Source organism: Girardinichthys multiradiatus, chromosome 8 (genome assembly GCF_021462225.1).
Source record: "Girardinichthys multiradiatus isolate DD_20200921_A chromosome 8, DD_fGirMul_XY1, whole genome shotgun sequence".
Taxonomy (NCBI): Eukaryota; Metazoa; Chordata; class Actinopteri; order Cyprinodontiformes; family Goodeidae; genus Girardinichthys; species Girardinichthys multiradiatus.
Genome location: NC_061801.1, coordinates 42,739,341 through 42,882,861, shown reverse-complemented (window position 1 = coordinate 42,882,861; position 143,521 = coordinate 42,739,341). Strand labels below are relative to the sequence as shown.

At 41.8% G+C, this 143,521-nt stretch overlaps 6 protein-coding genes and 2 long non-coding RNA genes across 13 annotated transcripts; 3 read left to right on the top strand and 5 right to left on the bottom strand.

Annotated features, from left to right (window-relative positions):
• Positions 1-6,545: 6,545 nt before the first annotated feature.
• On the bottom strand, positions 6,546-13,200 carry rnf224 (ring finger protein 224). Its single transcript, XM_047373383.1, has 3 exons — positions 12,071-13,200; positions 10,033-10,277; positions 6,546-7,324 (listed from the first exon to the last, which is right to left on the bottom strand). The coding sequence occupies exons 2-3, from the start codon at positions 10,270-10,272 to the stop codon at positions 7,001-7,003; spliced, it is 564 nt and encodes a 187-aa protein (XP_047229339.1). The 5' UTR covers positions 10,273-10,277; positions 12,071-13,200; the 3' UTR covers positions 6,546-7,000.
• Positions 13,201-15,195: 1,995 nt separating this feature from the next.
• LOC124872558 lies at positions 15,196-35,489 on the bottom strand. Of its 2 annotated transcripts, XR_007039323.1 has the most exons (3): positions 34,596-35,489; positions 18,253-18,362; positions 15,196-16,611 (listed from the first exon to the last, which is right to left on the bottom strand). It is a non-coding gene; the product is annotated as an uncharacterized LOC124872558 (long non-coding RNA). The 2 variants fall into 2 exon arrangements; XR_007039322.1 differs by lacking the exon at positions 34,596-35,489 and having other exon boundaries at positions 18,253-19,959.
• A 157-nt stretch (positions 35,490-35,646) lies between these two features.
• Positions 35,647-54,063, top strand: fer (fer (fps/fes related) tyrosine kinase). Of its 2 annotated transcripts, none has more exons than XM_047372701.1 (20): positions 35,647-35,799; positions 38,297-38,423; positions 44,104-44,235; positions 44,316-44,489; positions 44,560-44,659; positions 44,755-44,938; positions 45,122-45,259; positions 45,346-45,465; positions 45,547-45,669; positions 45,757-45,955; positions 46,059-46,157; positions 46,534-46,740; positions 46,859-46,981; positions 51,544-51,600; positions 51,690-51,808; positions 51,907-52,001; positions 52,090-52,213; positions 52,287-52,441; positions 52,900-53,022; positions 53,113-54,063. In XM_047372701.1, exons 2-20 carry the CDS (start codon positions 38,355-38,357, stop codon positions 53,247-53,249), a joined length of 2,478 nt encoding a protein of 825 aa, XP_047228657.1. In that variant the 5' UTR covers positions 35,647-35,799; positions 38,297-38,354; the 3' UTR covers positions 53,250-54,063. The 2 variants fall into 2 exon arrangements, with proteins under 2 accessions (XP_047228657.1, XP_047228656.1); XM_047372700.1 differs by having other exon boundaries at positions 46,531-46,740.
• A 6,028-nt stretch (positions 54,064-60,091) lies between these two features.
• Positions 60,092-61,783, bottom strand: cdc26 (cell division cycle 26 homolog). 2 transcript variants are annotated; one of them, XM_047372990.1, is made up of 3 exons: positions 61,685-61,783; positions 60,397-60,499; positions 60,092-60,315 (listed from the first exon to the last, which is right to left on the bottom strand). In XM_047372990.1, the coding sequence occupies exons 1-3, from the start codon at positions 61,744-61,746 to the stop codon at positions 60,112-60,114; spliced, it is 369 nt and encodes a 122-aa protein (XP_047228946.1). In that variant the 5' UTR covers positions 61,747-61,783; the 3' UTR covers positions 60,092-60,111. The 2 variants fall into 2 exon arrangements, with proteins under 2 accessions (XP_047228946.1, XP_047228947.1); XM_047372991.1 differs by lacking the exon at positions 61,685-61,783 and adding an exon at positions 61,449-61,580.
• On the top strand, positions 61,489-83,382 carry LOC124872708 (U4/U6 small nuclear ribonucleoprotein Prp4-like). 3 transcript variants are annotated; one of them, XM_047372988.1, is made up of 13 exons: positions 61,489-61,627; positions 73,617-73,827; positions 74,735-74,921; positions 75,035-75,122; positions 76,763-76,842; positions 77,017-77,110; positions 81,678-81,772; positions 81,848-81,906; positions 82,041-82,164; positions 82,249-82,338; positions 82,449-82,571; positions 82,821-82,928; positions 83,190-83,382. In XM_047372988.1, exons 2-13 carry the CDS (start codon positions 73,656-73,658, stop codon positions 83,365-83,367), a joined length of 1,398 nt encoding a protein of 465 aa, XP_047228944.1. In that variant the 5' UTR covers positions 61,489-61,627; positions 73,617-73,655; the 3' UTR covers positions 83,368-83,382. The 3 variants fall into 3 exon arrangements, with proteins under 3 accessions (XP_047228944.1, XP_047228942.1, XP_047228943.1); XM_047372986.1 differs by lacking the exon at positions 83,190-83,382 and having other exon boundaries at positions 82,821-83,183; XM_047372987.1 differs by lacking the exons at positions 61,489-61,627; positions 83,190-83,382 and adding an exon at positions 72,791-72,979 and having other exon boundaries at positions 82,821-83,183.
• Positions 83,383-83,394: 12 nt separating this feature from the next.
• On the top strand, positions 83,395-83,721 carry LOC124872349 (U4/U6 small nuclear ribonucleoprotein Prp4-like; the record flags this gene model as incomplete). Its single annotated transcript, XM_047372237.1, has 2 exons — positions 83,395-83,505; positions 83,569-83,721. Coding segments are annotated over 2 exons (198 nt in total), but the record flags the coding sequence as incomplete, so codon positions are not given.
• A 7,960-nt stretch (positions 83,722-91,681) lies between these two features.
• LOC124872941 lies at positions 91,682-92,910 on the bottom strand. Its single transcript, XR_007039402.1, has 2 exons — positions 92,048-92,910; positions 91,682-91,963 (listed from the first exon to the last, which is right to left on the bottom strand). It is a non-coding gene; the product is annotated as an uncharacterized LOC124872941 (long non-coding RNA).
• Positions 92,911-93,540: 630 nt separating this feature from the next.
• zgc:163022 (putative ferric-chelate reductase 1) lies at positions 93,541-134,291 on the bottom strand. The gene is made up of 13 exons (XM_047373380.1): positions 134,098-134,291; positions 133,038-133,174; positions 128,875-128,972; positions 128,662-128,776; positions 126,375-126,569; positions 105,259-105,360; positions 104,968-105,112; positions 104,627-104,734; positions 103,424-103,539; positions 102,811-102,897; positions 98,698-98,789; positions 93,958-94,016; positions 93,541-93,862 (listed from the first exon to the last, which is right to left on the bottom strand). The coding sequence occupies exons 1-13, from the start codon at positions 134,273-134,275 to the stop codon at positions 93,654-93,656; spliced, it is 1,641 nt and encodes a 546-aa protein (XP_047229336.1). The 5' UTR covers positions 134,276-134,291; the 3' UTR covers positions 93,541-93,653.
• Positions 134,292-143,521: the final 9,230 nt, after the last annotated feature.

Below are 143,521 nucleotides of genomic sequence, written 5' to 3'. Positions count from 1 at the left end.
CTCTCTCTTTACCACAACGGACCGGCACAGCGCCACCATTACTGTGGCAGCTGCACCGATCCGTCTGTCGATTTCCCGCTCCATTCTTCCCTCACTCGTGTTGTACTATTGTATAAATGTATTATCAGACAGTTAACCAAAATGGGATGATGCGAGCACGGGCCTTCAGACGGCAAATCACTGCTATACAAAATAAGCACAAAACAGAAGGAGGAGGTGGATAGGAGGATGGAGGCGGCTGCCATCAGAAGGTCACTTGTTATTTTTATTAAGGTGGTCTATGCCCTTGTAACATAGCAGATGATTATGGTATAATTCCTTATAAATAGAGAGTCCAGTTTTCCTGTGGAGGCATTTCATTTGACATCCTTTGGCTTTCAGCTGATGTAGACAAGGTGAGAACCAGGGAGCAGAATGGATGAAGGAGAACGTCCGGGTTTTTAGCTGAGCGAGTGAATCCAACAGCAACTGCAGACTAGAGTTATAATAGGAAACCTGTTCATCTGGAGTGGCTGAGAGGCTGGTGCTAGGAAGAGTGTCAATACCTGACATAAGGGATATAAGGCTCCATTCACACTACAGGTCTTAATGCTCAATTAAGATTTTTTTTGCGTGGTTGTTCAAACTACTAATTAAATTCGACTGCCATCAGACTTCAGTCTGAATGGTTTGTGATGGTTTACAAATAATCATGGTCTGGGTGCCAGTCAGGTCTCTCTCCTGACGTATAAGGTCATTATGAAATAATGTTTTAACCTTGAAACACATAAACCTCACAATGAATGTAAATATACACACACCGGCCACTTTATTAGGTACACCTGTCCAACTGCTCGTTAACACAAATTTCTAATCAGCCAATCAAAGGGCAGCAACTCAATGCATGTAGGCATGTAGACATGGTCAAGACGATCTGCTGCAGTTCAAACCGAGCATCAGAATGGGGAAGAAAGGTGATTTAAGTGACTTTGAACGTAGCATGGTTGTTGGTGCCAGACGGGCTGGTCTGAGTATTTCAGAAACTGCTGATCTACTGGGATTTTCACGCACTACCATCTCTAGGGTTTACAGAGAATGGTCCGAAAAAGAGAAAATATCCAGTGAGCGGCGGTTCTGTGGGCACAATAGGGTTGATGCCAGAGGTCAGAGGAGAATAGCCAGACTGGTTGGAGCTAATAGAAAGGCAACAGTAACTCAAATAAGCACTCGTTACAACCAAGGAATGCAGAAGAGCATCTCTGAACGTACAACATGTCGAACCTTGATGCGGATGGGCTACAGCAGCAGAAGACCACACCGGGTGCCACTCCTGTCAGCTAAGAACAGGAAACTGAGGCTACAATTCACACAGGCTCACCAAAATTGGACAAAGAAGATTGGAAAAACGTTGCCTGGTCTAATGAGTCTCGATTTCTGCTGCGACATTCAGATGGTATGGTCAGAATTTGGCATCAACATCATGAAAGCATGGATCCATCCTGCCTTGTATCAACGGTTCAGGCTGGTGGTGGTGTTGTAATGGTGTGGGGGATATTTTCTTGACATACTTTGGGCCCCTTAGTATCAATTGAGCATCGTGTCAACGCCACAGCCTACCTGAGTATTGTTGCTGACCATGTCCATCCCTTTATGACCACAGTGGACCCATCTTCTGATGGTTACGTCCAGCAGGATAACGCGCCATGTCATAAAGCACAAATCATCTCAGACTGGTTTCTTGAACATGACAATTAGTTCACTGGACTCAAATGACCTCCACAGTCATCAGATCTCAATTCAATAGAGCACCTTTGGGATGTGGTGGAACGGGAGATTCGCATCATGGATGCAGCCGACAAATCTGCAGCATCTGTGTGATGCTATCATGTCAATATGGACCAAACTCTCTGAGGAATGTTTCCAGTACCTTGTTGAATCTATGCCACCAAGGATTAAGGAAGTTCTGAAGGCAAAAGGGGGCCCAACCCGGTACCAACAAGGTGTACCTAATAAAGTGGCTGGTGAGTGTATGACAGTGCTCAACACCCTAAACATTAATGAAACAAATCCCAACAATCAGTGTGTTTTACAAGGCTCAAATGTATTGAAACGCAAAGATAAATAATGATCATAAAAGGATCATCAGTTCTGTAACTTAAATAGTCCATGTTTTATCCGTCGTTGGTCCAATCCAATAAATAATTGGGGCGTGACAGTGAGTTTCAGTGTGCACAATGTTCAATGGAAAATACTCCGGCTGTCACAGGTTCACGACCCCAAAGGGCCCACATGTGAAGATGCAGATACTAGATGTCACACAACAACTCAGTTTATGGGAGTAATGATGGACGCCGGCGTCTCTGTGTTATTAAGTTGTTGATTAATTGGAGCTGACAATATTGTGACCACATCATGACAAGATAATAGAGAGGTCAAGAACACAGAGAGCGCCACTATTAACATCGGCCTTTATTGGAGCAGTGATGCTGCTGCTGTAGAGACGTCTGAGTGGATGCTAGTCAGAACCAGGACGATGATGTACAAGTCGGATGAAATGCGACACAACTGTTCTGACTCTGAATACTTTGAAATCTATCGGATACATATCCGATTCAGAACCACATATGAAATTGGCACAAATCCAATTTTTTGACTGCCATGAAAAAGTCAGATTTCGGTCCTGTTTTCCTGCAGCATGAACATAGCCTTTGATTAATGTTTCCGATATTATGAAATGAATTCTGATGTATCAATTTAGTTATAGATAGTGTCAAATTAATATTGAATGAGATTAGCATATGGTCAGAGAGCGGGAGGTCATTGGCTGAACAATTTTAAAAAGTAAGACCAAGAAGTCTTGAGAAGCAGGCTGATTTATAAAGTCTATATGGAGGTTCATGTCACCCAGCAAAATATTGTTGAGGAGATCGTATGGCCTGATGACAGCTCCATATTTACATCCTCTAGCTGTTTGTAGCCCGTTTAAAGCTAATACAGTTATCTCGTATGGCTCCTCTGCCAAAGGACAAGAAGCTGCAGCAGAGTATAAAGCCAGAAGGGCTGTGCTTCATACAATGACTGAACAAGAGAAGTATAGAGAAACATTTTTGTTAGGACAGTTTTAACATCATAAAAGTATGAAACAAGTCATGAATAAATGTATTGCACAGTCCAATGTCCTTCATAAGTAGTCTTAAGCAGGAAGGCTGTGGATGTTGCCTTCTTTGTTAAACAGTCTGCGAGTTGGTCTTTTCCTTGAGACCACAACACCTGATGGACTTTCTTAGTTTGAATCAATTCTTTGATCGAGCTGATTTCCAAGCGAAGCCTTTTCTTGACAATAAACGTTTGGCCCTTTTCCACTGGCTCGATTTGGTCCGACTCAGCTCCACTCGATTTGCTTTGCGAGCGTTTCCATTACTGTTATTTCAATACCGGTACCTACTTTTTTGGTGCCTCCTTCTTAGCAGGGCTAAGCGAGAGTCGGTACTGTACATGACGTGAACAAACAGCTGTTCACTGATTGGCCCTGGCCGTGGCCAGCCGTAAGAGTCGACCAGCATTAAAAAAAAAACAGCCGGCGGCGCAGAAGAGGTGAATGGATGGACTCTACATGCCTGGTTCCCACGTGAAGCATGGAGGAGGAGGTGTGATGGTGTGGGGGTGCTTTGCTGGTGATACTGTTGGGGATTTATTCAAAATTGAAGGCATACTGTCATGATTTAGGGTTGTTTGGTTTTTGGTTTCGGGTTTTTTCCTTATGTTTTTCACTGTTGAAGTTTTGAATCATGTTTCTGTTTATTTTCCTGGTCATGCTTTTTGTTTTGTCGTCTTGTTCATGTTTTGTCAAGTTTGGTTTTCAGATCTGGTTATGCTTTTGCTTCATGTTTTTCTAGTTTGTGTTCAAGAGTCTCTGTTTTGCTCCAGTCACGTTTTGTTCTGTTAATTAAGTTTATTCGGTTCACCTGCTTCAAGTTATTCTGTCTCCTTGCTCCACCTGGTTTTCACGCCATATATTCACACCTGTTCTGTTAGTTGTGGCAGAAACATTTCTCATGCTCATGTCTTGTTCACAAACCAAGTCTTGTCTTTTTGATCATGCCATGCCTGTCTTACCTGCCCGTTTGTTTTGTTTCTGCCTCCTGCTGAGTGTGAGTTTTCGTAATTAAATCTTTTTCACTTAGCATCACGCTGCCTGCTCGTCTGCATTCTGAGGTCCAATTCCAAGTAAACCGTGACAGAACCGTGACAGAATGTTTCCGCCAAACATGGACCTCGCGGACAGTAGGCAGGAGAGCGCCAGGGATCGCTGGGTTAAGCAGCGGATGAAGGAGGCGATGAGACTTCTGCCGACGGATTTGGAGGTTCTGCCGTCTCCTCTGCTGCTGGAACAGATGGAGCGTGAGGTGGCCCAGCGCCAGAGAGTTCGGGAGGGCAGTTCTGTCCCTCCGCCTCAGCTCCGACGTTCCCCACCTGCTTCCGTACCGGCAACAAAGCCGTCATCTTCCTCCCGCTGCAAGAATCACCGTCATACAGGGATTCCCAGCCGGTTGCCTGGCGAGGAGGTGGTTTCCCTGTCAGCGGACGTGAGGGCTGCAGCAAATAAGCCCGCATCTTCGTCTGCCACAGCACTGTCTGCCAGGCTCGCTACACCTCCGCCCATGCCGTCTGCGCTCGCTCCAGACCGGAGTTCTGGGGCAACACCTGCCAAGCTGGAGCAGCGCTTGAGGTTCACTGCAAGCCAAATCAAGATCCTCAGGACGACAGGTCTTCTGTATTCCTCTCCTGAGCTGATGGAGAGGATAAAGCAGATCGAGATGGAGTATGAAGCGACAGTAAGGCTGTTTTACTGCCATGCTCCATTATCCACATCAAGTCTCCAGGAAGCTGCTGCAGAGCAGCCCATGTCAGGTCCACAGCCTGACACACCACAGCCTCAGCCTGACCCTAAGTCAGCCTCAACCCCCTCCACACGGCGCAGAAGACGTCGTAAGAGGGACGCCCCGGCTCAAGTCATCGGGGGCCCCGGCGACGCCTCTGCTCACGCCACTGAGGGTCCGGCCGATGCCTCAGCCCCTGCTCACGCCACTGAGGGTCCCACCGACGCCTCAGCTCCTGCTCACGTCACGGAGGGTCCGGTCGACGCCTCAGCTCCTGCTCACGCCACTGAGGGTCCCGCTGACGCCTCAGCTCCTGCTCACGTCACGGAGGGTCCGGTCGACGCCTCAGCTCCTGCTCACGTCACGGAGGGTCCGGTCGACGCCTCAGCTCCTGTTCCTAGTCTGCAGGAGTTTAAGGAATGTTTTGTCCTCGTTCTGGCTTTTGAACCCAGAGCTGAGGGTTCGCCAGGATCTGCTTCAGCCTCTGAGGGTTCGCCAGGCTCTGCTTCAGCCTCTGAGGGTTCGCCAGGCTCCACGCATCTGGAGTTCCACAGTGTCTGGGAAGTCCTCTACTCTGCTCAGTCGGCCTCCACGTCTTTGGTGCAGGCCTGGTCGCCCGCCTGAACTCTATGCCTGCTCGGGACGACCTCTTGGTCGCCCGTCTGAACTGTTTTTGTTTGTGGCCCTCCTACCGAGACCCGCACCGCCCGCCCTGGTTGGGTTGTTTTCTTTTTGTTTGGACTGTTGTGGGCGTCTGGTATCTGCCCTTAAGGGGGGGGGGTTCTGACATGATGTAGGGTTGTTTGGTTTTTGGTTTCGGGTTTTTTCCTTGTTTTTCACTGTTGAAGTTTTGAATCATGTTTCTGTTTATTTTCCTGGTCATGCTTTTTGTTTTGTCGTCTTGTTCATGTTTTGTCAAGTTTGGTTTTCGGATCTGGTTATGCTTTTGCTTCATGTTTTCCTAGTTTGTGTTCAAGAGTCTCTGTTTTGCTCCAGTCACGTTTTGTTCTGTTAATTAAGTTTATTCAGTTCACCTGCTTCAAGTTAATCTGTCTCCTTGCTCCACCTGGTTTTCACGCCATATATTCACACCTGTTCTGTTTAGTCTTCGCGGAAACATCTTTCACTCTCATGCTCAAGTCTTGTTTGATGCTCAAGTCTTGTTTTTTGATCATGCCATGCCTGTCTTACCTGCTCGTTTGTTTTGTTCCTGCCTCCTGTAGTGAGTGAGTTTTCGTTATTAAATCTTTTTCACTTACCATAACGCTGCCTGCTCGTCTGCATTGTGGGGTCCAATATCAAGAGTTTAGTTCATCTGTGGACCAGTGGGTGGTTCAGTGCGGTTCTAGAGCTTTGGATCTAGCATAGAAAACAGATTCTTCAGATGATCAAACACCTGAATTAGGAGACTTCTGCCTGTTTAATGAAAACACTCTGCAGGACTAACTATACTTAGTATAGTTAGCAGGTTCAGATTGTGACCACTGTTTAGTATACATCCCCATGGTACCTGATGTAAAACTTAATAGAGAATAGATTAAACCAGGATCACAGGAATAGCCCCTGAACAAACCCTTTTCCAGATTTGGTGAACAAGTCTGCAGGTGATATGAGATCTGCTAGAAAAACAGAAGATCCAAACCTTTAAACCTTTTTATTTAATATGTTAACATTCCTGAAGACAATCAGAAGATCTTGAAATACTTGTTCTTTGTGCAGCGAAGAAAGTCCAGAGGCTTTAGATGTGATGATTTTCTTTATACATGTTAGGACCTGATCAGACCTGGCACTGATAACCATCCTGGGTGATCTGATACCAGCTGGCTGAAGATATATCCAGGTGTGAATGATCTCAGTCCACCTTCAGTGGAAGTCTGAGTCTTTTATCTGCTTTAGTTTACCGGTCAGAAGGTAGACCAGTTCTGGGTTTGGGGATGTCCTCAAGGTACTCCAATGGGTCTTGCAGGACTTCCCTCAGCAGTTATTACCTGGCTATTTCCAACATGTTTTGTATCAGCTCTTTCAGTCAGATGTTAGCATTTGATCAGATCAGCTAGGATGGATCAGTGTGCATCTGAACTGGCCTTGTATCATTAGGTAACTGGAGCTGTTCTGGAGTTGGTCTGTTCTGTCCCAGTGCCTTATCTCTGCCCTGGGCAGCAGAACCAGCAGCACAGCAAACAGGACGGGGTTGGGCAACAGTTGCCATAGCGATGGAAGCGTGGCTCAGCCAGACCACCGTGCAGCCAGCCATCATCTGATACTTCTTTTCCCAGCCAAGGCTTGCCGTCTCTGACCGCTGGTGCCTCGTCCATGCGAGCAGAGGTCCAGGGGGATGAGGAACAAGAGATATAGGTCTGCTGGGCCTTCACTGCCAGGAAGGAGGCCAAGTCTAGGTCCAAACTTGCCGCTCCTCCTCTGGGTCGTGGTGTGTTCTGTCGACACTGGGGACACGGGATCCACACCTAAGGAGGAAGAGGTAGAGAGTTATTGCGTTCAGCATTATAGCATCGTTGCATGCCACTCTGTTCTGTGAGGAAGAGGAGAGACTAGGAGAGATTAGATTCACTCTGAATGATCAGACTACTGTCATGTGACTGCTGATGTCACATCCTGTGAAAAAGCGGAGCATCTCTATGTGATTCTCATTAAGACCTCTCCTGTGATGCAGTACTTCTGTCTTATTATTGTTATCCAAAAGATGCCGCCATTAAAAGACTAGACTGTAGTTGTTTGGAAAAACACATGAGATCAGCCTGCCTGTGACCTTAGACCCCATCAGATTTCCAACAGAAGTCATGAGGCTAGGGAAGGGTTCAGCATGTCGTACAGTGATGATAAAATCCCAGGGATCTATGTCATGATTGTCTTCATCAATGCTAGCTCAGTTCAAACACTCCCAAAAAAAAACAAAAAAACAACAGAACCAATACTGGACCTGTTTAGTCCTTCCATCTCCAGAACGTATTCTTAGATGTTAGGTGTAGGGTACACATAAGCTGTGCTGCTCACATATTACATCAACACCCTCTAGTGAATATGAATCTAAAAAGAATCGGCTGTCCAAGTCGGCTGACTCAGAGACAAGACAAGCTAGGAACATTACAAGTTCCTTTCGAGGAATAGGAGTGGATCCTGTACTTGTTCTTTTTTTTTTTGCAGCACTAGAGGCCTTCATTTTTCAATTTTTCTGACAGTAGGCTGACAGGAAATAGGGAGAGAAAGAGGGAGAAGACATTCTGCAAAGTTCTCCAGGCCTGGGACTTGAACCCAGGACGACCACTTCGAGGACTGTTTCCTCTATACAGGTCCTTCTCAAAATATTAGCATATTGTGATAAAGTTCATTATTTTCCATAATGTCATGATGAATATTTAACATTCATATATTTTAGATTCATTGCACACTAACTGAAATATTTCAGGTCTTTTATTGTCTTAATACGGATGATTTTGGCATACAGCTCATGAAAACCCAAAATTCCTATCTCACAAAATTAGCATATTTCATCCGACCAATAAAAGAAAAGTGTTTTTAATACAAAAAACGTCAACCTTCAAATAATCATGTACAGTTATGCACTCAATACTTGGTCAGGAATCCTTTTGCAGAAATGACTGCTTCAATGCGGCGTGGCATGGAGGCAATCAGCCTGTGGCACTGCTGAGGTCTTATGGAGGCCCAGGATGCTTCGATAGCGGCCTTTAGCTCATCCAGAGTGTTGGGTCTTGAGTCTCTCAACGTTCTCTTCACAATATCCCACAGATTCTCTATGGGGTTCAGGTCAGGAGAGTTGGCAGGCCAATTGAGCACAGTGATACCATGGTCAGTAAACCATTTACCAGTGGTTTTGGCACTGTGAGCAGGTGCCAGGTCGTGCTGAAAAATGAAATCTTCATCTCCATAAAGCTTTTCAGCAGATGGAAGCATGAAGTGCTCCAAAATCTCCTGATAGCTAGCTGCATTGACCCTGCCCTTGATAAAACACAGTGGACCAACACCAGCAGCTGACACGGCACCACAGACCATCACTGACTGTGGGTACTTGACACTGGACTTCTGGCATTTTGGCATTTCCTTCTCCCCAGTCTTCCTCCAGACTCTGGCACCTTGATTTCTGAATGACATGCAGAATTTGCTTTCATCCGAAAAAAGTACTTTGGACCACTGAGCAACAGTCCAGTGCTGCTTCTCTGTAGCCCAGGTCAGGCGCTTCTGCCGCTGTTTCTGGTTCAAAAGTGGCTTGACCTGGGGAATGCGGCACCTGTAGCCCATTTCCTGCACACGCCTGTGCACGGTGGCTCTGGATGTTTCTACTCCAGACTCAGTCCACTGCTTCCGCAGGTCCCCCAAGGTCTGGAATCGGCCCTTCTCCACAATCTTCCTCAGGGTCCGGTCACCTCTTCTCGTTGTGCAGCGTTTTCTGCCACACTTTTTCCTTCCCACAGACTTCCCACTGAGGTGCCTTGATACAGCACTCTGGGAACAGCCTATTCATTCAGAAATGTCTTTCTGTGTCTTACCCTCTTGCTTGAGGGTGTCAATAGTGGCCTTCTGGACAGCAGTCAGGTCGGCAGTCTTACCCATGATTGGGGTTTTGAGTGATGAACCAGGCTGGGAGTTTTAAAGGCCTCAGGAATCTTTTGCAGGTGTTTAGAGTTAACTCGTTGATTCAGATGATTAGGTTCATAGCTCGTTTAGAGACCCTTTTAATGATATGCTAATTTTGTGAGATAGGAATTTTGGGTTTTCATGAGCTGTATGCCAAAATCATCCGTATTAAGACAATAAAAGACCTGAAATATTTCAGTTAGTGTGCAATGAATCTAAAATATATGAATGTTAAATTTTCATCATAACATTATGGAAAATAATGAACTTTATCACAATATGCTAATATTTTGAGAAGGACCTGTATATGTTGTCGCACGCTTAACCCCTACACCACCAGCGCCACGCCCAAACCTGTACTTCTAAAAAAAAAAATGGCAGTAGTGGAAAGTTTATAAACTTTCAGAGGACAGCAGGGCTGCCTGCAGTCCATCCTGTTGTCCTGTCAGAGGTCCTTGACTTAAAACATCACAGATGAAAATATGCAAGTGAATAACCAATTCTTCCACCCTCTATTTACAAATTAAATATAAGAACCAGAAAGATTCATGGCTCTCCCCACCTGCTCGTTAATCACTGTGTCCAATCTCTTCAGACAGTCCTGGCAGAAGGCGTGGCCACAGTGGAGTCGCCGTGGCAACCTTGTCAGTAGGTCATAGCTGCCAAAACACACAATACACACCAGGTCCTGTGTCCTCCCTGACATTGTTGTCTCCGTGACAACAGAGGAGCAGGGATGAGGGTGGGGCTGACAGGTGTCAGCCTCCTCTTCTTCATCTTCCTTTCTTCTGTCATGAAGCATCTTTCCTGTTCGGACAACAAAAAGTGTTTAGGATTTAATTTCAGATTCCTGGAACAGACTTGGATCATACTGGGGTTAAATCTTGTAACCTAGTGCTGACATATGGCATTGAGTGTAAAGACATAACAATATTTTCTCATAACCCTGTCCTGTCTGACCATTTCTTAATAACCTTTGAGTTTAATTTAACCGAGTACTCCACACCTGAAAGAAAATGTCATTATAGTAGATCATTATCAGACGATGCTGTAACAACCTTTAAAGAATCTGTTCCACTTTTAATTTCCTCAATATCACAGAAAAGCACAGTGGAGGGCAATAATTCTGTTTCTGCCCCTTCACAAATTGATTCTTTTGTTCATAGTGTTTCTTCATCATTGCGTGATGCATTAGACAATGCAGCCCCCTTGAAAAAGAAGGTATTTATTCATAGGAGGCTAGCTCTCTGGTTTAATTCAGAGCTGCGTACTTTAAAGCACAATGTTAGAAAATTGGATAGAAAATGGCGCTCTACACACCTAGAGGATTCCTACTTAATCTGGAAAAATAGCCTACTGTTGTATAAAAAGACACTTCACCAAGCTAGAACAGCTTATTTCTCATCATTAATAGAAGAGAACAAGAATAATCCTAGGTTTCTCTTTAGCACAGTTGCTAAACTTACACAGAGTCATAGCTCTGTTGAGCCATCCATTCCCTTAGCTCTCAGTAGTCATGACTTTATGGGATTCTTCTTAAATAAAATTGATTCTATTAAAAATAAAATCTTTGACATACTCCTGAAGATGATTACTTCATCCTCAGCAAGGGAGACAACATTGGAAATAACTGTAGAACCTGATCTGTGTTTGGACTGTTTTATCCTGTGAAGCTTCCTGAGTTATCAGAAATATTAGCTTCATCTAAACCTTCAACTTGTATGTTAGACCCAATCCCAACCAAATTATTTAAGGAAGTGTTCCCTCTGATTACCAGCCCCATTTTAGATATGATTAATCTATCTTTAGTAAATGGATATGTACCACAGGTCTAGGCTGTTTTAAATGTTATTTATCTAACAGATAAATGATAAATCATCTTTAATCTCCAGGGTTACTTGTGGAGTACCACAGGGTTCAGTACTTGGCCCAATTCTCTTTACTATATATATGCTTCCAATAGGTCAAATTATCAGGCAGCATAGAATGAATTTTCACTGTTACGCTGATGATACTCAGCTTTACTTATCCATAAATCCTGATGAGCCCAACCAGTTAGATAGACTACAAGCAGGTCTTGAAGATATAAAAACTTGGATGACGATAAATGTTTTACTTCTAAATTCAGACAAGACAGAGGTTGTCATCTTTGGACCAGAGTCTTTAAAAAAGAAACTCTTTAGTCAATCACTTAACCTGGATGGCATTAAATTGACCTCTGATAATAAAGTAAAAAACCTTGGTGTTATTTTTGACCAGGACATGTCCTTTAAATCCCATATTAAACAGGTTTCTAGGATTTCCTTCTTTCATCTCCAGAACATTGCCAAAATTAGAAATATCCTGTCCAGGAGTGACGCTGAAAAACTAGTCCATGCATTTGTTACTTCAAGGCTGGACTATTGTAATTCTTTACTATCAAGATGTCCACAAAATGCAGTTAAAAGCCTTCAGCTGATTCAAAATGCTATGAGTTGTAAATTGGCGCTATATAAATAAACTGAATTATATAGATATATAACTAATATATATATTCATTGTTTCCAATTGGATGACATTTTCTTCAATGCTGAATTCTAATTGGTTGAAGAGAAACTCACTTGAATTTGTTGTTTTCTTTCACATCTTGTTTTCCAGCTCTTCTTCCTCAGTCTGTTCTGTTTTAAATGTCTTCTTTATCTCTTCAGTTCTTCATCATTTGTTCTTCATTCAGTCCCTCCACATTTATCTGTTTTATCTGAGCAGCTTTTTGTCGTTTTTCTTCCTTTTATCTCCTTTGTTGCTTCTCTGTCAGCCTTTTATTCTTTCTTGTCTTTTCTCATAGACCTTTTCTTTTTTCTTTTCGTCTCCTGTCTTATCTCTGCTGTCTCCTTGTCTTCTGTTCTGTTGTTTTTTGTCCTCTCAGAGATGGATAAAGAGAAAGAGAGAGAGAGAGTTGCCTTTATCAATAATTCAGCCTCGTTCGACACACACACAAATTAGTTGAAACCTGACTCTGAAATATAGAAGATAATAAATATTTAGAAATAACTGCTTCAGTCAAACCAAAAATAACTGATCAATAAGTTATTAATAAGCTCAAATGAGGTTTAGATAAATAAAGAGACAACAAACTATGAACCTGAAAATTATTTGCTAATATCTGATAAACTAACAAACAGGGGCAGCTTCATGATCAATAACTGCACACGGAACCTAATCAGCCAATAGAACGTGGAATTGGGCTCAAGTTTCTGGAGGTGTTATCCTATCAGGTGTCAGCGCTAACCTCTCTGTTTGCTGACTGACGGACAAGCAGCTAAAGCAGCAGAGACCCTTTTTACAAAGTAACTATCCTCATGGAGAATATTAATCAGGATCATGCTGATCACTGATTCTGGATCTGCTGGACTCACTTTAAGACCGAACCCATCAGTATGATCACAAATAGAGGTGCAAGAGGACAACATCACTGCTGCTCATGCATAATTCTTGTTTTTAGTAGAGATCCTGTTACTTTTCCCAGTCAGAACATTCATGAGTTTGGATCTCTCTCTGGTGCAGAACCATCTCTGCAGATCTACATGCAACCATTACTGTACATTCTGGTCAGTTCAGTGGAAAAGTATTTACCGCCTTATATTTTTGTTTTTTTATTCCACATTAATTTCAGATCATCAAACAAATGCTAATATCATAACCTGAGTAAATACAAAAAGACATTTTTAGATGATGATATAATTCATTCAGGGCAAAAAGCTGAAAACCATCCTGGCCCTATGTGAAAAAGTAATTACACCCCCTTATTAATTCAGTAACTGTGAGTAACCACTTTTTGGTTCAGTTTCTCTAGCTACACCTTAGTCTGATTACTGTCTGACTTGTAGAATCACTTAAACAGAACCTGTCTGACAACATGAAGTAGGCTACAAGATCTCATACAGTAACACATCACGACATCGGTCTAAAGAAATTCATGAACAGATGAGACACAGAGTCACTAAAGTCTATCAGTCTAGGAAGGATTGCAAAGCCATTTCTTTGACTTTGGCACTCCAGAGAACCACAGTGGGAACCATTATCCACACAGAGAAAACAGGGAACAGTGGAGAAGCTGACTGGCCTATCAACATTACATCCAGAGAGCATTAAGGACTTATCCAGGGGGTCACAGAAGATCTCCAAACAACATCTAACACTCTGCTGGCCTCACTGCCACATTTGAGGTCAAAGTTCAGGATTCAATAAAAAAAAGGATTAGAGACTTGGCAAATATGGCCTGCATAATATTTTTTTTTAAATATTCTGTGGACTGATGACATGAAAGTGGACATTTTTGGAAGGTGTGTGTCATGTTTCATCTGACCTAAAACTAACAGAGCATTTCAGAAACAGAACATGGTACTGACAGTCCAACAGTGTGATGGTCTGGAGCTGCCTTGCTGCTTCAGGACTAGAACAACCTGCTGCAATAGCTGAAACCATGAATTCTGGTTTCTGTCAGAACGTCCTGTGGGAGAATGTCTGTGTGGTAGCAAATTTTTAAATGTTTTTGTCCTTCTGAGGTGACGGTCTGTCTGACCTAACAATGGCTTCCACCTTCCTTCCTGCTCCCTCCTGCTGGTCATCCTCACTGCATTTACAAGCGAGGGGAATGTTTTTCCCAGAGGAGCCGAGATGTTGAGGAGGGAATTAATTCAATTTCTCACCTCTGCTCTCTCTAGAGGGGGGGCTGCATTGGGATTTTATATAAGGAGGTTTTTTCTCTTCGTCTGGTCAGAACAGATTCAGCTCAGCTTAGCAACACATGGCTGATGCTAGAAACTGTCTCCCTTATAAGGCTAAATTAATACAGCTGACTGAGTGATGATCATCGATCTCCTTCTTTGGTAAATATGATTTTTTTCCTCAACATCTGACTACCAGTTTATGATTTCACGTTCAAGCAAGTTGTACGTCTTGAGCAAATATCCACATCTGCTTGCTTCTTTCTGGACTTCTTTTTCTCATTTTTCTGAGTTTTAGTTTCTTTAAGATGAATGTTCTGTTTTATTTTGAAAGTGCTCCTTCCTGGTGAATATTCCTCCTGGACAAAGTACTGACCCATTTTTTGTTCTTGTTTTCACATGTTGTTTTGGGTCTTGTCTACACAAACAGAACCAAGTCATCCTGGACTGGTTCAGTGGAAGGTCTGCTTCCGGATTGTTCCTAATCTGGAAGAATCAGCACCATTTAAAGTTACCTTCAGAGATCTGGCTTGGTCCAAACTAGCACGTTGATGTTACATTCATGCCAGAAAATCCCGCGGGAATGTTAGGTTTGGCAGATTATGAGATTAGCTTTTTAGTCTTTGAGGCCAGTTTTCACCTCCACCAATAAAAATCCAAACCTACATATCGATCCTCTAACTGAAAAGCTCAAAAACACCACAGCTGGAATCCATTTAAAACCTTCATGAATTCACAATTTCCCTCTGTCCAGCTCTGTTTTCAGTTTTTATTCCACATTGTGAAAACTTTATCAGCGTCCTCCTGTTGACAGTTTTCTTTTCTTTACTCGGTCTGTTGGAGAGGAGCTTCTGTTCTGAGGTTGGACCACTACATCCTTCTGAACATTGAGTGGAGCAAACAGCGCCCACTGCTGGGCTAAACTGTTGCATGAATGAGTTTAAAGTTTTAGTCCTTCCTTGTTAGTCTTGTGTTTTTATATTTATTGATAAACATCATGAACATAAACAGACAAAACATGTAAATTATTGGTTTATTTGGGTTATCATCTACAATAACTTCAGATATTTATACTTCTAAAACTCCTTCATGCACAGAAAACAGAAATACTTTATGGAAAAACATGTTTTTCTGAATCCAGAAATAAAACACAAACCTTTCACCAAAAACAGCAGCAACAAAATGAACAAATCTCTGAAAAATGGCTGTAAAACAAACCGTCAATTAAAACCGTTTTAATTCACGGTTTGTTTTACAGCCATTTTTCCAGCTTTGTAGGGTGATCACTCATTTGTTGGCTGTTTTTGATAGGAATATTTGACTTAAATGAAGCTGTTTGTTTTCCTTCTGCAACTGGGGAACAAATCGGCTCAGCAAAGTAAAAACTTACTGCTGAGCTAACATAAAAAAAATATTTTTCAGAACTAAATGGGATCCGATAAATGAAATTAAAAATATATTTTTGTTAAAATTATTTAAAGCTGTAACAGAAAACTTTCAACTTTCAGGTGGAGTCGTCATGGCAACAACAGAAAGGCAGCCATATTGTATTTGAAGCTTTCTGAAGGAAATAAAAATCTAAACAAAACCAGAAGTACAAAAACAGTCCTGGTGTTCCTCAAAGTCCAACTGCAAAGTTTTTTAAATCTTTGGTGTCCTAAAACTCCTCCTGGGTGAGTTCCTGGCTTTTTAGAAATCTCCAGGTTTTTCAAAGTGTCAGTGTCTGCGTTCTGTAGCATATTCAGGTTTTACCTTTCTTCAGAACATTCAGGATCTACAGACCCAAGTATGTTATTAACAGTTTTCAGGATCTCTAAAGTCCTTGCAGCCTTTGAAGGAGTCAGCATCATTAAATTCCGTACAGAGTCTCCAAGGTCTGCAGAAATCTCCACAATGGGATCTACATAGTCTCTAGATTCTTTGTTTAGTGTTCAGGAACATTGAAGGATTCAGAATCATTTTCCTGGTGCTACACAGTCTCTGGTCAGGCACTGGGTGTACCCTAAAACTGTGGTTCTGAGTGGTCTGTTGGGAAGGACTTGTTTTGGTGGTTCTAACGTTGCAGATGTGATCTATTAGAGGAATTGCAAATATGATCAGCCCTGAAACGGAATATCTTCTAATGAGCCAATCACAGTCCCCCTGCCAGAGCGTCATCACTTCCTCCTCCGGCAGCGGTAGCAACACGCTTGGCACCGCCCCCCCTCCTCCTCACCGCCATCCTCCTTCACCGTGTACGGTGGGGGGTCAGACCCCTTCTGAGCGTACGGGTTCTCGCTGTTCAGAGCCACTGGGTTGGTTATCACTGTTGCATCTTCTGATAGGCGGAGCTTGGCCCTAGGGATAGTCACCTGACCATACGGGTTTTCCAAGGAGATGTTGATATTTGATGACATATTGATGATGTCACAGGAGGGCAGGGCAGAACAGCCAGTCTGTAAATATACCAATTAGAGATCCAATTAGAGATGTTCTGGAAAGCAACCTCTGTAGAGTTAAAAAAAAAAGTTTATTTATACATAACAACAAACACACAAACATTTATTATGTCACTTCCTCCACATTTTAACCAGCTGACACACAGTCTGACCAATCGGGTTCAAGTTCATGCTGCCTATTAAAAGCAACCAGGGAAATAACCAATCAGCACTGCAAGTCAAAATACAGCTAGTTTAATAACCAAAGAAAAACAAAGTTAAATGAGTTTAAAGATCTAAACTGAGCAGGTTTAAGGACCCTCCGCATCACAAAGCACTCCACCCATCCTGCACACAGACTGTTTCAGCCCCTCCCCTCAGTCAGGCGGCTGAGGAGCATTCAGAGCGAGACCACCAGGCTCAGAAACTGTTGAACTCGAGCTACACTCTGACCTGCTCTAAACACTTCACCCACCAAAGGTGCAATATTTCCCTCACCTATAGGTGCAACATTACAGACTACCTCATGCTTTACATGTGGATTTAGTACTTTGCCAAGGTAATTTCAGCTTCACTATTTAACTGAGTATATTTCTTTTTCTGCTCTTTGCTGCATAGATTTTACTGATTGCTATTTATTGCTATATTTAGCATAATATGTTTTTTTTTTAACTTGAATTTTAGGCTTTTTAACCGGGACCTGAGTCCACATTTTGTGCCTTAACATGTTAATGTGAGCAGGTATGACAATAAAAATCCTTGAATCCGTAAATGAGTTTAAGGATCAGAGCTAAACGAGTTAAAAGATCTGAACTAATTAAGCTGAGATGAACTTGCCAAGATAAAATAAAGTGATATTAAGCAGCTGAAATAAAGGAGGTGACATTAGTGAGTTTATTCATCTTTTGAATAAATTAGTCGACATAAAGCAGTTATGACGAACAAACTGATATGAAACAGTGGACCAAGGAAGTTGTTCCTTTCCACTGTCGCCACCTTCTGCTCATGAGGGGAACGTCCTTTACAGTCAGTGACTGAACCCATCAGCTTCCTTTGATCGATGCCTACCTACTGGCATTATAAAAACAACATAAATTAGCTATACTGTCTTTTAATTAGATGTTAATCTGAATCTGTCTCTATGACTGGATTCTACTCCAACAAATGAACAACGGATTGAAATAAACTGAACTGTGTCCTGACTATCTGGCTCTAGATGCAGTTTGCTTAGATCATGAACATCTGATTTACCTCTTAGGTTTGTGTTAAACATTTTTATCTATCTATCTATCTATCTATCTATCTATCTATCTATCTATCTATCTATCTATCTATCTATCTATCTATCTATCTATCTATCTATCTATCTATCTATCTATCTATCTATCTATCTATCTATCTATCTATCTATCTATCTATCTATCTATCTATCTATCTATCTATCTATCTATCTATCTATCTATCTATCTATCTATCTATCTATCTATCTATCTATCTATGATTACTGTGACACCTGAAAGTACTCTCTCTGTAGTACTGATTCCGGTCCTTCAGTACTGAAGGTAAAGAATCCCAGCAGTAACTTTAGTTTTCCACTTTCTGAACCAAGTCCCAGGTTTGTTTGCTACAGTCCAAGAGGAACAAGTTTAGACGACTCACCCGTTCACAGATGCGTCCACCTTCGTCTTCTTCTTTTCTTTCTTTCCTTTAAACAGTCCACCTCCTCTGGCTTCTTCTTCTGCCAGGAATTAATTCAGTTTTTTTCTGAGCTGCAGAAAAAATAAAGATTTACTTGAACAAAACAACAAATCTGACTCAGCTCTCTCTCTCTGCTTCACTGAGTCTCTCGGGGCGCTGTGAGCCACCTCACCCAAACCTGTTCTACCTGCCGACACTCCCTCTCTCTCTCTGTTCATTCTCTATGCAGGTCATCACAGGTGGGACTCTCCTGACAACGCCTCCTCCTCTTGTGTGAAAATTCTGAATACTTAAAAGTAGGTTTTCTTTTTGTCTCAGATTTCTATATTTTAAAAAAAATGTTTTTTGTTGATGTGCAAAACATTTATTTTATATTTGATACCTGTTCATGTTTACCCCATCATATAACAATTATTTTGTAAATATGTGATGTTTTGATTTGTGTTTATTATTCAGTATTTCAGAAGTTTGTCTCTTGTTCCTATGTCATCAAATTCAGATAACTTTATCAGAATCAGAACCAGAACCAGGAATTAATGCCCATTTTTGGAAATCGGTGCAGAAAAACAGCAACAATGTAAAACAACAGACTATACAAAAATTCTCAACAGTGTACGAACATATTTAGATATAAACTTGTGTAGATAGAGAATAAAAGATGTGCATGTTGTTAAAACCGAGTGCAAAAAGTCAAAACAATGTGCAAACGATTCAAAAAGTGGCAAATATTCAGCAAACATTTTGTATTATTTAAATTCGTTTTTATACACATTAGTTTTAATACTGCGCATATTTTGTCTTTTATGAAATTAGTTTTTATATATTTGATAAATAAATATTGTGCTGTCTTGTTTTCATTCTTCTCAAAGGAAGATAGATTTATTTGCTTTTTAATAACATATCTTATTTTTATTTTGATGATTTGATATTTTATTTCTTTCCGTTTGTTAATATTTAATTAATCTTTAATTTTTATGTCATCTTTTTCTCCTGTTTAAATTTAACTTCAGTCAACTATTTCTTAAGTCTTGAATTTTGTTTTCCTTTGTATGATTATTTTATCCTTTTGTTTTTAGTGTCAGATTTGCATAACATTTTATAATTGTCCCATTTATGAATTAAAATATTTACTATGCTTTTATTCATATATCAAATATTTTATTATGTTTTCTTCTTGTTCATATGTCTTCTTGGACTGAGCTAATTTTAGTTGTAATATCTTTCACTTCCTAGATGGAGGTCATGTGACCTCAGCGTGTTTCAGGAATGAACAGACAGTCATTTAGGTGGAGGACAGAACTATGTTCAACGGATGTCAGTGAACTCCTCATGTTTCTGGAACCTGTTGGACAGAAACTGCTAGTCTCTTCCTTCATTTCCAGCTCAGACTTCCGCCCACACCTTATTCAGCGTGGCGGTGGGGGGTCTCACTGGTTCTGTTCAGCAACATGGGGTCCATGTAGATTCTCCCCTGACAACTTGGTCTGATCTATGTTTTAATTTTAAATTAATCATTTCTGAAAAATCTATTTCCATACACGAACAAACAGTGACGCCTCCTGGCTGATACAGGAACTGCAGATTCTCCTTTGTTTTATGTTTTTTTTAAAACATTTACATTAAAGTTTGAAACTAAAAACTGAATTTACCCAGAGTCTGAGAGAACATAGAAACTATTTCTACAGCCTGTTGATCACCTGGGATAGTCCTCATGAAACCAAGTCCTGGTCCACTTAGAGGCTCAGGAACATCTGGGCCCGTACTCCTAAAGAACCCTGAGACCAACAGTAGCTCCTAGTGACTTCAGTCTAAGAAACCTTAGAATTTCTCGCGTTCTCAGATTATTCTTAGTGTTTCCTTGGTGAGATCAAAGTTATGCAGGAAGCATCTGAGGCCTTCAGAGAGCTGCTAATGTGAGGAGATGTTTAGAGTTCAGCGCGAGTAAATAAGAAGCCCTCAGCAACTGAATCCAGATAACACAATTCACCATGGCAACAGGAGGAGATCAGAAGCCTCAATATGCATATTCCTCCCTGATGGAAGTAGAAATATTAATGACGGCATATAGAGAACCTCAGCACATATTTCAGAAGAAAAGCAAAACTGTTGCAGCAAAATAGCGAGAGTTAGCACGACAGAGACCAAGTCAATGCGTGAGTGTGATTAGACAGAGAATTACAGTTGAATCCTTGACACTACACTTATTCAACGTCCAAAAAAAGTAATAAAGTGTGTGTGGAATAAATGTGTGTCTAGGTGCAACCCAGCAGGCACAAAAGGATGTGGCAGTAAATCAATATGAAATATAAAAATCCAGTTAAATCAGGTCCGGTCCAGTTAGAAGCTATTCTGTTTAGCCTTTACCTGCTGAATTACACAGCATTCACTGGATATATTCAACATGTGCAATTAATGATGAGTAAGAAGTTAAAGGCTGGCTCATGACTTAATATGAAACAGAGCAGACATACAACTGAACTGAGATATTTTCTGTACAAGGTGTACTTTCAAGACAACATAGAAACGTGGAATCAAAAAAGAAGACCTAAAATGCAGCTGCAGAAAATACTAAATCCAACGGCTGGAGCATCAGTTAAATGTGGGAGAGGTGCCCACAGAGATGGAGGGTTTTATTTGTTTGAACAAAAAATCAAAAACTGCTGGATTTACACTGCTTTAGGAGTGATAGTGGCTCCTGTTGAACAGTTGAGGCACCTTTATATTAAAGATACACATTTTACCCTTATATTCTAAAACGGTACTTCTTCTAAATGTGTAATAAAAATGTTATATTAAAATTTCTTTTTCACTTTCACTCCATTAAATCTTTAACAGCTTCAGACCTATCCATAAATATGATGTTTGTAATATTTTTTAAGTGTTGTATATATTTTTATGCCCTTTTTGTCCAAAACCCCTGATATTTAAAGAAAAAAAAAAAATTTGATTTTCCAAAAATAAACACTAAAGTAGAATATTTTGCATGTCGATGTTACAGCCTTGACTTGGTCAAAACTTTATAACAATATTAGTATTTTGATGCATTATTAGTCTTGGAGCAATTAAAGTTTATTATAAAAATGTACACTATGTGTAGGTTCCAAAATGGTGTATCTTATGAAACTGTAATAAAAACTGAAGATAAAAAAATGTTTCACGTTCACAACATAAAATCTTTTCAATACTGTCAGACTAAACCACAAATATTTAGCTTTTTATTTTTCTTCAAATTTTTTTTAGAATTTTTTTCCATGCGTTCACAACCTAAACCATAAATCACAGATTACAGTAAGGTGTGGTTCGCATGCATATGCTTCACTTTTGGCACTCCGGTTCCAGACAGGACCTTCCAGAAAGCAGAGAGAGTGTGTCTCTGCTTTCTGGAAGGTCCTGGTTGTGGTTCCTTTTTGTCAAGATACCACAGAATTAGCAGCAATAGTCTCCTCGAGAATTGTCTCCCAAATGCAGGGTGCAAACTATTCTCACAGAAGATGCACCTGCAAAAACATGCTCTGCCACACATCCAGTGGAGAGAGGAGTCTGTCTTAATAAAGAAAACACAAACAAAGCCAGCTTGGCTTTTGATTCTTCAAATTACACACACAATTTGGGAATAGATAATTATTTATTACATTATATATAAACTGAATAATAAAATCTCTGATGTAGCTTATAATACAGGTGTACCCCAAGGTTCAATTTTCAGCCCCTTGTTATTTAGTCTGTATATAAATGACTTGTCAGAAGTCTGTCCTGCCGATGACACAGTAGTCAAATCAAGTCAAGTTTATTTATGTAGTGGTATTCAGCAACAAGGCATCAAGGAAAAACATTACAATGATACAGAAAATCAAACAACAGAGGTAATTAAAAAAAGAGAGAATAGAATGATGGATAAGAAAATGAAAGGAAAATTTAACTGAAAACTTAACTAATAATGTTTTGATGGCCCAGTCAAAGGCCGCTCTAAACAAATAGGTTTTTAATCTTGATTTAAAGCAACTTAGGGTTTCAGTGCTTTTACAGTTTTCTGGGAGTTTATTCCAAGTTAGTGGAGCATAAGAACTAAAAGCTGCTTCTCCATGTTTGGTTCTGGTTCTGCAGAGTAGATTTGCGCCAGAAGACCTGAGAGGTCTGGATGGTTGATCCACTGACAACAAGTCTGTAATGTATTTTGGTGCTAAGCCATTCAGTGATTTATAGACTAACAGAAGTATTTTAAAGTCTATTCTCTGAGCTACAAGGAACCAGTGTAGGGACTTTAGAACCGGGCCGATGTGCTCCACTTTCTTAGTTCTAGTGAGGACGCGGGCAGCAGCGTTCTGGATCAACTGCAGCTGTCTGATCCACTTTTTAGGCAGACCTGTGAAGACACCGTTGCAGTAATCAATTCTACTAAAGATGAACGCATGAATTAGTTTTTCAAGGTCCTGCTGAGACATTAGTCCTTTAATCCTGGAGATGTTTTTTAGGTGATAGAAGGACGACCTTGTTACTATCTTTATGTTCCTCTGAAGGTTCAGGTCTGAGTCCATCTCTACACCCAGGTTTCCAGCCTGACTGGTGGTTTCTAGCTGTATTAACTGAAGCTGTGTGCTAACTTTTAAACGCTCTTCCTTTGGTCCAAAGATTATTACTTCAGTTTTGTTTTGATTCAACTGAAGAACATTTAGGCCCATCCATGCATTGATTTCTTCTAAGCATTTACCCAGCGCTTGAATGGGTTCATAGTCACCTGGTGACATCGTAACGTATAGCTGTGTGTCGTCTGCATAGTTATGATAACTTACGTTGTTGTTTATTAAAATTAATTAAAAAACCTGGGCTAATCGGTGTCCCTCAGTTTACATTTAAACCCGCTGAAAGGCGGTGACCCATAAGTGCAAAACCTTGGGAAGTCCCATCTGAGAGTGTCAACAATTAAAACTGGTCCACATGGTTACATTGAACACACAAACAACCGACTATTAATGATTCCCATGGAAATATTATATTAAATCAAACTTTATCAGAGATATCAACACCAAGGAATGAAAGGAAAAGCAAATATGATCAAATTTCATTGATAATGTATTCAATTCAATTCAATTCAGTTTATTTATATAGCGCCAATTCACAACACATGTCGTCTCAAGGTTCTTCACAACAGTCAGGTTCATACATTCTAATTAATCGTAATCATTGAACAGTTCAGTCAGATTCAGTTATTTATTCAAATTGGATAAAAAGTTTTTCTATCTAAGGAAACCCAGCAGATTGCATCCAGTCAGTGACTTGCAGCATTCACTCCTCCTGGATGAGCATGTAGAGACAGTGGACAGTCACTGGCGTTGACTTTGCAGCAATCCCTCATACTGAGCATGCATGTAGCGACAGTGGAGAGGAAAAACTCCCTTTTAACAGGAAGAAACCTCCAGCAGAACCAGAACCAGGCTCAGTGTGAGCGGCCATCTGCCACGACCGACTGGAGGTTTGAGAGAACAGAGCAGAGACACAAAGAGAACAAAGAAGCACTGATCCAGGAGTACTTTCTATGGGAAGGAAAAGTAAATGTTAATGGATGTAGCTCCTTTAGTCGTTTCATCTAGAAAGAAAGAACAGATAAACTCTGAGCCAGTTTTCAAGGTTAGAGTCTGAAAGAGAGAACATAGAGTTAGTTACAGTAGAAGCTCAGTCAGTAGCCATGTCTAGGAGAGAGAAAGGGTTAAACACTGAAAGACAGGGCCATGTGGATCATTTGTAGAAGGTGAGCATTAAGTTGTTGCCAGCAGAAGCTTGGACGATGCCCCTCTCCAGAAAGGTGTCACAGGTAGACACAGAGTCAGGCCAGGTGTAGCTTCTAGGAAGAGAAAAGAGAGAACAAAGTTAAAAGCTGAAATAACAGCAAATAATGCAAAATTGGAGAGTAGTATGAGAATGTAGCGAAGAGGGTGAAAGTGGTCGTCATGTCCTCCAGCAGCCTAAGCCTATAGCAGCATAACTACATAGATAGTTTCAGTTCAGATTATTTAGTTAAACGGCGCTTATTTACAACAATGTCGTCTCAAGGAACCCCACAAAGGGTCCCACTGATGGTCATTGTTATACTAAAAACCACAATGATTGGGATACCTCTCTCTGTCAGACTGATTATAACCATTGGAAAAGAGAAGGGGTCATACAGGTAGCAGAAATTGAGGGTGTGTTAGGGGGAGCATGTAGATGTTGAATAGAAGGGGCACATGTGATTTTTGTGTCTCTGATGTAAAGTTACCTACTGACACAAAAAAGTCCCTGTCCTTCAAGTAGGATTTAAACCAGTAATTTATTTACATGCAAAAACCAGGCAACAGGCTGCAGAGAAACTGTCATCAGTAATGGGGTCAGTTTGTCATTGGCTAATAAATTCAAGTCTACATCTTAATGTTAGTAAAACAGTCTGCATGTTCTTGCAAGTATAGATCCAGACCCTATCATTACAGTTGCTGGTCAAACACAACCAGTAGGGGAGAATAAATATTTGGGGATTATAGTAGACTCACAACTTTCACTTAAAACTCAGGTTAAAAAAAAGAAAAAAAATCAAATGTAATTTATGGACTTTTAGACATATTTCAAATAATCTGACAGTAGAAGCTTCAAAATTATACTCAAGCATCGCAATTCTCTCTCACATAAATTATTGCATGACGAGCTGGACCCAAATGAGTAGGACCACAATGCAGCCAATAGAAAGACTCTATAAGCCGACCTGGAAAACTCTGGATAAAAAATCTAATTCACATCACCATTGTAAAATGTTAAGTAAATATAAGTTTTGAAAATGGGACAATATGATTCTTTATTCAGATATAATACTTGTCTACAAAGTACTGCATGTACTGTCTCCACCATCCTTACGAGACTTTATTCAATTAAAGTCATATAGAAATACAGAAGCAGCTAATAGAGGAGACTGTAACATTACATTCAGGAAAAGTTTAGGAAAAGCAGTTTGTGCATCGCACTCTTGGAACATGGTACCATTAGAACTAAGGAACATTTCAGCACTGTATATTTTTAGTAAAACCTTTAAAAAGTGGCTTTTGAATAATCAAAATTGCACTCGTGATCTAAATGAACATGTAAATTAACAAGTATTATATTTTATTTATTATATTTTTTATAGAATGTTCTTACAATCACCAACCCTGTTTTAATAATTAGGTAACCTTGTTATATTTGGTAAATGTTATGTCCTGCTGTGTGTCCAGGTTTTTGTCATTTGTGTTTTTCCATCAACCTGCTATGGGACTACAGATGAAAATTGACCCTTATGGCTAAATCTGGCATATTTACATGACAGTCTAATGTACTCGTGTGAATTAATATGCACCGTCCATTTATTGAATAAACATAAACACACACACAGAAAAATATTTTCTAAACCCCATTCACAGCACTCCTTCATATAGGAAGGTATTAAAAAATGCAAGAATTACGGTGCATCAAAAATATGTGGGTCTCTCCTTTTAAGACTAAAAGCTGTAAATCAGCAACTGAACTGTGGCTTAATATCAACACCTGTGTGCTTAGCTACGCGTGCCGGTGCACTGAACGGAAACAGAAGAAGCACCATATTTGCGTTTCCTTGGAGATCTTGAGAAACTGTTTAACGTAGTATCAGGCTGCTGTCATAAACTCAAAGGCTCAGTTTATTTCTCTGAAAATCACAACAAATTTTAATTATTTTTTAATCACCTACGTCTCTCCTGAATCTTTCTTATACTTCCTGCCTGGTTCCTTTAGTTTAACTTGTGAAAAGTTTAAAAAAATGTATTGACAAATTGTGCGCTGTCAGGTCTGTACCCCTCACCCCAGATCCTGCTACACTCCTTGTATCTGTTGCTGTTTTGAATCAGTTTGAACCTGTGTTCACTTTCCACATCTATGAAATAGTCCAGCACCTGAGGCCTTCATATTGTACAGGTCATGGTATTCCTTCTAGAAAACTTAAGGAGGTTTTGAGTGCTGTGGATCCATAATTTAATGAACACCTCTCTATCCTCAGGTTGTGTCCCAGCTGCGTTTAAGCAAGCCATGGTCCAACCTCATCTTAAAAAGAGCAAAATGGATTTGTGTAACTGCATGGCAGGGGTCTCATGTGATCTACTGCATCCTCAGTAAAGCAACAGAGCTGAGCTGGAGGTAGGTGTATAGTATCCTGGTGGAGATAAAATTTGATGTAAAACAGATGTTAATACCCTAATGTTGTCACTGCTGGTAGCGTGTTGTGGGCACATAATCACTATTGGAGCGTATTATGTAAATCAGTTGATATCTATAAATAAAAATGTTATTATTAAATTTTCAGCATTCATTGGCATGCTAAGCTAGAGCTAGCCTGCAGGCTAGCTTGTTAGGGTTAGGGTTAGGATTTCAGAATCAGAATCAGAATCAGAAAAGCTTTATTGCCAAGTACGTTTTTGGACATACAAGGAATTTGTTTTGGCGTAGTCGGTGCAATACAGTACAAATTAAACAGTACAAACATATCTACAATATAATATAAATATAAGTGCACAGTTTTAAGTGAGTGAGAGTAAATATAGAGCAGTATAAGATGCAAGAGCAATACAACAGTGCAGATGATCATTGTGCAAGTAAAGCAGGAGTCCAAGCTGAGCGTTAATGTAACGCATAGAGTTACAGGTTACAGGTGTCCTGTCAGCAAAAAAAGGGGGGGTGTGGGGGAAAGGGGGAATGTCAGGGTGGTTTCCGGGCTTTGTTAACCAGGCTGGTGGCAGATGGGAAAAAACTGTTCTTGTGGCGTGAGGTTTTGGTCCGGATGGACCGCAGCCTCCTGCCAGAGGGGAGAGTCTCAAAGAGTCTGTGACCGGGGTGGGAGGGATCAGCCAGAATCTTCCCTGCCCGCTTCAGGGTCCTGGAGGTGTACAGTTCCTGGAGCGACAGTAGACTGCAGCCAATCACCTTCTCAGCAGACCGAATGACACGCTGCAGCCTGCCCTTATCCTTGGCTGTAGCAGCGGCGTACCAGATGGTGATGGAGGAGGTGAGGATGGACTCAATGATGGCTGTGTAGAAGTGCACCATCATAGTCTTTGGCAGGTTGAATTTCTTCAGCTGCCGCAGGAAGAACATCCTCTGCTGGGCTTTCTTGATGAGGGAGCTGATGTTTGGCTCCCACTTGAGATCCTGGGAGATGATGGTTCCCAGGAAGCGGAAAGATTCCACAGTGTCAATTGTGGAGTCACAGAGGGTGATGGGGGCAGGTGGGGCTGGGTTCTGCCTGAAGTTCACAACCATCTCCACTGTCTTTAGAGCGTTGAGCTCAAGGTTGTTCTGGCTGCACGGATTTGTATGTATTGTCATATTGCTGTTTATTATAAAAAAGAAAATAATGTAGGTAAATAAAAAGAATATTAACAGACAAAATATTGTATAAAAATTACTTTAAAATCCCTCTTACATTAAAGTAAGTAATAAAGGTTTTTAAAAAACTGAATAGCTATTATCTTTTAGGTAAGATTTAGAATTTAATTCAGGACAGTTTTATTAGTAAAGAATACTAATAAAGAGAGAGTAAAATTCAATGAAATGTAATTGATGATTGCTAGTAAGTGCCACTTAAATCAAACGGTTAGAAAAACAAATATATTCAACTAAAATTTACTTAAGAATTCCCTTTGTGAATTTTACTTGGATTTTCTGAGTGAAAAAACTTTCCTAGATTTTTTCAAGTAAATGTCTCTCTAAATTTCTTTCAGTGTACTGTGTCTAACTCTATATGCTCTCTTTCAGACTCTAACCTTGAAAACTGGCTCAGAGTTTATCTGTTCTTTCTTTCTAGATGAAACGACTAAAGGAGCTACATCCATTAACATTTACTTTTCCTTCCAATAGAAAGTACTCCTGGATCAGTGTTTCTTTGTTCTCTTTGTGTCTCTGCTCTGTTCTCTCAAACCTCCAGTCGGTCGTGGCAGATGGCCGCTCACACTGAGCCTGGTTCTGGTTCTGCTGGAGGTTTCTTCCTGTTAAAAGGGAGTTTTTCCTCTCCACTGTCGCTACATGCATGCTCAGTATGAGGGATTGCTGCAAAGTCAACACCAGTGACTGTCCACTGTCTCTACATGCTCATCCAGGAGGAGTGAATGCTGCAAGTCACTGACTGGATGACATCTGCTGGGTTTCCTTAGATAGAAAAACTTTTTATCCAATTTGAATAAATAACTGAATCTGACTGAACTGTTCAATGATTACGATTAATTGGAATGTATGAACCTGACTTGAAATCTGTATGATTCGACTGAATTGACTTAGCTCATTTTAAACCTTTCACACAATGCAACAGGAAACAACACTCTCCAATTATTTTTACCTCCGTCTTCCTCCCTCCCTGTTGGTTGGAGTAAGGGGGAGTCAGGTTTAGCCTAAACCGGCTCAGTTATGGTTGAGGTGCAAACACACCCTCCATTTCTGCTACCTGTATGACCCCTTCTCTTTTCCAATGGTTATAATCAGTCTGACAGAGAGAGGTATCCCAATCATTGTGGTTTTTAGTAGAACAATGACCATCAGTGGGCTCTAGATGAAGAAACTTTATCAGTTTATTATTTTACTTAGTACCCCTACACATGGCCCCTTCTAAAATGTCCAAACTCTAACACTAAGTAGTTTATTCTAACCTTGCCAACAACCCCACATCATTGCAAACCCTTTGGGAAGAACCTTGAGACGACATGTGTTGTGAATTGGCGCTATATAAATAAAGCTGAATTGAATTTAATATTTACCAGGTTATCATTTTAATGACCTTCAAATTCAATGATTCAATTTTACAATGTTCAGTATTTCACACCTTCAAGTCATTTCAAGTTATTTTTGTTACTTTGACCGTTCATATTTCATTGCCTCAAAATGTGGGAATAATCAGTCCTTCGTGATCCTTCAAGCTGGAGAACTTGTTTCTACTCTAGCGAGATGGATGTCCACACCTTGATGGGCATGTCCCTGGTTGACTTTAGCACTTCCTCCTTCAAAATATCAAGCAACAATACCTGCAGTGTGTCCCCCTGTGGCCCTTGGGAGGAAGTCCTGACAATACAAGACACCATCCTTTTCAACAAATCGTTCCCTTTGCCTCAGCAAGGCTAAAACAGGCTGAGATGAATCCTTATGCTCCCCATAACTGTGACGCCTCTTCCTACTTGAATGTCAGGGTCATTTTGCTGGAGAGCACAAAGGTCTGAATGTGTATACTGAGGAAAAGCTGCAACAGCCAAAATAACTTTATGGAGCTATAGTTGACCATATTCAACTCAGTAAGTCTCAACCCTCTACTAGGATAAGCTATCGGCCTCACCCTGCCTCCTTGTTCCTGTGAAAGTACAGCACCAAGCACACCATGGCTTGCATCAACTTCCAATATGAATGCAAGGGAGATGTCAACATAAGCCTGGACAGGTGCATTAGTGAGTTTTTCCTTTCAAAGCCCCAAACCTCCTTTGGCACTCCTCGGTCCAGTGCCCAATGACTCTCTGGTCCAGCTTCTTTCTGGACTTTGTACTTCCCATTTTAACAACCAACTTATGGAGTGGGGCAGCCAACCTGGCAAACCCCTCCGCGAACCGACGGTAGCAACGGGCAAAACCCAGGAACAACCGCAGCTCCTAGGTGGTGGTTGGGGGTAGCCAGTTGGCAACCACCTCTACCTTGTCGGGATCTGTGGAGACACCCTTGTCACAAATCACATGGCCAAAGTAGTGCACCTCTTGCTGGAAAAAGGCACACTTTGCCAGTTTTACCCCAAGGCCCTCCTTCTGCAGCCTCTTAAGAACAACCTCCAGCCTCTCCAGGTGCTCCTCAACAGTAGATGAGAACATCACAATATCATCCATATATAAGAGCAGCGACTGACACTATTGGTCAACAAAGATTTTCTGCATCATTTGCTGAAGGTGCTGGGGGCATATTAGAGGCCAAAGGGCATGCAGCTACATTCAAACAAACCAAAAGGGGTGTAGTGACTTTGATCCACAAATATTGCCACGGCTGAGTTTGTTTTGTTCTCTGACGCATCTCCAATGATCTATGCAGAGCCAAACTTGCATTCTCCATATTTATTTTAAAACTACAACAATGAACTACATATCATGTAATTAAGGTTAAAGAATTGACTGTCAAATATGATGGTTAACGGAAAGGTTTACAAAAGCCACTCTTCCTGCCCCAGTTGGGCGTGCCCAGATCAGGTAAATAACATGTGACCACACCCCATGCAATTACCTGAGGTGTAGGACCCATCCGGACACATGTGCCACCATAAAAAATAAAAAACACAAACATTCACTTTGGCTCTTACAAGGGGTACAAAAGCAGTTTTGGACCAATCTGCCTCAACAACTGTGACATATGGAGCTAAATTAGGGCCATAAAGTTTGTTTGAACCTGAAAAATAAAAGTTTGTTCAAATTAAAAAAAATTTGAACCTGAAAAATAATTTTGAACCTCCCCCAAAGGAATGTGAAAACTGGAAAAAAAAGTTTTGCATCTGAAAAAAAAAAAAACCAGATGTGAAACTGGAAAAAAAAGTTCGAATCTACTTTTCAGATTTAAGTTTTTTTTAACCTGAAATATATATACATATATATATATATTTATGAACGGTAGCCAGCGGTCCCCCGGGGATTTCCCGGGTTGCCCCGTATGCCAGTTTGCCCCTGGCTGTGAGTCACTTCACTAAATGGAGACCAAACACATTTTATCAAAAATGCACCAGAAACCGAATCCCGAGTCCAGTCCATGTGAAAACAAGTCCAGGCTTAATTATGCAAGGATATTCGGAAAATACCAGCTCGTTTTGCATCTGGTTTCATTCCCACCGCTTAGTCTGGCGGTTCTTTAGCTTATGTTGAGAGGATGGGAAATCTCCAACATGGATTTAAAATGCTGTGCAAATCAATCAAGATCATATTTTCTCCTCTGAGATGCGCGTCGTGTCTTCATATAAGCTGCTTCTATCGGTGAAGCATGTTATCTTTCAAAACCAATCACATATATATAGAATATCGATGCATTACAGATATTTACAGTTCCCACGGTCCCTGAATGCAACAGCTGCGAATATGTTGTTCAGCCGCTGTGTTGTGCTGTCAGTCATGATTCTGAGGCCCCGCCCCCCACGCCAAAACAGGGCCAGAAGTTTGAAGCCGAAAAAAAAAATCTGCAAGTTCGAAAAAAAAAAACAACTTGAATCTGAAAAGTAGTTTTGAACTTTTTTTTTCCCAGTTTCACAGCAGTTTTTTTCAGTTGCAAAACGTTTTTTTCCAGTTTTCACATTTTTTGGGGGGAGGTTCAAAATAATTTTTCAGGTTCAAATGTCTTTCTTTTGAACAAACTTTTATTTTTCAGGTTCAAATTTTTTTCATTTGAACAAACTTTATGGCCCCAATTTAGCTCCATAGAACCTGGTTATAGCCATTGGCTGAGTCCAATGTAGAAAACCAACATGTGGCAGTCAATGCATCTAAAGATTCTTCAATGCGGGGAAGAGGGAAGGCGTCTTTCCTGGTCTTATTGTAAAGCTGCCTTTAGTGCCTTGAGAAGCTTCACCACTTCGTAATCAGATGAAGGGAGCCGCCTAAAGCGCTGGCGAACAGGAACTTTAGACACGAGAGGAATCTCATGGGCAATCAGGTTAGTGCAACCCAAATCACCATCATAAGCTGACAAGATGGGTGTAATGTGTGAGGAGGGACCTCACCTTCTCCTAATCATCCTCACCACAAAATCATTAGCCATTTTCCAGGCTATATTCACCCATCCACCCATCCTTGTCATCTCAAGTAAGATCGATCAAATAATAAGGTATGAGGCACGATTACCATTCAAGACATCTCTGGTAGGGGAGGGTGCTGAACTTCAGTTCTTTTATGGTACCGACCGAAATGCTTCAGTTTTAGAGAGTATCAAAACATGCCTCGTCTTTCGGTGCCAAGTTTCGGTGATTGGCTGTAATGTTAAACGTGATTGCGTCACCCATGAAAAATACATACGTGGTTACACCTACAGACGGTGTTCACGTGTATCTGTGTTGTGAACTGGTTGCGAGCGTCAACGAACCACTTAAAAAGGCCACCGAGGTCAAAAGTGTGGCTTCACTTTAGAAAGATTGATGCCAATAGTGCGCAATGCAATATATGCTAAAAAGACATTGTTGCTAAGGCTGGCAACACGACTAATTTGATGAAGCACATAACCGTGCACAGGATCAATTTAAGAGCGGAAAGTTGCTCAGTGTTTGACCTCAAGAAGAGCGGACCGCAGCCAGCACAGCCATCCTCCTCTCAGCAGCCCATGGGCAGTACAAAACTGGAGCGGCGTGGTTGAAAATCTCCACCACCGGACTCTGCCTCATCAGAGAGTACTGTGGACGGAACTGTGTCTGGGATTTCAACAGGCAAGTTTACATTTGTTAACGTCAGTGCAACTTGATACTTAGTGTGTAGCTTTATTTTATTTTATTGCTATGTAGCAGCTAAATCAAAGCCTAACTAAAGATTGACATTAACAGATAACGCTTAGCTTGTAAAAATGTGCTCATCCATTGGGTCGGCTGGTTAAACAGCTAACCTAATCTTCACTGTTATTTTTATGTTCTTCTCACAGTAGCCTCTGACAAGGCCAGTCAGTGTAAAACCATTCACACTTGCAGAAAAGGGAAAGATGCCAAAAGAAAGACAAGATCAGTGTCACAGGGCAGTCACAAACTTTGTTGTTAAAGGTTTGCTGCCTTTTTCTATAGTGGAGGCTCCATGGTGGAGGTAAGTATTGTTGACCAGTTAAGCCTTTGTCTCTCAGCCTAGATAATGGTTTTTGAGCAAAAATAACACAGCCATGTTATTGTTGATGTTTTATATTTTCTAATGTCAATTAGGGAGATGATAAGAGTCCTTAACCCCAGATATCAGTCCCCCAGCAAAGACATGCTGTCAAATACACTCATACCAGCATGGTATGCAGTAGAGAAGGGAAATGTCAAGAGAGAATTGCAAGACATCAGAGATGTGGCTGTGACCGCGGATGGGTGGACCAGTGTGGCACAAGACCATTACTTGACTGTTTCAGTCCACTTTGTGAGAGAGGGTACCTTTAAGGAGAAAATCCTGCATACCAGGGCAGTCTGCACATCACAGACAGGAATGTAATAGCCGAGGAGCTAGGGGATATTCTTGATGAATTCAATATAAAGGATAAAGTTGTTGCAATCACTGTAGACAATGCAGCTAATATGGATGTAGCAGTGAAAAAATTAAAATTAGAAAGATTGCCTGTTTTGCTCATACTCTAAACATTGCTGCTCAAAAGCTGGACACTATACCGGTCATCTCAAAGTGGGCAGAAAGAATCCGAGCTACAGTGGTGTGGTTAAAGCGTTGCTGCTTGGCTAAACCTCAACAGAGAAGCAGTGTCTTCTGGGTTAGTAGAAATCAAAGTAGACTAAACTTGTACAAAATTATATGGCTAAATCAATCATTGAACTATTACAGCAAATACACAACCTGTTTGTAAACCACACACACCGTCTTCCAGAACATGCAGTCATTTTAGATGTGAAGAACAGCCTGTTGCTGATGGTGGAGCGATTTCTGGAGCAGTTTCCTGCTATCCAGCCAGCCTCCATGGACCCTCGGTTAAAAAAAAAATCAATGGAGAAGGACAGGTATTGTAGATGAGGATAGACTGTGGGATTACCTTATTCTTTTATCAAAGTAAACTAATGTGCTGGGCTGTGGTCTAACTAATACAACAATGTGTATATTTTTTTCAGGCCAGAGAGACTTTCTGATGATAATTTTAGAATAGCAGAACAGTTTGTCAGAGTTATGAAGATACTCTATACTTCAACCATCTACATCTCTGCTGAAAGGAGTCCAACTTTGGGCCAGATTCTGCCCATTTTGGGAAAGCTTCAGCATCACTTCACAGTTACTGATGAGGCACTCTTCCTTTACACAGGCTATCAAGGACAAGATATGGGGTGACCTCTCAAAAAGATACCAAGAATGTTGCATAATTGTTTTGTTTTCATTAGGTATACTCAGAGACATCGTGACTACTATATTATGCTTATGTCTTGCAGGATGAAAGAATCAGGCAGTTCTTGGAAGAGGTCACAGCCTTAGACCCAAGATTCAAGATGAAAGTAGGCGATAAAGTGTGGACCAGAATAGAAGAGGAGCTCATAAGTAGAACTTCACAACAGGTGTGTGTTTATTAGACCTGACATCCTGTGTGGACCTGCAGGACGACAGGCTGGTGCTGACCTGCGGCTGAGGTGGGTGTTTAGTCCTTCTGCTGTTTGGAGTGTCAAAGCATGTAAAGAAGCTGTTTAAGGTGTCAAGGAGAGCATAGCTGAGCTGCTGGTCGCTCTGCTTATAGGCTGTGATGGATCTGATGCCTCTCCACAGACTGAATGGGCTGCCGTTGTTGAAGTGCTCCTCGATGCGCTTCCTGTACCTGTGCTTAACCTGCTGGATGCCCTTTCTCAGGTCTTACCGGGTCTTGCCGCAGGAAAGTTGGTCACCTGATCTGTAGGCTGCGTCCCAAGCTCTTAGCAGGGTCCACGCTGTACCATCTACCCATAGTTTCTGGTTAGGAAAACCTTGATTGTTTTTGTGGGTAGGACAGCATCAGTGCACTTTGTGAATATAGGACAGCACTGATGATGTATGTTCCTCCAGATCAGCATCCTCTTTAAACACTTCCCAGTCTGTGTGCTCAGAGCAGTCCAGTAAGGCTGAGCAGGCATCTTCAGTCCAAACCTTAGTGGTTCAGATGATGAGTTTGGTTCTGCAGATCAGAGGGTTGTAGGCAGGGATCAGGTCCATAGAGATGTGATCTGTCTTCCAGTGAGGAGCTGCTGCAGCTTGGTATGCTCCAGGATGCTGCAGTACACCTGGTCTAAAGTACTGTGCTCTCTGGTTGGAAACTTTAAAAACTCGTGTAATCTGGGGAGCACAGCTTTTAATTCCACATGATTAAAGTCTCCAGCGACAATCAGAGCTGCCTCTGGGTTATCGTTTGTTTGGATGTTGATGAGCTGTACAGCTGCTCCTGGACTAGCTTAGCATTAGCTCCTGGTGGTATGTAGGTTGCTCTGATTCTAACAGAGCTTAGTTCTCTAACCAGTTTAAATGGTCTGCACTTTACTGCCAGTCGTTCTGAATCAGGGCAGCAGAAAGTTGTTTTTCTTCTTTGTGTCACGTGACTGTTTTTCTCTTTACTGACTCCTCCCACCTCTTCCCGTCGCCTCGCGCATCCGGCCCTCTCCTGCCTCGTCCTGGTTTTCCGTTTCCGGCGGAAGCCCCTCCCTGTTAGCCGTTAGCTCCGAAGCCCGCACAACAGCAACAAAAACAGGCTGACGGAGTAGATAAACCCGGTGAAGAGGAGGACATGAGTCCTGGGGAGGACCATCGGGAAGCGCGGTGACCAGACAGAGACTCTGCCACCGCTTTAGCCCATTTTCAGGTCAGTAAATCTAACAGAAAACTCCGGGAAAACACTCTCGAACTGCAAGCAGTGCTTGTCCGGCTGCTTCCTCTGTGTTTTGCGGGCTTCCCGGGACCAGAGTAAGGGCAGCAGTTGGGACAAGTTTTGTTGTAAATGGACCGGACTGAGATCAGGTTCTGGAGGTGTTCTTCAAAGGTGACAGAGTTCAGCTAGTGCAGTGACAGCTATCTCTTAGCATCAACTAGCTAACTCTGCTCCGTTAGTGTCAATGTAGATCAGGAGCTAACATTAGCATTCTAATTCTCTCTCCGTTAATTGAAACCAACATTGACGCTAATATTTGCCTGCTAACTCCATGTCTATTAGTTTGAATGCAGATGAAGCGCTATGGTTAACTTAGCTTCAGCCTCCCTCTAAATGATGGGACAGTAAGGTGTGGAAGCCTGAAAATCAGCTCCACTTTCTCTGCAGCTTCATTACAGACATATGGAATCACGGTAGAGAATGTTGAAGTTTGTCAGTCTGTGAATCTTTGTTGTCAGATGGAGGAGATTATAGCTGCTGTTGTTTTCAGTTCAGCCTTTGGGCCATTTCACTAACACAGAACTGAACAATCCTGGATAAGAGCTGGGCTAAGTGAGGCTGAGGAGAAGCAGGAAAATCAATGAGAATCACTTGTTTTTTCCACGTTTGTGCCCACAAACAAGGAATTATTCATTCCACTTTCCTCTCAATGAAGACATTTAAAATATAAATATATAAAAAGGGAAATAAAACTGTTTCAAGCAAAGTCAATCCTGCCAAAGACACACCCACAAATGTTTCCTTCAAACCGTGATGTTTATCACAGATAAACTGATGTTGACCTGGAAAAACTAGTTCTTCACTTATATTAGGAGAACAGACATAATTGGACATGACTGTGCGTTACTGTTCTAAATTAACTATATCCACTGCTCAGAACATTAAAGGAGCACTTTGAAAACACATCAGACCTTAATTTTAAAAAAAGTTGCTGGATATCCTTACTGACATGGACCAGTTAATGAGTTAGGAACAAAAGGGTGCCACATCATTTAATGAAAATGAAAATTATCAACCCACAGATTGCTTATTCCAAAGTCACCAAGAAATGTAATCTGAAAAACTGAGGCTGGCTAGTCCAATCTGCTGAAATGTCATCCCAGCAACTCAACATGGTCCTGAGTAGTTAGTGTGTCCCCCAGGTGCTTGTATGCATGCCTGACTTGCTTGAGGGCATGCTCCTTATACCATGATGGATGGTGTCCTGTGGTATCTCCTCCCAGGTCCTATTGGGACATCACTGAGCTCCTGAACCTAAACATGATGTCCCAGAGATGTTCTATTGGATTTAGGTCTGGGGTCCAAGGAGGCCAGTCAATGGTATCAATTCGTTCATCCTCCAGCTGCTTGCAGACTATTGCCACATGAGGCCCAACATTACCAGCGAAGGGTATAACGATGTCTCTAAAGATTTCATCCGGTCACCTGATGGCAGTCAAGATGCCATCCTTTATCCTATATAGATCTGTGCAACCCTCCGTTCCTCCCCAGACCAACTCTGAGCCACCAGCAAACCAATCATGCTGAATATTGTTGCAGGCATCATTATGTCCACCGTATCTTCTTCAGACCCTTTCATTTCTGTCACATGAGCTCAGAGTGAACCTGCTCTCATCTGTGAAAAGAACAGGGCCTACTAGAGGACATCGGGTCCTCAGGCCACCCTTATGAAGTCTGTTTCTAATGGTTTGGTCAGAGACATTGATGCCAGTGGTCTGCTGGGGGGCTCCTTGTAGAGCTCTGGTGGTACTCATCATGTTCCTCCATGCACAAAGAAGCAGATACGGGTCCTGCTGGTGGGTTAAGGACCTCTGATGCTCCTGTCCAGCTCACCTAGAGTAACTGCCTGTCTCCTGGAACCTCCTCCATGCTCTTGAGACTGTGCAGGGAGACACAGCAGACCTTCTGGCAATGGCACGTATTGATGTGCCATCCTGGTGGAGATGACCTGTCTGTGCCACCTCTTTAGGGTCCAGGTGGCACCTCATGCTACCATTCTAGTAACACTGACTCTGGTTAAATAAGAAAACTACAGTCAAATAAATATTAGGAGGGAAAAAGTCTGTCTCCTCTATCTGCAGAACCATTCCAGCTTTAGGCTTGTCTCCTTGTTGCCCCTTTAGTGCAGCAGGTGTTCATTTCATTAGCACCTAAAAGCTGACACAGTTTTCAAAATGTTCTCCTGAGGATGCAGGACAATGTATGAAAATGTATGGATGACCAGGGCTATACACGAAATGCTTCCTCTACATCTCGGCCCAGGAGCACACAAGACCATAAACCGCCCATGGTTTTAAGGTTAAATGGGTTATTTTCTTAGAATATTATGTGTTAAAAGTGTGTTGCATACATACTAGCTGCTGTGACAGATGTTGATGTTCTGATCTGATGAAATTCAAAAGGTAACTATCTGTTCTCTCTCCCTCCACAGGACCATGCCCTCAGGCCTTTCTTTCCTCCACTTTTAGAGACAGAACCACTTATCCAAGATGGGCTTTGGTCGGGATCTGATCAACTCCCATGAGGGTTTACTGAAGCTGCAGGACTGGGAATTGAAGGTAGGTGTTGGACAGGTGAAAAATCTGTTCTTTGTACCTGGAGTTTTCTGATTGCGTGTTCAGCACTTTATCAAAGATCTGATCTGTTTCCTGTTCTTGAACGCACCGTAGTATCATGTCTCACTCAGTCAGGAAGTTTTTACTGACTAAGGAGGATCTGAGGTTGCTCCGCTGTCCAAATGGAAATCTCTCAGAAGTATCATCATGGGGACGTGCAGGACCCCATTAAAGGAAAACACAGATCTCCTGCAGCAGTTAACTACACCCTCACACTGAAAGCATTTGTTATTTCCCAGCATGGAGACAGAGAAACACAGTTAGATGAAATGGTCCATATTCAGATCCTGGATCTGTTCTCCTGCTCTGCATTCTTGGAGTTTCACTGTGTTTAAAGACCATCGGAGTGAGAAAGCAGCCGAGGTATTCTGGTGACGGCAGAGATCAGATCATGATCTCCGCTGACAACAGCATGATGGCAATGCAGGAAGTGATCTGGTGGCTCTCGACTCAGAAACCCTTTCTGTTTGTTCCACCGATTAACTGGGCCGCCCTGAGACACGTCCTGGTTTTATTGATCAGACCTGAAGCAGGGACAGAAACCAGCAACGTGACAAGTTGGTGTCCTGCTGGGTTTTATCTTCATTAAATGGGAATAAAGTTTAATTCAATTTAAGTGAAAATTATACTCCCTGGTCTGAATTAGGGAAGCAACGAAATAAAAATTTGGACCAATATTAATATTGCTTTTATGGCCAATAACCCATATTTACTGTTATTATAAATAGTTTCAACACCGTGGAAAAAATGACCACAGGGCTGACATTGTTTCTTTGCTTCAGTTAAATGCCCACAATCCACAGGAGAAGTGGACCCCCCCATTATACCCCCCCCCCCCCCCCCCCCCCCCCCCCCTCAAGACCCAGACCGCACAGAACTCTCCCATCTCCCCACTGAGCCCGCTTTTTGCTTTACTGGACTCTGATAACATGAAAGGAGCTCTTAAAATTGGGACCCAAATGGTTCTGACATCTTCTCCATTCAACACCCCCCATGGCCGAGGCCCTGCTACTAAACCAACATCTTCCAAAAGCCGCAGAGCCCCACCACCTCCTAATCTATCTCCTCCTAATCAGGACCTTCAAATCACTTCTCTGTGATACAGTCTGACCTTTCTGGGGAAATTTGACTCTTTTGAATATTTGGCTCTCCAGGTAAAGAGCCCGGTCCGAACAATGTTCTTGAATATTTACAGGCCTCCTAAGTCCAAAACAAACTTTATCAGTGATTTTAATGAGCTTTTATCTGTGATATGTGTTGATTATGACTGTTTAATTATTGTGGGAGACTTCAACATTCACATGGACAATCCTGAAGACAGAAGTCCAATAGATCTATGTGACACTCTTAGAAATGTTGGTTTGACTCAACATGTTAAACAGCAAACGCACAAACAGGGACATATTTTAGACTTGATCATCACTAAGGGTCTAAACATTTCCAAGGTGTCTATAACTGATGTTTCTCTATTTGACCACTTCTCTGTTATTTTTGAAAGCATCATCTCCAATGACTCAGTTTGCCAAAGAGACATGATAAGAAAACGCATCTTTAAGGACGGTGCTGCTGAAACCTTTAACCAGATTTACTCTTCTACCTCCACTTTGCCCTGTAACACTGTAGATGAGCTGGTAGATAACTTTCATTCTAAAATCTCAGACATCATCGATTCAATTGCTCCAATTAAAGTGAAAGTTGTTTCTGGGAAGAAAATGTCTCCATGGAGAAGTGCTCCACCAGTCAGAAGTGAAAGAAAGGAATGTTGAAAAGCTGAACGCAGGTGGAGAAAGACTGGACTCCAGGTTCACTATATTATCTATAAATAGAGACTATACAGATATAACCTACAACTGAAAAATGCAAGAGAATCTTTCTTTTCTGAGATCATCAGCAAAAACATTAACAATGCTGGTGCATTATTTGCCACGGTCGACAGGTTAACAAACCCTCCTATTACTATAGCATCTGAACTCCACTCTACCAGGACCTGCAATGAATTTGTTAACTTCTTCACTGAAAAAACCCAAAAGATCAGAGAGGCAGTCAGAACATCCACATCAACTCCAGGACCAATGTTGTCTCCAACTAGAACTGATTTTGACAAAATTTCCCAATTTCACCAAATAAACTATAAAATCTTAGAAGAAATCGTACAGCAACTAAGCTCTTCTTCCTGCTGTCTCGATCTTTTACCCACAGCTTTCCTGCAGAAAGCTTCGCCTGTAATAACATCTGATTTAACACAAATAATAAACACGTCCCTTTTATCAGGTGTTTTCCTCCAGGCCCTAAAAACAGCAATTATCAAACCTTTATTGAAAAAGAGCAACTTGGACAAGCTGCTACTACAGAACTACAGGCCTATATCAAACCTCCTCTTCATCAGTAAGATTATTGAAAAATCTGTGTTTCAACAGTTAAACAACTTCCTAACAACGACCAACCGCTTCAATGTCTTCCAGTCAGGCTTCCTGCTCACCACAGTACAGAGACTGCTCTTGTCAAGGTGTTCAATGACATCCGTATAAATGCAGACTGTGGAAGAACCACAGTGCTGGTATTATTGGACCTTAGTGCAGCATTCGACATTGTTGATCATTTTATTAGAGCGCCTGGAAAACTGGGTCGGCCTTTCTGGTACAGCACTCAACTGGTTTAAATCCTACTTGAAGGACAGGGACTTTTTTGTGTCAGTAGGTAACTTTATATCAGAGACCACAAAAATCACATGTGGCGTTCCCCAAGGGTCCATCTTAGGGCCCCTCCTATTCAATATCTACATGCTCCCCCTAACTCAGATTTTAATAAACAACGTAAGTTATCATAACTATGCAGACGACACACAGCTATACGTTACGATGTCACCAGGTGACCATGAACCCATTCAAGCGCTGGGTAAATGCTTAGAAGAAATCAATGCATGGATGGGCCTAAATTATCTTCAGTTGAATCAAAACAAAACTGAAGTAATGATCTTTGGACCAAAGGAAGAGCGTTTAAAAGTTAGCACACAGCTTCAGTTAATACAGCTAGAAACCACCAGTCAGGCTGGAAACCTGGTGTGGTGATGGACTCAGACCTGAACCTTCAGAGGAACATAAAGATAGTAACAAGGTCGGCCTTCTATCACCTAAAGAACATCTCCAGGATTAAAGGACTAATGTCTCAGCAGGACCTTGAAAAACTAATTCATGCGTTCATCTTTAGTAGAATTGATTACTGCAACGATGTCTTCACAGGTCTGCCTAAAAAGTGGATCAGACAGCTGCAGTTGATCCAGAACGCTGCTGCCCGCGTCCTCACTAGAACTAAGAAAGTGGAGCACATCGGCCCGGTTCTAAAGTCCCTACACTGGTTCCTTGTAGCTCAGAGAATAGACTTTAAAATACTTCTGTTAGTCTATAAATCACTGAATGGCTTAGCACCAAAATACATTACAGACTTGTTGTCAGTGGATCAACCACCCGGACCTCTCAGGTCTTCTGGCTCACATCTACTCTGCAGAACCAGAACCAAACATGGAGAAGCAACTTTTAGTTCTTATGCTCCACTAATCTGGAATAAACTCCCAGAAAACTGTAAAAGCGCCAAAACCCTAAGTTTCTTTAAATCAAGATTAAAAACTTATTTGTTTAGAGCGGCCTTTGACTGGGCCATTTAAACATTATTAGTTACGTTTTCAGTCCAACTTTCCTTTCGTTTTCTTGTCCATTTCTTATCTACTCTCTATTTTTTGTAATTACTTCTGTTTGATTTTCTGTATCATTGTAATGCTTTACACCTTGAGTGCCTTGTTGCTGAAAAGCGCTAATTAAATAAACTTGACTTGGCCAACCCTCCTCCACCTAAAACACAAATGGCAACAAGATGGAAATGAACTTCGGTCATTAATTTCAGCCTAGTTTTACTCGTGGGACCGATGCGATGTTAAAAAATGATTCACATTGGCTGTTCATTCAGGTATATCGTAGGGCTGCTGCGATTATTTTATGAATCTGATATTCCTTTGATTATTCTGACGATAAATCGAGTAATCGGACTCAGCAGAGATTTTATTCAACTACTTCAGCTTATTTTATGACTGACAGAAGTACATTAAAAATAAAATGTAAGGAAACAAATAATTACATTCCTTTTTATTTTCATAAAAATCAATGTTGTATTGCCTAAAATGTAATAACAGCAAGTTACTAAGAATAAAGTCAGTCAGTCATTTTCTACCGTTTATTCCATAGTGGGTCACGGAGGAGCTGGTGCCTATCTCCAGCAGTCTATGGGCGAGAGGCAGGGTACACCCTGGACAGGTCGCCAGTCCATCGCAGGGCAACACACAAACAACCAAGCACTCACTCATTCATACGCCTAAGGGCAATTTAGAGAGACCAATTAACCTAACAGGCATGTCTTTGGACTGTGGGAGGAAGCCGGAGTACCTGGTGAGAACCCACGCATGCACGGGGAGAACATGCAAACTCCATGCAGAAAGACCCCAGGCTGGGAATCGAACCCAGGACCTTCTTGCTGCAAGGCAACAGTGCTACCAACTGCACCACCGTGCAGAATAAAGTGTCCCTTTTAAATTGTACTCTGCATTTTTAAAGAGATTTGTTTAACCTCAAAAAGCATATTGTTATCCAGATAAAACAGAACCTTTGTATTAAAACGCAAGTGACTAGAGGATTAAAAGACGATTTAAAACATTTCAGATCAAACGTGTTTTATAAATGAAGTATTTCTTATACAGAGGCAAAGTGATCAGACTAACACTACTATAGTTTAATCAGGATTTAATAAATCAGGCAGTTAATTTATAGGCCAGTCACTTTAAAGATGGACTAATCTGATAGAAACCTAATTAGTCTGGTGTGGACTGTCTCTACATGATCATCCAGGAGTGAATGCTGCAAGTCACTGACTAGATGCAATCTGCTGGGTTTCCTTAGATAGAAAAACATTTAACAAAGTTTGAATAATAAACAGAATCTGACTGATTCTGATTGATAGTTAGGATTAATTGGCATGGATGAACCTGACTGGGAATCTGAATGATTGAATGGATTTTGTGAAGTGCCTTGAGACGACGATGTGTTGTGAATTGGCGCTATAGAAATAAAACTGAATTGAATTCTGCAACGCATCCACCCTCACGATTACTCATCTTAGACAAAGAATTATGCCGGGTCACAATCCTGACGAGTCTTGACTCATGTCAAGGACAGTCAGGTCCTATCTGGAAGCAAGCCATCTCAGGCAAATGATCAGGTCGGGTCAGAATTTATGTCAGGTAATCTCTTCCATCTGGTAACGATGCAGTGTGTGACAAGTTGTGTCAGGTAATGTCTCAGGCAAGGTACCGACTTACTGCAGGTAACGTCACACATTAGGTGACCTCTGGCAGGTGATTACTTACAGAAAGTAAATTCTTGCCTTAGATAATGTTTTACTTGAGGTACTCTGGTCCAGTAATATTTCATGGCTCATAAAGTCGTGTCGTCTCACGTCGGGTAATCCCACACATTGGGCACTGACTAATGTCATGAAACAGCAGATTTAGCAGAGTAGCATTACTGACCTCTCCTCTTCTCATTTTACCTAAATCTGTGTATAATGTGGTGCCTTCTAGATGCTGGAGACGGTGAAACGCTTCATGACGTTGCGGGTGAAGAGCGATAAAGAGTATGCCGCCCTGCTGCTCAGCCTGACTCAGCAAACCGAGAAGCAGGAAGCTGCTGACTATGTGAGCACAGTCAGCAAGGTAAGCTGCTCACCTGTTTAAATTGACTGGAGGGAAGGGCCTATCAGCCAACCGTGTCTTAGTCTGTATGCCTCTGTCAGTCGTGGTCACAGGTAATTCGTCAGACGGAAGCGTTAGGTCGTATTATGAGGAGCCATGCAGACGATCTGAACTCAGGCCCACTGCACCGCCTTGCTACGCTGATTCGGGATAAGCAACAGGTGAAAAAGAGCTATCAGAGTCTTCATCAGCAGCTGGAGAGCCACAACCACAAGGTAACCTGGAATACAGCTGAGGGTGGGTCTCTCCTCTGACTACAGATACAACAGTGTTTGTGGTTGATAGGTAACCAAAAGTGACCTGGAGAAGCTAAAGACCTCCTATCGTCAACTGAGCCGTGACGCCAACAATGCCAAAGAGAAGTACCGAGAGGCATTATCCAAAGGTTGGTGCTGGTTGGGCTGCCGCCTTATTCGTATTATTAGTGCCACATCCAGTTGCATTGACTCCTACACCCCATGCTCTCCTATCCAATCACAGGCCGGGAAGCTGAGCGTGCCCGTGAACGCTACGATAAAGCCACAGCAAGACTTCACAACCTCCACAATAACTACGTATTGGCAGTGTGTGGTGCACAAACACAGCAGGACAAACATCGTCAGCAGGCGGCGCCCGCACTGCTCGATGCGCTGCAGAGGATGCAGGAGGACATGACGCTGGCACTGTGAGTCACATTACCCTGCCCACAGAGCATATGTTCCTGTAGAGCTGAGGGGGTATGCTGTGGGCAGCTGTATGCCTCTCTGTGGATTACTGTTACAAAATGTGCTGGATGAGTACAGAGATGTGTTTCATTGTGTACTCTGCAATGAAAATATTGTGAGGTATTTGTGTGTACACCCTCTAGTAAAAGTATTCTGGAGGAGTACTATGAGATCAGCAGCCTGCTGACAGAAGAGATCGTTAAAGTCCATCAAGAGATTTCAGCGGCTGTTCAGCAAATTGATCCGCTTGCAGAGTACCAGCACTTCATTGACGCTTACAGGTGAGTCTGTTCCTGCCTCTTGGTGGCCGTACTGATGCTGCCTCTGCCCGGTTGCCATGGTAACCACTCGTTCCTCCTGTCGTCAGGTCTCCAGTGCCCCCAGAGGCAAGCGTGGAGTTCGATGCGTCTTTATTGGATGAGACGGATAACATCCCAGCCAATGAGATCCTGTGGAACACGCTGACAGCGGACAGCTTGCAGAACACGTGAGCTCCTACAAAATAAAACTGTTTCCTGCGACCTCCCAGAGTAAAAGTCTGTTCTAACATCTGACTTTGTTCTGTTAGGTTATCATCAAAGACAGAGGAGCTGATGCTGACTCAAAAGAACCTACAGGAAAAGGAGACATTAGCCAACGACCTGGAGACCAGGATCCAGACAAGTCAGCAGAGTGCCGAGAGGAAGAGCGAGTGAGTCTGAGGAGGTGGGGCCAGAAGTCATCTGTCTTGCTCCCTCTGGTCTCCTCACCATCTCTTTGTGTGTCTCGCCCTCCCCAGCTGTGTCCTGCTGCTGAGTCAGAAACTATCCCTCCTCGAGCTTCGTCATACTGTCCAATCGCTGCGCAGCTCTGAGGCTTGCCTCCTCTCCCAGAAGGCATTGCTGGATGCGAAGATGACCGCTGCGGTTGCTTCCCCACCGCCGCCAGCACTGCCAGTGCTGCAATATGAGGATGACACTCGTTCAGTCTCATCAACTGTAAATAAAGATAATGTTTCAGGATGAAAGCAGGTCTTCAGGAGGTAGTTGAATGTTCTTAGTGATCACTGGCTCCTCGTCCTTGTTTTTTTTTTTACTGCAGGACAAGATGAAGGAGAAGAGCTCTCGGTTCGACACTCTGCGTTACTCGTTGGCTGGTATTATCCGATCTCCTAAATCCATGCTGGGCTCCTCCACCTCGGTGAGATTGTTTGGTCTTGCTGCCATGAAATACCCCCTACATCTGAGTTTAATTATATGGTGACAGAGGTCAGGCAGTGTGATGGATGCATCCCATCCTTGATGTTCCAGAACAACAGTGAGCATCTTTCCAGTCATCTCCTAAGTGTTCTAATACTAATGGGGATGTTCTTTCTGTATGGGCTCCTGTGTCCCAGTATGTCCCTTACGGTCCTTGTTTCTGCCCAGTCATATCCTCCATATTCAAGTATGAATGTTGGGTCTTCCTGGTCGTCTCCTTGGTTTTCCAGTTTGAGTTTCCATTCTCAGTTGTTGACTCAGACCTACAGAGTGCTGTTCGTGACGTTACTGTGTCTCACTTGTTTTCCTTTAAGCAGCAGTTCTTTGACGTGATTCCCACGTCAGAGCGCCCCCTTGCAGAGCAGGAGTGGTACCATGGAGCCATCCCCCGCACAGAGGCTCAGGAGTTGCTACGACAACAGGGAGACTTCCTGGTAAGGGAGAGTCATGGTAAACCTGGCGAGTACGTCCTGTCGGTGTTTTCTGACGACCAGAGGCGGCACTTCATCATCCAGTACGCTGATGTACGTATTCTCACGCTGACACATACCACAGACCCACCTGAGGAGGTGCAGTCAGAGGTCATTTGTCCATCCAGAAACCCAACCGGTGCCCCCCCTCCTTTTTCTCTCTCTCTGGTAGAGTCAATACCGGTTTGAAGGGTCGGGCTTCCCCACTATTCCTCAGCTCATCGAGCATCACTTCTCTACCAAACAGGTCATCACTAAGAAGTCCGGAGTCGTTCTGATGAACCCTGTCGTCAAGGTAACCACCTTACACCCACACACATGAACGGCCGTGTTAAATTCAATCCAAAAAGACTTTATTGATCCCAGAGAGGAATTAAATGTTGTAACTCATATTATCAAAGTTTCTTCAAAGAGATCTTAAGAAGCGTGTGATGAAGACAGACTTTACAACAGTCTGATGAAGATGATGGTCAGGGTTCTCCATAATGTTCTTCATTTTATGAAGAGTCCTTCTTTCCACAATGATCTCCAGAGGTTCCAGAGGAGTCTCCAGAACAGAACCAGCCTTCTTTATCAGCTTGTTGAGCTTTTTTAAGTCCCTGGTTCTGATGCTGCTTCCCCAGCAGATGATGGTAGAAGAGATCACACTTTCCACAACAGACTTATAGAAGATCTGCAGCATCTTGCTGCAAACACCAAAGGACCTAAGCTTCCTCAAGAAGTACAGTCTGCTCTGTTCCTTCTTGTAGACGCCTTCACAGTTGCATCTCCACTGTAGCCTGCTGTCCAGGTGAACATCGAGGCATTTATACTCCTCCACTAGGGCTGCAACTAATGATTATTTTAATAATCAATTAATCGGTCGATTATTCTTTTGATTAATGGTTGAAGCGGACAAAAAAACACTTTCAGTTTTCACCTTTCACCCTTTTTATTTCAAAATAGAATATTTGGACTGAGAGCAAATAAGCTCACAAAAACAGGTTGCTGCTTGAGTGTTCTGTTACAATAATAATATAATAAATAATAAAAAAAAAAAATAAATGTTTGTCAAATAGCTTCAGTAAAACAGAATAGGTGTGTTTGATGTCTTTCCTATTATGAAGCCTGTCATTGTTTGCTGTAGGTAAGGAGACCAAAGAGCAATTAAACACGAGACATACACACATACACACACTTGTTTTGCTATATGTAGTGAGGACCATCTGTTGACTTCCATTGATTTTCAGTCATTTTCAACCCTTTCTATGCCCTAACCCTGACAATAACCCTAAACCTAACCATTACCAGTGCTTACCTAACCCTAACCTTAACCTAAACTCAATTCACACCTTAGTCCTAAACCTAACTGTTAGCAAAATAGGTCGTGAGGACCAGCAAAATGTCCTCACTTTGGTACAAACGGTCCTCAATTTGATGGTGAAATCGGGAAAAGGGTTCTCACTGTGATGCCAAGACAGGAACACACACACATACATACAGGTGTTGGACAATGAAACTGAAACACCTGGTTTTAGACCACAATAATTTATTAGTATGGTGTAGGGCCTCCTTTTGTGGCCAATACAGCATCAATTCGTCTTGGGAATGACATATACAAGTCCTGCACAGTGGTCAGAGGGATTTAAAGCCATTCTTCTTGCAGGATAGTGACCAGGTCACTACGTGATACTGGTGGAGGAAAACGTTTCCTGACTCGCTCCTCCAAAACACCCCAAAGTGGCTCAATAATATTTAGATCTGGTGACTGTGCAGGCCATGGGAGATGTTCAACTTCACTTTCATGTTCATCAAACCAATCTTTCACCAGTCTTGCTGTGTGTATTGGTGCAATGTCATCCTGATACACGGCACCGCCTTCAGGATACAATGTTTGAACCATTGGATGCACATGGTCCTCAAGAATGGTTCGGTAGTCCTTGGCAGTGACGTGCCCATCTAGCGCAAGTATTGGGCCAAGGGAATGCCATGATATGGCAGCCCAAACCATCACTGATCCACCCCCATGCTTCACTCTGGGCATGCAACAGTCTGGGTGGTACGCTTCTTTGGGGCTTCTCCACACCGTAACTCTCCTGGATGTGGGGAAAACAGTAAAGGTGGACTCATCAGAGAACAATACATGTTTCTCATTGTCCACAGCCCAAGATTTGCGCTCCTTGCACCATTGAAACCAACGTTTGGCATTGGCATGAGTGACCAAAGGTTTAGCTATAGCAGCCCGGCCGTGTATATTGACCCTGTGGAGCTCCTGACCGGACAGTTCTGGTGGAAACAGGAGAGTTGAGGTGCACATTTAATTCTGCCGTGATTTGGGCAGCCGTGGTTTTATGTTTTTTGGATACAATCCGGGTTAGCACCCGAACATCCCTTTCAGACAGCTTCCTCTTGCATCCACAGTTAATCCTGTTGGATGTGGTTGGTCCTTCTTGGTGGTATGCTGACATTACCCTGGATACCGTGGCTCTTGATACATCACAAAGACTTGCTGTCTTGGTCACAGATGCGCCAGCAAGACGTGCACCAACAATTTGTCCTCTTTTGAACTCTGGTATGTCACCCATAATGTTGTGTGCATTTCAATATTTTGAGCAAAACTGTGCTCTTACCCTGCTAATTGAACCTTCACACTCTGCTCTTACTGGTGCAATGTGCAATCAATGAAGACTGGCTACCAGGCTGGTCTAATTTAGCCATGAAACCTCCCACACTAAAATGACAGGTGTTTCACTTTCATTGTCCAACCCTGTACATACATTACTTATACTGTGTTACCAAAAATAGAATGTACAACAAATAATTATTAAATGAAAATCATTTAACTTAATCTCTTTAACTTGAACATTAGGCATTGTATTCTTTTCAGCTCAAATTAAACATATAGATAACGTGAAAGTGAATAAGTAAATCAAATAAATACAAAATCAACATAAATAACAAACCTGCTTTTGTTATAACAAAAACTGGAGCTCTTTTAAACAAGTCCCCAATAAACAGACATTTAAACTTAATCAGCAATTGCACAGTTAACTAAAATAATATTCAGGCTCACTATATCAGTTTTAATTTGTTGTCATCATTTAACTTAGCTTTGATGAGACATCTAAGATTGTTTGTCCGTGATAAGGTTGGGTAGATCTGCAAAGTGGAAACAAATGTTACTTTTCTCTCTCTCACTCTCTCCCGGTAGCGGAACATCGTGGAGTTGAACAGCAGTGACACCCCTGCTCCAGTCCTTTTCACCTGTAGTTGCTTTATTGTGCCTTTTTTTGCATCTTTGGTTGATAAAAGTTTGGTGTATTTTGCACCTGGGTCCTAATAAAGCATCACATATCCAAGAATTATTATTTGATAGTATTATTATTGATATTTACTTGTCATCTTGGAAATAAAATATTAAATGTTTCCACGTACCCCCTGCTATGTGCTCACGTACCACTAGGGGTATAAGTACCCCTGGTTGGGAATCACTGCACTAGGCCACCAAATCTGAGTATTTCTGCAGATGACAGGAGTCTATCTGGTCCTGGAGGTCTGAGGTGTACAGAGTGAAAAGGAATGGTGAGAGTACCGTCCCCTGTGATGCTCCTGTTCTGCTGACTACCTGGTTAGACTCACAACCCTTCAGTCTCACAAACTGTGGTCTGTTTGTCAGGTAGTCTTTGATCCAGGAGATTGTTGAGGCCTCCACCTGAGTCTTCTGGAGTTTCTGACAAAGCAAATCAGGTTGGATTGTATTAAATGTTCTGGAGAAATCAAAGAACATGATCCTCACAGTGCTGCTGGCTTTGTCCAGATGACAGTGGGTTTGTTGAAGCAGGTGTATGATGGCATCTTCAACTCCCCCAATGGCGATAAGCAAACTGAAGGTGGTCCTTAAAGATGCTTGTTTGCTAACTCAGGTGGGCCAACAGGAGTCTCTCCAGGAACTTCATGAGGGATGTCATGGCAATAGGTCTATAGCCATTGAGGACTGATTGGTGAGCTTCCTTTGTTACAGAACAAAACAGGAGGTCTTCCACAACACTGGAACCTTCTCCTTGGTCAAGCTAAGGTTGAAGAGATGCTACAGAAACTTATAGCATTGCTCCACACAGGCCTTCAGGACTGTAAGCCTTATGGCTGACAACATGGCTGTGATAGATCTATGGTAGATCAGCTGACAAACTATTGAAATGTTGAAAGCAACAGAGTGAGGCGTGATTGGGGTGTTGTGGTCCTCACATATTGGCAACAACTGATCGGATGACATCACCTACACAGTCAGTAATTTATACGCTTAGTAAGATGGCACTGATGAATTCACACCATCTGTTCATAAGCACTGCTAATCCACCTCCTTTGCTTTTGCCACTCCTCTTTAGTTCTCCATCTTATTTTATCAGCAGAAACCCTGGCAAGACAGTATAATCCTGCATTCCCAGTCCTGTGGTTAGATTTGAAGTTCTTCCGTTTTGTTTTTCAGTGATGTCTCTTTCCCTGTTATGATCAACGGAAGATATGGTTAAAACGCCCACCTTCTGTCTCTCTCTGCTCTGCTCCTGATCTGCATCCATTTTGTCTATTCTATAAACCCTCTAGGATTTAGTGGGCATTGTTTAGGTATTTGAGCTTTAGCGAATTTATTCAGCTACTCCCTTCCTTATTGTTATGGTTACACATCATAGCAACTGTCCAAAAGCACAAAGTTACAGAAACAATCTTTCCAGCTACACAGCATCAAAAGCCAGAAGACAATATTTTTCACAAAAAAGAATATATCAAAATTAATGTAACCGAACTACTCCAACAAGCTGCCACTTCGAGCAGTGCATCTCTAGAATGCTCAGTAGAGTGAAACTTTGGTTTTCTCTTCAGGACAAGAAGTGGATCCTGAACCATGAAGATGTGGGGCTGGGAGAGCTGCTGGGAAAGGTGACCTCACTTCCCGTTTCCACCCACCTGATTCCATTTTAAAATGTACCTGTCTGGCACCATGTCCTATAATGCCTCTTTGTTACCAGGGTAACTTTGGAGAGGTCTTTAAAGGAACACTCCAACGCGACAAAATGCCTGTGGCTGTCAAGACATGTAAAGAAGATTTACCTCCAGAGCTGAAGATCCGGTTTCTGTCTGAGGCCAGGTGAACAAACAAATTGTTGTTTGTTTAAATGATGAACCTTGAAGAAGAAAACAGTTTCATAATGTTTTTAAAACACTTGCCTGTCTGACTGGCTGCAGAATCCTTAAGCAGTATGACCACCCCAACATTGTGAAGCTGATTGGTGTTTGTACTCAGAGGCAACCCATCTACATCGTCATGGAGCTGGTTCCTGGTGGGTGAAGCTTTTGTTCACTGTATTTGCTGCTGGGTTCTTATTGGCCAGTCTCCAACATTTGTGTTTATGTGATTTAACCTGTCAGGGGGAGACTTCCTGTCATTTCTGAGAAAGAAGAAAGATGAACTAAAGACAAAGCAACTAGTTCGCTTTGCCGTGGATGCTGCTGCCGGCATGGCATACCTGGAGAGTAAAAACTGCATTCACAGGTAACTCTGGTACACATTGGTGACCCCTCGTTGCTGGTTCAACTGAGTATGATGGTGAACCTGTGTTTCCCAGGGACCTGGCGGCCAGGAATTGTCTGGTTGGAGAAAACAATGTGTTGAAGATCAGTGACTTTGGGATGAGTCGGCAGGAAGATGATGGAGTTTATTCTTCATCTGGACTCAAACAGATTCCTATCAAGTGGACTGCACCTGAGGCACTGAACTATGGTAACAGCTGTCCCACACCTGCTCCTTACATGCCCCACAGCTATCTCCTATCTCACCTTCTGAACATTAACACAGGTCTGTCCAACATCTGCTTTCCACCTGTCCTTCATCTGATACACACCTGTCTTTCACCTGCTGTACACCAGCTCTAGACCTATCGCCTATCTAAAGGTCTTAACAAAAGTAATATATGTCACATAGCTGACCTGATACATTCCCACACGATGCTCTGGACAACAGTAACACCTGTTTTACACGTGCTCTAAACTTGTAATTTGTCCTTTATTTCAAACTTCTAAACAAGCAGTAAGACCTGTCCCACATGCTCTCAACACTTGACCCACACATGCTCTACACATGTCTAACACCTGTCCCACTCCCAAACCTGTAGTGAATGTATCTCCTGCGCTGTGTTTGGCTGCGGATTGTGTCTCCTTATGTCTGATTGGCGGCTACAGGTCGCTACAGCTCAGAGAGTGATGTATGGAGCTATGGGATACTTCTGTGGGAGACCTTCAGCCTGGGGGTGTGTCCCTATCCAGGAATGACCAATCAGCAGGCTCGAGAACAGGTGGAGAAAGGTAAACCGAGGTGGTGTGTCTCATCAGTCATATGTACAATGAAGATGAAGATGATTAGCAGTAACCATTGAAATGGTGTTTGGTTGCTAGGCTACAGGATGTCGTGTCCTCAGCGTTGCCCTGACGATGTGTACAAAGTGATGCAGCGCTGCTGGCAGTACAATCCAGAGGACCGGCCCAAGTTCTCTGAGCTGCAGAGAGATCTTGCCGCCATTAAAAAGAAGTGAGTGGAGCTAGCCACGCCCTGAGCAGCCTCAACTCCTGCCTGTCTGTAAAGAGTAGGTGGGGCCTGACCTGACTGACTGTTCAGGAAGTGGTGTCACACATGGGGTCCTGGTTTCCATCAAACTTGCAGCCACTTCTCGTCAGATGGTACACAGGTGTACAAGTGTGTTGTTACCAAAGAAACGGGCAACAAGATGTTAAGAAACACTAAAGAAACCCTGCAGATGTAAACCAAATACACACCACAGAGGTAAACAAACGGTAAAACGGTGCCTAAATAAACAAACACTGCAAAAGTAAACAGACACTACAGAGGTGAACAAATAAAACAGCTCTAAGTTTCAAAAAGGTTGGTTTTTTTTTTGTTCACAAACATTTTTTATATAAACAAAATGTGAAGAAATGCCACTAAGCCCCACCCTCTGATCTCCTTGACTGTAACCATGGCAACAGAAGGTTCCATGTTAAAGCTCCTTCCTGTTTATTTTATCTTTTGTTCTCCTTTATTTATTGTTTTAATTTACGGCAGCCAGCTGTCAGTCACCTCAGGCCCCGCCCAGTCTGTCTTTGACTGGTAAAGTTTCCATTTTACTTTCTTTTGGTTGTCATGGTAACTGACAGATCATGATTCCTGATTGGTTGGTATCATTTCCTGGGTTGTGTAAGGACAGAGACTAAATGAGCTCAGAGCACCCCCTACTGTCCTTGTAAATGAACTCCAATGTTTTGATGTTTTCAGCACTAATCGTTTGTCTTTTATAAACTTGTTATAAAATATTTGTATCATTTATAATGAAAATAAATCATATGACTGCAGCGAGCTTGTCTGTTTTAATGAAGGTAAAGTCCGGATCCCAATCTGTTTTTGTAATCTTGTGAAAATAGATCTGCCCTTTGAATGGTCCTGTGTAGCCTGGAACTTGTGAAGGATTTGCTGAATTTATAAGGCATATTGCCAGACTAAAGCTATAACTATTGTCTTTTATTCAGTTTGGCAGTTTTTAGATATTTGTCTTTTTTGAAACAACAGGAACTAAAGAAGATGCAAAGATAAAGAAATTTGGACTGGTATCGATACGCGATTAATATTGCTGTTATGACCGAAAACCATATTTTCAATATTCAATATGTATTCTAATCTGACCAGGCACATGTAAGCAACCAGCTTCTCTATGCCTGAATGTCATAACAGGACAAAAAAATGTCTTCTTGGGCTTCAAGCAGATGCAAACTATAAATATTATTAGGCCTGATATGATTTTTCTTTAATGAATTATTTTATTTCCGGGCCTGCTGTGGTCTTTCCTTGTCCTGTTCTCAGATTAAATCCTGTCCAACAAGCATTGAGCAGCTATGCTCATATAACGCTGTTCTAACATCAGTTCACAAATGCTTCAGGTGAAACACAAACGGCGAAACTGATCTGTCAGAAGCTACACATCATATGCGAACTTCAGCTTGTTGCACCAACAGAACTTGCTTTTCTTCCTCGAACTTCACACTCCTCAGCTCTCAGCCATTATTCACCCTCTCCGCTTTAGTGGAGGGTTGGATGATGCCTTTATCTACCTCCTCCACTGAGCTCTGAGGCACTGGAAGCACTGTGAGGATCTTTCTCCAATGCTTTCAATACCATCCAGCCTGAACATCTGAGGGACAAGTTAGAGTGGCCAGGAGTGATTCAGTGGACCACCAGCTGTCTCAGTGGATACTGGACTAGCTTACTGGCCACCTGCAGTATGTGAGGACACTTCTTCATCAACTCCCCAGGCTGCTATCTTCAGAGGTTCTCAGACAACTCTGCTATAGTTGACCTCATCACAGGTTAGGATAACTGAGTACAGACAGTGGACACAGGGCTTTGTGGACTGATGTCAGGAGAGCTATCTCCTGACCAGCATGACAAAACCAAGGAGCTTGTGGTGGATTTCTGCAGGCGTAGACCCACCACATTGACACTGGTGAACAACCAGGGAACCGATGTTGAGATAGTGGAGTCAAAACACTGATGCTCCTTACAGGAAGGGTCAGAGCAGAGTCTACCTGCTAAGGAGAAAGAGGTCTTTTGGGATGCAGGGAGTGCTCCTGTAGACCTTTTTTGATCTACAGCTGAGAGGAAGTGGTTAGATAAGCTCATTAGAAAGGCCTGCTCTGTCCTAGGATGCCCCCTGGACACAGTGCAGATAGTGGGAGACTAAAGAACTCCAGCAAAAATAACGTCACTGTTTGTCAAGGTCTCATGCATGAAGCTGTTGCAGATCTGCAGAGCTCCCTCAGTTAAAGATTTAGGTACATCTAAAAACAGAACATTTAGAAAAAGTTCAATATTTCTGCCCCTCATGAGTGAAACTCAGATTATTAGATATTATATACAGGGGTTAGACAATGAAACTGAAACAGCTGTCATTTTAGTGTGGGAGGTTTCATGGCTAAATTGGACCAGCCTGGTAGCCAGTCTTCATTGATTGCACATTGCACCAGTAAGAGCAGAGTGTGAAGGTTCAATTAGCAGGGTAAGAGCACAGTTTTGCTCAAAATATTGAAATGCACACAACATTATGGGTGACATACCAGAGTTCAAAAGAGGACAAATTGTTGGTGCACGTCTTGCTGGCGCATCTGTGACCAAGACAGCAAGTCTTTGTGATGTATCAAGAGCCACGGTATCCATGGTAATGTCAGCATACCACCAAGAAGGACGAACCACATCCAACAGGATTAACTGTAGACGCAAGAGGAAGCTGTCTGAAAGGGATGTTCTGGTGCTAACCCGGATTGTATCCAAAAAACATAAAACCACGGCTGCCCAAATCACAGCAGAATTAAATGTGCACCTCAACTCTCCTGTTTCCACCAGAACTGTCCATCAGGAGCTCCACAGGGTCAATATACACGGCCGGGCTGCTATAGCCAAACCTTTGGTCACTCATGCCAATGCCAAACGTTGGTTTCAATGGTGCAAGGAGCGCAAATCTTGGGCTGTGGACAATGTGAAACATGTATTGCTCTCTGATGAGTCCATCTTTACTGTTTTCCCCACATCCAGGAGAGTTACGGTGTGGAGAAGCCCCAAAGAAGCGTACCACCCAGACTGTTGCATGCCCAGAGTGAAGCATGGGGGTGGATCAGTGATGGTTTGGGCTGCCATATCATGGCATTCCCTTGGCCCAATACTTGTGCTAGATGGACACTGCCAAGGACTACCGAACCATTCTTGAGGACCATGTGCATCCAATGGTTCAAACATTGTATCCTGAAGGCGGTGTCGTGTATCAGGATGACAATGCACCAATACACACAGCAAGACTGGTGAAAGATTGGTTTGATGAACATGAAAGTGAAGTTGAACATCTCCCATGGCCTGCACAGTCACCAGATCTAAATATTATTGAGCCACTTTGGGGTGTTTTGGAGGAGCGAGTCAGGAAACGTTTTCCTCCACCAGTATCACGTAGTGACCTGGCCACTATCCTGCAAGAAGAATGGCTTAAAATCCCTCTGACCACTGTGCAGGACTTGTATATGTCATTCCCAAGATGAATTGACGATGTATTGGCTGCAAAAGGAGGCCCTACACCATACTAATAAATTATTGTGGTCTAAAACCAGGTGTTTCAGTTTCATTGTCCAACACCTGTAGATTCATAATAAGTAAAGAACCATCAGCACCGGCGTCCCCCAGGGGTGTGTTCTATCCCCACTCCTCTTCTCCCTGTACACAAATGACTGGACCTCAGGGGATCCATCTGTGAAACTCCTGAATTTTGCAGATGACACCACTGTTACTGGACTGGTCCAGGACAGTGATGAGTCTGCATACAGACAGGAGGTGGATCGGCTGGTGCACTGGTGTTGTTAGATCCACCTGAAACTTAACCTGCTCAAGACTATGGAGATGATGGTGGAATTTCAGAGAACACATACCCCCTTCTGGAACATACCATTTCTGGAAACCTGAGATGGTCTTCACACAAAGACAATGTTCAGAAGAAGGCCCAGCAGAGACTGTACTTCCTGAGGCAACTCAAGAAGTTCAACCTTCCCCAGGACCTGCTGGTCATCTTCTACACTGCCATCATTCAGTCTGTCCTGTCTTCATCCATCTCAGTGTGGTTTGGATCATCCACCAAACAGGACAGGTCCAGACTGTAACGAATAATCAGGACTACAGAGAGAATAATCAGAGCTGACCTTCCCTCCATCCAGGACTTATACAGGTCAAGGGTCAGGAAAAGGGCAGCTAACATCTCTGCAGTCCCCACACACCCTGTACACAAACTGTTTAGGCTCTTACCTTCAGGTGGCGCTACAGAGCGCTGTCTGCTAAAACCAGCCGCCACAGAGACAGTTTCTCCCTCCAGGCTGTTTCTGGAGTGTTCCTCGGTGGTCTAAAGTCCTCTTTTCAGATAAAAGTAAAGTTTACATTTCATTTGAAAAGTCCCAGAGTCTGGAGGAAGAGTGGAGAGGAACAGAATCTACGTTACTTGAAGTCCAGAGTGACGTTTCCACAGTCAGTGATGGTTTGAGGTGTCATGTCATCTGCTGGTTCTGGTCCACAATCAACACAGCCATCTATCAGGATATTTTAGAGCACTTTCTGCTTCCTTCTGCTGACAAGATTATGGAGATGCTGATTTCATTTTACAGCAGGACTTGGCACCGACCCACACTGTCAAAGGTACCAAAAGCTGGTTCAATTACCATGGTGTTACTGGGCTTGATTGGCCAGCAAACTGGCCTGACCTGAACTCCATAGAGATTCTATGGAGTTCTGTCAAGAAGAAGATGGGAGACACCAGAACCTACAATATAGATGACCTGAAGGTCACTATTAAAGCAACCTGGGCTTCCAGAACACCTCAGCAGAACCATAGGCTGATCCCCATGCCACGCCGCACTAATGCAGTAATTCATGCAAAAGGAGCCCAGACCGAGTACTGAGAGCAGATACTGTCCAGTAAATGGACATACTATTCACAATCTAGATTAAAATCTTTTTTCTTTGGCATGAAGAAACATTTTTAGAAAGAGATTTTAGGTTTTCATCATCTGGAAGCCAGAATCATTCAGATGAACAGAAATAAATACTGAAATATTTCAGTCTGTGTAGAATCTATGAGTTTCACGTTCTTAACTACTGAATGGATGAACTTCTTGAAGACATTTTTATTCTGAAGCTGTACCAGTACAGTGGGTTGGTGGTTACTGGAATGGAAAACTGGTGATGCTCGTTGGCTGAGCGGGGTGAGCTGCAGCAGGTGTTCTGCTCACCGTCCTCATCTCTTGTTTGGACCATTTCTGTCCCGCTGCTGTACCTCAGCTGAAGTAACATTTCTTCTACTGTAACTAACTCTATGTTCTCTCTTTCAGACTCTAACCTTGAAAACTGGCTCAGAGTTTATCTGTTCTTTCTTTCTAGATGAAACGACTAAAGGAGCTACATCCATTAACATTTACTTTTCCTTCCCATAGAAAGTACTCCTGGATCAGTGCTTCTTTGTTCTCTTTGTGTCTCCGCTCTGTTCTCTCAAACCCCCAGTCGGTCGTGGCAGATGGCCGCTCACACTGAGCCTGGTTCTGGTTCTGCTGGAGGTTTCTTCCTGTTAAAAGGGAGTTTTTCCTCTCCACTGTCGCTACATGCATGCTCAGTATGAGGGATTGCTGCAAAGTCAACACCAGTGACTGTCCACTGTCTCTACATGCTCATCCAGGAGGAGTGAATGCTGCAAGTCACTGACTGGATGCAATCTGCTGGGTTTCCTTAGATAGAAAAACTTTTTATCCAATTTGAATAAATAACTGAATCTGACTGAACTGTTCAATGATTAGGATTAATAGGAATGTATGAACCTGACTGTTGTGAAGAACCTTGAGACGACATGTGTTGTGAATTGGTGCTATATAAATAAACTCAATTGAATTGTTAATGTGTGGGGTAAGAACGCTGTCAAAAACAACGTGTATGTAAAGACAGAAATGTGTGCATATTAGTCAATAGTTTTGCATCAGTAAAATCTAAAAGAGGTTTTGTATATTTTCTCTATAAGAATACAAAATAAAATGTTACAGCTTCAAGAAATTACAAACACAAAGTTCAAGTTTACAGTTGTTATTCTTTATGAATACAATATGCTATAAGAGTTTGTGAATACGATTTATTTTCTATGAGAATACGAATTTACATCAGAGACTTGGTGTCACGTGATCTCAGGCTGGTTAGTGGAGCACAGAGTTAGTCGATTCGTGTTGCGCCGTCACACTCCTCACCACCAGTAAACGTAGCGCTGGAATCTGAGATAATTCAGTCTAAAAGGAATATTAGGAGCAGAGGGGAGATAGGGAGGAAATCAAGAGTTTTATAAAGAAAGCACTGATCTTATTTTTATGAAATAAAAAACTAAAACATAGAATATAGTGGGTGGAGTTATACGATGTACAGTAGGTGGCGGTATGCACCTCTGAATTCGTTACGAACCGCCAGCAGAAGAAGAAGCAGCAGCACTAACGTCAAGATGATGGACCAAGAAACTACGGCTCTTGGTCCGTCATCTTAGCGCTAGTGCTGCTGCTTCATCTTCTTCTGCTGGTGGTTCGCATGTGGTGCGCATGCGCAACACGAATCGACTAACTCTGTGCTCCACTAACCAGCCTGAGATCACGTGACACCAAGTCTTTAGAGGAAGCTCCTCCCACTCAGCTCATTTTCTACTCCACTGTTAGGGTCCTCGGGACCAACTCCAGGCTGCTCTTCAACTCTAATTGGTCTATTTTGTTTTTAAAGTGTTTGTAAACAACAACGTTGGGCTCAATTGATCTGTTTGCCAACAAACAAACAAACAGCCTGTTTAGTCCGTCCAAACTTTATTAAAACTGTAAACTTCCAAATAAGGTCGGCAGCGTGGCTGGTTTGGGGTGGGGCTTGTAGCCGATTCGCTCATTGATAAGCTCCACCCTAGAAACAGCTGTTGAGGAAGCAGAGGCTCCGCCCCCGATCATATCGACACCAATGACAGAAGCTCCGCCCACTCCAGCTCCTGACCCCGCCTCCTCTCGCTGTCGTTTCCTGGCCTGAAGAGAAAACAAACAAGCTGTATAGATAGAACAGTCCGGATCAGAACAGAACTGATCATACGAGATGATTGACTAAACCTCAAGTTCCTTTTTAATGCTCTCAAATTCCTCAGTGTCGTCAATTTTCAGCTCCAAACGAGTCGGTTTCCTCCGAAGCATCTTCTTGCCGATTGGTTTACACCTGAACAAATCAGTTCAATTTGATCAGTAATCAATAAAAATCATCAATGTGTGTGTCCTCAAATCTGATGACTCAATGTCCGCTAGCAAAATCATGCAGGTTCGGATGATCAACCACTAGATGTCACCAATGAGCTGCTCCTCACAGATAGCAGGGACCTCATTGATGGGTCAGGATCAATTAGAGATTGATTGGACACTATCAATCACAACACCTCGAATCTCAATCTGTTTATACAAAAGTTAACGTTGTTTCCACTGAGATGTCCTCTGAAGTGTAGGTTAATCATCCAGTGGTGCTGTTTCACCACACACCTCCCAGAGCCCCACCTGTCTGCTAACATCTAGAACATCCTTCTGTTGAAAGATCACCGCGCCATGAAGATGTTGCTCATTTGAAACAGGGAGGCACAAACATGATGCTGCTCTTTGGGTTTGCCTGAGATGATGATTGGTGTGAATTTACACAAATAAAAACAGTTCAGCAGTTCTCATTCAGTCTTGTTACCTGCAGCAGGTATGTTATAAAAAAAGAACTGACCAACAGGGTGATCATAAGTGGTCAGTGAGGATTAAGCTGCAGGTTCGCTGATCAGAACCAGAATCTGAGCTTTGAACAAATTCTCTCATTTTAAACTATAAACAAACATCTGAACATTTTCCTCTCAGTCTGGCCCTTTCTTCGCCTGACATATAAGCTCTGAATTATCACCCATTTAATCAACCAAACAAACCAGGACCGAACCCTCCCCTAACGGAACCTACAGAAAATTGGCGGTTCAATCGGAATCAACAACCTTCAATTAACACCAACAAGTTATTTATTCGCGGTGTTTTTAATCAGGCAGAGCTGCGGACAGCTAAACACCGAATTCCTCAAAACAACGCTGTTTTTTTCTTCACAGCTTTAACTGGTGGCTAGGTGACCTCAGAGGGTCAGCTGAGTTTACCTGTAGACCAAGAGCCTAATCGAGCTGCCTCTGAACGTCACTTGGTTGCTACCTGACAGGTAAGCCGCTCTCGTGGCTTTCAGCAGATACACAGACCGGAAGACGTTTTGCCCCGGAAACTTGAGTCTACATCCGGATCACGAGGCTCAGAGACGCTGGAGCTGCGTTCTTCTTTATCGGTGAGTTCAACAAAAAACAAACAACAAACAAACAAACAAACAAGCGGAGGCTCTCACCGTAAAACGTCGGACAACCGCCTGCTAGCTGCGCATGCGCCAGGTGGCGGAGCTCTCCGCATTAAAACGAGATTCGCGTAAATTCGAAGGTTCAGGGCGCGTTAATAGCAGGAATTACGGTAGAAGCTTCACCTTCAACATAAAAGCAGGTTGATTTTACATGTTGGGTCTTTTTTATCTTTATTGAACTGTCTTATACAAACAAAAAGGCATTTGTACATATGAAATATCCATATACAAGATACCTAGATGCATTAAGAAGGCACAAAAACTGAAACAAAAGACAAATAAAGGATAAGAAAATAAAACCAAAATCAAAGAATAAAAGAGCAATAAATAAATTAGGTTACACACCAACAAATGTTCATGCTTCCAGATTGTATTAATCAATAATAGTGAGAAGGTTCTTAGCCTTGGTATTTTGCATTTTGGCAATGTTCTGGAGGTGAAAGAAGGAAATCCTAGAAACCTGTTTAATATGGGATTTAAATGACATGTCCTAGTCAAAGTTAACACCAAGGTTTTTTACTTTATTACCGGAGGTCAATTTAATGCCATCCAGGTTAAGTGATTGACTAAGCAGTTTCTTTTTTAAAGACTCCGGTCCAAAGACGACAACTTCTGTCTTGTCTGAATTTAGAAGCAGAAAATTTAAAGTCATCCAAGTTTTTATATCTTCAAGACATGCTTGTAGTCTATCTAACTGGTTGGGTTCATCAGGATTTATGGATAAGTAAAGCTGAGTATCATCAGCGTAACAGCGAACATTTATATATATATATATAGTATATATATAGTAAAGAGAATTGGCCCAAGTACTGAACCCTGTGGTACTCCACAATTAACTCTGGAGTTTAAAGATGATTTATCATTTACATGAACAAACTGGAATCTGTCAGACAGATAAGATTTACTGGTTGGAAAGTGAAGAATAGTATAGAAATTGGGACAAAAACACAGACCTCAAAACGTATGCTGCACCTGGAACGCCATCTTGCCTGGACCTCAAAAATATTGGGTTTTGTAATCATCAGTTTCACCTTCATATTTCGGGTTACAGCTGGAAGCTGCAAGATGTTTGACTCAGACTGTGATGAGCTTAAAAGATTGAGGATGTTATAATATCTCTGATCTTTTAACATCATAATTATTTAAATCAAGGCGAATTCAGCGTATGAGTTAATGACAGCTAGGGGGAAGTCTCACTTAATTTTACTCCAAACATGGAGGGGAGACTGACCTAGATCCCGGACCGGACCGGAAGTACGTGACTGGAAATGCGCCAAGATGATAGTATCCCGGGAAACGGTGTTACATAAGGAAAGCATTGCGAGCAGCATAAACGCGGCTTTTATTAGGGTTTTATTTACTTTATTTGTCAATTTTTCCTCTCAAATACAAGGTTTAGTGATTAAAAGTCTCTCGACCACAAGTCTTTTTACTAATCCAGAGAATGGAAATGTGTTTACTGTGCATGTGGAGAAAATCCTTTGCCCAGTCGAATAATAAAACATGGCATTGTAAAGGAATTTCAACACCAGAGAAAAAGTGAAACCCAGAAATAAAACACAGTGGTAGTGCATTAAAAATGCTTTTTAAATTGGACCCAGCAGCAACAAAACTGCAGAAGCTACACAGATTCCTCTCTGTAGGCATGTGGGGGAAAAATAATGGAAATCTAAAATTTACACTAAAATATAGAACCTTTATACATTTTGATTCAACATTGCTACAGTTATGGAGAAAATGTCATGTTCTTAGATGAGAACTGGTTCTCATCAATTTTACCTGGTAACATAAGGATCAAAGAAAACACTATTAATACTGCAGATGGAAATTAGCCTTGAAGCTAATGTGCTGCACGTCTTCACTCTGGTAGTTTAATGTTTTCTGTTCATCAAATCAATGCATTTCAATCAATCAGGTCTTTCCATGTAAGCCAGACAGGACCACCCAGAACCAGGTCTATTGGCTCCAGTCGGAAATAAGCGCTCTGTTATCGTGCTTTTATTTTGAAAGCGGCTCATTGACAGGATACCGTAAAGCCGCTCGTCTTCGCGCACAGTGAAACAGCTCGTGGGTTAAACGACGCGGAGGCCTCAAAACGGTTGAAAATGATTAAAATAATTAAAAACCGAACCTTCAACCTACTTCCTGTTGGTGGGATTTATGGCTCGTTCGCTTCAAAGAGCCGTTTTTTTAAAATGCGCATATTTTGAAGAACAAGCCCTAATATAATGTAAATACAGGGCTTAACATTAACTGTTTTGTTCTTCAGCCACTGAGGCTACTGGTTTTCCAGAGTTATTAGCCACTCAGTATTTTCACCAGCCACAATGTTGTTGTTGAGAATTTATGATTAATATGATTAAAGCTGACTATAGCGTGCTAAAGTTTACTTGAACTAGATTTTTAAATGTAAATGACCCTTTTACACAATCATATCAAGACTACATAAAATATTTACCACTTAAGTTCATTTTCAAGCATTCAGCTCCAATAAGGTTCTGTGCAGGGGCATTTTTAGGGTCTAAAAACATTGGGGGCTTCAGCCCAAATCCAAAATACTTAGATTTCATTAAGACAGTTTATAAGTAATTTAAAGTTGAAATAACATCAGACCCAGTACCAGTTCTCTGTCTCGGCTGGTTTTAGACTGAATGTAAATTATTGTGAGTCAAACAAAAAAGGTTTGCAATAATTTCACTTTTTATTTCTATTAGAAGCTGAATGAAGGACAAGGAGAAACAGAGTTTAGTCCTGATGAAAAACCATTTTACTGAAGCAAATAATGACACATTTTGAGATATTTAGAAAAAAACGTAGTCTGAATTTTTGCTGACAAAAGTTTTTCTTAAACTCAGAGATGTTTACTTTGGGCCAGATAAATGTGCTTCTTTTCTCATCTACATAAATTAACTTTTTTAACGTTATTCTCATCAAAGTGTTTCACTCCTGAGGCTCCGTTGTCTTTATTCTTATATTACAAAAAAGGAAAGTGATATAAAGTTGATTTTTCTAAATCTTAGTCAAATGGTAAAATCCTAAAACACATTTATTTTATTATGCCAAGAGCTTTTGAAACATTTTATTAAAATTGTTCCTTCTTTTATGAACCTGTTCTCTTTTATCGCCATCTTTTCAGCTCTTCATTCCACTTCTGAAGAAATTTGTCCTGCCAAAAATAATAAAAGAAACATTTTTCAGTTCTTACTATTAAACACTTTGAGAGGAAAGGATGTTAAGTTGTGGTGTTTAAAATATAGCATAGAGCCTCATCCTGGACCTTATCAGGACTAATATTACAGTTATTAATAACAGGATACATATAGTATGTATGTCTCACCTTCAGTAAAACTCTATCCTTGTTTAATTAGTTTATATAATATTTCATGTGTAATTCAGAAAAATAAAATAGTTAACTAATTAATGGTCCACCTGTGATGAACTATGATTTATTTCTTAATTATTCTGCATCTTTAAACCCAGAGCTGCATGTTTAGAATCAGCAGAAGATATGAAAGAGAAGATGGAGGTTTACTTTCTACTACGTCTTACTGGAACCAGGAGATATTTTCCTGGTTTATTGAGTAACACCTGGTTCTGTCTACATGTAGAACTGGACTATAAGACCGGCTGCTGTAATGAGATCCAATGTGATGATCTGAAGGACCTTTAAATGTGTTCAGCTACGTTAGGATTAAATGATTTTATTGTGACTGAAGTAAAGGACCAGATATTTTCACATTATGAAGCAAACCCAGCATGTGTAGATTTACCGCCATCTTCTCCTGGGTTAAACCGCTCTGCCTCCACCTGTTCCTGAACACACCCACCAGCCTCCCTCTCTCTGGTTGGCTCCATGGTTGCTCTGAAATGATCTCTGTTCGAGGCGCTCAGTGTAACTTTTCAGGTAATGAAGGAGGCAGGTTGACCTGGAGTAAACTGCTGTTCTGGACTTCTCCAGAATGGAGTCCGTCTCTGGTGGTGCGCGTAGTTGCGCATTCGTGGTGCAGCGAGTGCGCAAATAGCTATTTTTTGTCTTCTCCTTTTAACTCACCGTCAAGTTAGGTGGAGCGGGAGGTGACTATGTGGAAAACAATTGAAAAAGTCTGATTGTTTTTATATAAAAATGAAGTCCAATACCATTTTGTGGCTGCATCTTTTTAATACTTCTACATTTCTTCTATCAAGACGTCCGGGGCTCTTCAGAAAACATCCGGGTCTAACGACGCACCTGGTTCTGTGTAAAGCTCCCTTCATATGAAAATGTGCAAACATATTGTTTCTACTTTGTACACTGCGGTAATGTTTCAAACATTACCTCCACATTACCGCCTCCACCGCGTTCTCCACCTCCGCCTGTCTAAAGCGACGTCTGTCATGAACGGACCACAGAGCAAACACTACGCAGGCGGGGCTCAAGGGAGTTGTAGTGTTGCAATTCAACTTGCTACAATTAAAAACTGTATATACAATTCAACCCGCCAAAGTGGCTGGTCGGAGTGGCTGTTTTAGCCACCACTGCCAAAATTCACCCGCATTTGGTGGGTTGGCGGGTGTTGATGTCAAGCCCTGAAATATATTCATTTTGGGGAACCTGGCATGTGTGCGTGAAATTCAGAACAAAATTTGAATCATCAATAAAGATTAATATTTTTTATCTTAAAGGTCCAAAGTAGAACCACAGGATGTTCATGGAAAATAAAATCTTTCAATGTAAGGGTGACGATGGTAGGGGTTCATCTTGTAACCGGTGGGTTGCCGGTTTGAACCCCCGCTCTGTCTGTCTCAGTCGTTGTGTCCTTGGGCAAGACACTTCACCCTCCTTGGCTGCTGACGGTGGTCAGAGGGTCCGGTGGCACCGATTGTATGGCAGCCTGGCTTCCTTCAGTCTACCCCAGGGCAGCTGTGGCTATGGTATAGCTCACCACTGTCAGTGGATGGATGAATGCAGTGTGAAGCGCTTTGGATTTCTCAGACTAGATAAAGCGCTATACAAGTACAGGTCATTTTATATATTATCAGAAAATCAAGTATAAAATATAAAATTTATAAACATCAAATATTCATGTAGTCCTTAAATGTTGAGTTGGGTTAATGGCATTTGAGGACTGTTTGTAAAATAGAAGCAAAATAAAGATTGAAATGTAACAAAATAGAGAACATAGTGAACTTGAGTTGCTTTGACAGAAATAAAAATCACCACCTGCAACATTAAATGTAACTATTAGGCAACACACTAATGGTGAGCAACACTTAAATGGAAACATGCTTTATGTTGCGCCACTCATTGTTTCCTCATTGCAACGAGCACACTGTGACCGTCCTCCTCCTCCTGCTGCATCGCAGCCAACGTCTGCATCGCAGCCAATGTCTGCATCGCAGCCAACGTCTGCATCGCAGCCAACGTCTGCATCGCAGCCAGCGTCTGCATCGCAGCCAGCGTCTGCATCGCACCCAACGTCTGCATCGCAGCCAACGTCTGCATCGCAGCCAACGTCTGCATCGCAGCCAACGTCTGCATCGCAGCCAGCGTCTGCATCGCAGCCAGCGTCTGCATCGCAGCCAGCGTCTGCATCGCAGCCAACGTCTGCATCGCAGCCAGCTCGCACACAGGGCTACACGTCTGCCGCCATGACACGTGATAAAGACAGACAGTGAGCAATGCGCCGGCGCACTGTATGCTCATACCCCCTTTTTTATTTCTGTGTTTCGCCTAAGTAATATAACATAATTTACAGTTAAATAAAACTGAAAAAGTAGCATTATAAGTACGCATAGTCATAAAATACAAAAAACGGCCGCACTAAGAAAGCCTTGAGTCCTATCGTTCGAGGTGAAGAGCCGTTCAAAATCACTATTTCAGAACTGATCGCGGCAGACAGAAGTTTGGATCCAAGTTCCAGGTGAGAACTGCAGACCCAGCCTCAAATTCTGCTGTCTCAATTAACCTTAGATTAAATCTGGTTTATGGTTTGAAACCCTCATAGGGACATTTTCTAGCGAACCGGGTCCAGCGGTTAACAAGTTCCAGAGCTTACTAAGAACCAGTTCTATGTTTCTCAATCAAGACAAACCCTGGCCCTAGCACCCAAACCTGGAGCTGTCCCAGCAGCTGGACCAGAGGAAAGAACCGCTTTCTTCAGAAGCTGGAGGCGGGCTCATGGGAAACAGCAGCCAATCAAAACGCTGTGAGCGCCGCAATTAACCCTGGAGTTTAGCTTGACCTCTGACTGGTTCAATTTTAAACCGTTAAAACACAACGTTTCAACAAGAATAAAGTATTAGATCAGCACCAGAACAATAGAACCTGACTGTCTCTGATCTTCCTGCAGATTCAGTGGGTCAGTGACTCGCTAACAGCTGGTTATTTTCCACTGGACCCAGAAACCTTTAGACTCAGATCTTTAACACTGTTGGTCCTTTAATATCTCCAGGTGGTTTTATTAAATCAGACTCTAAAGTTGTTCAAGTCCGGTTCTCCAGCTGCTGGTGCTGATCAGAGATCAGCCGGTCAGGACTGTGAAGCATTCAGCAGCATCGCTGCTTGGTTCAGTGTTGATAAGCTACGGTGGTCATGTTAGAGGTTCTGTTATACTGGGAGACCTGATGTTATTAATGAGGTTAAAGTGTCTCCATGAACTGTGGACCTTCACATGGATCAACCAATAACAGGGTGAGAGGGTTAGAACCACGTAGCTCCAAGGTGGGGGAAAAGAAACTGGCTCCAGCACCACCCCTGGTTAAGAACTGGACCCTCTTTGTTGGAAACACCCCATCATAGGAGACGTTAGGTACTGGCCCCTCCTCCAAGGTCCGCATGTCAGCTGAGTGTGCTCAACATGCTAACAACGTGTTTGGTGATCTATTCAGTCGTACCAGAGTCTGCCAGGGAGCTGGAGGCCCAACGTTGTGGTGGTAGTCCCAGTGAGTCTTCATAAAAACCCAGAATAAAACAGAAGGATCAACCAGTACCTGGATGATGTACAACATCATAACATCATTAGATGTTATGATGTTGATCTGCTGCGTTTGTTCTGGTTAAATGAGTTTTAGAATAGGCCCCAGCTAGTCACTGTGTCTATTTCATTTATGGACTAGTTTGCTTTGATTCCTCTGGATGTGTGGAGTAGTTGGGTTCTTACATGCTGCAGTCCCTGCTGTGATGGACTGAAGACCTGTCCAGAGTGTACCCCGCCTCTTGCCCAATGACTAGTGGAGATGGGTACCAGCCCTCTCGCAGGCCCAGCATGGATAAGACGATGTTATAGACGATGGATAGATAAAATCATTGACATGTCCAAAACTTATTTTATCAGCTGTACGTATATATGTAAATCTATATGCGACATGTCAAAGGGAGGGTTCTGGTAGCCAAACGTGTGCTGATTCTCCATCAATAGGGATGTACTAAGCAAATGTTCTTGGATTCATGCTTACGCACAGTTTTCTGTATCTAAGCATGGGCTAGGTTTCAGTACTTTGAGGCCCAGGTCTCTGTGGTCACGCAGCAGCAGATTTAAACCTGTTGAGTCCACTAATGTGGACCCAAATTAACCAATTTTTTTTTTAAGGTTTGGAACCAGTCCATCAATGCATTACCAGGTGTCAGAGGTCATGTACCTGTCCAGGTGTGTCTTAATCATATAGACTTTTTACCAACAATCAGCTGAGGATAATTGAAGCTTCAACGTGAATCAGCCAAGTCCACAAGCCTCAAAGAAACAATGTGTTTTTGTCAGCTGACATTTTCCTGCTCCTAGGATGGTTGTGCGTTCTGCGTCTTGTTATTCATGCTGTTGTGCAATTAGGATGTTTAAAATATTTAATATTTCATTCGGCCTATCAAGTGTTGTCTTGTGAATACCAGCCTAAAATGATGGAAGTATTAGAACAATAGATGAAAGAGGGTTAGGGTACTCGAGCACTGGCATAACTGAACAACAAACTGCAGACTTATGGAATAAATTCACAACAACGTCACTTCTAAATATAACAACTTATTATCAGAAACATTTCAATTCCAAGTTGAGCATATTTGACCTTCCTGGCGCTAGCATTAGTAGTTTTTTACCAACTCTCTTAGTTCACATGTACCTGAAATACCAATAATATAAATATTAATGTGTATATGACCACCAGCGACAGGTTATGGCTGATCTGTGTTTAAACCACTTATTAACATAAAGTTTGTCATAACTTTAAAACAAAACAGAACAAATGGACTATTCAATTCAATTTCAATTCAGTTTATTTATATAGTGCCAATTCACAACACATGTTGTCTCAAGGCACTTCAAGAAGTCAGGTACATACAGGTCCTTCTCAAAATATTAGCATATTGTGATAAAGTTCATTATTTTCCATAATGTCATGATGAAAATTTAACATTCATATATTTTAGATTCATTGCACACTAACTGAAATATTTCAGGTCTTTTATTGTCTTAATACGGATGATTTTGGCATACAGCTCATGAAAACCCAAAATTCCTATCTCACAAAATTAGCATATTTCATCCGACCAATAAAAGAAAAGTGTTTTTAATACAAAAAACGTCAACCTTCAAATAATCATGTACAGTTATGCACTCAATACTTGGTCGGGAATCCTTTGGCAGAAATGACTGCTTCAATGCGGCGTGGCATGGAGGCAATCAGCCTGTGGCACTGCTGAGGTCTTATGGAGGCCCAGGATGCTTCGATAGCGGCCTTTAGCTCATCCAGAGTGTTGGGTCTTGAGTCTCTCAACGTTCTCTTCACAATATCCCACAGATTCTCTATGGGGTTCAGGTCAGGAGAGTTGGCAGGCCAATTGAGCACAGTGATACCATGGTCAGTAAACCATTTACCAGTGGTTTTGGCACTGTGAGCAGGTGCCAGGTCGTGCTGAAAAATGAAATCTTCATCTCCATAAAGCTTTTCAGCAGATGGAAGCATGAAGTGCTCCAAAATCTCCTGATAGCTAGCTGCATTGACCCTGCCCTTGATAAAACACAGTGGACCAACACCAGCAGCTGACACGGCACCCCAGACCATCACTGACTGTGGGTGCTTGACACTGGACTTCTGGCATTTTGGCATTTCCTTCTCCCCAGTCTTCCTCCAGACTCTGGCACCTTGATTTCCGAATGACATGCAGAATTTGCTTTCATCCGAAAAAAGTACTTTGGACCACTGAGCAACAGTCCAGTGCTGCTTCTCTGTAGCCCAGATCAGGCGCTTCTGCCACTGTTTCTGGTTCAAAAGTGGCTTGACCTGGGGAATGCGGCACCTGTAGCCCATTTCCTGCACACACCTGTGCACGGTGGCTCTGGATGTTTCTACTCCAGACTCAGTCCACTGCTTCCGCAGGTCCCCCAAGGTCTGGAATCGGCCCTTCTCCACAATCTTCCTCAGGGTCCGGTCACCTCTTCTCGTTGTGCAGCGTTTTCTGCCACACTTTTTCCTTCCCACAGACTTCCCACTAAGGTGCCTTGATACAGCACTCTGGGAACAGCCTATTCGTACAGAAATGTCTTTCTGTGTCTTACCCTCTTGCTTGAGGGTGTCAATAGTGGCCTTCTGGACAGCAGTCAGGTCGGCAGTCTTACCCATGATTGGGGTTTTGAGTGATGAACCAGGCTGGGAGTTTTAAAGGCCTCAGGAATCTTTTGCAGGTGTTTAGAGTTAACTCGTTGATTCAGATGATTAGGTTCATAGCTCGTTTAGAGACCCTTTTAATGATATGCTAATTTTGTGAGATAGGAATTTTGGGTTTTCATGAGCTGTATGCCAAAATCATCTGTATTAAGACAATAAAAGACCTGAAATATTTCAGTTAGTGTGCAATGAATCTAAAATATATGAATGTTACATTTTCATCATGACATTATGGAAAATAATGAACTTTATCACAATATGCTAATATTTTGAGAAGGACCTGTACATACATTCCAATTAATCCTAACCATTGAACAGTTCAGTCAGATTCAGTTATTTATTCAAATTGGATAAAAAGTTTTTCTATCTAAGGAAACCCAGCAGATTGCATCCAGTCAGTGACTTGCAGCATTCACTCCTCCTGGATGAGCATGTAGAGACAGTGGACAGTCACTGGCGTTGACTTTGCAGCAATCCCTCATACTGAGCATGCATGTAGCGACAGTGGAGAGGAAAAACTCCCTTTTAACAGGAAGAAACCTCCAGCAGAACCAGAACCAGGCTAAGTGTGATCGGCCATCTGCCACGACCGACTGGGGGTTTGAGAGAACAGAGCAGAGACACAAAGAGAACAAAGAAGCACTGATCCAGGAGTACTTTCTATGGGAAGGAAAAGTAAATGTTAATGGATGTAGCTCCTTTAGTCGTTTCATCTAGAAAGAAAGAACAGATAAACTCTGAGCCAGTTTTCAAGGATAGAGTCTGAAAGAGAGAACATAGAGTTAGTTACAGTAGAAGCTCAGTCAGTAGCCATGTCTAGGAGAGAGAAAGGGTTAAACACTAAAAGACAGGGCTATGTGGATCATCTGTAGAAGGTGAGCATTAAGTTGTTGACAGCAGAAGCTTGGATGATTCCCCTCTCCAGAAAGGTGTCACAGGTAGACACAGAGTCAGGCCAGGTGTAGCTTCTAGGAAGACAAAAGAGAGAACAAAGTTAAAAGCTGAAATAACAGCAAATAATGCAAAATTGGAGAGTAGTGTGAGAATGTAGCGAAGAGGATGAAAGTGGTCATTATGTCCTCCAGCAGTCTAAGCCTATAGCAGCATAACTACAGAGATAGTTTCAGTTCAGATTATTTAGTTAAACGGCGCTTATTTACAACAATGTCGTCTCAAGGAACCTCACAAAGGGTCCCACTGATGGTCATTGTTCTACTAAAAACCACAAGGATTGGGATACCTCTCTCTGTCAGACTGATTATAACCATTGGAAAAGAGAAGGGGTCATACAGGTAGCAGAAATGGAGGAGACTAGCCTCAATGCTGAGAGGCCTGTTCACAGCTGAGCTGATAGCCTGCTAGCACTCACATAGTTCAAGTATTAAAACCAGACACAAAGCAAACACAAAGAAATAAATTACATTTAGGTTTGTTCATCCTAAACTAATTTTCTCTGCCCAGACACCACCTCCGATGTGAGCCGTTCTGAAGAACCAAGTTGACGAAAGGTTCAAAGGGCATTGGATTATGCGGCACAGGCGGCCCAGTCGGGCCACGTGGTGGACTGCGAACAAAGAAACATAGCAGCCGCTCTCAGTAGCAGTTAGCTCCTGCTACCCGTACTGGCATGCAGGAAGGGCTGGACTAACAGTAGGTCAAAGCTGTATTTAAAGGTACAGAGTCTCTTACCAGTGTCTTTGTGTATGTTTCAGTCCATGTTTCCTGTCATGGCTGGGGCACAACACTGCTTCTTGGACGGTTCTGCATCAGCTTGTTCTCTCTGTGAGAACCAGAGTTAAGGTTCTCCTCTGCTCTGATTGGTTTGATTTCTCTCATTAATGAAGCATCAGCAGAGGTCACTCCAAGGTTTGTTGCGTTGATCTGACTCCAAATCTTTTAATTATAGATTAAAATATATAGAAAAATAAAATATATAGAATTATATCAGGCATAACATTATGACCACGTGCCTGCAGTGTGTTGGTCTGCCTTGTACTGACAAAGCATCCCTGACCCACCATGAAATGGACTCTTCCAGACCTCTGAGTGGTGGTGATGTTGTCTTTAGCACTAAGATGTTGTCAGCAGATCCAGTAAGGCGGGATTTCTATGTAATGAAGTTGTTTGTTCAGCACATCCTGTAACTGGATTTAGTTCTGGAGAAGTTGGAGGACCTGTCAACTCTGCTCCTGAAACTTCAACCTGCTGTTAGAGGCCAGAGTCATCAGGGGTCAGTATGGACCCAGTGACACAGTGTTTACGAACTCTTCTTCTTCTCTTCCCACAGATACCGGAGTTTACACACTAGGAGCAGAAACGATTTAAAATGTCAGACGAGGAGGATATGGCTCCAGCCATGAAGAAGAGTCGTGTTTTCTATGGCAGCCTGGAGGAGAAGGAGCGAGAGCGCCTGACCCTGGAGGCAGCGAGCAGTGCAGTTACAAGAAATGATGCGGTGAAGGCGGGCATTAAAGCAGGAAACATCAACATCTCATCAGGTGAGTTTTACAGTCAGCAAGGGTGGAGGCAGTTAGTGCTGCTTGCTGGTGGACAACAGAGACAGGACAGGTGAAGATGGGACAAGTGTCTTCAGAACAGGAGAGGGTTGGACACACAGGAGAGGGTCCAGTCCTACATATGAATGTAGGACTGGACAAATGGTAAAAGACATGCTAGATAAGGACAGTGAGGTCACGCGTGATCGGAGGATAGGAGAGAAATCTGGGCTGGCGAGATGAGGGGAGAACGGTTGAAGTCAGGTCAGGTGCAAGAAAGTGTTTAGGATAAATATGATTCTTTCATAAAGAACAATGTGAAATGCTCAGTTTAAACATGTATAGATAGATAAAAACACTAATCTTATTTAATTCCTGTAAAACTGCAATAATGGTTTTAGGAACCAACGGTTTATGGAACATCTCAGGTTTCTGATCCCAGTCTTCAGTGACATCCCTGGCAGGACCTCTGAGGTCCACTCTCAGTCCATAATTACACCCTGGTTCCATACATGCTATGTAGTTTTGGCCTGACTGAGTCCAGCCTGGTTCGGACTTAGGCATCACATCTGGGTTTAAAAATAATGACTACAGTTATTTGTACATTGGGTTGGAGGAAACTTCACCCCCTCATTTAGATTGTAGACACACTGACTCAGTGACCATGAGAAACTATTTCTTAACCTTGAGGAACCCCCACCTGAGATCTTTGTTTGCTCAGATTTATACATTTGCCCCAGTCTGCAGAGTAGCACATGGTCCAGTTTGATACCGACCAGACAGTCCCACTCATTTTTGGAAGTCTATTGATCAGGATATACTGACACAACCTGGCCACATGGTGGCAGTAGCTACTGAACTAAAGCTACAGCTCAGGAGAGATAACTCGGCCTCCCATGATTCCCTGCAGGAGAGACCATGGAGATGGAGGAGAGGGTCAGCGAGCGGCAGCAGGAAGCGCTTGCTGAGTTTGAGCGGCGCCGGCGAGCCAGGCAGATCACCGTTTCAACCGATGATGCTGAAGTTAAAGCGGGTCTCCGAGCGTTGGGAGAGCCAATCACGTTGTTCGGAGAGGGCCCAGCTGACCGGCGTGAGAGGTGGGAGGGGCAGTCTGTTTCTACATCCTGTTTGATAAAATGTTAACTGTCCTGGGATCAGCTGACTGTCGGCCAATCAAAAGGCTCGTTTACGGTCTTTGGTTGTTTTTCAGGCTGCGCAGCGTTTTGTCCGTGGTCGGTCCAGACGCTCTGAAGAAGTCCAGGAAAGATGAGGATAGAGCCAAGAGGTCCCATGACGAGGTTAGAAATGACACCACTACCCTTGTGGTGTGAGTCAGTGAGATTTATTTCTATAGCACCTTTCACAGGTCAATCCACAGTGCTTCACAATGAAAACAAGAATAAAAATACAAATAATAAAAACATGAAAAGAAAAATAAACCATAAAATTAAGAAAAAATTAAAACAGAATAAATATAAAACCTAACACAATACAACTAGTTAAAAGCCAGTCTGAATAAATGTCTCCAACTGCTTCTTAAAAGAATCCACAGACTCAAGGCAACAAAAGATGGAGGCAACGCCTTCCACAGCCTGGGGGCCGCAACTATAAAGGATTTATCTCCTCTGGTTTTAAAAAAGGTTCGCTGGACCATTAACAGCCGTTGATTGAAAGATATCAGACTGCGAGAAGAACTGAGGGGCTCCAGAAGGTCAGAAATATAGGCTGGGGCTTGATCCCACAGAGATCTAAAAGTGAGGACTAAAATTTCAAAATGGATTCTAAGATGAACTGGTAACCAGTGTGAAGGAATTAAGACAGAAGTAATGTGCTGTCTCATTCGTGTGGTTATTAAAAGCCTTGCAGCAGCATTTTGAACCCACTGGAGACGGGCAAGATCCTTATTCAAGCATATAAAAAGGCTGTTATAATAATCGAGACGAGATGAAATAAAAGTATGAATAATCATCTCTCATTCGGCTTAGAAATATTAGAAATATTTCTTAGCTGAAAAAAACTGTTTCTGATTAATCCACAGGAATGTGGCTCCAAAGACATGGCAGAATCTAAAAGAACACCAGGGTTTCTGAGGTTAGGTTTAACAGAAGATGCCAAAGCACCAAGATGCTTCTTGATTTCAACTTTTCGGTTCTCAGGGACAATGATTAAAGTTTCTGTTTTGTCAGAGTTCACCTGCAAATAGTTGTCACTTAGCCTCTGTTTAATACTGCTAATACAGTTTATCAAGGAGGAAAACTTTGAATATTCGGTTGGCTTAAACGAACAATAGAGCTGAATATCATCAGCATAGAAATGATAGGACACATCCGAAAACTGCCTCATTATTTGTCCCAGAGGGGAAGTACACAAAGAGAAAGAATAGGTCCCAAGACTGAACCCCTGAGGTACCCCACATGTCAGACTGTTAGGGTCTGACATGATCTGGTTTGCAAAAACACTAAATGTTCTGCCAGAAAGACAAGAGTTAAACCACTCTAGCGCCGTACCTGACAGGCCGACTACATCTCGGAGCCTTTTAATCAAAATACTGTGATCTATGGTATTAAAAGCAGATGTAAGATCGAAGAGAACCACCAACGATGGATGCTCTGGAGTGCCATCAGAATATCACTAGAAACTTTGAGTAAAGCAGTTTCTGTGGAATAAAGTTTACGAAAACCAGACTGAAATGTATCAAAGATTTCATAAAGGAAAATAACTGTTCTGCCACTGCTTTTTCAAGAATCTTAGACATAAAGGGGGTCTTGGAGATAGGCCTGTAATCACCATGTAGTACCTGTATTACTCTGTATTACCGGTTAGTACTGTATACTGCAGTTTGTTTCTGAATCAGGAAGTGAATAAAATCTCCTTTGAGTGAAACATCGACTCCTCAGAAACCAAATAAAATCTTTGTTTTGTCTCCAACCAATTGCAGTGCCAGCAGACGTGGTACCATGAAGGCCCCGCCTCCCTGAAAGAAGCTCGTTTCTGGCTGGCCAGATACTCTCTGCCACGGTGTGTCACTCACAGACTGACCCGTCTGCATTCAGAAACATTTCTTTAGAGATTTTTGTTTCGTTGCCTCAGAACCAGGTCATGGACCTGATGCAGCATCTTAAAAAAGACTCCCAGCATGGAGTTATTGCATTAGCTGACACTGACAATGTTTTTGTTTGGTTGGTCCATCAGGGCGATGAGGCGTCTGGAAACTGCACGTGCTCAGAAGGAGGTTCCTGAGGCGACAAAGACGATCCGCCAACAGGAGCTGCACAAATCCCTGAGGGTGAGTCGGAATAAATAAATCATGGATTCCTACACGGATCAGGTCCAGCACACAACAAATCCAACCTGGAAAATATCTAACATGGAACTAGTCTGAAACATGGAAAAAGGTCAACCAAGACCAAACTAGAACTGAGAAGGGTCAGTTAGCAGGTTATTAATGCAGCGCTGATTCATGTATAAAGGAAAGAACAAGGGTCCAGTTCAGTTGAACCAGTTTATTTTAGGTCAAGTTAGTTCAGATTATTTACCTTCTGGTCAGTACAGTGTAACCCAGCTAAGCCCACTTCTGAAACCAGTTCAGTCAAGTTTAAACCTACTTAGGCCAGGTTTGGTCCAACAAGTTCAATTCAATTCTGAAACTAGTTCAAATTCAATTAAACCAAGGTTCGTTCAGAAACTAGTTTGAATCGGTTAAATCCAGTTCAGTACAGTTGAAACCATATCAATGTAAGTAAATCCAGTCCTTAAACCAGTTTAATCCACAGTTTTTAAACCAATTTCCAGTCTTTTATTTAAACAGCTTTACCTAAACATGGAAATGTTTCATTAAACAAATTAATAAATGTTGATATTAACTCAAACATCTATTTGTGCTTTTAGTTGCTGATGTTTTTCAAAGATTAACTGTAAATTATTCAATAAAATTACATTATTTAGTTGTGGACCTGGGCAACCCCTCAACCCCGTTACAAGAATGATTCTCCCCTATAAATATAATGGTATGATCCATGATGACACGTACGGGGAGTCAGGTTGAGCCTAAACCGGCTCAGTTATGGTTGAGGTGCAAACACACCCTCCATTTCTGCTACCTGTATGACCTCCTTCTCTTTTCCAATGGTTATAATCAGTCTGACAGAGGGAGGTATCCCAATCATTGTGGTTTTTAGTATAACAATGACCATCAGTGGGCTCTACATGAACACACTTTATCAGTTTATTATTTATCTTAGTACTCCTACACATGGCCCATTCTAAAATGGCCAAACTAACACTCAGTAGTTTATTCTAACCTCCCCAACAACCCGTACATCAGGAAGTGACATCACACGTCGTTTGGACAGCGGAGGCACGCAAGTTGCTCCCTTCGCTTCCTTTATTCCCGTCATTCATTCTGTGACGTTGTTGTCGTCAAACTCAATGACTCGACCCTGTTTTATGTTTTATTGTGAGGTGTTGTGATTTTAATACTTTGGTCATAAAGTTATCCAGTTATTTCAATTATTCATGTAGTATATGTATGCTGAATGTGATTTCTGCTCCATGGTTAAGCTGTGAGTAAGATGGCACCAACAACAGCAGCAGAAAGGCAGAGGAAGTATCGGGAACGCATTAAAGCTGATCCTGAAAGAAGGAAGAGAAACCTGCAGAGTGAACATGAGACATGGAGAAAGACTGTAGAGGCAGGGAAAAGAAAGGGATTAAAGACCTGAGTGAAAGAGAACAGCATGAGGAAAGAAACATGTGGAGAGAAGCGAACAAAGGAAGAAGAGAGAAACACTCAAGAACCTGAGCACCACAGAGTCCAGATCATTGAGATCATCCAGAGCAGCATCCACAGCCAAGATCTTTGAGGTTGGAGCAGTGAGGAGTCAAATGTGTTGCAGAGAAAATGATTCACAATTTCATTTTAGAAACAGTGATGGGAGGAGAAAAAAGACCCACTTTCTTAGTCCAAATCAACTTTTATCATTTTGTTTTGTAGGAACATTTGTTGCTTAGAAAGCACAGAGGAGAAAGAAATAAGTCCAAAAGGCAAATAGCAGAACTATAGGAAAAACTTGAAAAAGAAAGAAAAAAGAATCCAAAATACAAAAAAGGTGCCAGCGCTCAAAGAAACATTGAGATTCAACAAGGTGAAAAATAAACAGGCTGACTTCTAACTGTGCTGTTAACCCCCAAATCAAGAAAACATTAGTTACCATCAGTCACTTCTTCAGGATATTAGTGATAAATATTAAAAAGCCACCAAGGACCGGGAGAATTATAAAAATATACAGATACTTGCAAGTGAATCAGTTGGATTTAAAAAAAAATCACGACAGTCTTCATTTTGAGAGAAGGAGGACTGGCAGATTTACTGAAGAAGTGAAAAAGAATGAAGGCATTTTATCTCAGAGATGATGTGAGCAGATTTACCACATGAACCATCCAAACACTCACAGAGAGCTAAATAAAAAAGCACTAGAGGATCCTGATGGATGCACTACAAAATATCCACAGAGAAAACCTTGCTCCCTTTTCTGTCACCTTTGCCCCTTTTGGGTCGTGAATCCAACTCTCTCTGAACGTGACACATGCATGTGGAAGCTGCATGAAGATCTGGTAGTGAAGCTCAATCAGATGAAACTCATTTAGGTGGCCAACATCTAAGAGCTGGTAGAGAAGGTTGCTGCATCAATGTAGACTGTTGACTGCAAGGACAAAACTGTCCACATCACAACAGCACCTGAAGCACATCGTTTACCCAGTGGGAAACAGAGGAGAACCTCATGAAGGACCTCATTGAACTCTTCCATAGCTACATAAAGCGATTTAAAATGCATCACTTTGACATCAAGCAGCAGTAAAGCTTCTGCTGTGAGTTGAAGAAGAAGATGTCAGGGGAAGAGGCTTTGATACATGTTGTTTTCTCAGAAAATGTCAGATCCCAGGTTCAGGCGGTCCACTTTGGGGCTTCACAGCAGCAGGTCAGCCTTCATACAGGTGTGTTTTATGTTGGCCTGTGTGCTCTGGGTGATCCTGGCCAGTAGACATAAAGGTCCTCTGGCAAAATGGCAGCACCTAAATCCTGTGCTGGATTACGTTCAGGCACAACAAGTGTCTGTGCTGCTCTGTTTAAGCGACGGTCCCTGAACTCAAGACCAACACAAGTCAACTTCTTCCTTTTCACCACAGAACTGGGTTGAAGCTGCGTCTTGAAATTATTTCAAGACTAGCCATGGAAAAGGAGCACCAGAGGGCCTTGACATCCCAGATGCAGAGGAGTTATTCAGGGGACAACCGTGAAAATGTTCTTTGTGAAAAGTGAAAATGTTGAGGAATCAATGGAGAAAATGGCAAGCTGATACCAGCTGTTCCTGGAACCATGTGAATTGACCAGATCATTACTCTGGATCCAGGAGAGCTGATATTTCCTGATGAAAGCTGCATGTGCTCCACACCCCTGAAGATAGAACCTCCTCAGCCAGCCAGTAGGGTCATCCAGCAAAGGAAATCCATTGGGATATTTCAAGGCTGATGGGGAAATCGTCTTTTCTCATATATGATGAAGATTTGTATCCAGGCGTCACTCTGAAGGTGCAGGAAACACAGGTTCAGATCTGTTTGATTAGTTCAGTTCATCAGTTTACAGGTTTAATTGTTATTGACATGAGAATAAGGTGCGTTTTAGTTTACCTCTCCTAAGGCCTGGTATATTTGACCAGATGAGGTTTCACACACACACACACACACACACACACACACACACACACACACGAGTCCCTGTTGTAGTTGTTTTTCTTTAGGTAAATAAAACTCAATTCATCTGCGGTTTATATCTGTTGTTCTCATGGTTACATATTTAAATAAAATGCTAATAATAAATCCTGTTAAGTGAATTTAAGAGTAAAATTGTTGTTCTGTAATGCTGTATTTGTCTCTTCAACCCTGTTATTCTAATCACAACTTCGTCTCGCACACATTTCCTACATTATTTTGGAAAAATGTTAAAAAAAATACTTTAGGTCCATCATCAGACCACTGATTTTGATCACAACTCCTCCATTAAACCAAATGTTTGATGAAAAATGCCTTTCAGGCTTTAGAATAGCAAAAATGTCCAATTTTATGGAATTTTCGCATTTAAAATAATTGAATTATCTGATTTAATATTTAGATATTGTTTTATTTAGAAATACACTTTATAATCACGTTCAGGGAGCCTCAATAGTGTCCGTAACAAACTTGAACAATTACAGTGAGCACATCTTGAATAATGAGCAATAATAATGGAAAAGTAACACTGGAGATGGGAAATTGACGGGACTCGTTTTTCTGATGTTTAATTATGTCCTTAATGCTGGGGGAATGCATACAAATAATACATTTTGGTGAAAATGTCCAAGTCCAATTCCAACCATTCTCATCGGATGACTCTTAAATCATTTCAGTCCAGTTTAAACCATAAAAAAAAACAGTTTTTAAACCAGTTTGGTCTTGTTTAAATCCGATTAAACCCTGTTCTGTCCCGTTTTTTACAAATAACCCCAGTTAAGTGTAGTTTAAAGCTGTTAAATCCAGTTCTTAAACCACTTGTGTCTCATTGAAATCCAGTTAAACCTGGTTCATTCCATCCTAAACCAGTCTGAAGCAGTTAGATCCAGTTCAGTAAATTTGAAAGCAGTAAAAGAACCAAATTCTGTTTTTTAATCAGCTCCATGCAGTTATGTGCAGCTTAAATCAGTTTGATCAAATTAACTCCTTAGTTGGGATCAATGTAGCTCTTTAACCAGTTTAGTCCAACTCAAACCAGTCTGAACCCTGAGATACACACCTGAGCAGCAGTTCTTCTTCTTTGTCAGAATCTGAACAACTTCTGCAGTCAGATTGGAGATGATCGACCAATCAGCTTCTGCAACTTCAGTCCGGACTCCAAAATGTTGGCCACAGCGTCTTGGTAAGAGGCCTGGTCCTCTGACAGAGTTATTGTTGTTTATGCATGAAGCTAATGTGAGCGTGCTAACCCCCACAGGAGCGGTCTGTGTAAGCTGTGGTCCGTCCCTGACTGCACCCTGATTCGGACCCTGAGAGGTGGGTGGAGCTTCATTCTACCTGGATTTGTTTGCACCTGAGTGATGTTAAATATAGTGAATCTGTCCAGGGTTTCTCTCTGTTCACCAACATTAAACTGAAGCTTTCTTTCTCTGCTCTGTGATTGGTTGAAGGACACAACACCAATGTAGGAGCCATCGTCTTCCGCCCGCAGGCCGGAGTCTCTCTTGACCAATCAGACGTCAGCCTGGCCTCCTGTGCTGCTGATGGGACGGTGAAGCTGTGGAATCTGGAGAGGTGGGTGCGGTGGTTGCGGTGGTGGGCGGGGTCCGTGTTGCTATGGAAAGGACAAATGATGATGTGGTTCTGTGGTTGTCATAGTGATGAGCCGGTGGCGGACATTGAGGGTCACAGTGATCGGGTCTCTCGGGTTTCCTGGCATCCCTCTGGAAGATTCCTAGGAACCACCTGGTAAGAGAAACCAGAACCAGATCAGTTCTGAGTGACATCAGGCTGTGTACTGCAGTAACTGTTTGTGTACTCTGTCGTAACTGTGTGTACTGTCTGTGTACTGTTTGTAGTTATGACCACTCGTGGCGTTTGTGGGACCTGGTGGTTCAGGAGGAGATCCTCCATCAGGAAGGTCACAGTAAAGGAGTTCATGACATCAGCTTCCATCCTGATGGCTCTCTGGCTGCTACAGGGTCAGTTGTACTCTGTAGTACTATGTGGTACTACAGAGTAAGGAGTTCCTCCTTTTATACAAACCAATTAGATGCCTGATGTAGCTGATTCTGGTTCTGAGCTTCAGTTTTCCCTAGATTGTTTATGACGTGTCTTCATTATGCTCCATGATCCTGCAGTCAGGTTTCTGAACAATGTCATAAAAAAGTCTGATTATTGGTGATCAGTAACTGTTAGCCAATAGTTCTGCCTCTTTTTTGTCCAATCAGAGGGCTGGATGCGTTCGGCAGGGTTTGGGACCTAAGGACGGGACGCTGCGTGGTTTTCCTTGAGGGACACTTGAAGGAGATATACAGTGTTCACTTCAGTCCCAACGGGTCAGCGCATCACACACCAGCCAATCATACTGCAATTAGCAGAGATCCAGCCAATCCGAGGAGTGATCTTAATTTAACTATGGCAAAGTGTCCCTGCCAAAAAAGAGTCATTCAAAGATATTTAAAAACGTTGATGGTCCAGTTGAAACTGGACATTTTGTGGATTTACTGGTTGGTTTCTGCTTCGCTGAGAATTGTGTAGTTCCCTGTAGAATTTAAGTCTAAACCGGACCTTTGTGGTTTTATTGGTTTGTTCTGCAGCCATCACCTGGCCACAGGAAGTGGAGATAACACCTGCAAGGTCTGGGATCTGCGCAACAGGAAGTGCCTGTACACTGTCCCCGCCCACCAGAACCTGCTGTCAGCCGTCCGTTTCCAACGTAAAGAAACTACTACCTTTCTCTTCTGCATGACCCCACTTCCTGTGTCTCTGCCCTGATTTTCTTGTCTTGACATCACTTTCTGTACAGCAACTGACGGTCACTTCCTGCTGACCGGCGCCTACGACAACACGGCGAAGGTGTGGACTCACCCCGGGTGGATGCCGCTAAAGACGCTGGCTGGGCACGAGGGGAAGGTAAGGACAGTACTGCACCCTGATTGGTGTGTCTGAACTCGGCACTGATTGTTGTGTTTTTAGGTGATGGCCGTGGACATGTCGCCCGACGGGAAGCTGATCGCCACCAGCTCCTACGACCGAACCTTCAAACTCTGGATGTCTGAGTGATGTCAGCAGTGAAATGTGCTGGTTTTTCAGTGTTTTGTTTTCTTCTAATAAAGATTTTGAAACTTTCTTGATGAGATTTTGTTAAAGACGACGATGATGATATTACAACTGTTAGATCAGATGACTCAATTCAAGAGTCCTACATTAATCCCGAAGTGAAATTAAATGTAGCTTATATCGTGCAGGTTTTTTCAGAGAGTTGTAGATGCTGATGGCTGTGGGCAGGAAGGATCTCCTGTAGAGGTCTGTCTTACAGCAGACCTGAAGGAGCCTCTGACTGAAGACACTATTGCTGTTTTATGACAGTCTGGTGAAGAGGATGCTCAGGATTGTTTTTATTGTTCTGCATTTCATGAAGAATCCTCCTTTGCACAATGATCTCTAGAGGTTCTAGAATAGTCCTCAGAACAGAACCAGCCTTTAAATCTTCATTCATCTGTAAGATTTCAGATATATATATATATATATATATATATATATAGTGTTATTAAAAGATTCTTATTTCTTATAAGTGTTTCAGATCAAATGAATAAATATTAGGTAAAGAAAACACCAGTAAACCCAAAATGCAGTTTTTCAGTGAAGGTTTTTTTTATTGAGGGAGAAAAACCTTCATGACCCAGTGTGAAAAAGTGATCACCCCCTGCTAAAACATAACTGTGGTTTATCACACCTGAGTTCACTTTCTATAGCCACACCTGTTCTCAATCAAGAAATCACTTAAATTGGACCTGCCTGACGATGTGAAGTAGACCAAAAGATGCTCAACAGTTAGACATCATGCTGAGATCCAAAGAACTTCAGGAATAAATGAGGAAGAACTGAAGTAACTGACATCTACCAGCCTGGAAAAGGTTATGAAGTCATTTCTAAAGCGTTGGGACTCCAGGGAACCACAGTGAGAGCCTTTATCCACAAGATATATGCATAAATATATCTTATAACGCATTAAACAAAAAAAAAACTCAGAGAACAAAGTGTACTGGAGTCAAATTCCTTGTGTGTATGTACGAACTTGGCAATAAATGTGATTCTGAGGAAAGAGACCGTTACATGTCAAAAAGAGAAATAAAATACAGCAGTGTACTTGATAGAGCCATATTTTCTGTAGGTTTGGTATCTAATCACATGCTATCATGTTTTTAAATGAATAAGTAATTGCCTGTTAAAGATGACTCATTTTCTGTCCCAAGAGAACAAGTAAAGTGAATTTTATCAGACTTTATAGTTGATCTGGGTGTGATTTAGACAGGAGCAGAATCCTGTACTTTCTGTCTTTCCCCAAAGATCAGGGATCTCCTGGTTGTATCTGGCCTCGCAGTGAACTGATTTGGTAAAATGTCTTAAAATCTAGTGCCTGAGCAATAATAGGACAGCCTCTTGATGATAAAATATGCATAAAATGCCACCACACGTTGATGATGTGAGCGCACTTCATTTACGCCACCGCGCGTTCTGATTCGCGACGTTGCAAAAACGGCATATTACATTATTTACAGATTAGAACGACGCCATAATAAACAGATGATTTTTGACCCTTTAGGCTTGCCATAGTTCAATGGCCAGAAAAACAGTTTTTTTTCTTAAAATGCTGCATTAAACAGCACTTTAATGGGATTTTCGCCATACTTTATGACGTCCTGACTTATAAAACGGCGTTTTTTGCATGATGTTTTAACCAGACGTGTGGTAAAAGTGGCATTTTGTGGCACTGTTGGCTTGCCATATTTACGCATTAGAACATCGCGTTGAAATACGGATGATTTTTGACCCTTTTGGCTTGCCTTAAAGAAGTCAGCACCCCTGGTGGATAAGCTTCGATTGGCGAAGTTCGGGCCCCAGGGACGCAATGGCGATTCTGGGTGTCCAGAAATCTGATTGGCCATTCCTGTGGCCACCTCAGATCTGATAGGTTGCCTTCAATAACTACAATGCACCTATCAATCACAGCAGACCGTTAACGTCACTTGCAGATCTGAGATCAGATATAATTTACAACTGAGCTGTTTTCTGGTCAGCTATGCTTCCGTTTGCACCTTGTGGGTCTCGAGATCCAGCGCTCAAACGGGTTAGTGTTGTGGTGATCACATTGTACAACTTCAAGTAGAAAGAGCCAACCTCAACTTCTATTTTGCCCAAAGTCTTCTGTGGATTGGTGAATGGCTTTATTCAATTGTAAACGTCCCCCAAAAGGCATTAGCTAAGCTAGCTTGTTAGTGTGCTGTAAACATAGCATTTATTCAGCCTCTCTGGACAACACTGGCTAATATAATCCTGATAATGCTTCAAATACATTCTTGTTCGACGTGAAATACCTATACAGGGGTTCTATAATGTGATATTAATTTAGGTGTTTCCAACCAGAGTGGCGTTGGGGCTGGTGGTGTAACACCTGAATAGGAGAGATCCATTGGTTTCAACTTTATTCAACAGTTCGAAGTTATTCTTCAGTTAAGGTTCAGGTCTGAGTCCATCACTACACCCAGGTTTCCAGCCTGACTGGTGGTTTCTAGCTGTATTAACTGAAGCTGTGTGCTAACTTTTAAACGCTCTTCCTTTGGTCCAAAGATTATTACTTCAGTTTTGTTTTGATTCAACTGAAGAACATTTAGGCCCATCCATGCATTGATTTCTTCTAAGCATTTACCCAGCGCTTGAATGGGTTCATGGTCACCTGGTGACATCGTAACGTATAGCTGTGTGTCGTCTGCATAGTTATGATAACTTACGTTGTTGTTTATTAAAATCTGAGTTAGGGGGAGCATGTAGATATTGAATAGGAGGGGCCCTAAGATGGACCCTTGGGGAATGCCACATGTGATTTTTGTGGTCTCTGATGTAAAGTTACCTACTGACACAAAAAAGTCCCTGTCCTTCAAGTAGGATTTAAACCAGTTGAGTGCTGTACCAGAAAGGCCGACCCAGTTTTCCAGGCGCTCTAATAAAATGGAGTGATCAACAGTGTCGAATGCTGCACTAAGGTCCAATAATACCAGCACTGTGGTTCTTCCACAGTCTGCATTTATACGAATGTCATTGAACACCTTGACAAGAGCAGTCTCTGTACTGTGGTGAGCAGGAAGCCTGACTGGAAGACATCGATCATCAGCATGTTTGCTGATGATCTCAGAAAAGAAAGATTCTCTTGCATTTTTCAGTTGTAGGTTATATCTGTAGTCTCTCTTTATAGATAATATAGTGAACCTGGAGTCCAGTCTTTCTCCACCTGCGTTCAGCTTTTCGACACTCCTTTCTTTTACTTCTGACTGGTGGAGCACTTCTCCATGGAGACATTTTCTTCCCAGAAACGACTTTCACTTTAATTGGAGCAATTGAATCAATGATGTCTGAGATTTTAGAATGAAAGTTATCTACCAGCTCATCTACAGTGTTACAGGGCAAAGTGGAGGTAGAAGAGTAAATCTGGTTAAAGGTTTCAGCAGCACCGTCCTTAAAGATGCGTTTTCTTATCATGTCTCTTTGACAAACTGAGTCATTGCAGATGATGCTTTTAAAAATAACAGAAAAGTGGTCAGATAGAGAAACATCAGTTACAGACACCTTGGAAATGTTTAGACCCTTAGTGATGATCAAGTCCAAAATATGTTCCTGTTTGTGTGTTTGCTGTTTAACATGTTGAGTCAAACCAACATTTCTAAGAGTGTCACATAGTAATGCTGCTATAGAGAGAATGTCATGAAGGCAGCTTGGACTGACCAATGGAACCGGTGTTCTGTTGAACTTAAGTGTGAAATTCAAGTCAAGACTAACTTTGGAAACAGTTGTAAAGAATTTTTCCTCCATGCATTGAAGGAGAAGGCCCTTTTGGAAGCTGCAAGATTCAGCAGAAAGTACAAAGTCAAGCGTACTTTCTGTTCCAAGTGTCTAGAATAAGCTGTATAGATTAATGACGGTATTTAGTTGTGCAAAATGTTTGTCTAACCATTTTCTATGTTTCACCCAGATGCACTCCAAGGCTGCAAGTGTAGACCTGGATGTGGTTTTCTGTTCCTTAGTTGTAAAGAGGTTTTTCCTTTCTTTCTGATAAAACAATTTCAACTTTAAACAGTGTTTGTCAATGACATTTTTTTAAAAAGTCTTCAATTTAAAAGCTTGTAACATTGTTTTCTGACAAACTTAGAATGCTTTTAACAATTTTGTTAAAATTGAAAAAAGCTGAAAGTTTTTATAAACTTGGGCTAATTTATTTTGTATTAACAAGCAAAGAAGAAATTGATTAATGTATCATGAGATCTGCATTTAATACGATCTATAACATCTCCGTAGTGTTGGTAATGTGTCTCACATTGTCCCTTTGAGATCCGGTTGCTCTAGGGAAACATCAAAGATCTGGATAGTTTTTATAATCCCCATCCTGACTTGTTTGGAGCTCCTTGGTCTTCATGGTGTGATGCCTCCTGCTTAGTGGTGCTGCCCCATTCAGAGAAGGTGTGTTTATACTGACAGATCATGTGACACTTATATTGCACACAGGTGGACTTCATTTCACCAATTATGGGACTTTTGAAGGTAATCAAAACCTTTTAGGGGCTTCATAGCAAAGTGTTACATTTTCAGTTTTTTTCTCCTTTCACTTCACCAACTTTGAGTATTTTGACCAGATCCATCACATAAAATAAGATTAAAACATTCAAATTAGAGAACGTAACAAAACAGGTAAAAAGCCAGGGGGTGAATACTTTTGCAAGGCAGTGTAGTTTTGGACCATGATTTGTTAACAACCACATGAAGTCTGCTACTGAATCAGTTTCCTTTCACCCTAAAACATCACCGGAAGAAAGGGTTTCCTGTCTAAACAGGTAACAGAAAAGCACTACAACTGTGTCTTTACTGGTCTCTGGAAACACCAGAGTCCTGACCAGCACCATAGAACTAGTTCGGAACTGGCTCCCTGTTTTTCCAATTAAAAGACTTAAGTCCTGTCCACAACGATTTCTGGTGAAAATGGAAAAGTTCAGTTGCGTTTCAACTGTTTGTTTCCATGGCAACGGCTAACGTTTGGTCGATAACGGAGATTGTAATTAAGACGTTGTCATCTAGACGCGTTAACAGAAACAGAACAAAAATCCTGTTTTCATTTGATTCGTCGTGTAAACAGAGTCTTAATTCTGAGGTTGGTCTTTGAAGCTTGAAATGTTCGTTGGGCAGAAATACATTTCTGAGCTGCTGGTCAGGTAGGTTAGGTCAGGTTTGCTGCCTGTGATTATCTGACTCCTCCCTCCTGTATCCACCTGCCTTGTCTGTGCATCTCAATATACAGGTACGTCTCAAAAGAGTAGAATCCCACAAAAAAGTTCAGTATTTTTGTCCCTCATGTCAAAAATTTATATATAGATTAATTCCACATAGAGTAAAATATTTCAAGCCTTCCTCTCCTTGTGGAGGGTGTCTATGACTGTCTTCTGGACATCTGTCCAGCCAGCTGTCTCCTCCATGGTTGTCTCCTACTGACCCAGACTGAGACCATCTAGAGGCTCAGGAAACCCTTGCAGGTGTTTGGGTTAATTAGCTGATCAGGGTGGAACACCAGGAGTTTCCAATATTTAACATTTCAACAATATTATAACGTTCAGAGACACTGAGGCTTGGGTTGTCATTCTCTGTGAGCCAGAATCATCAGAATTACAGGAGCATCAGGTGTAGCAGCATCAGAGCCATAGACCTGAAATGAATCAACCAGCTAATAAAGAAGGCTGGCTGAAGCTTAAAAAACATAAAAAATCAGAGAAAAACAGAAATAATTCAAACTGAACCAAACATTTGCTTCTTTTTATTTTAAATGTCGTTTTGAGATATATATACAGTGCCTTGCGAACGTGCTCGGCCCCCTTGAACTTTTCAACCTCTTGCCACATTTCAGGCTTCAAACATAAAGATATAAAATTCAAATTTTTTGTGAAGAATCAACAACAAGTGGGACACAATCGTGAAGTAGAATGAAATTTATTGGATGTGTCAAACGTTTTTAACAAATAAAAAACTGAAAAGTGGGGCGTGCAATATTATTCGCCTCCCTTGCGTTAATACTTTGTAGCGCCACCCTTTGTTGCAATTACAGCTGCAAGTCACGGTTTACTTGGAATTGGACCCCAGAATGCAGACGAGCAGGCAGCGTGATGGTAAGTGAAAAAGATTTAATAACGAAAACTCACTCACTACAGGAGGCAGGAACAAAACAAACGAGCAGGTAAGACAGGCATGGCATGATCAAAAAACAAGACTTGAGCATCAAACAAGACATAAGCATGAGAGTGAAAGATGTTTCCGCGAAGACTAAACAGAACAGGTGTGAATATATGGCGTGAAAACCAGGTGGAGCAAGGAGACAGATTAACTTGAAGCAGGTGAACTGAATAAACTTAATTAACAGAACAAAACGTGACTGGAGCAAAACAGAGACTCTTGAACACAAACTAGAAAAACATGAAGCAAAAGCATAACCAGATCCGAAAACCAAACTTGACAAAACATGAACAAGACGACAAAACAAAAAGCATGAGTCAAAACCTTAACTGTGAAAAACATAAGAAGAAACCCGAAACCAAACACCAAACAACCCTACATCATTACAGCTGCAAGTCTCTTGAGGTTTGTCTCTATCAGTTTTGCACATTGAGAGACTGAAATTCTTGCTCATTCTTCCTTGAAAAACAGCTGGAGCTCAGTGAGGTTGGATGGAGAGCGTTCATGAACAGCAGTCTTCAGCTCTTTCCACAGATTCTCGATTGGATTCAGGTCTGGACTTTGACTAGGCCAGTCCAACACCTGGATACGTTTATTTGTGAACCATTCCATTGTAGATTTGGCTTTATGTTTTGGATCATTGTCTTGTTGGAAGATAAATCTCCGTCCCAGTCTCAGGTCTCTTGCAGACTCCAACAGGTTTTCTTCCAGAATGGTTCTGTATTTGGACCCATCCATCTTCACATCAATTTTTACCATCTTCTCTGTCCCTGCTGATGAAAAGCAGGCCCAAACCATGATGCTGCCACCACCATGATTGACAGTGGGGATGGTGTGTTCAGGGTGATGAGCTGTGTTGCTTTTACACCAAACATATTGTTTTGCATTGTGGCCAAACAGTTTGATTTTGGTTTCATCTGACCAGAGCACCTTCTTCCACATGTTTGGTGTGTTTCTCCCAGGTGGCTTGTGGCAAACTTTAAATGAGACTTTTTATGGATATCTTTGAGAAATGGTTTTCTTCTTGCCACTCTTCCATAAAGGCCAGATTTGTGCAGTGTACGACTGATTGTTGTCCTATGGACAGACTCTCCCACCTCAGTTGTAGATCTCTGCAGTTCATCCAGAGTGATCATGGACCTCTTGGCTGCATCTCTGATCAATCTTCTCCTTGTTTGAGATGAAAGTTTAGAGGGACGGCCGGGTCTTGGTAGATTTGCAGTGGTCTGATACTCCTTCCATTTCATTATGATTGCTTGCACAGTGCTCCTTGGGATGTTTAAAGCTTGGGAAATCTTTTTGTATCCAAATCCAGCTTTAAACCTCTCCACAACAGTATGTCGGACCTGTCTGGTGTGTTCCTTGGTCTTCATGATGCTCTCTGTGCTTTGAACAGAACCCTGAGACTATCACAGAGCAGGTGCATTTATACGGAGACTTGATTACACACAGGTGGATTCTATTTATCATCATCAGTCATTTGGGACAACATTGGATCATTCAGAGATCCTCACTGAACTTCTGGAGTCAGTTTGCTGCACTGAAAGTAAAGGGACCGAATAATATTGCACGCCCCACTTTTCAGTTTTTTATTTGTTAAAAACGTTTGACACATCCAATAAATTTCATTCTACTTCATGATTGTGTCCCACTTGTTGTTGATTCTTCACAAAAAATTAGAATTTTATATCTTTATGTTTGAAGCCTGAAATGTGGCAAGAGGTCGACCAGTTCAAGGGGGCCGAGTACTTTCGCAAGGCACTGTATATATATATATAGATCTCTCTCTCTCTCTCTGTATATATATGTATATATATATTTAATAAACATATCAAATATATTCTAGATTATGTTTTACTAACAAAATAAATTTTTCTACTATCTATTTAACTGCATCACAGCTAATGTTTACAATTAAGCTTTTTCATAATTCTGAAATTATTCTTCTGAAATCATAATAAAACAAAGAATCTGAGCTAATTTGTTAAAAATGGACTGATTCAGCTTTTTATGACTATGTCATTTTTCCTATTCCAACTAACAAGGCCACTAAAAAGGAAATGTTTCCAAGAAGGTAGAGCATCAGCAGCACATCAGCTCTGATCTGAAGAAAAGAAATAAAAAGGAAAATCACGTTAAATTCAAGAATTGTTTTATTTTCATTTGATATTTTTGTTTGTTGTTTTACCTGGTTTTTTTCCAGAAGATGGCTGTCATCTGTAATCAGAAGCACAGAGGTCAGAGGTCAGCGGAAGAAGAAATATTTTAACGTGTGCTGCTGGTTGGAGGGTTGCAGATTATTCGGAGTCAAAACCCCACTAAAAATTCTTTTAGCAGCAGGTTTGGTGGCACCATGGGACTAATGAAGAACGAATGAAGCTCGGAACGGGTCAGAAATATAGACATAAATGTTTTAAATCAATTTAAATGTTGACCTTTCTTCATAGTTTTCCTAAACGGATCCCAACCAGAACATTTTAATGCGGGAAGTCTACGAACAATGAAAATAGAAAACTTCTCCCAACAAAGTTTAAAGACATAAATGTTAAAATCTTGGTGATCTGTGGATGGGTAAAACCAGAAGTGTGGACTTGAGTCATGTGACTCAAATCAAAAGTTTAATGGCTTTAGACTCAACTTCACGAAATCACCAAAGACTTGTCACTTGACTTGGATTTGAGCCGTTTGAGTTGGAAAACAGTGTTCCATCCACGCCACTGCATGCCTCTGTCCAGTTGTCAATATTTCCTCTTTGTTGTGGTTGATCAAAATGTTGTTAAACGTCTTTGTCCTCGAACCCCTCAGAGAACTCAGGAACAGCAGGCTAAAGTCAAGTCCTAGAACACTGAACAGGAGATGTAGATGGCAATGAGGGCGATAAGTGGGCAACAGGTGCAGAAGAAGTCTGGGCATGAGAGCTCTGAGGAGAAACCTGGACAAACACATTCATAAAACCGAGACGCGAAAGGAGATTTATTCATTGATGCAGCAAACACCCACAGTCCACTGCTGCAGTTAAATGCCTACACAGCGAAAAGGGCTGGGTAACTGTGGCACTACAAGCCCTAGCAGTCCTTATTTCTCAACAGGCTCATTTGAGAAATGTTCTGCTGGGCTGGATTCTTCTGTCATGTTTAGGTTGTGGAAGGCCCAAACACAGAGTATGAATGAGGTGAAACGAAGTTCTTTTAATAATAAAAATAGAGAAACTTACAGTCGTATAGTCTTGCACAGGAAGAATGAACAAGAAGCAGAGGAAATAACAAGCATGGACACAGACTGGCAAACTGGAGAATCCAGCAGTGAACATTGAGAACCAGTGAGTATACATACTGAGACGGGGGAAAGAATTGACAAATGAAACCAGAAGAACTAATCAGATGATATGAGGAGCATTGAGGTAGAGAGAAGGAAGAGCAGCTGAAAGAGGGAGAGTAATTAGCCAGAGCAAAACACAAAGAAACCCAGGAAAGTATCTAACAGGCAATAACTCAAGATGTATAACGAATTAAAACACAAAAGAATTAACTAATAAGAATAATGTTTAACAAGAATGAGCACATAGAAATGAACCCAACAAAGCAAAGCCAGACCTTAAGAACTAGATAAATGGAAAAGAAAATCTAAACCCAACATCTCAGAGTCGTCACACACTGAGGTCGATGTTCGAGACAGAAACTCTGCAAGAAGTCACCAAGTTTCTTATGCTATCAAACTAAACTTTAGCGCCATCCGTGGGTTCCTTCTTTTACACTTTACATATGAAAATGTCTCTTGTCTGTGAGAGATGGGTGTTAATTTAATGTGTTTATAGCAAGAGCTGAGCAGTGATGATGATGCTGAACAGGAAGGTGTTCACCTGCTCTGCTCAACTTCAGTCTCCCTTGGAGCTCCAACAGGCCATAGAACAAAGCTTCCCAGCCAGCAAACCCACCCATCACTTTCATCAGCCAGAGGTCTGTAGTGCTGTCCATCATCTGCACACCTGTAAATATGGCTGCCACTGTGGGGTTTCACATCAAAAGTTCAATTTTAAAAGTCTGGGTGTGTATTTGCAACCGTTTCTATAGAACATGAAACAGTAAAAGTCAAACTTACCAGCTAAAAGTTTAACAGATGCTGCAATGAAATGATGTACCCAGCTGAACAGAAACCTCCTGGAAAACAGAAGGTAGGGTTAGTTGTGGAGGTCCAATCTGGCTCCAAAGATTTTGGAGTCAGTTTGATGTTCAAGGCCGGCATCTAACAGGAGTAACTGCTGGACTGGAAATATAAGTTTGCTGTAGTAATGGTGCAGGTAAGTGAAAAAAATATTGTTTTTATACACTTAGTTTGTCACAAAAGGTGGATTTAAAATGTTTTATAGAGCTAACTTTGAAATGTTTTTCCTGAGCTTACAGGCTGCTAAACTGAGCTAAGCCTGCAGCTGGACTGGGACTTCCCCACTAATGCCTGTTTGATATCGCCCAGCACTCTGGTATTTCCTGCTGCCTGTTATCGGTTTGTGGCGGCTGAAAGTTCAATTCAATTCAGTTTTATTTCTCCATCCATCCATTGTCTTCTGCTTATCTGGGGTCAGGTCGTGGGGGCAGCAGCTTAAGCAGAGAGACCCAGACGTCCCTCTCCCCAGCCACTTGGGCCAGCTTGTCCAGGGGAATCCCAAGGCGATCCCAGGCCAGCCGAGAAACATAGTCCCTCCATCATGTCCTGGGTCTTCCCCTGGGCCTCCTCCCGGTGGGACGTGCCCGGAGCACCTCCCGAAGGGATACATCCAAGAGGCATCCTAACCAGACACAGTACTGAAAGATTAAAAGGTTTATTCAGCCACAGGAAAACGTCACACAGGTAACACTCCTCACAGCTTCCAGGAATCACTGAGGCAGAAAGAGAGATTAGTGACTTGTAGTCTCTCCAGATTTTGCAGGGATCAGAAAAGCCATTAACCTGCTTTTGTCTTGAGTGGAATTTGAAACCCAGAGGGGAAACCTCAGTGGAGATCACCTCAGTGGGGTGATCTCCACAGCACAGGTAAGAGTGACTCCAGGCTCAATAATCCAAGGACAGAAACAGGGTCAACGATCAGAACAAGAGGAGTCAGGCAAGGGGCAGGTAGAGGCATAAACCAGATGCAGGAAACAAGGTCGACAACCAAAATCCAAATAGTCCGACAGGGAGCAGGCAGAGGCATAAATCCAAAAGGCAAGGCAAGGTCAAGAACAATGATCAGACAGGAAGGAACGCTGGATATCTACTCACACAATGGCTTTCAAAAATCTGGCACCGTCTGCTTGTCAGAGTCAGTATATATTAGGGAAGACACAGGTGCTTGGCATGACACAGATTGCACTACACTGCAGCAGCCACCAGGTGCATCTAATCTGCTGATTGCAGCCAGGGAGACAGGGTAGAGCAGATGTACCAGAATCATAACAACAACTTAAAAATTTTTAAATACAGGCCAACATTTCCATCCATATTTACTTCCGCAAACACTAAGCACGCTCGCTACATGTGGCGTCATTGCATCGTCTACTGTGCATGCGGGACACTTTAGTTGTATGAATGCAGTTCACTCAGGAGATCACAACTAGTCACATTTATTTGGAAATGTGAACGACCACGCAAAGAAATCCGATTTCACCAAAAAATCGGAATTGAGCATTAAGACCTGCAGTGTGAACGTAGACTTAGATGAGGGTAGGAACATAGATGGACCAATCAATCGAGAGCTTGGCTTTTTGACTCAGCTCTTTCTTTACCACGACAGACCGGTACAGCGCCTGCATCACTGCTGATGCAGTACCAATCCGTCTGTCGATCTCTCGTTCTATTTTTCCCTCATTCGTGAACAAGACCCCAAGATACTTGAACTCCTCCACTTGAGGCAGGACCTCCCCCCGACCCGGAAGAAGGCACTCTACCCTTTTCCAGCTCAAGACCATGGCCTGGGACTTGGAGGCACTGATTCTCATCAACATAGCTACGAAGATCATTGGGACACTCAAACCCCTCCACCACGGTAAGGTGGTAGCCCAGGGAGAGGAGTTTTATTTCTATGGCGCCGATTCACAACGCATGTCAACTCAAGGCTCTTTACAAAGTCAATGCAATCAATCATACAGATTTCAAGTCAGGTTCTTACCTCGGCAGAAGTGAACTGGTGAGTCACGCGATCAAATGAGCATCATTTGATTGGCTAAAAGCCACTCGACTCTTAGATTTTTTTGGCGGGTGGCTTCCAATGTTAGGATGCATTATCAGCCGCTCAACTCCATCTAGTGCTGATCGCATGGGCTTGAGTCACCAGAAGGTCAACACATTTGCAGGTGACTTCACGCAGTTGATTTTTTTTTAAGGGCAATTTTTGCAGATTAACTTTTTGCTGGTGAATTTTAAGTAAAAAAAAACAACACATACATCAAAACTATAAATTAACACATGTGGAATTATATACTGAACAAAAAAGTGTGAAACAACTGAAAATATGTCTTATATTCTAGGTTCTTCAAAGTAGCCACCTTTTGCTTTGATTACTGCTCCACACACTCTTGGTATTCTGTTGATGAGCTTCAAGAGGTAGTCACCTGAAATGGTTTTTACTTCACAGGTGTGCCCTGTCAGGTTGTCCTGTTGAAAAATAAATGATGGTCCAACTAAACGCAAACGGGATGGAATAGCATGCTGCTGCAAGATGCTGTGGTAGCCATGCTGGTTCAGTATACCTTCAATTGTGAATAAATCCCCAACAGTGTCACCAGCAAAGCACCCCCACACCATCACACCTCCTCCACCATGCTTCACGGTGGGAACCAGGCATGTGGAGTCCATCCGTTCACCTCTTCTGCGCCGCACAAAGACACGGTGGTTGGAACCAAAGATCTCAACTTGGACCAAAGCACAGATTTCCACTGGTCTAATGTCCATTTCTTGTGTTCTTTAGCCCAAACAAGTCTCTTCTGATTGTTGCCTGTCCTCAGCAGTGGTTTCCTAGCAGCTATTTTACCATGAAGGCCTGATTCACACAGTCTCCTCTTAACAGTTGTTCTAGAGATGTGTCTGCTGCTAGAACTCTGTGTGGCATTGACCTGTTCTCTAATCTGAGCTGCTGTTAACCTGCGATTTCTGAGGCTGGTGACTCGGATGAACTTATCGTCCGCAGCAGAGGTGACTCTTGGTCTTCCTTTCCTGGGGCGGTCCTCATGTGAGCCAGTTTCTTTGTAGCGCTTGATGGTTTTTGCGACTGCACTTGGGGACACTTTCAAAGTTTTCCCAATTGTTCGGACTGACTGACCTTCATTTCTTAAAGTAATGATGGCCACTCGTTTTTCTTTACTTAGCTGCTTTTTTCTTGCCATAATACAAATTCTAACAGTCTATTCGGTAGGACTATCAGCTGTGTACTGTATCCACCTCCTGCACAACACAACTGATGGTCCCAACCCCATTTATAAGGCTTGAAATCCCACTTATTAAACCTGACAGGGCACACCTGTGAAGTGAAAACCATTTCAGGTGACTACCTCTTGAAGTTCATCAACAGAATACCAAGAGTGTGTGGAGCAGTAATCAAAGTAAAAGGTGGCTACTTTGAAGAACCTAGAATATAAGACATATTTTCAGTTGTTTCATACTTTTTTGTTCAGTATATAATTCCACATGTGTTAAATAATAGTTTTGATGCCTTCAGTGTGAAGCTACAATATTCATATTCATGAAAATAAAGACAACTCTTTGAATGAGAAGGTGTGTTCAAACGTTTGGTCTGTACTGTACATCAGAAATACACATGTTCATGTAAACCTGACTTAGTGGAATATGAACTCTTTAAAATTGTTTCATGCAGACAGCTCAGCAGGAGGAGAGACCGCAGTTCCAGGTTTGGATGCAGTTGCTCCCAGTGATCTTCAGCCTCATGTCCTGCCATCCTCTACTCCACTGTCTACGCATCTTTTACTTTATATAAATATTTGCTTATGATTAGACAGTCAAGGTATCAATTTTCTTTAATTCTGAACTGATGATCAGTTTTTTCTATTCTAATAAATAAAATTTTTACTAAAAACATGTTCTGTATTTATCTGACATGAGTTTACCTGATGATAATAAAATAAATTTAATTGTGTTAATCAGTGTTTAGTAGTTATTGTAAATTAATCACGCAGTTGTAAAGAAACTCTGGCCAGATGCAGGTTGGTAAAAATTAAATATAAAATAATCATTTGAACTTTATGGATCCAGAGCAACTTAAGGAACAATGGAAAGAATCACTCAACTGCATAAAGGGCAGAACTTTTTCCCGCCGAGCAGTTTATTGTGTAACACCACGTATGCTGCAGTAAAAATGTTGCTTTGTGCGGACCTGTCCAATAGACGTCCGCATTGAGTGGACATCCGCGGAGTCAAGTACGCCCAATTGTGTTCTGCCCTGTACTCTAAAGCTGTTCGTCACCTACTATTATTTATCAGTTAAAATAAAAATAATGTATTATCTAATAGTCGTTTAAAGGCAGTAAAGGAATAATGCCATCTGCTGGCCTGAAAATGTAGTGCAGTTTCCTTCACAACTTCACGTACGTCATTAGGCTGATTTAAACAAATGGTCCGTGGCCGTTCTGAGCAATGGTAACAGAAGGCACCCGAAGCCCCAGGATTTTTTTTTCTTGGTTAAAATAAATCCCAGGGCTTTCAGTGAAAAAGGGGCTGGCTCTACAAACCAAATGAAGAATTTATGAATTGAGCTTCAACAAGGAAAAAGTTTTTTTTTTTTTTTATTGTTTTTCTAAATTGTAGCAGAACTAATAAAATAAACTGAAACAAGAAAAATCAGAAGGTAACTACCATCGATGTTGTGGTCCACAACGCATCAATGCCAGGATGGGCTGCATCAGTGCTAAAATCATTACCATGCAGCCTAGAACAGGATGAGCTCCCTGCAAAGAACAAACATACCTTCACTGGTAATCAGCCAGAGCATAAAAAGCTGCAGAACCCAAACATCACATTAAATAACAGCAAGGAAAAAACATTTTACAATTAATGTTCTGCTTCTCGGTTCATTCATAAAGCAAAGAGCTTCAATAACATGCCAGCACAAATAGACCCATCCATCAGCTCTCCTTTTGGGCCAGAGTTTGAGCATCCTGGTTTCACCATCAAAGTAATTTTATCTCTTTTTATCTCTTATCCAAAATTATGGAAATATTGGACTAAAATGACTTCTTACCAGCGACTCCCAAGGATTTATTATAGTTTCTATTTATTTCTAAAGGATTTTGATGTTTTTATAATCGAACTCGAAAGCAGGACAAGTTGACGCCAGCTAATCAGCACAAGATGCCTCCCTTCACCACAGAGGACTTCAACAAACCTTTACAGAAATTCGTTGTTTTGGAGATGAAAATCCATGGACTAGAAGTGAATGTGGAGGTGAATATGAGGTACAACGATGATTCAACTCTGCCTGTGATCCCAAACAGTGACAGCCAGCTCAACAACTCAGCCGGCAATCAGAACACTGAGAATAAACCTACCAGCAGACCCCCCTGGCATGTTTTAGGGGCATGCCCAAAAAATCAAGGTGGACAACTCACTGGAAGATCTCAGCAATTAAATAAATTAGAATGGCCAGAATTACAGAGAAATGCCCCCGTTTCTCCTGGGAAAAGGAGACTTCGACAGCGAACCTTCTCCTAAGCTGCCAGAGAAAAAGCGACCCACCAGACCAAGAACCCTAATAGTGGGCAACACAGCTGTGGATGGGATTAAAAACTTCTGCAACAAGAAAAACACAGAAGTTCTGATTGGTACCAGTAACGTGGTGTCTGATATCTCAAAGAATATTTTTGCAATCACAGAAAAGCGCCCGTCTCTAGAAAATCTTATTAGACACTGGAGCCATGGATGACGTAGCTAACAAAAAATTGAAGGATTGAAGGAGGATTTCACTCATCTTCTGAATATTGTTGGAGGTCTCAATATTAAGGTGTTTCTCAGCGGACCCTTTGCACCGATTTCTGTGGAGATGAGATTTTTAATGAGTGGTTGAAAAAAACGTGCTTCTACACCTGTGAACTTCATCGACAACTTTAATATTTTTTGGGAAAAAGACAACTCTTCAAGCAAGATGGTTTCTGTTTGAACAAGCCAGGAGCCAGACGTCTCACATCTAATCTCTTCTATTCAGTAAATAATCTGCCAGCAGCTTCGACCTTCAGCAGAGAACATGGAGCATCAACAACAATGATAACGGTGCCTCCAACAGCTCCAGCAGAAACAATCAGCCAGTGGGCTGAGAAAGAGAGGTCATCACAAAAGGTCTCCCCGTCGAAATTCACAGGAGAACTGGACCTCCCCTTAAAACCCCCATCCACCCAAAACCCAGACCGCACAGAACTCTCCCATCTCCCCACTGAGCCGCTTTTTGCTTTACTGGATTCTGATAACATGGAAGGAGCTCTTAAGATCGGGACCCAAATGGTTCTGACATCTTCTCCATTTCATCTTCTCCAGATCTCCACCACCTCCTAATCTATCTCCTCCTAATCAGGACCTTCAAATCACTTCTCTGTGATACAGTCTGGGCCCCAGTGGTAACTCTATCAGAAATGATCATGTCCAGGAAAAACTTGGGCCCCTAATAGGAGATAGTTGTAAAATCTCTGTGCTTATACGTGATAGAAAGAACAAAGCTAAAAGGATAAGAGACAGTAATAAACAATCAAAAAAAGCCATAAACTGTCGGGTACAACCAGACACAGAGTTAATATCAGCAACTAAATCATATAAACTGGCTTTATTGAAGATTAGATCTCTGTCAGGAAAATCATTTTTAATCAATGACTTCATTACTGACCACGATCTTGATCATCACTAAGGGTCTAAACATTTCCAAGGTGTCTATAACTGATGTTTCTCTATTTGACCACTTTTCTGTTATTTTTGAAAGCATCATCTCCAATGACTCAGTTTGTCAAAGAGACATGATAAGAAAACACATCTTTAAGGACGGTGCTGCTGAAACCTTTAACCAGATTTACTCTTCAAACTCCACTTTGCCCTGTAACACTGTAGATGAGCTGGTAGATAACTTTCATTCTAAAATCTCGGACATCATTGATTCAATTGCTCCAATTAAAGTGAAAGTCGTTTCTGGGAAGAAAATGTCTCCATGGAGAAGTGCTCCACCAGTCAGAAGTGAATAAAATGAGTGTTGAAAAGCTGAACGCAGGTGGAGAAAGACTGGAATCCAGGTTCACTATATTATCTATAAATAGAGACTATACAGATATAACCTACAACTGAAAAATGCAAGAGAATCTTTCTTTTCTGAGATCATCAGCAAAAACATTAACAATGCTGGTGCATTATTTGCCACGGTCGACAGGTTAACAAACCCTCCTGTAACTGTAGTATCTGAACTCCACTCTACCAGGACCTGCAATGAATTTGTTAACTTCTTCACTGAAAAAACACAAAAGATCAGAGAGGCAGTCAGAACATCCACATCAACTCCAGGACCAATGTTGTCTCCAACTAGAACTGATTTTGACAAAATGTCAAAATAAACTAACAATAAATGCCAAATAAACTACAAAATCTTAGAAGAAATCGTACAGCAACTAAGCTCTTCTTCCTGCTGTCTCGATGTTTTACCCACAGCTTTCCTTAAGAAAGCTTTGCCTGTAATAACATCTGATTTAACACAAATAATAAACACGTCCCTTTTGTCAGGTGTTTTCCTCCAGGCCCTAAAAACAGCAATTATCAAACCTGTATTGAAAAAGAGCAACTTGGACAAGCTGCTACTACAGAACTACAGGCCTATATCAAACCTCCCCTTCATCAGTAAGATTATTGAAAAATCTGTGTTTCAACAGTTAAACAACTTCCTAACAACGACCAACCGCTTCAATGTCTTCCAGTCAGGCTTCCTGCTCACCACAGTACAGAGACTGCTCTTGTCAAGGTGTTCAATGACATCCGTATAAATGCAGACTGTGGAAGAACCACAGTGCTGGTTTTATTGGACCTTAGTGCAGGATTGTCTCAAATCTACTCTGCAGCTTTCAGAAACAACTTTTAGTTCTTATACTCCACTAATCTGGAAAAACTCCCAGAAAACTGTAAAAGCGCTGAAACCCTAAGTTGCTTTAAATCAAGATTTAAAACTTATTTGTTTAGAGCGGCCTTTGACTGGGCCATTATTAGTTAAGTTTTCAATCCAACTTTCCTTTCGTTTTCTTGTCCATCATTCTATTCTCTTTATTTTTTTAATCACCTCTATTTGATTTTCTGTATCATTGTAATGTTTTTCTTATGTACAGCACCTTGAGTGCCTTGTTGCTGAAAAGCGCTAAATAAATAAACTTGACTTGACTTGCAATTGTTAATATGTCTGATTTATTTGTGATTAAACAAAAAAAAAAACACCACACACAGCTCTGGTTTGTCGGGTTTAACAGTTAAAAGAAGTCATTAAAGAAAACTTCGGCCAGTTTAAAAGCCTTCAGAGATTTGGATAAACCCTGAAAGCAGACTGTCCTGTTAAAACAGAGGAATTAATTTAAATGTTTTCAATGATGGGCGACTATCATTGATGACGTCAGAATGATGCATAACAGTCAAAATATTTCTGGAAGGAAAGAAAAATATAATTTTCAGTTTTATATGTAGATCCAAGATTAACATTTTTAGTGATATCTTAATTAACTTAAACCAGGAAGCAGTGTTTATTTGTTGGGATTTGTAAATGTTGGACCATAATTTTATGTCTCTTTGGGATTAATAAAGTATAAACAAAAACCTGGAAGTTCCTTCAGCAATGTAGCTGCTGGTTCTTAATGTGCAACAAGACCAGACCCACTTCTAGACTCCTCCTGCCTTGCCCACTAGTCTTACTGGACCTTTGCTGGTGGATTTTACCAGAAAACCAGAAGGAAATGTTGCACTTACCTCAGCCCAGCCATTCACGAATGAGAAGGCGAGGATGAAAGCAATAAAGGTGGCTGCCACAGTGATGCTCATCACTGAAACATGGACCTACAGGAACACACATTACATCCTAGGTGAGGGATCAACACACAGCAGGAAGATTGACTCAACTGAGTTGTGTGTCACTGGTTTTAAATTGAACTTAAATGAAAACAGGAATAGCCTGCAGAGGGGGCTAGACAGTGGTTGGCCATTCCCTTCCCTTTAACTCATCCATCTCACAGTCTGAAACATGGCATCCCTCTGGGAATATCATTTTAATCCTAAACATGCCTGAAACAATTATGAAAATGTAGTTTATTTATTATCATATATCATCCAAACCATAGACCATTAGGTAAAGGCAAGTCTAAGTTTCTGTTTGATAGATTTTAACATTTCATCGAGATGTGCAGAACCTGCTCACAGTCTTTGGCATTGACTCATCACATCCAGGCCTTCCACACCCCCTCACCTATCAACACCACCCACCCAGCTTCTGGCCAACCAGACCTAAGCCTAAACGTGGAGCCACAGAAATAAACTAAAACCATTCTGGATTGAACTGAAACATGCTTCATTTCAGAACACTCACCACAAACCAGAGATCTTTGCCGAACAGCTTCACGCCATTGGCCATTCCTTTCTGGAATCGTGCAACCATCATTCCCAGTGGACCTGTGGTCATCCAGGCTATCAGCATCAGAGCCCCTGGAGCACATTGGGATGGTTGAAGACTTCAGGTTTTGTTTTTCCATCTCATGGCTCTACTAAAGACATCTCTATCAAGATGACGTTAACAGATGCGGAAACAATTCTGAACTGCTAGTATTAGTTTTAAAGTAAAAAAGTAGACTGGAGTGACGCCCACTGCATACAAATGGCCTTAGATGAACCCGATAAACAGATACGACTGTAAGCTACAGGAACTCCCCCATAAAGAGAAAAGCTCTGACAGTACATTTGAATTATGTGGCACTAACAGACCCTAAAAGTTGAGATCATTTAAAATTTACATTTGGAAAATGTGCATAGTACAAACAGAATAATTTCCATTGATGTAAATAAAAGATAAACTCTTCACTGTCAGTAACACATTGGGTTAGTTTGGGATGTTCTGAGTCCCTGGGTCAGGTTTGGGTTTGATTCATGTGACTAAGAATCCAGTCAAAGTCCATTCACAAATTTAGAAACTTTAGACTCAACTTGATAAAATAACGACCTGTGACAAATTCAGGTGAAGTCATGAGTCAGTGATGACTCACCTGAATTTTGGCCGTTTGACTTAAAAAAAATGTTGATATCTGACACCAAACAGAGAGTTGGGTAAATAGAGCATCCAGCTTGCTGCTTGCCTTTGGCCAGTGGCCAACATTTCCTCCTCCTGCTGCTGCAACACACTGCATCTGCTGGGTTTTTCCCCTGCTTTTCTTCTGCATCTCGTGATGGTGTCAAAGAAACTCACGAAGGTGAATTACTTTTGTCATGTAGTGCTTTCAAAGTGGTGTTAGTTGCACTTTAAGTAAGATTTAAAAAAACTGCAAGAATTTTTAAATCAAACAGTTTTTTATTCAGAGGATGTATTTTACTGTGACTAGGAACCACATTTCTTTACCAAGTTAAAAGGTTTTAGTAACTTCTAACATCTGCTGCACCAAATAAACTTATACACAGAATGTCAAGTGACAGCTAATAAAGTGACTAATGTTTGGCTAATGTTGGGAACACCATATAAAGTCAATGCTGATAGCAGAAGAACTCATTGTGTTGCAGGACGCATCTCTCAGCAGGAACTTACCATGTGCTTGGATGATATGCACTTTTTCATCAGTTTGGACAACATCAGGGGCTGAAATATTGATCCTTTGGCTGCTGATGAAAGTATCCGTATGCATCTGGGTTATCCCTGTTAAACAGACACACCAACCCTACCCAGTGAGCTCTGTAAATCTGAAAAATTATTCCTGTTCCCTGAAAGGACTTAGCTACACTGATAAGGTCCTGCAGGCTGCAAACTAACATGGACTTCAAGAAGATCACACCTCACAGTAGGTCTTTTAGGCTAACTCTACCATTTATTCACAAAGAGTTTGGACTCCCTACGCAGTCCCTGGCAAATTTTCCACACAATCTTTTTACCATTGCTTCTGGCTCCATAGGCAAACAGCAGGTAGAACATGCTGCTGAAGCCTGAACTCCTCTGGGTAGAAATGGGATTGTTTGATGTGAAGGAACAGCTCAGCACCCCATTCTGCACCATGGCTTTTACATCCGACACATTCCCCTGCCAAAAACAATGGAGTTCTTGGTCATAAATTCGGTTCACACGTAAAGTTACAAGAGGAGCAAAAACAAACCACTAAATGTTTCACAAGCAGTTAATATACTTTATCTTTGTACACCAGGTGGGTAAGAGAAAGACTGAAGTACCAGTGGTTGAACCTGCGGAGCTGTTCTTCCTGTAGAAAAGGCATGCTGAACCTCCACCAATCCCATACTGTCGATGCCACAGATATAAATGTCATCATTTCCCTGAGGACATAAGAGCGTGTTTTTAACAGAACAGACATTTTTAATTGCTGCTAATCACGGCAAGTAAAGTTGTAAAGTCATAAATAACTTTATGAATCTGCTGTTGGTTATTTTCCTCTGACAGCAACAGTACAGCTCAAGTTTTGTTTTCAGATTTAAAGGAACCAACAGTTTCTCAACATCTCAGGTTTTCAGACAGTTTGTTCCAGAGCTGAGGAGCATAGAAACTAAATGCTGCCTCTCCTTGTTTAGTTCAGGTTCTGGGAACCCTGAGTAAGTAGGTCTCTGAAGCTATGAGGGGTGTAGTTGTGTGGAGGTAAATCTGGGCCAAATAATGTGTGCATTGTTACTGAATTTGAAGCCACAGAGAGAAATGCTTTGAGAATTTTGTAATTGTAGAATTTCTTTGTTTTTCACAATTGCAACAAAAACAGTAAAACCTTTTCATTTTTTGAAGTTCTTTGAGCTACACATGAAAAACCTCTTACATTCACAGTTTTCTCCAATTGACCTAAAGCAAATGATGCAATACAAATTCACTCACCTGTATTATCATGTTCCTACAAACAAATTTGTTTATCATTATCGATGCAAACACACTAGCATTGAGGTCACGACTGCCGCTGGCCTCCAGGTGAGTGTGTTAGCATTTTTAAGATGAATATGTGGAGGCATAGAGCTGTGTTTGATTAGATTAAAGTATTATAATTGTTTTTACCATTATAAGATGAATTCTGTGAAGAATTGTTCACTCTGAGTGAACATGCAAGCTGTCTGGAAACAGATTTTATGAGGGAAAAGTTCTTGGCGAGAGGAAAGACTAATGGGTTTGTTATTGCAGGAAATCTTGTGATACTCTGACTCTACCAGGTCAACGTGACATTAGAAGTTTTGCATCCAGATAAGTAATGAGAATGTGGTTGTAAACGGTCACGTAGGCCAATCTGATTTTGTCCAGATGTCTGACTGGAGTGTATTCCCAGAAAAGTAGAGAAAAGCAATCTTGTGGATGCCAAGAAGTTTTACGTAAATGAGGATGATGATTTCAATTGGTCAAGAGGACCCCAATACACACCAATGCTTTGTATCTGTATAAAAAACACCCTGTAGGAACTGAGGGCTGGGATTCTTTGGGATTTTGAATGAAGATGTATTCAGAGATGTTTTCTGAATAAAAGGTCCCCTGCGTCAGCTCTTGAGAGGAAACCAGTTGTCTCTTCATCATTTTTAAATTAGTAAACTTTTTTCTCCCACAAATACATATGAGTTACGTATTTATTGGAGGTGGTCAGCCAATCAGTCAGTTGTCTTCTACCGCTTATTCCATAGTGGGTCATGGGGAGCTGGTGCCTATCTCCAGCAGTCTATGGGCGAGAGGCGGGGTACACCCTGGACAGGTCACCAGTCCATTGCAGGGCAACACACAAACAACCAAGCACACACTCATTCATACACCTAAGGGCAATTTAGAGTTACCAATTAACCTAACAGGCATGTCTTTGGACTGTGGGAGGAAGCCGGAGTACCCGGTGAGAACATGCAAACTCCATGCAGAAAGACCCCCAGACGGGAATCAAACCCAGGACCTTTTTGCTGCAAGGCAACAGTGCTACCAACTGCGCCACCGTGCAGCCCTATTGGAGGTGGTGATTCAAATAATACTACCACATGTAAAACAATGTTTACTGGGCAGAGGTGAACAGCAGTCTACATAGTCCTAAACATTTTACCAGCTGCACTGACTGCCTCCAGCAAAATAAACTGTATTGATCTGCACTCAGATGGATGACAGCTGTGAAGCTGTTTTTTACCAACTCCGGTCGGCTCAGGTGATTAGAGGAACCATGTGAACCGACTAGTTTTCTGATAGGGTGCTGCACTTTTAGAGCAGCTGGATGGATGTTTTTTCGGCCCTATGAGCACGTTAGATGTGTTGAAATTCTCACATGGGTCTCAAAATGTGTCAAAATGTCATAACGCACGTAGAATATTTGTTCATTTAATGGTAGAGCTTCTGGTAAATGAAGCATTATTTGCTTATTTCCTGAGGTGCTGTGTGTCTGACGTCCATTTCAGACACCAGTAATGAACCCACTGAAATAAATAATGAGTCTTTCCTTATTTTATCAATTAGCTTTGGCTTTCTTAGAATTATGTGTCCTCTTTGTGACCGTTTCCAGCATAAAGAAATGTTAGGGTTTGAAAACTTTTGTATTGTTTATCACTCATGTCTGCTCTAAGTGCTTTTCCCTCCCACATGCCACAGAAAGGGAGATTGGGGACAGGAGTGAGTTACGCTTTTATCAGCAACATCTGGGGGCTGCTTGTACCAGTCCCCACTCCCTCTCTGTTTAAAAGCAAAACACATGAACCCTAACCCTTCCGACCACACACACACACACACACACACACACACACACACACTCGCACACCCTAAATGCCTGAACTGTCTGTTGAACTGTGTGTGAACCAGCATGTATAAATAAAGAGAGAGGGGTGCCAACACTTTGTAGATTTGCACTGCAGAGTGTGAGCTACATCTTGCGCAAGAAGAACAGAGACCCCGTGTCATTACTTCTTTCCTCTGAGTTGACTAATTAATACCTAACATTAACTTGGTCCTTCGACACCGGATAATTTTTTAAACTAACCTAATCTTGGTTTTTTGCAGTGACTGAAGGACCCTGGGGACCGCCGACGCTGAGGAAGCGCTACTATACAGCCACCTAGGCTTGGTGGCTGAAAGCCCCGGTGTGTAAATTCACATCAGGCCGGTAGGTTAACTGCTTCACTCGACGCCGGGTGACTCTGGGGTCCGGAGACTCACCTAGAAGTCAGCTCAGAGGTGAGACGTTTTGTTTAATATTAAAGAAAGTTGGAAGTCGCTGGTAGTGTCTCGCCGAAAGGAGACAGCAATTGGATAGGTATTATTTCGCCGAAAAGAGATAGAGATAAATTAGGTAGGATTTTGCCGCAAGGAGATCAGAAACGACTAGGTAATTCCGCCGGAAGGGAATGAAATTAAATGTCGATCGTGGCTCTGCTTCACTGACTAACCTCAGTGACAGGGTCTTCAAACACTGAATGCCTTTGAATAAAACTTATAAAGACAAAGTCCGGATTTTCTCTTCTTGTGAGTCAACTTCTACCCACTTTGATAAGAAAATTCCACAACAATTTTGGCATCATGAACAGGATCTAACGTGCCAGAGGAACCGCAGGAGGGGACACCGACGCCTGGCCAGCCTGGAGACGTTGTCCTCAGTCCACCTCCATATTACGGAGGGGAGTCCTGGTGCCCGCCTGCGGCTTCTGGCCGATTGGATCCGAACTATTTGTCTACAAATATATCTGGGTGAGAAGTTGCTCTGTATGATATAATGTATATTATTTTTTACTACACATTAATCATCATCTCCTAAGAAATGAAAGGAAAAAGTGGGGATGATTGTGTTAAATGTGCTTTAAAATGGGAAGATAAGTTTGGTTTTTCACAGCGTGGAAGTTTGAGTGTAAATAAGTTAAATAGTTAAAAAAAAGTAGTTTAAATAGTTTAAAGTAAAACAGTTGATGGATGGAGATGGAAAAAATAAAAACATAAGAAAAAGATTAAAAAGCACAGAGTGCATCAATTAAGGCGTTAAAGAATTAAACTTTTCCTGCAGGAAGTTTCGTTTGTCTTAAATATTGCGATCAGTCTGAAAAGAAAGGAGTATAGTGCATGTTATGAAAGGAAGTGACAGGCAGGTGGACAACTGACTGACTGACTGATAATATTTCTGTGTGCAAAATCTAAACCTATACTAAACTTTTTCTTCTGCCTCTCACACACACACACACACACACACACACACACACACATATATGGGATTTGAGTGCAACATCTGCGTTTTTGAGTCTGGACTTTAGAAACCTGCCGTTCTCATGGTTACTCCACCAGAGACGCTTCTTCATCATGGCCTGAAAGAGAGAGTGCCTGCCTGCCTGCCACTGAGATGGACAACGATCCATGCTGTTTGCAAGAACCAGAAGAGCGATACACTGGATTTATATTGAAAGCATCTTATGCGGGCAGAAGAGAAACAGGCCGGAGCAAAGTTCTTTCTCCCTCCTGGAGAAGTTAAAGTGGACAAAGAATGATTGAATGTCTCACCAACAGACCTGGGAAGGTCCTGGTTGTTTTTTGGACTGATAGAGGACTGTGTGCCATGACAGTCTGACTCTGGAGCGATTTAGAAACTGATGGGGGTAACGTACAAACACACATACATTTGCATAAATCTTTTCCTATTTTCTGCAATGAAGAACGCTTATTAACCGCTGCTCATGTGATGCTTGCTTGACGTTGACAGATATAGCGGTTTAAAATATTATTTTAGGGTTAGAAAAGTATCTTTAAAAGGGTGATAACTTAGCTCATTTGATACTTTCCGGTTAATTATTTTAGAGAAACAAGTTCTCTTTTGTCGTGGAATATTCAGGGTCAATTATTCTAGTTATTAAAAGTTATGAAAATGCAGAGGAAGTTACAACATCTCCAAAACTCAGCAGTAACCATGTGTTTCTATGTTATTCTCAGGACAGATCTCATGAAGGAGCATTTTTATAAAACCCATTGCATGCGTAAAACCTGATGGGTTTCTCCTTCAGGTATTATTTTCTGTTGTCAGATTTTGTATCCCATAAATCTAATGGGTAGAGACCTCATTAAAACAGGCTTAGTTCTACTGCAGATGGTCTTCATACAGTTTTTGACACAGTACTTACAGTTTGGTGCAGTTTTTGTCCACAAGTGTTAACTGACGCTTATGGAAAGTACAAATTCATTGTTTTTCACAGCAGCTGCTGGGATGAGGTTATATTAGGTTTTTCTTCCCTCTTCTGATTCATGCAGCATGTTGATTTATACTGTACCTTATATCAGGTCCTGATAAAAACTATGACAGGCTTGGTTCTGCAGTTTCTTTTTTCTCCCTTTGGAGAAGGAAAGGAAACCTAATCAGTTCTGTGTTGCACAGAAATATTAAAACACTTGTTGTTTTATAAGATATCACCAGCTAAAAACTTTTAAAACTTTTGAGAGTAATTGGTTTTGTTAAACACATTTCCCTTGGTAAAACAAACCTTTAAAATGAGTATGAAAAATTGGGTTATTTAGAAAGAATCTGATTGGACAGTGGTACCACACAAAACATTAAACTAATCTCATGTTTCCTAAAAGACTCTGCATGAAAAGGCCTTCAGAACCGTGGAGTTATTTTCCACCACAGTAACAAGTTTTTTAAGCATGTTTTTCCTTTATTTTAAAACAGATCTGGTTTTTGTTCTTGTTTTTTTTTTTAGCATAATGTTTGTCTGAAGCTTCTTATGAACTGGGTTAGAAGCAAATATGATCTGAGGTAAATTAGGAGCTGTGAACTAATAATTTTAAATCTGATTATTGTCCAAGCAGAAATAATATATTTAGCCAATCCTTCAATCTCTGCAGAAAGTTAACACCATTGTTCAATGCAGTAGTACTCAACTTGTGGTTCCTGGACTCCTGAAGCCCATGAGCCATAGATTTTGGGTCCATAAAATTATAATATTTAATTAAAGGTAGGCTGATTACTTATTAAAACAGATCTAAGCCAATGATGAGTTCCAGTCATTTGGTGGCTTTGAAATGCAATAATACTCAAGATTTCTACTCTGGGGACACAGATTGGGGTTGAAGAGTTTAGTTTTGGAACCAAGGTTAGGATTTTTATAACAGAATCAAGACAAGTAAAATCCTTTATTTTAGTAAAAGAAAAGAAATAAAGGCTCTCTTAACAGTAAGAGGATGGTCGGCTCAAACTCCAGTCTCCTTGTTTGATTTCTTAGGGTTTAAAGATTAAAAGAATACATATGAGTACAAAGGTACACAAGGTAATTTCAGATTACTAAGAGATAAAATATTGGAACATTTATCACCATTTGGATTATTAAAGAGGGGTTCTAGTAATTTTTCTAATGTTTCTCCCCAACTCTCAAAATTTAAATAGGCCAAATTAAAGAAAATGATGTTTGTTCTTTTTGAAACATTATGTGGGAAAAAGTCCAGTTTGGAGACAAGCTTCTTATCTTAATTTCTGGTTAACTTTAACACTGCATAAAAATGTCAACGCCGGCTTAAAATACTTCTTTACATTTAACCTGAGCAGAGAAATTCTGTAATACAGCTGCGATCAAATTGAGTCAAACAAAAAGAGAATTATAACAATAACTCTCAGGATTGTAGTTATTATTATTACAGAGTTACAGTACAAAGAATTAGCAAAAGGTTTCAGCATCAGTTAATTTGGATTCATATAAGAGAAAACTGTTGCTGTGCTTCTAAATACTTTGAGATATCTTTGGACTATGTGCACTCATTTTTAAAAAAGGATCCTGAAGATTGTCATAACAAAATTGATCAATTATAGCATTAAAAGATATGGCTGAGAAAACATATTCTGAAAAGAGATTGTTAATAATTTCTTTGAATTCTTGAAGCTTCAAATTTGTTCATTTGTTTGTCTTTGATGTTTTGTTGGAATGAATGTTTGTTTATATGTTGCATGAAACAATAATCCATGTTTAGAATAATGTTTCTAAATCCCAAATTGATTAAAACTTTGAGTTTTCAGGAGAGTTAAGAAGCAGCTTGTTTCTGAGGTAGGTTCATGTTAACAGTTTTGTAGTTTAAGTTACACTAATGTGGGATGGGATGAAGAAACTGTGGGTCCCGCCCATAGGCTGTCAATCAAAGGTTAGTTCTGCCTGACTCCGCCCACCTACCAGGTCGGTTCACACCTTTGCTCCCATGGTAACGCTCAGTACCTCCCTTCCTGAGTTTTAACACTGTTTAAGAAACAATAGAATCAAAATGCTTGTAGTGATTGTCGCCTTAATAACATGTTTTTTTGGATGTAGCATAACTTTTAGATTTATGTTTTACTATTAAAAGGTTAATGAAATAGTTTAAACTAGTTTGAAGAATTAGTTTTGCATACAGAATCATTGGTGATTTATTAGATTGAAAGTTTCCCTGGTACCATTAAGCTAGCTGACAATTCAAGATATGTCAAAAGTAAGGAATATATTTTTGATAAAGAATCTGAGTCATGACTTTATACTTGGTGGGAATTATTTATTAAAATCAAATTTGTAGAGTTTATGCATCTGAATTACATTAGATGTCCATAAATCTAATACTCATCTTCATACAAGACAAATCAGGATGATATGTGACTTATTTCTAAGTGAGACATTGATGAACTGAATAACTAAAGTTTGTGTTTTGTTGTTAATGGAACTGAATTACAGTTAAAAACATCTGGATTTTCTTTATGTTGCTTTCGTTGAATTCATAGAGACACATAGTTATGTCAGAATTCATTTCTTTGGTTCTATGTAATGTGATCTTGGTTACTAGAACATTTTTGTTCAAACTTTTTGCTGGATTGTCTCATGGGTTGGACCCTGCGCCAGAAGAGGGGAATGTCAGAATAACGTAACATGGGGATATTTCCAAGATCAATTTTTTTCCGTGAAGATAGGATGTTGTTTTACTGTCAAAACCTGTCCACTGTGTTTTCTCAAGTTTCACAGACGGTGAAGTCTGCATTACCAGAAACAGCCACTTCCACCCTCCAGTCCTTTATTCCTTGCGACTGGATTCTGGTCGGAGAATTTAGGAGAAAACACAGGAAGTCCAGGGCTGGAATGGCCCATATCAGATCCTACTAGACACCCAGGAAAGCTGCAGGAAAGCTCCAGCTCCTCCAGCGTCATCTGGCTTCCAGGACAAGTCATCTTCCAACTGGATCATCCACGGCCTGAAAGGTGTGAGGACACCGGACCACCACAAGACAAAGAACTGTAAGCCGATCACTGGCGAGTGATTGAAGAGGTGGTTGAAGAACACTGTTCTTACAAGGGCACAATCCCTTGAGCAGTGCAACGTTATTTCAGAATCTACTTAAGACCATCGCATTGCCTGAAAGTTAGAAATCATAAGGTCATTTGCCTCACTGCACACACACCACAGTGAGAGACACATAGGAAACTTACAGGGAAGACCTCTAAACATTTGCACATAACCTTTCTCTGGATGATGGACTGGTGACGTCTGCAACAGAGAGACAGTCAAACATGCACCATGATGCTTATTCTCCTTCATTTCTTAATATTTGGTGGCTACTAGGCTCCTTTGTCTGGACAGCAAGGGTCAGCCAAATTATTTTCTCCCACTTTGACAGCGAGACTGACTCTGAGGAGGAAATCTTGGATGCTTTTATCTAACTTTCATGGTTATTGCTTGATATCTATCATTATGGTACAAATTTGAAATGTATTCATTTCCACCGTTGTTTAGTTGGACTATGGAAGCCTAACTTCCAGCAGGTTAGAGTTCCTGTTTCTAAATATATTTCTAGAGGAGCTTCCTACGACCGCCCACCTGTACCAGACTGGTAACAGGGCAGCTTGAAGCCACTCAGGAGAGACAGCAGGATTTTTAAGTTTTGTTTATGATTTGTTTTCTTTGAAAAAAAAACAAAACTGTTTGCTTTCAGTACCAGAAGAAAGGACATTCCACTTCAAGGTCACAATGCAGTTAAATGGAAGATGGTCTATTCTGATGCTAATGATTGGTATTGCAAGTATTTTATTACTCTTGTGTTCATTTGGGGAAAGGTACAGCAAAGATAATGTGGTTAATCTGAGTAATTATGCCAATAATACTCATCAGTTGATTCAAAGAGAGATTCATCACTTTTCTGACTACTATGATCATACTGATCATGTCTGGTGGCAACTGATGCATCAAACCGTGAGGAAGATAAGAAATGATAGTTGCTATGTTTGTTGTTTGATTCCACGTGTTATTAATAATCAACCATTTTTAGTACCTGTTCCTATTAATACTACTTTCTTTCCAGATAGGCAACATAACCAGCTGGTGGAGGTTATTTTTCCTTGGGTGAGGAAATATATTGTAAGGCAAAGCAGAAATGTTACTAGATTTTCTAGTGAGACTAATTTAATATGTGCTACTACAGGAACTCTTTATAGATTTTGGGGTAATAGGAATCAATAAGATATCCAGATATAGGTACAGATATTTGTATCGTACAGGAGGGAAACACACCTTATTTCCTTGGAAAGACAGAAGGTTGCAAAGCTATTATATCTGTTTCATGTGCTTTAATCAACAGACATAAATTTGAGTCATGTCCTATCAGAACTGCTGCTTATACTATTTCAGGATCTTTGGCTCCAGATCCCTTTGTGTTAACTCTTAATCTTACAGCCTTACCGAATGGAAGTAAGTTGTATGGCCAGGCAGGTAAATTAACCAGGGTTCTTGTTACTTTTCCTAGTCGAGATGGGTACTCATGTCCTAAGAACATGGTTTGGATGTGTGGAAATAGATCATATCTGTATCTGCCTGCTAATTGGTCTGGAGTATGTTATCTAGCTCACTTCACAACTTATAATTCAATCAGCCCATTATTAGAGAGGAAGGTTTCACTGTTCTGACCAAGGAGCAACAAGCTCTTAGAATGATAAGTTTGCAAAGTAGAATGGCTTTGGATTATCTGTTAGCTGAGAGGGGTGATGGTTTTGAAGAATTTTCCTTTTAGTTGTGATTATCTTGTAATCAGAAGAAAGGAGTTGTAATGGAAATCCTTGTATTAAGTGCTCTAAGGAGTTCCAAAGTGTTTGACCTTTAGGTTACCTCTCTTTCTTCAGAACATCTGTGTTAGAGGAGGAAGCTGTAAAAACCAGTATCAGACGTTTAATGGTTAAAACCCATTCCTTTTGGGTGATGTCTCAGGAAGAGCAGATAGGTCTGCTCGTAGATAATTTTGTTACCCCTAACCCGAGGACGGTTTAGGGCCATAAAGCACAAACTATTTTAAGTTGAGATAACACCCACATACTCTTTAAATACTGTGTGTAAATGTTGACACCACAATGAACCCAAAGACAGATGACTATGATGACACAGAAAAGGTTTATTTTACCGAGCTACAAAATAAAGACCACTACTCCTATGATGACATGTTGTAAATGAAAATATCTTTGACGCCTGAGTGTACTCATAATTGTACTTCATAAAATGACTTTATAGCAGAAAATCGAAAGAAGTTGCTATTTAAGTGAAATGAGAAAAAGTACAATGATGACATGAACAAGGCTTGTTTTAATTCTTTTACTTTTATTACATTTTGTTTTCTTTGATTTATTATATTATTATTGTACTCTACCATGGTTGATGATCGCCTTGGGGGGAGGGGCGTGTGAGTATTTTTCCCACAATATAATCTGCTTTCCGTCCGTGGGTTTTTCGCTCACACAGTGTTTTCTTTTACATCTAATCATGACTTTATTTGTGATAAAAAAGGGGGGACTGTTAGGGTTTGAAAACTTTTGTATTGTTTATCATGCTCTAAGTGCTTTTCCATCCTACATGCCACAGAAAGGGAGATGGGGGAGAGGAGTGAGTTATGCTTTTATCAGCAACATCTGGGGGCTGCTTGTACCAAGTCCTCACTCCCTCTTTGTTTATAATCAAGACACATGAACCCTAACCTTTCTGACCCCCCCCCCGCCCCACACACACACACATACACACACACACACACCCTAAATGCCTGAACTGTCTGTTGAACTTTGTGTGTGAACCAGCATGTATAAATAAAGAGAGAGGGGTGCCAATACTTTGTAGATTTGCATTGCAAAGTGTGAGCTACCTCTTGCGCAAGAAGAACAGAGACCCTGTGTCATACTTCTTTCCTCTGAGTTTGACTAATTAATACCTAACAAGAAATATAAAAGTATTTTACTGGTGGTTTAAAGGGAACATATCCTGCTTTTAAATCCTTGCTTTCCACCTAAAATCATCCAGCTGTGGTTTATATAAAGTGGAACCTCAACGCTTTGGTCTGAACTCCTTGTTCTTGAAGCTCCTCAGGCTCCTCTTTTACTTGTTCTGAGGAACGTCTGAGAGCAACTCGTTTTGGTGCCGTCTCTTTAAATGCTGCTGATGCACTTCACACCCTGCCCCCTCCAGGTCAAAGAGCGCTGCCCTTTGACCTGTTCGGCCATTTTTGCAGTTTGATAACAATTATCTAGCAGCGCAGAAACAGCAAAAACAATGAAACCTCTTAATGTAATAATAATATTAAAACCTGCAGTCTGGTTCTGTCCTCCAGGAGGTAAAAGCAGCACACAGCGCTAACATCAGCAGAAGACCCGATGCTGCTGCTATCAGAACCACGGCCAGGACGTCACATAAACACAATAAATTAAATAAAAAATAAAGTTTGTTGTCATTTTAGGTTTATTTGCAGCTTCCTGCTTTGCTGCGTCCGTCGTTTCCATAGACAGAAGGAACCGACCACTTAATCAGATGAAGTCTTTCAGCAAATCCTTCTGGATGCTGGAGGAGATGATGAAGAACTCGTCCTTGAAGAGCTTCACGCAGACAAAGAGGAATTTCCCCACTGATGTGGAAACATTTCAACTAAAAATAACATTTAACCAGGAACTATGAAGAGGTTCTGATGCTGGGGGACGGGGTAATGAACTGTGTTTTAATACACCCAACAAAAATTGATCAGCCGGACGTCTAGTTGTTTTGCAGAAAAGACGGTTCAAAAAACATAACAGAGTAGAGAAAACTGAAAAGCACAATCCAAACAAAATATAAGGATATCTCCTGGAGAAACTAAATTCATCTTTTCTGCTCTCCTACAGCCTCCAAGTACACAAGAACATGTATTCAAAGGCTAAAAAAGTAGGTTTTGCGTGATATGTCTCATTTAAGGGCAAAACATAGTCCGGCGTACTTGACTCCGCAAACGTCTGTTGCACATGTCCGCACAAAGCTAACTTTTTACAGCTGCGAATGTGGTGCCACACAATTAACCACTCCACATCAAACTGTTTTATATGTGACTCACTGTCAGAAACCGTCTCAGGGAAGCTCGTCTGCATGCTCGTCGTCCTCACCGGGGTCTCAACCTGACTGCAGTTCATCGTTGTAAATGACTTGAGTGGGCAAATGGTCACATTCGATGGCGTCTGGCACATTGGAGAGGTGTTCTCTTCACGGATGAATCCCGGTTGTCATTGTTCAGGGCAGATGGCAGACAGTGTGGCGGTTTGCTGATGTCAGTGTTGTGGATCAAGTGGCCCATGGTGGCGGCGGGGTTATGGTATGGGCAGGCATATGTCAAGGATATCGAACACAGGTGCATTTTATCGATGACATTTTGAATGATAAATGAATGATGGCGCCGCAGATGGTCGCCTCGGCGTGTTGGTGCGCTTTGTTTTGTTTTGTTTTTTGCTTTAAAACGGTCTTCTGTGATGGTACCCGGAGCTCTCTCACCAGAGAAGAACTCGTGAACATCAGGGCTACTGCACCAGAGTAGTTATTTCCCACTTTTCTGCCTACTGCTCTGGAATTTTTGGACATTCTGGTCAAAGGTGCGCTCACCTTTGTTCACGCGGTGAAACGCAGGAAGAGAGGGAAACGGGCTGGGGTGCTGGTATGACTTCGCCAACGTGGACTACGAACACCGTTACCTGGAATATTTCTCTTTAACGTGCGCTCACTTCCCAAGAAAATGGAGGAACTACAACTGTTGTTGGGGAAAAACAGGGACTTTTATTCATCGGCAGTTTTGTGCTTCACGGAGACGTGGATGTGTGGATTAATACCGGACTCTGCGCTGCAGCTGGCAGGATTCCAGCTCTACAGAGCGGACAGAGACACGGAACTCTCCGGCAAAGCGAAAGGTGGAGGAATCTGTTTTTACCTCAACAGTGGTTGGTGCAACGACGTGACAGTGATTCAGCAGCACTGTTCTCCAGACCTGGAAGCCTTCATCATAAACTGTAAGCCTTTCTATTCCCCCCGTGAGTTCGCTTCGTTCATCCTGGTCGGTGTTTACATCCCGCCGCAAGCTAACGTGCAGGTCACACAGCGCATGCTCACCGACCAGATACTGAGTGTGGAGCGGAGCAACCCGGACTCCTTAGTAATCGTCGTTGGCGACTTTAACAAAGGTAATCTGACCCACGAACTCCCCAAATATAGACAGTTTATAAAATGTCCGACCAGAGAGGACAACATTCTGGATCACTGTTACACCACCATCAGAGACGCTTATCACGCCGTCCCACGTGCTGCACTGGGCCAATCCGACCACATCATGGTCCACCTGATTCCTGCATACAGGCAGAAACTAAAGCTCTGCAAACCTGTTGTGAGGACGACAAGGAAGTGGAGCAGTGAGGCTGTGGAGAATCTCCAGGCGTGTTTAGGCTGTACAGACTGGGATGTGTTCAGGACTACTACCAACAGTCTGGACGAGTACACAGAGGCTGTGACTTCCTACATCAGCTTCTGTGAGGACAGCTGTGTACCATCATGCACCAGGGTGAGTTACAACAACGACAAACCCTGGTTCACAGCTAAACTCAGAAGGTTAAGACTGGATAAGGAAGAGGCCTTCAGGAGTGGGGACAAAGACATATACAGAGAGGCTAAGTACAAGTTTGGCAAGGCAGTGAAAGAGGCCAAACGACTGTACTCTGAGAAGCTCCAAATCCAGTTCTCAGCCAATGACTCTGCGTCTGTCTGGAAAGGGCTCAAGAAAATCACCAACTACAAGCCGAAAGCCCCCCACTCCATCAACGACCGATGCCTCGCCAACGACCTGAACGAGTTCTACTGCCGCTTTGAAAGACAAAGGGACAGTCCTGCAACCATCCCCCACGACGCCCCCCAACAGCTGCAGCTACAATCCACCACCCCCACCTCCCCAACCTCAAGAGGGGCCTTGGCACCTCCAACCCCCACCCTGAAGTTCCCCCCCACCAGCCCCCTACCCACGCCGAGGACGGCTCTTTCCATCCAGGAGAGGGACGTCAACAAACTCTTCAGGAGACAGAACCCCCGGAAAGCTGCTGGTCCGGATTCTGTCTCACCAGCCAGCCTGAAGCACTGCGCTGATCAGCTGTCTCCAGTCTTCACAGACATTTTTAACACCTCACTGGAGACATGTCATGTGGCAGCCTGCTTCAAGTCCTCCACCATCGTCCCTGTTCCCAAGAAGCCAAGGACCACAGGGCTTAATGACTTCAGACCCGTCACCCTGACCTCTGTGGTGATGAAGTCCTTTGAGCGCCTTGTGCTCTCACACCTAAAAGACATCACCGACCCCCTCCTTGACCCCCTGCAGTTTGCCTACAGAGCCAACAGGTCTGTAGATGATGCAGTCAACCTAGCCCTTCACTTCATCCTCCGGCACCTGGACTCCACAGGAACCTATGCCAGGATCCTGTTTGTGGATTTCAGCTCTGCCTTCAACACCATCGTCCCAGTTCTGCTACAGGAGAAGCTCTCCCGGCTGAGTGTGCCCGACTCCACCTGCAGGTGGATCACTGACTTCCTGTCTGACAGGAAGCAGCGCGTGAGGCTGGGGAAGCACGTCTCTGACTCCCTGACCGTCAGCACCGGTTCCCCCCAAGGCTGTGTTCTCTCTCCTCTGCTCTTCTCCCTGTACACCAACAGCTGCACCTCCAGTCACCAGTCTGTCAAGCTTCTGAAGTTTGCGGACGACACCACCCTGATCGGACTCATCTCTGATGGTGACGAGTCCGCGTACAGATGGGAGGTGGACCATCTCTGGGACTGGTGCAGCCAGAACAACCTTGAGCTCAACGCTCTAAAGACAGTGGAGATGGTTGTGGACTTCAGGCAGAACCCAGCCCCACCTGCCCCCATCACCCTCTGTGACTCCACAATTGACACTGTGGAATCTTTCCGCTTCCTGGGAACCATCATCTCCCAGGATCTCAAGTGGGAGCCAAACATCAGCTCCCTCATCAAGAAAGCCCAGCAGAGGATGTTCTTCCTGCGGCAGCTGAAGAAATTCAACCTGCCAAAGACTATGATGGTGCACTTCTACACAGCCATCATTGAGTCCATCCTCACCTCCTCCATCACCATCTGGTACGCCGCTGCTACAGCCAAGGATAAGGGCAGGCTGCAGCGTGTCATTCGGTCTGCTGAGAAGGTGATTGGCTGCAGTCTACTGTCGCTCCAGGAACTGTACACCTCCAGGACCCTGAAGCAGGCAGGGAAGATTCTGGCTGATCCCTCCCACCCTGGTCACAGACTCTTTGAGACTCTCCCCTCTGGCAGGAGGCTGCGGTCCATCCGGACCAAAACCTCACGCCACAAGAACAGTTTTTTCCCATCTGCCACCAGCCTGGTTAACAAAGCCCGGAAACCACCCTGACATTCTCCCTTTCACCCACACCCCCCCTTTTTACTGACAGGACACCTGTAACCTGTAACTCAATGAGTTACATTAACGCTCAGCTTGGACTCCTGCTTTACTTGCACAATAATCACCTCCACTGTTGTACTGCTCTTGCATCTTATACTGCTCTATATTTACTCTCACTCACTTAAAACTGTGCACATATATCAGAATCAGAATCAGAAAAGCTTTATTGCCAAGTACGTTTTTGGACATACAAGGAATTTGTTTTGGCGTAGTCAGTGCAATACAATACAAATTAAACAGTATAAACATATCTACAATATAATATAAATATATGTGCACAGTTTTAAGTGAGTGAGAGTAAATATAGAGCAGTATAACAGTGCAGGTGATCATTGTGCAAGTAAAGTAGGAGTCCAAGCTGAGCGTTAATGTAACTCATAGAGTTACAGGTTACAGGTGTCCTGTCAGTAAAAAAAAAGTGTGGGGGGGGGGAGTGTCAGGGTGGTTTCCGGGCTTTGTTAACCAGGCTGGTGGCAGATGGGAAAAAACTGTTCTTGTGGCGTGAGGTTTTGGTCCGGATGGAAGGAAGCAGTTCAGTTGAGGAGGTCATAAAGATGAAGGTCATAAAGATGAAGGCTGATTACACTCAACAAAAGGCACAACTGACCCTACAAGTTGGAGGAGACTGTGGGAAATGTGTTGTTAATGTATAAAGCTGTTTATGACCTGTTTACGATGCAGCTGTTGTTTCCCCCCATCCTTTAGAGAACAATGTTTTTGTAAACTAGGGACCCCCGAAAGACAATAAAAAGAGGAAGCGGTCGGATAGGCTTCAGAGCGGTGCGAGATCTGTAACTGAGCATATCTTGACCGTTTCTCCTCGCAAAGCGAGTAAAAGAAACTAATACTTTGTCTCTCTTTTCTTTTTGTGTTGTTATAAGTATTGTTAGGTTGGTTAAACCTGACAACTATCACAGATTTAGACAGATTTGTGGACAATATTTGAGAGAAATTGTTATTTTGTGTATATAGACAATGTTTTAGATCTTTGAGTACAGTTCATGAAAACTGGGAGCAAAAACACAAGTGTTGTGTTTATATTTTTGTTTAGTGTAATTAGTCCTACAAAATTTGGGTTTCTAAAAGGAAGATCCATCCGTAACAATACCTGCCTGGTTCAGGACCTTATTGATTATAGTCATCTAATCTAAACCTGACTGCCTATAGGAGCCCCCCCACCCATCCTGAACAGAGTCGTCTCCTGGCCAACCGTCTGAATGGCTTCTACTGCAGACATGACAAGAAACCATTCACACCTCAAATCATCTCCTCCACATCCCATTCTCGAACAAGTTCTTCCCATAAAGCAACCAACCTCCTACCTTCAGATCCTCTGCCTGCACTAAAGATCTCCGAGGAAGATGTAAACAGCCTCTTTCAGTGCATGAAAACAAAGAAAGCTGGAGGACCTGATAACATCTCCCCATCATGTCTGAAAGCCTGTGCAAATCAACTCGCTCCGATCTTCACAAGGATCTTCAACAAATCACTGGAGAAATGTGAGGTCCCCTCCTGCCTCAAACAATCCATCATCATCCTGGTCCCCAAGAAACCCACCATCCTAGGATTAAATGACTACAGGCCTGTAGCCCTGACGTCTGTGGTCATGAAATCCTTTGAGCGGCTGGTGTTGAAGCACCTGAAAGACATCACAGGCCCCCTGCTGGACCCCCTGGACTTAGGTCTACACTTCATCCTGCAACACCTCGACCACCCAGGGACGTACGCCAGGATCCTGTTTGTAGACTTCAGCTCGGCCTTCAACTCCATCATACCAGACATCCTCCACCAGAAGCTCATACAGCTCAACGTCCCAGCCTCCACCTGTCAGTGGATCAACAGCTTCCTGATGGACCGACAGCAGCAGGTGAGACTGGGGAGCATCTTCTCCTGATCCAGATCAATAAGTACTGGTGCCCCCCAGGGGTGTGTTCTATCCCCACTCCTCTTCTCTCTGTAGACAAATGACTGCACCTCATCGGACTCGTCCGTGAAACTCCTTAAGTTTGCAGACGACACCACTGTCATTGGACTGATCCAGGATGGTGATGAGTCTGCATACAGACAGCAGGTGGATCGGCTGGTACACTGGTGCGGTCAGAACTACCTTGAACTGAACCCACTCAAGACTGTGGAAATGGTGGTGGACTTTCGGAGAACACCACCCCCATACACCCCCCTCACCATCCTCAACAACACTGTATCGGCCGTGGACCACTTCAGGTTCTTAGGAACCACCATCTCTGAGGACCTGAGATGGTCCTCACACATAGACAATGTTCAGAAGAAGAAGGCCCAGCAGAGACTGTACTTCCTGAGGCAACTCAAGAAGTTCAACCTTCCACAGGAGCTGTTGGTCATCTTCTACACTGCCATCATTCAGTCTGTCCTGTCTTCATCCATCTCAGTGTGGTTTGGATCATCCACCAAACAGGACAGGTCCAGACTGCAACGAATAATCAGGACTGCAGAGAGAATAATCAGAGCTGACCTTCCCTCCATCCAGGACTTATACAGGTCAAGGGTCAGAAAAAGAGCTGCTAAAATCTCTGCAGACCCCACACACCCTGCACATAAAGTGTTCAGAGTTTTACCTTCAGGTGGCGCTACAGAGCACTGTTTACTAAAACCAGCCGCCACAGAGACAGTTTCTTCCTCCAGGCTGTTTCTCTGATGAACATTTAATAGAGTACAAAACAACAGCATACAGATGTTGCAAATGCACCTTTTTATTTATATATGTGTATATTGTAAATTGTAAATATGTATATTCTGTAATGCAGAAACAAAACCAAAAAGCAAAGTGTACCGGAGTCAAATTCCTTGTTTGTTTGTACGAACTTGGCAATAAAGCTGATTCTGATAATAAAAGGATGATGGTTTTATTTTGTTTCTAGATTTTCACAAAGCATTTTACTTAGTGAAATATATATTTATTATCATTTTGGATTTTGAAGTTGATTTCTTGATATAATTACAATGTTAAATACCAATGTCAACAGTTGTGTTTCTCTGTCAAACATCCTTTCTTCGATATAGAAAGAGGAATTAGACAGCGTTGCAGCATCTCGCCTCTTTTATTTATTTTAGTCACAGAACTACTGGCAATTACTATTAAAAACTCAAACATTGAACAATTGGAAATAAATAAGCAGAAAATAATCAGAAGTCAATTTGCAGACGATACAAAACTCTTTGTAAAGAAAAAAGAACAAATATTGTAAAGCTTTGTTCTCAAGCCTCAGGTCTGCAGTTAAATTTAAATAAATGTGAAATTATGAGTATCCATAACTGCTCTGAATGTTCAATTAACAATATACCAGTCAAAAACGAAATAAAGTATTTGGGTTAGGATCATAATAGGAAGATTGGAAAGTAATAAGAAGATAATAGGAAGATAATATTGATCAATGCAGAAAGATGCTAAATAATTGGCTTCACAGAGACTTAACATTGTTTGGAAGAACATTATTGACAAAAACTGAATTTTCATCCAGGCTGACATATCCTGCATATTCTCTGGCTGTCTCTCCGAGACTCAGTAAGGAGATTAACAGAATAAATTTGAACCTTATGGCTCCAGTCACTTTTAAACAATGGTGATTTTATTTACGTTTAATGGCCATTTGTTTTTCACAAAGTTAGAGGTATTAAGTTGTTACTGAAATGTGATTTTGAATGATCTAAACTACCTCTTAAATTACCTTACTTTCATCAACAGGTTTCATTGGAAATGGTGTTTAAGCACAACTTTAGCCTTCATAATGTTCCATTATGAAATAACGGTCATATTGAGAGGAAGAAAATCTATATTTATGGAAAAACAAATCTGGTCAATTATGCACTTATTGGATGAAAAGTGTTTCATACTTAATTTGGAGGAATTTAAAGCAAACTATAAGGAAATAATACAAAATATCCCTAACGTCCTCATTCAGTCAGTTACAAACAATCTGACATCACAATGCCAAGTTTACATAAGACCAAGATGGATTATGTGGACATTACAGAAATAAAATGTAATAATAAAACTTTAAATCAATATTTAATGAACAACATGTACCCAGGAAGAACAAAAAGCACACTTATCTTACAGCATTTTGACAAATCTACAGTATCTAAAATTAGGACAAAATATTTTAAATTCCCAATTCCTCCTAATTATAAAGAACTACATTTTAAAATTAGAAATAATCTATATCCCTCAAAGAAGTTCATAAGAGAAAGATTTATGTTAAAGATTGTGGCTTCTGTGAAACCACTCGAAACGACTAAACATTTGTTTTATAAGAGTATAGTAGCTCAACATTATGGAGATTACTCCATACCTGCTTGTCCTTCAGATCCAGAAAGACAGATGACTTCTCTTTTCAAAATATTCAGTTAGTTTATTTCTCAAAGGGAATAATGTGGAATCAATACTGTAATTATTGCAACAAAATATTTCATGCATAAATGCCGATTTGCAATATGCTGTCGCTCTTTCCCTGCTCTCAAAAATGACCTCTCCATGTTCTCCGGGGTCTACTGTAGTTCCTTGTATTTCGGTGTAAACCAGTCTAATTAAGTCTTGTGCTTGATTAGTTGTTTTTGTCATTTCCTTTTTCTTGTGAAGCACTTGGTGATTTTTATCTGTGAAAGTTGCTATAAAAATAAAAATGACTTATTTACACATCCTGGACACAAACTGTTTAGGCTTTTACCTTGAGGTGGCGCTACAGAGCACTATTTGCAGAAACCAGCTGCTACAGAGACAGTTTCTCCTCCCATGTTGTCTCTCTGATGGACACCATGAACATCTCACAGCCTGAGTAGTCATCTACTCTGCTGGAAACTAATCAGCATGTTTGTACGATTACAACCCGGCTCTCTCTCAGTTCATCAAAAATGAGCCTAAAAATGAAAGCCAGATGGCCTGCTTCTGTATTAAACTGCTTCAGATCTTTCTCAGTAGAACTCAGATCAAAAGATAACTGTGGCTCAGTGAGAAGAGTGATTGTCTTGCAATCCAATAGTTGTGGGTTCAATTCCATCTTTCTCCTGCTACATGTCAAAGTGCCCCTGGGCAAGGTACATAACCTGAACCAACCTGGGTGAATGTGGCTCTAGTGTAAAGTGCTCTGAGTGGTCAATATGACTGGAAAGGGGCTATATAGGTTCAGTCCATTATTTTACTCTGTGTCATTTGGTAAATATAAATCCAGACAAACAAGAATAAATTGCAGGATTCCTCAAAGGTCCATTCTTGGTCCACTTCTTTTAACATCTATGTGATCCAGATTTTAGTGCTACAGCATCTCCAACCATGTTTACTGACAACACACAACTTTATCTCTGGTCACTGCAGGACCTTAGTCCTCTAAACTCACTAAGTCAGTGTGTTGATAATATCAATGACTTGATGGGTCAGAATTTCTTCCAGCCTAATGATGAGAAGACATAAACCATTGTTTTTGGTCCCAAAAATATGGCCCTTCTCAGCTACTGTAGTAGTGTGAAAAGGTGATTGTTGATCAAACCATTTATACTCAGCTGTTTAAATTCTGTTGCTGCACATGATCAAAATTTAAAGCTTTAAACATTCGAGTTCTGTATTTTAACCAATAACAGATTATCGACACTTTTTATTTCCCTTACCATCATCTGATCATCTGAGAATCCAAAGGCCACATATCCATCAGCAGTTCCTGTTATCTCATAGCGGACAGCAGATCCCCCAGGAGAGAGCACCCTGGCTGACAAAAAGTAACACTGGGAACTGCTGGCCGGATCACAGTCAGCAGGTTGACTGATACACACCTTAGAGGCACCGCAGCCTGCACTGGAGATGGTCTACACAAAAACAGATGATTTTTTTATTACATTTTTTGACCTCACTGTAATGTTTACATCAAGAAGGAACTGGACTGTATGTAGATTAATTTAAACCTGACTCATGGATGTTTTGTGCTATGTCAACTGGACTAAAAACAGATTTATTATCAACAGTCAAGCTTATATTTATTATATCCTCATACTTTCTAGATAAAGGCTCATAGACAACATAGGGATTGGAGTGGGTGGAGCGTTTTTCAAAGAACAGATTTCTGATGGATCTGAATGAACTGCATGGTACATAAAAGCTAAATGGCACCACAAACATATGGAGATACTTTATAATGTCAAAAGAAAACTTTCTTCTAGAAACGGATCTACGGATTATCAATAATGTCATAAGAGATAAACTGCCAGTGTATGCAGGGGAAACAAATAAACCAGAGTTGAATCAAACACAAACTCATAACAGATTTTAACAGTTTCTTACAGATTTTCCTGCTCAGCGACACACCCGCTGAGAAACCAACTCTGGTAATTGGCAGCTCCATAGTCAGAAACGTGGCACTAGAGACACCAGCGACCATAGTCAAATGTCTGCCAGGGGCCAGAACGGGCGACATCAAATCATACCTGAAACTGCTGGCTAAGGATCAGCGTAAATACAGTAAGATTGTTATTGACACCCGATTACGTCAATCGGAGGTCACCAAAGTTAGTGTTGCTTCGGTGTGTACGTTTGCCAAAACAACGCTGACCTTGGAATTTTCTCTGGGTTTCTCTGGTTTGTCCTAATTGTTCTCTCCCATCCCACTTTGGATGGAGCAGCTCTTCTTTCTAGGAACCTGGCCAAATTGATTAGTTCTCCAAAACTCTGACAACCCAGGGTTCAGACCAGGAAGCAGGGTCGTAGTTTAACACTCCTCTTTGACTTCTCAATGTCAAACAGGTTCTCCCTCTGGGAACCGGCAGTTTATTCACAGTCTGGCCACAGCAGGATCTGCAGCCCAACACCACATGACCTCTGCCGGCTCCTTTTGGTGGTGGATGTAGAACTGGGTGCTGGCATGTTAGCAGAACTGGGCTGTGTTGCCAGACCAAATGAGTATTCGGTTGCTGGTCCTGCCCTCAGATTAGGAGGCGAAATGTGGAAAAACGTGATGGTTTTTGTTTGAAAGGTCTAGAGGAAAACACACAGATGTGTGAATTTTCCCAGAGAAACTGATTAGCAGAAAATGGACTGCTGGGGTCTTTACGATTGTGGAAAAGTGAAAAAAATAGAAGGGCGGAGGCTCCTGTCTTTGTTCTGCTGCACCCGATCAACTGTAGCTCCCACAACAATAAGCTTTTTATAAGTTACCACACCCTCTGAGTCTTAAATTACCAACAGCCAATCAGGAGACAAGGACCTACAGAAACTACAGAAATTCTACACCCAAAGGTTGGAGGTATCCCTCAGTTCACTATTGAGGCTGGGAGTCAGCGAGAAGCAGTTTCTCAACCCTGCTCCTCAGGCACACTACCCTGCAGGCTTCAGATGTTTCTCTGCTTTAACACATCTTCATCTGAGATATCCAGAAGAAATTCATTTTCTCATTTTAATGATTACATTTTAAGGCAAGGTCTATGCATGACATTTCTGAAAATACGATCTTTCACCTGTGTCCCATTATCGTTGCTATTATAATTATTATATTTTATAAGCAGTTGTTCCACTCGAAGTTGGGTTACCTAATGTGGCCAGGAGGGGACAATGTTGGTTACTAAAGTTCACTAAACAGATGTTCTCGTTATGTTGAGTATGATTGGTTGTACAACTCTCTGGAGGCTACGAGAACCTTTGAACTGTTTGAAGAAGCCTTGTCTAAAACCTATCCATAGAGTTGGAGAAGGATGCATTCCTCAGGAACGGGTTAAATAGACAAAATATTCAGTTCCAGGAACGACGGGATTCATCTGTTTTAAAACCCGTTCCCCTTTCTTTTACACCACATTATTGGGTTGAACTGTTAGTTTTCCCAGCAGGTTTGAATCATGTTACAGGATCTAACTCATAGCTAGATGTAAATGAAACATCAAAATATGCTCAACTTAAAAGATGGTTACTCACATTAGAGCTGGGCAACGAGGTACTGAAAGAATCTGTGTGGTCGTCGTCTGTTAGACTCAGAACAGGACTTTTCACTCCAACCCAGAAAGTCTTGTAACTCTTTACAAAGGATGCTCTGCAGGGACACAAAGAGAAAAGCAGCCATTGTTCAGATTGTCCTCTGAGCTGAAGAGAGCTGCAGGTAGACCATGGAGGAACCCATTTCATCCTTACTGGAACTGGACACGTTTAATATTTCCTGCTGAGTCAGGTTTCCACGTCACCTGGATGTTTGTCTTTATAGAGGCTGAAGTGTGGGACACTGCAGTGTTCTGTGGAGAAACACACACACACGTGTATTATGAATCCTAACCACTCAGTTCCTCTGGGATTTTGGGTTTGTCTGTCACTGTAGCTGCTGTACACCAGGCAGATGTTCAGAGGGAGGTAGAACACTGGAATACTGATCTCATGACTGAGATAGCGTTTTACAGATCCATGAAGATCGCTGAGGTCAAACCTTGAAGGTTAGTCTGGAGTGAAACTTCCACAGCCAGATATTAACATGCCAGTGATCCTCTGGATGAAGTAAAAATCAGCTGGAACAGGAAGAAGCTTCCCACCCTGAAGGAGTACAGAAATATTTCACCAACAGTAATAACAGTAATCATCTGCTCAGAATAAACCTAATTGGTTAATCTAAAAGTAAACATCAAAAAGAAAAAGAGGATTATATCCCAGTCAATGACAACTAAGACCAGATGTCACCCTCCAGATTGCCTTTCCAGCCAGATCCCGTCTGCGTCCAGGTGTTAGCCTGAGGACGCCACGTCTGGTTGTTACTGCCTCGTTGGTTGGTGGACCGAGTGTCAGAGGTGGATGGTTCTCATTGTTCTCTGTGATCTAATGTGTCTTTATAAAATGTTTGGACATCTACAAACTTTACTCAGTCACCTTTCTTATAACCTTCAGTCTATATGGGAACAAAGATAGTCCAGACTTTACACTGCTGTAAACCAGACAACATAGAGTCCAGTCTACTACATTTCAGCAGAACCAAGAAGCAAAACCCTAATCAGTCTGCTATTATTTTAACAGAATAGCCCTCTGTGAAACAAACACCAACTTCTACAGAAAATTGTGTATGAATGTCCTCTGTCAGTTTGAGGAAACACACACGATGTTTTTAGTTTTTTAGAGGCCAGTAAAAAATACTTCAGACTAAATGAGATCATCACATGGCTCACCACCCAGGATGCCACTGTGTGAAGGGGGCGGGGGTCATTTATAGCTCCCTAAACCCTATTGTGTGTACAGTGAAAACAACATGACCATACATCAAAGGTGCAAGGTAACACCGACCCAGCTTTCTGGAAGGTGACACTTATAAGCATTTAAAAAGAGTAAATGGAAAAATTGAAAAAATTGAAAAACATTTTTCTGCATTTCTTTTAGGTTGGTTGCAGCAGGCGCTGACCCAATGATCCCTTGAACTAAATACACGCCAAACATCCCTGTTAGGTATGGTATCCAAGCCACAGAAACAACCACAACTCCCCAGGAGCAGGGCACTAAGCCTGGGTGTGCTTCACTCTTAGATGCTAAAAAGCTCTGGACCTTGTAGGGCTTTCTTGGTTGACATGATTCTTAACTGGGACAACATCTGTGCATCTCTAGACCATGGTGGTCATATTAATCTTTAGGGGAGGACTCAGAGAGTTTTTCCAGCCTTTACCATTCGTGGTCTGTACTGCTGGAGGTTGGAGTGCCTTTTTAAAGGGAAGACCATTAAAGGTGCCCATGTTCTAGGGGACCAGGTTGAGCTGGTACCAGGTTGGACTCCACCAGGTCTTCTCCTTGTTTCTGATCCTGTCTGTTGTGCACCATGCAGTCAGTTAAGAGAAGGGTGTCTGGTATAGGACTTAGGGTTTTTTTCTATGCTTTTTGTAGATGATGTGGTTCTGTTGCCATCCTCAGTACTGTAAGACACACATTATACTGCACTGAACTAAACTAGCAGGTCACCTAATAACACCAGGCACCAATCTTCAACAACCCTATATTAAGTGGTTATGGGTGATGGATGAAAGGATATGTTCTTGTGTTATTTAGCCCATCCATTGTAGAAATGAAAGTAGATAGGGCGATGAGGGGTCCTCCCTTGTGGTGTTTTTGGGGATTTCTAGTGGCTCCCTGGCCTCAGTTGGAACTGGGCTGATGTAGGTGCTGGCGGGACAACAGGGTCCTGGCCCTCAAGCACTTCTATGGCCGCTGTGGGATGATGCTGCATGTCTGGCTGCCTGGGACTGCTGTGGCCCTTCAGAGCTTGGTCTAGCTGTCCTTGGCTGATCTTAGGTGCTGTGGATTGCAGGTCTACTTTCTTTCCTCACTGCACTTCCAGATGAAAGTCACACTCACACACACAAATCCACTCAACAAAAACACACTTATTGCAACACGTATGCACACCCACACATGCATACATTGACACACCCAAGCACCAACACACGATTACTCATAAAGGTCATGCAAACACAGGTTCCTATAACATCAATGTGGCCTGCCTACTTTGATGCAGGATTTAATCTGGAATTGCTAAAGTTCATCATGTAATTAGGATACTGTCTTGAGAGATCCTTTTTGTAGAGCAAAACTGCCCTGGCACATGTAGGCAACCATCTGTTCCATATGGTATGCCTGAAATGCAGACGACACGTTAAAAAAGAAATGAGAGTTGTTGACCCTCCAGCGAAGCGTTCAGAGAACACCCTGATCAACATTCAGTGCTGCTGAAGTCAATGGAAATTATTTAAAACAGCTTCCTGACCAAACCTGCTACAGCAGTTCACAGAAAAACCTCTGGATATATTTCACTGCATCACTGCATGAATGCTGATAGGAACTAAGCCTCTATGAGCGGATTATGGAACAGGTGAAATATTACCCGAGTGGAACCATGGGTGTTGCACCCATGGGGGATGTGGGTGTTTTAACCCCCCTAACTTTTCCCACAACTCCTCCAGCCTGTGTCCTCCATATTGCGTTGCTGTATTTGCCCCCTCCCTCCAGTTCCTCTCCCCCTCCTGTTCCTTTAAATGATTTGAGGCGGTGTCACTGAAGTGTCGGTGAAGGCTGGAGTTCTGGCTTGAAGCCCACATCCAGCCGTCAGTGTAGCGCTGTGCTGCTGTTAACGTTACTGTGTGACATCATCACATTAAGGTAATCTGCATGACATAACCCTAAAAAAAATAAAAATAAAATAAAAACACAAACTAAATACTAAAAAGGTTTGTATTATTTTATACGCAACAATGTCTTCTGTATGCTTTTTCATGTATAAAATGACCCACTGGTATAATTATCTGGACCACAGTCCAGCCAGAACCAGAATAAGGGTTGAGGGTTCTGATGTGGGGGGCAGGAGAAGCAGAGAGTTGATATACTGCTGTCTGGTTGGTGAAGCTCCAAAGTTTGCCTGAAGAAGTTAACATTTTGGGATTTGTTGGATCTTCGTGCTCCATGGATTCAGCAGGTCTTCCTCCAGTTTGACCCGATGAAGGCAGTCTGATTACGGGCAGATGCTCTCTGCCAGCTCCCTCCTCCTGCAGACGCTGGTTCTCTGAAGGACCGTCAATAAATATCAGATCCAAACCCGCTGTTTCATGGTGGCTTTGTGTGTTTTGCGTGTTTGTGCGTCTGATCAGCTGATTTTATGTGTGATCAGCTGGTTTAGGATGTTATTAACTACAGCGCCCCCTACCTGTGAGTAATTCAGAAAGCTGATGTGTCCTTTATCTTTCAGCCTTCAGGCTGGTTTATGATCCGTAAATAGTAAAATTATATTTGGGTTTGACCCTCAGTATGGTTTTTTAATATTATTGTAGTCTTCTCCCTGCACCACCTCTTGGAAAACCTTCTCATTTCTCCTGGTCCGATGGCCAATCAGTGAACAGCAGTCTCCAGGGCAGGACTTAACACTCTGTTGTTTTCTGTTCATAAAATATTTCTCTGAGAAGTGATGTGTAGGCTTCATGTAGACCTGAAGTCCTCCTCCTCCGTTTAGACCTGTATTGACTCATGGTAGATCATCTCTTTCATTGAATTTTCAGAAGAAGGTCTCTGATGAACAACCAGGTCTGTAAACACAATCTAAAGTGATTTATTAAAATCTGACTGAATGTTGTTTAGTTCACTGTTACGTTTAAGAGATTCAGACAGAAATTAGACCTGAAGGAGATAGATACAAGCATGACGCTGAAAGGATCAGTCTGAATACTTGTTCTGAACATGTCTGGTATCATCAGCATCTGTGCTGGTTTGGGCCAGGTCCATCCTGTTTTCTGTGACCTGGCTCAACACTCAGTGACTCACAGAGTAATTTGTGGCGGGCCACTTACAGGTCTCTGGAAGCAGGAGAGGAGTCGGGCTGAACCAGAGCTCACTTCAAATGAACCCACAGCAGACTGGCCCCCCGGCTCTCTGGCCTCCAACAGGAACCCCATAAATGGACTGGAGGCTGGAGCCTGAAGAGAAACTAAAGAATATAAAATCTTTCAAACGGTGGACTCAGACAGAATTTCTTTATTTTCAACAAAACTGAGTTGTGCACATTTCCAGATAGCACATTGTGGGTTCAACTGGGTCCAATAAAGTTCCATCATTCAGTGTTTAGAAATGTCCTGCAGTTCCACCTGTGAACATTATAAACACAATTAATCTCCGCCACAAGTAGCATTTTTGTGAGAATATTTCAATCAAGTCGTGTTTACATTTCTATGTTTGTGGGGTGGTCTGTTGCTGTGGAGGAGCACCAATGTAAAAACAAGAGGAAAAATATTCACCAGAAACCTTAAAGGAAGGAAGCTAATTTTGGATCATTTTAATAGATCCTTTGTTTAACCAGGTGAGTCAGCTGAGAACTAAATCACCTTTACAATGATGAGCTGGCCAAGCTTACAAGGCAGATACAAATTAACAACAAGAGAACATAAGGCATGCAATTAACAGGTGAGTGAAGTACAAAATGTATACATACAGATGGTGACATGTATTGAAAGTGGCAAACGGTTAAAAGATAAAGCAAAGCGTGAACCAACTTTCTGTTTTAAGCCTTCAGTTTCCTAAAAACTGATAGGGTTAAATATCCAGACATGAACAGACAGCACTGATGAAGCCAATCTTATTTTGGAGGGTAACTCTGAGCTTTATTTTGAACGCTAGAGTAACTAAGGTGAAAGTGCTGAGTCAGCGGGTGCAGATGGATGAGGTGGGAGACACACTGGAAGCAGAATGAAATAAACGGTTTATGTGAAGATAAAACTGTGGCCATCAAATAGTTTAAATCCAGAAGGTTCTGAATATTTCACCGGGTCAGAATCTGAACATTCAATTTAAACAAATCTGTAATGTGGTCGTCTTTTAAATTGCAGCTCAGGTTTCAGTTTCAGATCGACTCACCTTTAACATCTTCGCCAGGTCTGAAGCTGTTCTGCTCTGTGCTGACAGTAAACGGGGATGTGGTGGTCTGAGGAGACCCAGAATGGTGGGGACTCATGTCCACACAGCTGTCTGAGACCAAACCTGAACCATAGCACCAAGCGACAGGAACCACACAGAACAAAATAAAGAGCTCCATGATCCACTTCACAAAGCCCGGGCAGGAAGCTGGAGAAAAACAGGAAGTCTGAAGTTTGGGCTCCTTTAGAGGAGCTGCTGGAGAAGGGGAGGAGCAGACAGTGTAATAAGATGATGGCAGGAGCTACACCTGCTCCGGGGCAGGGCCTAACAACATCAGGTGGTGGGGGGGTTGGATTACATCGTTTATTCTATAGAGCTGTGAAGTGGAAATATACTGCTGGTCAATGCAGCTGGACCCTGAACAGGAATGCAGAGACAAAAAACAACATGATGACATCATGAGATGATTCAAAGAAAACCAGTAAAACAAGCGGCTTGCTAATTTCCTCACACAAGAGCAGATTGGGGTCATTATGAGACTATAAACCAAATAACAGAGCAGATGGAACTTCCTGTTTCTGGTGGGAAGCTAGATGTGTTTCTGTCTGTGCAGCTCAGAGGCAAAAATGAGAAGTTTCAGAACTAAAACAAAACTTTTTCCCTGAACAGAAGCAGGAAAACTCCCGCTGACTCTGATTGCTGGAAATATTTTGTTATTTCACAGAGATGATTTTACAGATAAACCCTACCACTTTGACCTCTGTTGAATATGTCCCCCAAGGTCTGGAATCGGCCCTTCTCCACAATCTTCCTCAGGGTCCGGTCACCTCTTCTCGTTGTGCAGCGTTTTCTGCCACACTTTTTCCTTCCCACAGACTTCCCACTGAGGTGCCTTGATACAGCACTCTGGGAACAGCCTATTCGTTCAGAAATTTCTTTCTGTGTCTTACCCTCTTGCTTGAGGGTGTCAATAGTGGCCTTCTGGACAGCAGTCAGGTCGGCAGTCTTACCCATGATTGGGGTTTTGAGTGATGAACCAGGCTGGGAGTTTTAAAGGCCTCAGGAATCTTTTGCAGGTGTTTAGAGTTAACTCGTTGATTCAGATGATTAGGTTCATAGCTCGTTTAGAGACCCTTTTAATGATATGCTAATTTTGTGAGATAGGAATTTTGGGTTTTCATGAGCTGTATGCCAAAATCATCTGTATTAAGACAATAAAAGACCTGAAATATTTCAGTTATTGTGCAATGAATCTAAAATATATGAATGTTAAATTTTCATCATTACATTATGGAAAATAATGAACTTTATCACAATATGCTAATATTTTGAGAAGGACCTGTAATTAACACATGAAGCAGCAACTCCAATAATGAACAAGATAAAAGAAAAAATCCTAGCCCATGTCATACAGCCTCCTCCTAATGCCTCGGTACGGGAGGCGCTGCTCCAGAACCTCGGGGCAGTAGTCTCCCACAATATGAATAGAAACATCTTTGTACTTCAGCTTACCCCGAAGTTTCCAGGTCCCACGCACCACCATTTCCCGAGTTTTGAAGGTGTGGAAACAGACCACAGGTCTGTCTCAAGGGCCCGGCTTTGCAGCTAGCGTGCGGTGAGCTCTATCCAGCTCTGCAGGGGCAGGCAAAATTTCAGTGCCAAATATGTCAAAAAGCAACTGTGAGAAAAAGACTGTTGCCACGGAACCTTCAATATTTTCAGAAAGACCTATTATTCTGATGTTCCTACAGCTTCTGCTATTGAGGTCTACCACTTTAGCCTTTGACTTAGCGTTCTTCGCAGCCATGGCAGTGACCAAAGCCTGGATATCCATCAGTTAAGAGCTGCTATTGTTTGCAAACCTCTCCAAACTGGAAATCCGTCGGGTCTGATCATCAACAGTTGTCTGGACGGCATCCAGTTTGGGCTCATATTTAGTGTAGGTATCCCTTATCTCGGCCAAAGGTTTGGTTTTATGCTCCGCCACCTTCGTGGTTAGCAACATTGTAATTGTGCAGGTAAGACTGGCTGAATCTTCTCATACTTGTTCTTCCCTCCTCTTACTTTTTGACATCATTAAGATTAGAAGTTGCAAAGCAGTCCAAGATAGAAAGCTTTAAGCAAAAATGCGGCAAAAGCAGGCAAATGGTCAGGTAGAAGTCATAAAAGTTTGGGAGCACCAACAAAACACATCTACTCCATTGTGTTTTCACCCGAAAGTACTTTATGGGATTCTTTTTAAATAAAATCGATTCTATTAAAAATAAAATCATTGGCATACTCCCGAACATGATTACTTCATCCTCAGTAAGTGAGACAGCATTGGAGGTAACTGTAGAACAAGATCTGTATTTGGACTGTTCTGATTGTTGAGGTAGGAAAACTTTACTGGCCATCACTTAACTCTTACATTACTCCTCACCTCTCATCGACTCTTTTTATTTGACACCCCAAAGGACAATCCTCAGTCAGAGATCAGTTGTACGTTTCCACAAGTTTATTTAAACCAATCTGAATTCAGAGAGGAGACACACACTTACACTGGTACCTGGAAACGTCTGTGTGTTGTCTCCTTTGGAGGTGCGCCACAATACCTTTATATACCCCACACTGCTATGCAGTACACATACACAATCATTCTGTCTGTGGATGTCTCCCAGCAACAGTATAACCGTTCCTCATGTCCAAATAAGGAGAGTTTCTGGTTATTTTCTTCTAGTGGGCTTGTCCTCCCGTATCTTCTTCACCCCCATCCGGTAATCCCTTGTAATTCACCAATTTATGACCTTGGACTCTCTATGCATCACTCCCTAAGCTTGACTCCCCTATATCTGCACACAGGTTACACACATAGATAGTTTATATTCTACAATCCCCCTTTTAAACTCTCATAAAAGAGTTCACAATCTAAAATGTCCTTCTAAGAATAAGTGGAAATAAGTAAAAATATTACTGTACCACCTCTAAAACAAGAAAATCATTAAGAAAACATGCATCCATCTTATCATGCGTCCATGAATTCACACTCTGAGTCCTCATCCTGGTTATAGTCAATTTGCAACAGTGGCATCGTTATCTTTGGATCCCTCTGCTCAATTGCAGAGGTGATGAGGCGCACCATCAGAGAACGAATGCATGGGACACAGCAACATCCACAGGTCACCATTATCGCTACAAATACTGCAACAGAAATCATCAAAGACATTATCAAACCCTTCCAGTGTCCAAACATGCCTGTCATCCACACAAAGGTAAATCATAACCTGAAAAGATACAGAAACATCAAAATGTAATATAAAATATAAAATGTTCGCCAAACGATGCCTTCTGGGGTGGGAGGGAAGCTCTACCATTCCCAGTGAGAGAGAAACTCAATCACTTCTGCCTCTTCTTCTGCTGTTCTTCTTCTGTCTTCAGCTCTCAGGTGTAGACTGACCTAGAGCTAATTTCTCTCACCCGGGGATTATTCTGCCCCTTCTTGGGTGGGAGAAGTGAGATTTTCTTTTTCTGTGTTTTCGCTCAGATCTTCCTGAACCTGAGAAAGGGATTGTTGAGGTGGTTCTGCTCCTGCACACTGGCTCCAGTGATACCAAGTAGCACCTTTGCCCTTCAGCCTCACTGCATGTGTTGTCCTCTCTGTGACCTGAAATGGACCGGTCCACCTTGGCTCTGACCACTTTCTTTTGATGACTTTCAGGAGGACCCACTCGGCTTCCGAGGTGGTGGTTCCGACCCTGGTCTCTGGTTCTGCTGGGATCTGTTTGGAGAAAGCTGTAACAAGACTGTGGAGAGATCTGTAATAATCACGATGAGACATAGATTGTTCACACTCAGTGAGAAATGGTAACCTTGTTTGTGGGCCTGGAAATGGCCTCCCTGTTTGCAGCTCATGTGGAGTTAAACCATGTTTCTGATTTATAGAGCTCCGTACAGACATCAGAGCTAATGGTAAGGCAGTAACCCAATTCATTTTGGTCTGTGCACAGATTTTAGCCAATTTGGTTTTAAGGGTTTGATTCCTTCTTTCAACCTTCCCCTGTGACTGTGGATGGTACACAGAACTAAATGAGTGTTTTAGTCCCAGGAATTTTTCCACTTCCTTGAGTTTCTCATTTTTGAAATGTGTTCCGTTGTCAGACCTTATTTTAGCTGGAAAACCGCGTCTAGGGATATAATGATTTATCAAACACTTTACCACAGATTTGCTGTCTCTCAGTCATGTCTGTATAATCAATGATAACCTCTTTTCCTGCTATTGCGTCTATTTAAATTTTCATATTCCTCGAATTACTGGGCGAGGAGGAGGAGTAGCAACCATCTTTCAGTTGGATTTATTGATTAGCCCCAGACCAATCAATAGCTACAACTCTTTTGAATATTTAATCCTTAGTTTTCCTCATCCAAATTGCAAAGCACTAAAACCTCTTCTGTTTGTTGTTTTGTACCGTCCACCAGGCCCTTACTCTCAATTTGTAGATCAGTTTTCAGACCTTTTATCTGATTTAGTGTTAAATACAGATAAAGTTATTATAGTGGGGGATTTTAACATTCATGTAGACGCTAAAAGTGATAGCCTAAATATAGCTTTTAATGCTATCTTAGACTCAATTGGCTTTGATCAAAACATTAACAAACCTACCCACCTTTGTCTTCATTCTCTGGACCTTGTGCTGACATATGGCATTGAGTGTAAAGACATAACAATATTTTCTCATAACCCTGTCCTGTCTGACAATTTCTTAATAACCTTTGAGTTTAATTTAACCGAGTACTCCACACCTGAAAGAAAATTTCATTATAGTAGATCATTATCAGGCGATGCTGTAACAACCTTCAAAGAAACTGTTCCACTTTTAATTTCCTCATTATCACTGAAACGCACAGTGGAGGGCAATAATTTTGTTTCTGCCCCTTCACAAATTGATTATTTTGTTCATAGTGTTTCTTCATCATTGCGTGATGCATTAGACAATGCAGCCCCCTTGAAAAAGAAGGTAATTATTAATAGGAGGCTAGCTCCTTGGTTTAATTCAGAGCTGCATACTTTAAAGCACAATGTTAGAAAATTGGAGAGAAAATGGCGCTCTACACACCTAGAGGATTCCTACTTAATCTGGAAAAATAGCCTACTGTTGTATAAAAAGACACTTCGCCAAGCTAGAACAGCTTATTTCTCATCATTAATAGAAGAGAACAAGAATAATCATAGGTTTCTCTTTAGTACAGTTGCTAAACTTACACAGAGTCATAGCTCTGTTGAGCCATCCATTACCTTAGCTCTTAGCAGCCATGACTTTATGGGATTCTTCTTAAATAAATTTGATTCTATTAAAAAGAAAATCTTACTTCATCCTCAGCAAGTGAGACAACATTGGAAATAACTGTAGAACCTGATTTGTGTTTGGACTGTTTTGATCCTGTGAAGCTTCCTGAGTTATCAGAAATATTAGCTTCATCTAAACCTTCAACTTGTATGTTAGACCCAATCCCAACCAAATTATTTAAGGAAGTGTTCCCTCTGATTACCAGCCCCATTTTAGATATGATTAATCTATCTTTAGTAAATGGATCAGAACCACAGGCTTTTAAGTTAGCTGTAATTAAACCTTTACTTAAGAAACCTTCGCTTGATCGAGATGATTTAATAAATTACAGACCTATATCCAATCTTCCATTCTTATCTAAAATTCTTGAGAAAATAGTTGCTAATCAAATGTGTGAACATTTATACAGCAATGACCTGTTTGATGAGTTTCAGTCAGGTTTCAGAGCTCATCATAGCACTGAAACAGCTCTGCTGAAAGTCACTAATGATATTCTTATGGCCTCAGATAATGGACTTGTGTCTGTTCTGGTTCTGTTAGATCTCAGTGCTGCATTTGATCCAGTCGACCATAATATTCTTTTAGAAAGGCTGGAATATGCTGTAGGGATCAGGGGAACAGCGCTAGGCTGGTTTAAATCTTATCTGTCTGACAGATTCCAGTTTGTTCATGTAAATGATAAATCATCTTTAAACTCCAGGGTTAATTGTGGAGTACCACAGGGTTCAGTACTTGGGCCAATTCTCTTTACTATATATATGCTTCCAATAGGTCAAATTATCAGGCAGCGTAGGATAAATTTTCACTGTTACGCTGATGATACTCAGCTTTACTTATCCATAAATCCTGATGAGCCCAACCAGTTAGATAGACTACAAGCATGTCTTGAAGATATAAAAATTTAGATGACTTTAAATGTTCTGCTTCTAAAATCAGACAAGACAGAAGTTGTCATCTTTGGACCGGAGTCTTTAAAAAAGAAACTGCTTAGTCAATCACTTAACCTGGATGGCATTAAATTGACCTCCAGTAATAAAGTAAAAAACCTTGGTGTTAACTTTGACTAGGACATGTCATTTAAATCCCATATTAAACAGGTTTCTAGGATTTCCTTCTTTCATCTCCAGAACATTGCCAAAATTAGAAATATCCTGTCCAGGAGTGACGCTGAAAAACTAGTCCATACATTTGTTACTTCAAGGCTGGACTATTGTAATTCTTTACTATCAGGATTTCCACAAAATGTAGTTAAAAGCCTTCAGCTGATTCAAAATGCTGCAGCAAGAGTGCTGATGAAAATTAAAAAGAGAGATCATATTTCTCCTACTTTAGCTTCCCTTCATTGGCTCCCTGTTAAATCCAGAATAGAATTTAAAATTCTCCTCCTCACATATAAAGCCCTTAATGATCTAGCTCCATCATACATCAGAGATCTGATTGGTCCATATGTTCCTAACAGAGCACTTTGTTCTCAGACTGCAGGTTTACTGGTGGTTCCTAGAGTCTCTAGAAGTAGAATGGGAGGCAGATCCTTTAGTTATCAGGCTCCTCTCCTGTGGAACCAGCTCCCAGCTTTAGTCCGTGAGGCAGACACCCTGTCTACTTTTAAGGCTAGGCTTAAAACTTTCCTTTTTGATAAAGCTTATAGTTAGAGTGGCTTAGTTTATCAGGGAGGGAGGAAGGCTGTAAGTAAGGGGGAGTCAGGTTTAGCCTAAACCGGCTCAGTTATGGTTGAGGTGCAAACACACCCTCCATTTCTGCTACCTGTATGACCCCTTCTCTTCTCCAATGGTTATAATCAGTCTGACAGAGAGAGGTATCCCAATCCTTGTGGTTTTTAGTAGAACAATGACCATCAGTGGGACTCTTTGTGAGGTGCCTTGAGACGACATTGTTGTAAATAAGCTCCGTTTAACTAAATAATCTGAACTGAAACTATCTCTGTAGTTATGCTGCTATAGGCTTAGGCTGCTGGAGGGCATAACGACCACTTTCACCCTCTTCGCTACATTCTCACACTACTCTCCAATTTTGCATTGTTTGCTGTTATTTCAGCTTTTAACTTTATGTTCTCTCTTTTCTCTTCCTAGAAGCTACACCTGGCCTGACTCTGTGTCTACCTGTGACACCTTTCTGGAGAGGGGAATCGTCCGAGCTTCTGCTGGCAACAACTTAATGCTCACCCTCTACCAATGATCCACATGGCCCTGTCTTTCAGTGTTTAACCCTTTCTCTCTCCTAGACATGGCTACTGACTGAGCTTCTACTGTGACTAACTATGTGCTCTTTTTCAGACTCTAACCTTGAAAACTGGCTCAGAGTTTATCTGTTCTTTCTTTCTAGATGAAACGACTAAAGGAGCTACATCCATTAACATTTACTTTTCCTTCCCATAGAAAGTACTCCTGGATCAGTGCTTCTTTGTTCTCTTTGTGTCTCTGCTCTGTTCTCTCAAACCTCCAGTCGGTCGTGGCAAATGGCCGCTCACACTGAGCCTGGTTCTGGTTCTGCTGGAGGTTTCTTCCTGTTAAAAGGGAGTTTTTCCTCTCCACTGTCGCTACATGCATGCTCAGTATGAGGGATTGCTGCAAAGTCAACGCCAGTGACTGTCCACTGTCTCTACATGCTCATCCAGGAGGAGTGAATGCTGCAAGTCACTGACTGGATGCAATCTGCTGGGTTTCCTTAGATAGAAAAACTTTTTATGCAATTTGAATAAAAAGCTAACTCCGACTGCACTGTTCAATTGTTAGAATTAATTGGAATGTATGAACCTGACTGTTGTGAAGAGCCTTGAGACAACATGTGTTGTGAATTGGCGCTATATAAATAAAACTGAATTGAACTGAATTGAATTGGGAACTTTCCAGGTGCTGGCTTCAAGGTTGGTCTAACATTGAACTGCCCGCACATCTCACGTGAATTAATCCAATGCACTGCTATTGGTTTCAAAAAAGGGTGCCACCAGTGTTCAAGATTTTTCAACATTTGCGTTGTTCCCACATGTCCTACTCCGTGTGCTTCTTCTAGGGCTACTTTAGTAAGACCTGGTGGCAAGATGGGACATCCGTCTGGGCTTCTCCAGAGACCACTCTGGTCCTCTGAACCCCCTCGGGCCTTCCAAACTGATTTTTCCTCAGGAAAGGCCCCCTTTTGTAATGTCATTACTTCTTCCAGGGTGGGTTCTGGTGTCCACCCTGCTTCTGAACACAGCATTATGGGCCTGGGCTGATATCCTGCACACTGTTTAGCTGCCTGGTTCCCTTGTGCTATTCTGGTGTTACTGCTGTCATGTCCTCTGCATTTAATGACGGCTACTTCTTGAGGGAGCAACAAAGCTTCAGCCAACTTTCTCATTTCCTGTTCATGTTTAATGGGTTTCTGTCCTGTTAGTTCTGAATCCTGTCCTCAGCCACTGTTTAAGTTCTACATGTACTGCTCCTGCAGCGTATGCGGAATCTGTGTAAATGTTTACTTTCTGTCCTGCTCCTAGTTCCAGAGCAGCTATCACTGCCATAACTTCTGCTTTCTGCACTGATTGTGCGTCTGTCAGTTCCTCTGCCTGTACTGTGACAAAATCTGTCCCTGTGTCTTCCACCAACGGTATGCTGCCTTAAGTCCTTCTGCATCATGCCTAAAACAACAACCATCTGTGAACAGCTGTCTCACCTGAGGTCCCTCAAGGGGGCTGGCTTCTAAATCTGGTCTTATCTTTTCTGTCCTGCTAACCAGCTCTTCACATTGATGTGGTTCCTCCTGTGTTATTCCATCCGCCACGTTGATTCCCTCGTGAGTGAAGGTTATGTTGGTGCCTCCAAGATTTTGCTGAGCCTGTGTTGTCTCAGAGCTGTCATGGTGAAACTTTGAGAGTTCACATATGCCACCACACTGTGAGTTGTTAAAACATTCAGAGGGTGTCCCATCACTAAGTGAGCTGTTTTTTGAATTAATTTTGCCAACCCTGCTACATGTTGTGTGTATTGTGGGTGGCGTTTTTCCATGTTATCCATCATTACTGAAATGTACATCAGCACTCTCCTCTCTCCCCTTTTTTTCTGAAACAAAACTCCATTTAGCCACCCTTTTCCGGTCGAGTACCA

Bases quoted from the DNA above. Each gene is read 5' to 3' on its own strand.
- rnf224 (XM_047373383.1), bottom strand. From the start codon at position 10,272: ATGCTTCATGACAGAAGAAAGGAAGATGAAGAAGAGGAGGCTGACACC. The intron at 7,325-10,032 runs GTGGGGAGAGCC...CTTCCTCCTTAG, and splicing joins ACACAGTGATTAACGAGCAG to GTGTGGATCCCGTGTCCCCA.
- fer (XM_047372700.1), top strand. From the start codon at position 38,355: ATGGGCTTTGGTCGGGATCTGATCAACTCCCATGAGGGTTTACTGAAG. The intron at 52,214-52,286 runs GTAACTCTGGTA...TGTGTTTCCCAG, and splicing joins AGTAAAAACTGCATTCACAG to GGACCTGGCGGCCAGGAATT. The intron at 53,023-53,112 runs GTAAACCGAGGT...TTTGGTTGCTAG, and splicing joins TCGAGAACAGGTGGAGAAAG to GCTACAGGATGTCGTGTCCT.
- cdc26 (XM_047372990.1), bottom strand. From the start codon at position 61,746: ATGCGGAGAGCTCCGCCACCTGGCGCATGCGCAGCTAGCAGGCGGTTG. The intron at 60,500-61,684 runs GTGAGAGCCTCC...TGATTTGTTCAG, and splicing joins CGGTTGTCCGACGTTTTACG to GTGTAAACCAATCGGCAAGA. The intron at 60,316-60,396 runs GTTTAGTCAATC...TTTTCTCTTCAG, and splicing joins GCATTAAAAAGGAACTTGAG to GCCAGGAAACGACAGCGAGA.
- LOC124872708 (XM_047372986.1), top strand. From the start codon at position 73,656: ATGTCAGACGAGGAGGATATGGCTCCAGCCATGAAGAAGAGTCGTGTT. The intron at 77,111-81,677 runs GTGAGTCGGAAT...CTTCTTTGTCAG, and splicing joins AGCTGCACAAATCCCTGAGG to AATCTGAACAACTTCTGCAG. The intron at 82,572-82,820 runs GTCAGTTGTACT...TTGTCCAATCAG, and splicing joins GGCTCTCTGGCTGCTACAGG to AGGGCTGGATGCGTTCGGCA.
- zgc:163022 (XM_047373380.1), bottom strand. From the start codon at position 134,275: ATGGAGCTCTTTATTTTGTTCTGTGTGGTTCCTGTCGCTTGGTGCTAT. The intron at 126,570-128,661 runs GTGAGTAACCAT...GTTTTTGTGTAG, and splicing joins CCTCGTTGCCCAGCTCTAAT to ACCATCTCCAGTGCAGGCTG. The intron at 105,113-105,258 runs GTACTTCAGTCT...TGTTTTTGGCAG, and splicing joins CTCCGCAGGTTCAACCACTG to GGGAATGTGTCGGATGTAAA.